We start from the raw sequence: 119,011 nt of genomic DNA on the forward strand, positions 1-119,011 counted from the left end.
TAAACATACAGCGACCACTCCACTGTGCAGTCAGATAATACTCAGTGATCAAGGGAGAGAGAAAGTGTGCTGACTCTCACCCCGTCACTTGCAGGCAGGTTGCTGCCTTAATACCGCTTGCGGCTACACCTGCAATGAGGCTGAATTATGGGAACTGAAATCGTTCATCCCACTTAGTATACCGCGCATAGGTATATGGCTGCATGGCCTTTTTTTTTCACAGAATCATACTGACATAAAGCTGTCACTATGATTCTGTAGCAATAACGTCAAGCAGAGGCACATAGCATTATAAATCATGATAATGCCACGCGCTCCTGCAAGTCCAGAGCGGAGGATCACACTCACACACGGAGCGCGATTCCCGCAATGGACCCGCTCGTGTGAAACAGCCCTTACTCTTCTCAAATTTTTACTCCCGCACAATTATTTTCTTTTTGATGGACACTACTACCTACAAGCGGTTGGTACCCAATGGGTAGTAAGTGTGCACCAAATTATGCTAATGTATTTTTAGGGTGGTGGGAGGACACTATTCACACAAGATTCTTCTGATTTTACACAGCACATACTTTTTCTGGGGCAGGTACATTGATGATTTACTGATACTCTGGGAAGGCACCACTGAAAAATGTCAACAATTTGTTCAGAGCCTTTTCCTGGACCCTGATGGCCACATCCAATCCGAGATTCACCGGAAACCTACTGCAGTGGAATAGTTATCACCTGAAACCACTCCGAAAGGGGATACCTATGGGACAGTATATTAGAGCCCGCAGGAACTGTTCAGACAATGCCAGTTTCATCAAAGAGTGTAACACCCTGTACGACCGCTTTCGAGCAAGGGGATACCCTAGAAAGGTCTTGCAACAGGCATACGCCAGGGCAAGAAATACCAACCGTACACAGTTGCTAAACACTGCAGCAGGGCTACCCAGTGCACAGGTAGTCAGATGCATTGGTACCTTTGATGCTCAAAACGATCAAGTGTTTCGGATCTTGAGGAAACATTGGCATGTCCTGTGGGCAGATAATGATCACGCAGAATCCCAGTGTTACCTACCGCCGAGGTAGTATTTTGAAGGATGCACTGGTCCATAGCTTCTATCGCCCTGAACCGCCAAAGACCACCTGGCTTACATAAAAAATAGTGGGCACTTGCCCATGTGGAGACTGTATGTTCTGTCCTCTTGTGAGAAGATGCCGAACATTTACCAACCCTGTAGACGAAAAAGAATATCATATTAGGCAATATATTAATTGCAAGACCAAGGGCATAGTTTATGCCGCCCAATGCTCATGTCCTAAGTTATATGTTGGTAAGACGTCTCAAGAGTTCAGGAGAAGAATCTGCCAACATATCAGTAGTATCAACACTAAGGCAGATAGGTCAATCTCCAGACATGTAAGGGCCTATGGAGACCACAAAGTCCTCAAATTTTGGGGCAGCTGTAAAAAACGGTTTGGGCGCTCGAAGGGGAGACCCTGACGCCACTCTGTTGAAAGAAGAGACAAGATGGATCTATCGACTTGATAGCCTCAGTCCAAAGGGGCTCAATGATGGATTTGCATTCACTGCTTTCCTGTAAAAATTAGGGAGAGGATCCCTTGTGGTAAAAAACTATGTATCTCTAGTCGTTTCCATTTTATGACCTTTTCTATTTTTTCAAGTGTCAGTTGACTCCTGTAGATATACAGAGCCAAAATTTGGAGTACCCTATTCATCTATTAGGTTTTTTGGCAAACAAGAGGTTACCTACCTTATTAATCAGTTTTTTTGTAGCAGGTAATGTACATGTTTACATATAAAAATTAAGTCACGTTCATAAATGTGACCTGTCCTGCAGTTTAGATCAACCCCCGTGGTGGAGCAAACCTGCGCCATTGCTTGATAAAGCCAGATTTGCAGCTGTCCATTGGACACAATATTACAGCAGTGAATGACATGATCGGCATGTCATGCAGCATTGTATAGATGAAATACATGCATTGGGTTTCAGGGTTTATAGCCCCCCCCCCCCCCCTCTCCTTTTTGTAGGTTTGGACACTCATATATTTGCAAATACAACACTGGTGTCATATATCAAGGTCCTTCACCCAATCTTCATCCGGTTCACACTTATTTCTATATACCTAGATACTATTACCAGCCTCACCAGTTGCAGTAAGATCCTGTAGTGCAGGGATGCTCAACTTGTGGCCCTCCAGCTGTTGCAAAACTACAACTCCCAGCATGCCTGGACAGCCTACAGCTATCAACCTACAGCAGGGCATGGTGGGAGTTGTAGTTTTACAACAGCTGGAGGGCCACAGGTTGAGCATCCCTGCTGTAGTGTAAAGATGACCCTTTTCAGAGGTGTCTGGCTCCAAGTGCTTGCGCAGCTGTTCGGAATCAAAGTCTGTGCGCGTGCGCAGTTTAATCTAATGAGCCCTCTCGCTCTAAGTCCCGGCACAGCCGCCGTGCGCGCGGCATTTTCTCCGTACAGAATCTAAGTCCGTGCGCATGCGCAGTTTGATCAAACGAGCCGCAACGCTCAAAGTGTTTGCGCAGCTACAGGAGGGGCAGAACGTCACTGATGACGCTCTAATGAAGCGACATGGGCGATGATGGCGCACTGGGGATGATGGTACAGGTAAATGGCGCTGGTAGGTGGATTGCTCTTTCTCTGGGGGTGTGGTCACGGATGCAGCCAGATGATAGGCATCCAGTCACACATTACACTGGATGCCAAGTCTGTCAATCACAACACCACCTATATTAACCTCTAATCTGATAGGGTACTCATTGCTGCCCAAATCCCCTGAAGAAGCCAGTTATCTGGGGGGCAGACTTAGCTTTTAGATCAGCGATTTACTCCTACGGTGAATTAGCTAGTAGTAGCCCGGCTGGCCTACTTACCAAAGCTAGATTAGTCTAGTAGGGAGACACGGCATCAAAACCGTGAATATTCCGCATGCTGTGTGCACCATCAAACGGATAGATAAAATCAGATAGCGTATGGTACTACCTATGCGCGGTATACTAAGTGGGATGAACGATTTCAGTTCCCATAATTCAGCCTCATTGCAGGTGTAGCCGCAAGCGGTATTAAGGCAGCAGACTGCCTGCAAGTGACGGGGTGAGAGTCAGCACACTTTCGCTCTCCCTTGATCACTGAGTATTATCTGACTGCACAGTGGAGTGGTCGCTGTATTATTAACCTTTTTCTTTCTTTTGGTTCGTTAATTAAAATTAAATAAAGGTTCAAAGCAAGTATTTTAACCCAAACAATAATCAAAGTGAAGTATTAATATTTCTACCTGGGGCAAGACAGGTTCTACGCCTTTATAGGCATCTGTAAATAAACTCTTCCTTGCCCAGTAACCGCATGTCAGCTGTCACATACTGTAGTCACAGCTCAGTCCTATTCAAGTGAATGGACCTGGACTGCAATACCAGAAACAGCCTCTATACAATGTGCGGCGCTGTGCTTGGTCAGCTGATTGGTGCTGGAGTCAGACCCCCAGTCATCAGGTACTGATGACCCATCATTATAGAACAGGAATCGGCAATCTTCAGCACTCCAGCTGGTATGAAACTACAACTCCCAGCATGCAAACACGCTCGGCTGTTCTTCTAAGCCAGAGCTCATTTACATGACCATATGTTCGCTTCGCATTTTTTGCAGATTGGATGGGACCACAAAAAATGTGCATCCGTATGTCCGTTCCATGGCCCCGCAAAAAAGATAGAATGCCCTATTCTTGTTCGTTTTGCGGACAAGGATAGGCATTGTTGCATTAAGGGTCCATTCACATTCCGTATGTGTTTTGTGGACACCGGCAATGTGCGTACCGCATTGACACATCGCCGGCACTCTCATAGAAAATGCCTTTTCTTGTCCGCAATTGCGGACAATAGGACATGTTCTATTTTTTTCCGGAGCCGTGGACCGGAAGATTGGGGGCGCGCTCTGGAAGTGCGGATGCGGAGAGCACATAGTGTGCTCTCCGCATGGATTCTGTCCCCTTAGAGAATGAATGGGGACGCACCTGTTCCGCAAATTGCGGAATGAATGCAGACCCATTATACGGACATGTGAATGGAGCCTAAATCTGCAAAAAAAAACAAAAAACTGATGCAACACGGACGTCACACCGATGTCATCCATGTTTTTGTCTGGTATCGCGTGACTATTTTATTGCTTTGTCACGTGTCACACCCAACATTAAAGGCAATGGAGTAAAAGCTGTGCGTGACTTGCAACACAAAATCATTAATATCTGGATGTTTTGTGACTATCATGTCCCAGTATGTCGCCATAGCCTAAAGCATGACAAGATTTCCTGGCCCAATGCTATCTGGCATCACTAGAAGCGATAATTACACGACTACTTCATGTATTGTAGACAGAGGCGCCTTCAGGTGACAGATGCTTAAGTTACACTGCGATATCGCGACAATATCGCCGCTCAGGTAGCAGCCTGCCCCGGAGCGTAGCGCAGTCCGCAGTGACGGGCAGCAGAGGGCGCTCTCCTGGAGGAAGAAGAAGGCGGCTGCAGGCAATGTGACCGGTCTGAGGGGAAGAGGAGGAGGTGTGGCAACCCGGAACCGGAAAGGGTGACGAGAAGGAGGGTCTGTGCGTCGCGAAAAGGGTCTGAGTAGAACGTAGGAAGGAGCCGGCACCGGCGGGGAGTTGAGGCCGCAGCGCTACATCATAACATCCGGTATTTACTCCGTCGTTCCCAGGCAGTGCGGCACGGTTCTCACTGCCGCCTGTAGGGGGCATGGTGTGTGAATGTGCCCGGGAGACCACTGTGCTATGTATGTGGTGGGCACCGTGCTGGGTCTGGTAACAATTGCAGGGCTGCTGAGGAGCAGGTGTATGGGTATTGCAGGCTGGCTGGCTGCTGTCACGTGACTACCTGGACTGCTAGTGAGCGGGCAGTGCCAGGCTGCAGTCATACGGGCGACTTAAAGGGGTTGTCCAGGATTAGAAAAACATGGCTGCTTTCTATCAAGAAGGTTGTGTGTGGTATTACAGCTCAGCTCCATTCACTTCCATGAAGCCCAGGTGCTGTACCAGACCCAGTCCATGGACCGGTGGTGCACGGTTTCCTAATCCTGGAACCCCCTTTAAGGCAATGGATGTGGTCTTGAGTTGATGACTGTGGTACAGCAGGATGCTGTGTGTTTGGACTGAGCCCTTGGATATGACGTCCACCCCTGTGCGCTTTATATATTCCTGATCAGTGCTGTAGTCCAGGGATCAGCAGCCTCCAGCTGTTCTAAAACTACAACTCCCAGAATCCTCCTTTTAACTTCCGCGAGAGTTACTAGAACAGCCAGGTCCATGTGCATGCTGGGAGTTGTAGTTTCACAACTGATCCCTGCTGTAGCCCCTGACCCAGTCCTGAGGAGTTATAGGCCGTTGTGCTGCCAGGGTCACCACACAAAGACCAAATCCGCTGCTTATTTCTGTGTCATTGTGGCGGAGCACATCATCGAATGGCGCTAAACCGCGAACAGACACCGGGCCAAAAAGTACTTGTCCTTTCTAGTATTCTCTGTTCTGAAAATACCTGATACGGAATCTCCCTTAAAGTTCCACGTGCTTTGTGTTGTGTGTGTTTTTTTTTTTTTTTTTTTTTTTTTTTTTTTTTTTTATCCTACCAATTTTCAGTCGAAGTTTGGACGTGGGTTCAACACAGAATCCGCTTTGAGTGGATGTCACGTGCTTTTTCAGTGGAGAAAAAAAAACACGCCTGCGGTTTTCACATTGAAATCAACAGGTAGTGGATTGCTTCTGTTTTCTGTGCCAAAAGGCCGAATGCACGTGGCCGACAGCGGTCCGTGGTATGCCGGGCTGGATTCCTGTTCAGAGCAGGAGCGCACGGCGTCATCGGTTGCTATAACGCCGTGTGCCTAATGCTGCACTACAGTAATGCACTCGTATAGATCATACAAGTGTATTACTGTAGTGCAGCGGCGTCATAGCAACCAATGACGCTGTGCGCTCCTTCTCTGAACAGGAATCCAGCCCGGCATACCACGGACCGCTCTCGGCCGTGTGGATTTGGCCGAATGCACGTGGAATAAACTGTGTGAGAAGACCCTAAGGCCTCATGCACACAAACATTGTTTGTTTCCGTGTCCGTTCCGTTTGTTTTTTTTTTTGTTTTTTTTTTCCAGTTAGGATGCAGACCCATTCATTTCAATGGGTCCGCAAAAAATGCGGACATCAAACCGTGTGCTGTCCGTTCCATAGCCCCGCAAAAAAAAATAGAACATGTCCTATTCTTGTCCATTTAAGGCATTGTTACAATGGATCCGCAAAAAAAAAAAAAAAAACACGGATGGCGTACGGTCGTGTGCATGTAGCCTTAGACTGCGGGCATCACAGCCTCCCAACCAAACCAGTGGGTGTCGGGTTCCGCGTGGTGAGGCATCTGCACTGACATTCTGACGTAACACGCCCTTATTTCTTGTGGTTTTTCGTTCTGGATGCCGATTCCACGTCATTGATGGACAGGTTACTTCCTTTTAAAACTTTTGGTTGGAAAGAAATAAAATAAAAATTCACATGCAGGCTCCCTATTGAAATAAGTGGGGGAAACATGCATTTTTGTGTGGAACCCATGTCAAAAAAACTAGGTGAACAAGGCCTAAGTGGTTGTGACAACAAATATGGCTGCCATGATAGCATCAAGGTGGTCCCCCTAATGTTCGGCCCGTTCATGTAATTCTTTATGATCCACATCTACAAGATGCACTAACTAGAGACTGGTATATTGGAGCCAGGGAAAAAAAAACTGAACAAGTGTAAGGGTCCAGCCACACGGTCAGGTTTCCTGATGCATATTTGGAAGCTAAGACTAGGGGTGAATTAAAAAAAACAGAAGTGGTTTGGCTTCCAAAACTGCATCAGGAAACCTGACCGTGTGGCCGTGCCCTAAGGATCTGAGGCCTTGACGAGGACCAAATTGTGATTGCTAGACGACTGACTTGGAGCATCTCAAAATTAGCAGGTCTAGTGAGGTGTTCCTGATGTGCAGTGGTTAGTAGCTACCAGAGAGGACAAGATGTGCCGTCAGGAGTGAAGGTTATCCCGTCTGGTCTGATCCTACAGAAGAGCTACTTCTTTGGAATGGTCCAATACACGAAGGCTTATCCTTGCAGCTTAGGCTACTTTCACACTTGCGGCAGAGTAATCCGGCAAGCATATGCCTGATTATTCAGAAAAATGCATTGAAATGCCAGATCCGTCTTTTTGGTGTCATCTGGCAAAACGAATCCGGCATTTATTTGTATCACCTTTTTTCCGGTCTGTGCATGCGCAGACCGGAAGGACATATCCGGCATTTAGGCAAGTGTTCCGTTTTTTTGGTCCGGAGATAAAACCGTAGCATGCTACGGTTTTATCTTTTGCCTGATCAGTCAAAAAGACTGAACTGAAGACATCCTGATGCATCCTGAACGGATTACTCTCCATTCAGAATGCATTGGGATATGCCTGATCAGTTCTTTTCTGGTATAGAGCCCCTGTGACGGAACTCTATGGCCTCTTTCACACTTGCGTTGTCCGGATCCGGCGTGTACTCCACTTGCTGGAATTACACGCCGGATCCAGAAAAACGCAAGTGAACTGAAAGCATTTGAAGACGGATCCGTCTTCAAAATGCTTTCAGTGTTACTATGGCAGCCAGGACGCTATTAAAGTCCTGGTTGCCATAGTAGGAGCGGGGGAGCGGTATACTTACAGTCCGCGCGGCTCCCGGGGCGCTCCAGAATGACGTCAGAGCGCCCCATGCGCATGGATGACGTGCCATGCGATCATGTGATCCATGCGCTTGGGGCGCCCTGACGTCACTCTGGAGCGCCCCGGGAGCCGCGCGGACGGTAAGTATACTGCTTCCCTGCTCCTGGCAGCCATGGTAACCACTCTAAAAAAAGCTAAACGTCGGATCCAGCAATGCGCCGTAACGACGTTTAGCTTAAGGCTGGATCCGGATCAATGCCTTTCAATGGGCATTAATTCCGGATCCGGCCTTGCGGCAAGTCTTCAGGATTTTTGGCCGGAGCAAAAAGCGAAGCATGCTGCGGTATTTTCTCCGGCCAAAAAACGTTCCGTAACTGAAGACATCCTGATGCATCCTGAACGGATTTCTCTCCATTCAGAATGCATTAGGATAAAACTGATAAGGATTCTTCCGGCATAGAGCCCCGACGACGGAACTCTATGCCGGAAGAAAAGAACGCAAGTGTGAAAGAGCCCTTACAGGACTTCAAGTATATGCGGATCACACCTGACACCTTCAGAGGTCTTGTGGAGTCCATACTATGAGTGGTCAGAGCTGTTTTAGGGAGACCTAGACTGATTTTAATGTTATGGCTGATTATTGTATAAAAGGAAACTATGTGGGAAATTCCCCCGTGAAAAGCAATGAGCAATTTTATTTTTTATGTCTTTTGAAACTTAAATGTCCACTGTTGTCTCCAAAGCTTGGATGATGCATGTGGCCAACCATGACTCCCCCATAAGTTTTGCACTGTTGTCTCAGCCAAGCATGTGTGATTTCAGTAAGTAGAGTAGATAAGAGGTTGCCAAACAAAACTGGCACCGCTTATCTGGTAAAATAGGTTGCCATCCACCCTGCTGGCTCTCATGCCTGTACTCCTGAATAGAAAGATTTAGATATACGGAAATGCTGAGGAGACTGACCAGCAGTGGGGGCGCGTCATTGGTGGAGCCACAAGAGATGTCATTTCCAGACATGCAAACAGTTGAAATCTGGCGTACCCCTTTATCTTTATGTACCTCACTGTACGTCAAGCCTTTCTTGTCTTTGCAGCCGGCGGCCCGAGCTCCTCCTGCAGGGAGTAAAATCCAAACCGGCACTCCCAGGTTATGTGAAAACTCAGCAAGATGCTGCTTGGCAGACTATATTCCACTGACTTACTGAACAAGACATACAGGCGGTCATGCAAAATTAGCCTTTTTTTATTTTTACATTAATGCATTTTATGCTTAATAGGCTGTTTTCACATGCGCTCTGTGAGACGTCCACATTTACCACGACTCGGCTGACCCAAACTCTCTGCCTCACAGATCACTATGATGCCTTAAGTTTGGCTGTTACAGATCATGTTTCATGGACCACACACGGCCGTGGGAAAGCAACCTAAGTGCTCATTCACACGAACGTATGCTGCCCGTTGCCATATTGCGGATCCGCAGTACACGGGCACCGTTCCGTGTGCATTCCGCATCACGGATGCGGACCCATTCACTTCAATAGGTCCGCAAATCCGGAGCTGCGGAACTGAACACGACGGAAGCACTACGGAGTGCCTCCTGGGGTTCCGTTCCGTGCCTCAGCACTGCAATAAGATAGAGCAAGTTCTATCTTTTTGCAGAACAGACGGATTGCGGACCCATTCAAGTGAATGGGTCTGCGATCCCCATGCGGCTGCTGCACGGATGGTTCCTGTGCATTGCAGACCGCAAATTGTGGTCCACAGCACGGGCTTCACACGGTCGCGTGAACAAGCCCTAAAACCCAACATAGTTGAAGGAGAATTTCAGGGAAACAGTTTTCTCATTAGGTGTGATCTCTGGGCCATCATAGCGCCGGAGCCCCAGCACACAACAGTGCGGGGCACTTGTCCTGATACAGGCATTTCTTAATTAGCTCCTGAAGATACGTGGCAACGCGTAGAGCCGATGTCATTGTTCAGGACACGGCTCTCTAGGCAGAGTGTGCATGAGCTGTGAGAGTTTACCTCTAGGTGATGCTGACTATAAGATGGTGGCAGGTTGAGAGGTTGGCCTAAACACTGACGCGTATGAGGGTATGCATGTTTCACACGGTGCATTGTATCCTGGATGAGTGATGTTCTAATCAAACCGTTCCAGACATAGCCGTGTGGTGTGTGAGTGCCGTCTAGTAAAGTAGGACGACTCCAGCAAAGTCTTTAGTGTGGAGCACTGGTTGTATCATAGACCAGTGCAGTCAGTGTGGCTGATACAATGTAGCCCCTTCAGCCTGACACCGCTGCAGTGGTCGGTAACCATCTGAGAGGTTCACCCGCGGCACACCTGTGTCTATACGTAGATTGGACCGTGTCCTGCTTGCAGTCTATTAGCAGCACCTTGCTAGCAAGCCAGGAATTCAGTCCAGACTTGTAATGTGCAGAGGGTTATTCCTCAGTCCCTTTCTGCACTCTTCGTCTGGTTGCCTGATGGTCACAGATTGTGACATATAGGTTTTTGTCCTCTTTTTAAACAGACTACAATAAAGTTTTAGTTTTTTTTCTTTTAAGGCCTCTTTCACACTTGCGTTGTCCGGATCCGGCGTGTACTCCACTTGCCGGAATTACACGCCGGATCCGGAAAAACGCAAGTGTACTGAAAGCATTTGAAGACGGATCCGTCTTCAAAATGCTTTCAGTGTTACTATGGCACCCAGGACGCTATTAAAGTCCTGGTTGCCATAGTAGTAGTGGGGAGCGGGGGAGCGGCATACTTACAGTCCGTGCGGCTCCCGGGGCGCTCCAGAATGACGTCAGAGCGCCCCATGCGCATGGATCATGTGATCCATGCGATCACGTCATCCATGCGCCTGGGGCGCCCTGACGTCACTCTGGAGCGCCCCGGGAGCCGCACGGATGGTAAGTATGCTGCTCCCCGCTCCCCACTACAGTTTACCATGGCTGCCAGGACTTTAGCGTCCCGGCAGCCATGGTAACCATTGAGAAAAAGCTAAACGTCGCATCCGGCAATGCGCCGAAACGACGTTTAGCTTAAGGCCGGATCCGGATCAATGCCTTTCAATGGGCATTCATTCCGGATCCGGCCTTGCGGCAAGTGTTCCGGATTTTTGGCCGGAGCAAAAAGCGCAGCATGCTGCGCTATTTGCTGCGGCCAAAAAACGTTCCGTTCCGGAATGGAAGACATCCTGATGCATCCTGAAGGACGGACTGTCCATTCAGAATGCATTAGGATAATCCTGATCAGTATTCTTCCGGCATAGAGCCCCGACGACGGAACTCTATGCCGGAAGACTATAACGCAGGTGTGAAAGGGCCCTAAGACGTTCATAAGGCTGTGATAATATAAGTATTCAAGAACGTTCACCAGATTATTCGAATAGTGTGAGATAGTGATCGCTGGTCAGCAGAGAGCTGTGACATCCTCCAGTCTCAGAAATGAAGGCGCTCTGGGCTCTACTGTTATGCATGCCTGACCATTTACCATTGACGTTCACTTGACACTTTTAAAGGGGTTTTGCAATCCCCACACCAAGTGTAGATATGGTCCCAAATCTGCTGAGCCTCGAGAAAGAAATCGCCTTTTTGCCACCACTTCTTTCCAGCTCAGAGGGTCTGGTTCCTGCTGCTTCTGGTCTGTGTACCAGAAGTTTGATGTCCCAACAGTCACATGCACTGCTGCAGCCATTTACTGGCCTCAGTGGTCTCGTGCTGCTGACCAGTGAATGCCTGCAGTGGTGCATTTGTTGACGGACGGAACATAAAACATTTCACTGTCGTTGCTGCAAATAGGTGCCGATGAATTGGTGAGTGCCTTTCTTTAGCCAGAACAGATTCGGAGCCATAACTAAAACTGCGGTGGGGGTCAGAATACCCCCCCCCCCTTTTCATTTAGACGTTTTGGAAACCCCTTTTAAGGTGGCCACACATTCCCAGTCACCTGTGTATATCCTGTATAATACCTCCAACCGGCGGTGGAGATATTTGGCTGGCCAGTTTCCTTGGATGATATGTTATTCTCTAAGTTTTCTAAAAGCAAGCAAAGGAAAGACCCCTCTGATCACCAGATGCATTGGCCTAGTTTACAGATGCGTGGTGGGGGGCACAGATCTGCATTCAGGGAGGGAGCACATTTCTTGCCAATCTCTGTCTGTTTTTTTAGAATTATTTGAACACAACGAAGCACAAAAATTTGATGAGGTCTTGTTGACACTTGTCGAAAAATAGTCGGATATGATTAGCGAAAGGGATCAGAGAGCCTGCGGGCCTGTCTGTCATCGCCTGGGCCATGAAGCTGCCTCTTTCCACCTCTTCAGTCGTTAATATTTCATTTCTTGTTTCTTCTGAATGTCGCGTCTTATGCTTGGATCTTCAGGCTTCTCGGTTGCTTGATGTGTATCCACATTGCTGATGGTTGTCCTCTCCCCCTTTACCAGTTCATGCATCCCTTTTTGTTTGTTTAGATGACCTAGATCTTCTCATATGGCAAAAATGTGTATATAGATTCTGGTACTGGACACATAAGGGGAAATGCAGCTTAAAAAAAGTTTCTTAAATCAAAGCCTTTGCCCCATTGAGGAAAAACAAGACGGGGTTTAGCCTCGGCTGAAATGGCAAAGTGAAGGGCCAAACCTGACCGATGTTGAAACCAACATAGATCTAGGAGGAGTTTTCTGCAGACGTTTTCCATTTGGGGAGGGTTGCATCATGTATCAATGTGTATTTCATATGAATGACTGGGAAACACTGAACACTGGCGCTGAAGAGACAGAATGCATGATCCATCATGGTGGACTGGGACAGTGAAGTTACTTCCCCATCCTCCTTCTGGAAATGCAACCATTTCAAACCTCTGAACCCTATCGTGTCCATCTGCCTCTGCCCATCCAATTTAAATTTTCAGGACATTTCCGCTATCACATGCATTAATGACCGGCACATGGAGTAGGCTGGAAAGTCTTTCCATAATGCAATTGTTGACCTGCAAGCAGTAGGCCTGGAGCAGTGCATACCTCGCCTGCTGTCTAGCATGAGGACCTGCCCTGACCTGCATTAGAAGTCACTAAGGGTCATTAGCCCCCAGGTTTAGCTGCTTGTGATTGACAGTGGTCTCCTCCTGCACTGATGGGAAGACTGAGGAGCAATGTTGGTCAGCAGCAGTATGGCGGTGGGGGAGGGAATACAAATATTTTATTTTATATATTAAACTTGGGGTACTTTTACACTAGCGTTTTTCCTTTCCGGTATTGGGTTCCATCCTAGGGGCTCAATACCAAAAAAGAACTGATCAGTTTTATCCCCATGCATTCTGAAAGGAGAGCAATCAGTTCAGGATGCATTAGGTTGTCTTCCGTTCAGTCTTTTTGACGGAGATAATGCCGCAGCATGCTACGGTTTTATCTCCGGCCAAAAAACGGAACACTTGCCTGAATGCTGGATCCAGCATTTATTTGTAAGACGGATCAGTCTTACAAATGCCATCAGTCTTACAAATGCATTTCTCTGCCGCAAGTGTGAACGTACCCTTACATTTTTGTAGGGACTTTTTTGAAAATGTTTATACAAAGTATTCATGATCTATACTATGAGAAAAGGCTCTGCATATGGCCTCGTGCACACGGCTGTGTTAGAGGCATTCCGTTATTCATTCCGTCCTAATAGAAGTCTATGGGCTGCAAAATGGATCCGTCCGGTTTCTGTTATGCAGGAGAGGACTTCAGCATAACGTAAACTGGACGGATCCGATATGCAGGCGATAAAGTTCTATTATGACGGCATGAATAACAGAATGCCTCTGAAGACAATAGAATTGCGTTGTGGTCCGTGGTAAGGGAATCCATAACGCAATTCACCTTTTACCACCAAACGAAGTGTGAACAAATTTCAAAATATGAAATTTGCAAAAAAATGTAAAATAACTCTATTCTTGCGCAACACTTTGCTACATCTTTACTTTGTCGTTCACCAGTGATATTGCTGTCCCGAGGAGAGTGTGGGGGTTTTGTTCTGGCCGTGTCTGATGTAGCAGTGGTCGGTCCTCGCTGTCGACGCGGCAGCTCTTTGATTCCTCCTGTCCTGGCTCGTTTCTGCACGCCTGGAACATTCTGCAGCACATTCCACCTGCTTTTTGCAAAGTCCGTGCCTGCAGGCAGATTCGTCTTCAGGACGCTGGGCTGGCGGGTGTTATCACATACCACGTCCTCGATTCACAGATGGGAAGGCGCAGATTAGTCCCAACTCTTACATACAGGATTGTCAGCATTGCAGATATTACAGATAACATTGAGGTGGAGGCGGACATGATCTCCTGCTTGATACCTACTGTCACTGAGAGCACTGAGCATATTGATCTGTGTGCTCTCCTGGGTTACTGATAGAAATGGAACGCCGGCATTGTCTGGCATCTTACATACAAGTGCATATCACCCTTTCCCCCCCCCCATAAAGTGCCGTATGAATGGAGGGGAAGTCAAGGGAAAACGCTCGGTAGTGAACCTGTAAAAGGGGGATGTGAGATGTCTTAAGAAATCAGATGCCAGGGCTGAAACCCCATCCTTGGGAACCCCACCGATCAGAGTCCCCTTATTGAAGGAAGCAGCAGTCACAGGACTCCGACACCTCCATCTCGTGATCTCCAGTGGTCAGACCTCCGCCATTCACAGCATAGGGGGTAGGTTCTTCTGGTGTAACCAGGACATTGAGGACTGCAGTGCTACAGGGGCAGATGTTGTGTGGTAATATCATGTATATGATTACATGTATGCCAGCGGTGTGACCCCGGGCAGTTTACACGCAGCCTTCCCCTATAGGAGCAGAGGTTAGTCTTCACCTTCTATTAGCGCTATGCACAAAAGGGATTACGTGTGGCGTGTAGAACCATCGGTCTAGGGTTGCTATACAGCTACACAGCGACTTTTGTTTGCCAAAGGGGAAAAACTTAACCCCATTGTGACCAAGTGATTTTTCAGGTGTTTTTTATTTTTATTTTATTTTATTTTTTTACTCCCAAGCTTTCCCTGAGCCATAATATTTTTCCATTGACATACTTACGAGTGCTCGGTTTTTGCAGGACAAGTTGTCGTCACCATTTTCTGTTGTGTAGGATGTAGTGGGAAGCCGGAAGAAAATCCAAATGGGCTGGAAGTTTGGGGGGGGGGTGACGACTATGCAATTTTGCCATAATTTGACGGATTTCATTTTTATGGCGTTCCCTAATGATAAAACTGACCTGTTAGCTTCTTTCCGTAAGTCAGATGTAGTTACATCTACAGAGCTTTGCAAGAGCTGATTTTTATTTTATTTTATTTTTTTCTGCGGTGCAATCTGTAGCTTTCATTGATGCCATTTTGGGGGGGGTTACTTTTTGATCACCCTTTATTCAATTTTTTGCGGGGAGGTAAAGCGACGGGGAAAAAAAAATGCCCGTTTTGATTTATTTGTAATGCCATTCACCGTTGAGAATAAATACATTTTTATTTGTACAAGCGTTTTAGGGTGCGGCCATGCCAATGATCTTAGTTTTTTTTAACTGGGAAGGGGACGGGGGTGATTCTTCATGAAAGAACAATTGTGGGACATCTTTTCTTAGAACTCTGCATTGTGCTGCTCCTCAGTTATTCCTCCTAGACAACTGTGTTACCAGGCAGAAGTTGTGCTTAAAAAGGTGGTTTGCCTTCTGGGGGGCGGTGGTGGGATGCTGGGTCTTTCTGCCAGACTTCCCCATGTGGCCGGTCCTGTGGAGCGAAGCATCCATCCCTGCCTCTGTTCTGCCTCCTTCAGGCCCCCGCCGCTGCCTCGCTCCCGTCTCCACTTGTCAACATCCTGTTTGATGTAGCTCACGTGGCCACTGTAGCCAATGGCTGGCTGCAGCAGTGATGTGTCCTGTATGTATCACTGTTGCAGGCGATCTTTGTTCCCACGTATGCCGACGTATAGTGTTTGCTATCATTCACCTCGGGCAAGGTTTGTGGCTGGCTGGGACTTGTTGTACTCCATTGTTTTTCCATGCTCTGTACATCTCATGTACGGCCATTTAGACTTGGGGAGGGTTCACATCACGTTTTATGTGATGCAACACACCACGTTCTTGTATCCCGCACAGTCCAGTAAGTTTACTCTATGGAGAACTGATGCCGCTGTAGGACATCAGTCAGAGGCATCAGTTTTTTTGTGTACATTAGGCCTCCTGCACACGACCGTTGTGTGCACCCGTGGCCGTTGTGCCGTTTTCCCGTTTTTTTTGCGGACCCATTGACTTTCAATGGGTCCGTGGAAAAATCGGAAACTGCACCGTTTGGCAGCCGCATCCGTGAGCCGTGTTTCCTGGCCGTGAAAAAAATATGACCTGTCCTATTTTTTTCACGGCCAACGGTTCACGGGCCCATTCAAGTCAATGGGTCCGTGAAAATCACGGATGCACACAAGATTGTCATCCGTGTCCGTGATCCGTGTCCGTTTTTTCCTATCATTTCAATGGCAAACTTGACTTAGATTTTTTTTTCATTTTTCATGTCCGTGGATCCTCCAAAAATCACGGAAGACCCACGGAAGAAAAAACGGGCACGGATCACGGACCTACGGACCCCGTTTTTGCGGACCGTGTAAAAAAACGTTTGTGTGCAGGAGGCCTTAAAAGGATGGAAAAAACGTGATGTGAACCCTGCCTAATACAGATTTTTTTTAAAACGTATATAGGAGGTGGAATATGTCCTGGATAGAGTAGTGTTACATTAGTATTCTTCCAGTCTTCCTGCGTGCATAAGGTAGTCGGAGGAACAGTGCGGCCATCTTGAATATTTTTTTTTTTTTCTTGAAACGGAGGGTCGCTTTAGTTTGTAACTTGCCACGTTGTATTAAAGGAAACACAACCTCTATTCCGTTATAGCAGATCATCCGTATAATATGATTTCCTAGGCCAGTGGTCGGCAACCCGCGGCTCGCGAGCCACATGCGGCTCTTTTGATCCTTAGATGCGGCTCTTTGGTTTGGGCTGGCGGGTGGGCGGCCTTTCTTGCAAAATGTCAAGCTTTCAAAAGGTCCGTCATGCGCCTCCTGCCCCGTCTGTCTGCTCCTTCCACTTTATGAATGAAGCAGGCAGGCGGGGCAGGAGGCGCATGGCGGAGGGTGAGATGTCACGCTGCGCACAGCAGCAGAAGGGCGGGCAGCGGCGGACTTTCAGCACAACACCGGCCATGTGAGGAGTGGTGAAGAGGCCGCCACTCAGGTCCAGGAGGAGCGAAATGTCCTGCAGAAGAAAGGTAGGAGCTGCCCCCGGTGTGTGCACCGGCCCCACCGCAAGTGTCCCTGCCTCCTCCCTTCCCCCCCACTAATACATTACTTTACTTACTGGAGGGCACTTATGGGGGATATCTGTGGAGGGCACTTATGGGGGATATCTGTGGAGGGCACTTATGGGGGATATCTGTGGAGGGCACTTATGGGGGATATCTGTGGAGGGCACTTATGGGGGATATCTGTGGAGGGCACTTATGGGGGATATCTGTGGAGGGCACTTATGGGGGATATCTGTGGAGGCACTTATGGGGGATATCTGTGGAGGGCACTTATGGGGGATATCTGTGGAGGGCACTTATGGGGGATATCTGTGGAGGGCACTTATGGGGGATATCTGTGGAGGGCACTTATGGGGGATATCTGTGGAGGGCACTTATGGGGGATATCTGTGGAGGGCACTTATGGGGGATATCTGTGGAGGGCACTTATGGGGGATATCTGTGGAGGGCACTTATGGGGTATATCTGTGAGGGCACTTATGGGGGATATCTGTGGAGGGCACTTATGGGGGATATCTGTGGAGGGCACTTATGGGGGATATCTGTGGAGGGCACTTATGGGGGATATCTGTGGAGGGCACTTATGGGGGATATCTGTGGAGGGCACTTATGGGGGATATCTGTGGAGGGCACTTATGGGGGATATCTGTGGAGGGCACTTATGGGGGATATCTGTGGAGGGCACTTATGGGGGATATCTGTGGAGGGCACTTATGGGGGATATCTGTGGAGGGCACTTATGGGGGATATCTGTGGAGGGCACTTATGGGGGATATCTGTGGAGGGCACTTATGGGGGATATCTGTGGAGGGCACTTATGGGGGATATCTGTGGAGGGCACTTATGGGGGGATATCTGTGGAGGGCACTTATGGGGGATATCTGTGGAGGGCACTTATGGGGGATATCTGTGGAGGGCACTTATGGGGGATATCTGTGGAGGGCACTTATGGGGGATATCTGTGGAGGGCACTTATGGGGGATATCTGTGGAGGGCACTTATGGGGGATATCTGTGGAGGGCACTTATGGGGGATATCTGTGGAGGGCACTTATGGGGGATATCTGTGGAGGGCACTTATGGGGATATCTGTGGAGGGCACTTATGGGGGATATCTGTGGAGGGCACTTATGGGGGATATCTGTGGAGGGCACTTATGGGGGATATCTGTGGGAGGGCACTTATGGGGGATATCTGTGGAGGGCACTTATGGGGGATATCTGTGGAGGGCACTTATGGGGGATATCTGTGGAGGGCACTTATGGGGGATATCTGTGGAGGGCACTTATGGGGGATATCTGTGGAGGGCACTTATGGGGGATATCTGTGGAGGGCACTTATGGGGGATATCTGTGGAGGGCACTTATGGGGATATCTGTGGAGGGCACTTATGGGGGGATATCTGTGGAGGGGCACTTATGGGGGATATCTGTGGAGGGCACTTATGGGGGATATCGGTGGAGGGCACTTATGGGGGATACTGGGGAGGGCACTTATGGGGGATATCTGTGGAGGGCACTTATGGGGGATATCTGTGGAGGGCACTTATGGGGGATATCTGTGGAGGGCACTTATGGGGGATATCTGTGGAGGGCACTTATGGGGGATATCTGTGGAGGGCACTTATGGGGGATATCTGTGGAGGGCACTTATGGGGGATATCTGTGGAGGGCACTTATGGGGGATATCTGTGGAGGGCACTTATGGGGGATATCTGTGGAGGGCACTTATGGGGGATATCTGTGGAGGGCACTTATGGGGGATATCTGTGGAGGGCACTTATGGGGGATATCTGTGGAGGGCACTTATGGGGGATATCTGTGGAGGGCACTTATGGGGGATATCTGTGGAGGGCACTTATGGGGGATATCTGTGGAGGGCACTTATGGGGGATATCTGTGGAGGGCACTTATGGGGGATATCTGTGGAGGGCACTTATGGGGGATATCTGTGGAGGGCACTTATGGGGGATATCTGTGGAGGGCACTTATGGGGGATATCTGTGGAGGGCACTTATGGGGGATATCTGTGGAGGGCACTTATGGGGGATATCTGTGGAGGGCACTTATGGGGGATATCTGTGGAGGGTCCTTATGGGGGATATCTGTGGAGCACTTATGGGGGATATCTGTGGAGGGCACTTATGGGGGATATCTGTGGAGGGCACTTATGGGGGATTATCTGTGGAGGGCACTTATGGGGGATATCTGTGGAGGGCACTTATGGGGGATATCTGTGGAGGGCACTTATGGGGGATATCTGTGGAGGGCACTTATGGGGGATATCTGTGGAGGGCACTTATGGGGGATATCTGTGGAGGGCACTTATGGGGGATATCTGTGGAGGGCACTTATGGGGGATATCTGTGGAGGGCACTTATGGGGGATATCTGTGGAGGGCACTTATGGGGGATATCTGTGGAGGGCACTTATGGGGGATATCTGTGGAGGGCACTTATGGGGGATATCTGTGGAGGGCACTTATGGGGGATATCTGTGGAGGGCACTTATGGGGGATATCTGTGGAGGGCACTTATGGGGGATATCTGTGGAGGGCACTTATGGGGGATATCTGTGGAGGGCACTTATGGGGGATATCTGTGGAGGGCACTTATGGGGGATATCTGTGGAGGGCACTTATGGGGGATATCTGTGGAGGGCACTTATGGGGGATATCTGTGGGGCTTGGAGGGCACTTATGGGGGATATCTGTGGAGGGCACTTATGGGGGATATCTGTGGAGGGCACTTATGGGGGATATCTGTGGAGGGCACTTATGGGGGATATCTGTGGAGGGCACTTATGGGGGATATCTGTGGAGGGCACTTAGGGGGATATCTGTGGAGGGCACTTATGGGGGATATCTGTGGAGGGCACTTATTGGGGGATATCTGTGGAGGGCACTTATGGGGGCTATCTGTGGAGGGCACTTATGGGGATATCTGTGGAGGGCACTTATGGGGGATATCTGTGGAGGGCACTTATGGGGGATATCTGTGGAGGGCACTTATGGGGATATCTGTGGAGGGCACTTATGGGGGCTATCTGTGGAGGGCACTTATGGGGGATATCTGTGGAGGCACTTATGGGGGATATCTGTGGAGGGCACTTATGGGGGATATCTGTGAGGGCACTTATGGGGGATATCTGTGGAGGGCACTTATGGGGGATATCTGTGGAGGGCACTTATGGGGGATATCTGTGGAGGGGCACTTATGGGGGATATCTGTGGAGGGCACTTATGGGGGATATCTGTGGAGGGCACTTATGGGGGATATCTGTGGAGGGCACTTATGGGGGATATCTGTGGAGGGCACTTATGGGGGATATCTGTGGAGGGCACTTATGGGTGATATCTGTGGAGGGCACTTATGGGGGATATCTGTGGAGGGCACTTATGGGGGATATCTGTGGAGGGCACTTATGGGGGATATCTGTGGAGGGCACTTATGGGGGATATCTGTGGAGGGCACTTATGGGGGATATCTGTGGAGGGCACTTATGGGGGATATCTGTGGAGGGCACTTATGGGGGATATCTGTGGAGGGCACTTATGGGGGATATCTGTGGAGGGCACTTATGGGGGATATCTGTGGAGGGCACTTATGGGGGATATCTGTGGAGGGCACTTATGGGGGATATCTGTGGAGGGCACTTATGGGGGATATCTGTGGAGGGCACTTATGGGGATATCTGTGGAGGGCACTTATGGGGATATCTGTGGAGGGCACTTATGGGGGATATCTGTGGAGGGCACTTATGGGGGATATCTGTGGAGGGCACTTATGGGGGATATCTGTGGAGGCACTTATGGGGGATATCTGTGGAGGGCACTTATGGGGGATATCTGTGGAGGGCACTTATGGGGGATATCTGTGGAGGGCACTTATGGGGGATATCTGTGGAGGGCACTTATGGGGGATATCTGTGGAGGGCACTTATGGGGATATCTGTGGAGGGCACTTATGGGGGATATCTGTGAGGGCACTTAGGGGGATATCTGTGGAGGGCACTTATGGGGGATATCTTGGAGGGCACTTATGGGGGATATCTGTGGAGGGCACTTATGGGGGATATCTGTGGAGGGCACTTATGGGGGATATCTGTGGAGGGCACTTATGGGGGATATCTGTGGAGGGCACTTATGGGGGATATCTGTGGAGGGCACTTATGGGGGATATCTGTGGAGGGCACTTATGGGGGATATCTGTGGAGGGCACTTATGGGGGATATCTGTGGAGGGCACTTATGGGGATATCTGTGGAGGGCACTTATGGGGGATATCTGTGGAGGGCACTTATGGGGGATATCTGTGGAGGGCACTTATGGGGATATCTGTGGAGGGCACTTATGGGAGGATATCGTGGAGGGCACTTATGGGGGATATCTGTGGAGGGCACTTATGGGGGATATCTGTGGAGGGCACTTATGGGGGATATCTGTGGAGGGCACTTATGGGGGATATCTGTGGAGGGCACTTATGGGGGATATCTGTGGAGGGCACTTATGGGGATATCTGTGGAGGGCACTTATGGGGGGATATCTGTGAGGGCACTTATGGGGGATATCTGTGGAGGGCACTTATGGGGGCTATCTGTGGAGGGCACTTATGGGGGATATCTGTGGAGGGCAACTTATGGGGGATATCTGTGGAGGGCACTTATGGGGGATATCTGTGGAGGGCACGTATGGGGGATATCTGTGGAGGGCACTTATGGGGGATATCTGTGGAGGGGCACTTATGGGGGATATCTGTGGAGGGCACTTATGGGGGATATCTGTGGAGGGCACTTATGGGGGATATCTGTGGAGGGCACTTATGGGGGATATCTGTGGAGGGCACTTATGGGGATATCTGTGGAGGGCACTTATGGGGGATATCTGTGGAGGGCACTTATGGGGGATATCTGTGGAGGGCACTTATGGTTGAATTCTGGTTGGAGGGCACTTATGGGGGATATCTGTGGAGGGCACTTATGGGGGATATCTGTGGAGGGCACTTATGGGGGATATCTGTGGAGGGCACTTATGGGGGATATCTGTGGAGGGCACGTATGGTGGGCTATCTGTGGAGGGCACTATGGGGGATATCTGTGGAGGGCACTTATGGGGGATATCTGTGAGGGCACTTATGGGGGATATCTGTGGAGGACTTATGGGGGATATCTGTGGAGGGCACTTATGGGGGATATCTGTGGAGGGCACTTATGGGGGATATCTGTGGAGGGCACTTATGGGGGATATCTGTTGGAGGGCACTTATGGGGGATATCTGTGGAGGGGCACTTATGGGGGATATCTGTGGAGGGCACTTATGGGGGATATCTGTGGAGGGGCACTTATGGGGGATATCTGTGGAGGGCACTTATGGGGGATATCTGTGGAGGGCACTTATGGGGGATATCTGTGGAGGGCACTTATGGGGGATATCTGTGGAGGGCACTTATGGGGGATATCTGTGGAGGGCACTTATGGGGGATATCTGTGGAGGGCACTTATGGGGGATATCTGTGGAGGGCACTTATGGGGTGATATCTGTGGAGGGCACTTATGGGGGATATCTGTGGAGGGCACTTATGGGGGATATCTGTGGAGGGCACTTATGGGGGATATCTGTGGAGGGCACTTATGGGGGATATCTGTGGAGGGCACTTATGGGGGATATCTGTGGAGGGCATTATGGGGATATCTGTGGAGGGCACTTATGGGGGATATCTGTGGAGGGCACTTATGGGGGATATCTGTGGAGGGCACTTATGGGGGGATATCTGTGGAGGGCACTTATGGGGGATATCTGTGGAGGGCACTTATGGGGGATATCTGTGGAGGGCACTTATGGGGGATATCTGTGGAGGGCACTTATGGGGGATATCTGTGGAGGGGCACTTATGGGGGATATCTGTGGAGGGCACTTATGGGGGATATCTGTGGAGGGCACTTATGGGGGATATCTGTGGAGGGCACTTATGGGGGATATCTGTGGAGGGCACTTATGGGGGATATCTGTGGGGGCACTTATGGGGGATATCTGTGGAGGGCACTTATGGGGGATATCTGTGGAGGGCACTTATGGGGGATATCTGTGGAGGGCACTTATGGGGGATATCTGTGGAGGGCACTTATGGGGATATCTGTGGAGGGCACTTATGGGGGATATCTGTGGAGGGCACTTATGGGGGATATCTGTGGAGGGCACTTATGGGGGATATCTGTGGAGGGTCACTTATGGGGGATATCTGTGGAGGGCACTTATGGGGGATATCTGTGGAGGGCACTTATGGGGGATATCTGTGGAGGGCACTTATGGGGGATATCTGTGGAGGGCACTTATGGGAGATCTGTGGAGGGCACTTATGGGGATATCTGTGGAGGGCACTTATGGGGGATATCTGTGGAGGGCACTTATGGGGGATATCTGTGGAGGGCACTTATGGGGGATATCTGTGGAGGGCACTTATGGGGGATATCTGTGGAGGGCACTTATGGGGGATATCTGTGGAGGGCACTTATGGGGGATATCTGTGGAGGGCACTTATGGGGGATATCTGTGGAGGGCACTTATGGGGGATATCTGTGGAGGGCACTTATGGGGGATATCTGTGGAGGGCACTTATGGGGGATATCTGTGGAGGGCACTTATGGGGGATATCTGTGGAGGGCACTTATGGGGGATATCTGTGGAGGGCACTTATGGGGGATATCTGTGGAGGGCACTTATGGGGGATATCTGTGGAGTGCACTTATGGGGGATATCTGTGGAGGGCACTTATGGGGGATATCTGTGGAGGGCACTTATGGGGGATATCTGGGGAGGGCACTTATGGGGGATATCTGTGGAGGGCACTTATGGGGGATATCTGTGGAGGGCACTTATGGGGGATAATCTGTGGAGGGCACTTATGGGGATATCTGTGGAGGGCACTTATGGGGGATATCTGTGGAGGGCACTTATGGGGGATATCTGTGGAGGGCACTATGGGGATATCTGTGGAGGGCACTTATGGGGGATATCTGTGGAGGGCACTTATGGGGGATATCTGTGGAGGGCACTTATGGGGGATATCTGTGGAGGGCACTTATGGGGGATATCTGTGGAGGGCACTTATGGGGGATATCTGTGGAGGGCACTTATGGGGGATATCTGTGGAGGGCACTTATGGGGGATATCTGTGGAGGGCACTTATGGGGGATATCTGTGGAGGGCACTTATGGGGGATATCTGTGGAGGGCACTTATGGGGATATCTGTGGAGGGCACTTATGGGGGATATCTGTGGAGGGCACTTATGGGGGATATCTGTGGAGGGCACTTATGGGGGATATCTGTGGAGGGCACTTATGGGGGATATCTGTGGAGGGCACTTATGGGGGATATCTGTGGAGGGCACTTATGGGGGATATCTGTGGAGGGCACTTATGGGGGATATCTGTGGAGGGCACTTATGGGGGATATCTGTGGAGGGCACTTATGGGGGATATCTGTGGAGGGCACTTATGGGGGATATCTGTGGAGGGCACTTATGGGGGATATCTGTGGAGGGCACTTATGGGGGATATCTGTGGAGGGCACTTATGGGGGATATCTGTGGAGGGCACTTATGGGGGATATCTGTGGAGGGCACTTATGGGGGATATCTGTGGAGGGCACTTATGGGGGATATCTGTGGAGGGCACTTATGGGGGATATCTGTGGAGGGCACTTATGGGGGATATCTGTGGAGGGCACTATGGGGATATCTGTGGAGGGCACTTATGGGGATATCTGTGGAGGGCACTTATGGGGGATATCTGTGGAGGGCACTTATGGGGGATATCTGTGGAGGGGCACTTATGGGGGATATCGTGTGGAGGGCACTTATGGGGGATATCTGTGGAGGGCACTTATGGGGGATATCTGTGGAGGGCACTTATGGGGGATATCTGTGGAGGCACTTATGGGGATATCTGTGGAGGGCACTTATGGGGGATATCTGTGGAGGGCACTTATGGGGGATATCTGTGGAGGGCACTTATGGGGGATATCTGTGGAGGGCACTTATGGGGGATATCTGTGGAGGGCACTTATGGGGGATATCTGTGGAGGGCACTTATGGGGGATATCTGTGGAGGGCACTTATGGGGGATATCTGTGGAGGGCACTTATGGGGGATATCTGTGGAGGGCACTTATGGGGGATATCTGTGGAGGGCACTTATGGGGGATATCTGTGGAGGGCACTTATGGGGGATATCTGTGGAGGGCACTTATGGGGATATCTGTGGAGGGCACTTATGGGGGATATCTGTGGAGGGCACTTTATGGGGGATATCTGTGGAGGGCACTTTATGGGGGATATCTGTGGAGGGCACTTATGGGGGATATCTGTGGAGGGCACTTATGGGGGATATCTGTGGAGGGCACTTATGGGGGATATCTGTGGAGGGCACTTATGGGGGATATCTGTGGAGGGCACTTATGGGGGATATCTGTGGAGGGCACTTATGGGGGATATCTGTGGAGGGCACTTATGGGGGATATCTGTGGAGGGCACTTATGGGGATATCTGTGGAGGGCACTTATGGGGGATATCTGTGGAGGGCACTTATGGGGGATATCTGTGGAGGGCACTTATGGGGGATATCTGTGGAGGGCACTTATGGGGGATATCTGTGGAGGGCACTTATGGGGATATCTGTGGAGGGCACTTATGGGGGATATCTGTGGAGGGCACTTATGGGGGATATCTGTGGAGGGCACTTATGGGGATATCTGTGGAGGGCACTTATGGGGGATATCTGTGGAGGGCACTTATGGGGGATATCTGTGGAGGGCACTTATGGGGATATCTGTGGAGGGCACTTATGGGGGATATCTGTGGAGGGCACTTATGGGGGATATCTGTGGAGGGCACTTATGGGGGATATCTGTGGAGGGCACTTATGGGGGATATCTGTGGAGGGCACTTATGGGGGATATCTGTGGAGGGCACTTATGGGGGATATCTGTGGAGGGCACTTATGGGGGATATCTGTGGAGGGCACTTATGGGGGATATCTGTGGAGGGCACTTATGGGGATATCTGTGGAGGGCACTTATGGGGATATCTGTGGAGGGCACTTATGGGGGATATCTGTGGAGGGCACTTATGGGGGATATCTGTGGAGGGCACTTATGGGGGATATCTGTGGAGGGCACTTATGGGGGATATCTGTGGAGGGCACTTATGGGGGATATCTGTGGAGGGCACTTATGGGGGATATCTGTGGAGGGCACTTATGGGGGATATCTGTGGAGGGCACTTATGGGGGATATCTGTGGAGGGCACTTATGGGGGATATCTGTGGAGGGCACTTATGGGGGATATCTGTGGAGGGCACTTATGGGGGATATCTGTGGAGGGCACTTATGGGGGATATCTGTGGAGGGCACTTATGGGGGATATCTGTGGAGGGCACTTATGGGGGATATCTGTGGAGGGCACTTATGGGGGATATCTGTGGAGGGCACTTATGGGGGATATCTGTGGAGGGCACTTATGGGGGATATCTGTGGAGGGCACTTATGGGGGATATCTGTGGAGGGCACTTATGGGGGATATCTGTGGAGGGCACTTATGGGGGATATCTGTGGAGGGCACTTATGGGGGATATCTGTGGAGGGCACTTATGGGGGATATCTGTGGAGGGCACTTATGGGGGATATCTGTGGAGGGCACTTATGGGGGATATCTGTGGAGGGCACTTATGGGGGATATCTGTGGAGGGCACTTATGGGGGATATCTGTGGAGGGCACTTATGGGGGATATCTGTGGAGGGCACTTATGGGGGATATCTGTGGAGGGCACTTATGGGGGATATCTGTGGAGGGCACTTATGGGGGATATCTGTGGAGGGCACTTATGGGGGATATCTGTGGAGGGCACTTATGGGGGATATCTGTGGAGGGCACTCTATGGGGGATATCTGTGGAGGGCACTTATGGGGGATATCTGTGGAGGGCACTTATGGGGGATATCTGTGGAGGGCACTTATGGGGGATATCTGTGGAGGGCACTTATGGGGGATATCTGTGGAGGGCACTTATGGGGATATCTGTGGAGGGCACTTATGGGGGATATCTGTGGAGGGGCACTTATGGGGGATATCTGTGGAGGGCACTTATGGGGGATATCTGTGGAGGGCACTTATGGGGGATATCTGTGGAGGGCACTTATGGGGGATATCTGTGGAGGGCACTTATGGGGGTATCTGTGGAGGGGCACTTATGGGGGATATCTGTGGAGGGCACTTATGGGGGATATCTGTGGAGGGCACTTATGGGGGGATATCTGTGGAGGGCACTTATGGGGGATATCTGTGGAGGGCACTTATGGGGGATATCTGTGGAGGGCACTTATGGGGGATATCTGTGGAGGGCACTTATGGGGGATATCTGTGGAGGGCACTTATGGGGATATCTGTGGAGGGCACTTATGGGGGATATCTGTGGAGGGCACTTATGGGGGATATCTGTGGAGGGCACTTATGGGGCTATCTGTGGAGGGCACTTATGGGGGCTATCTGTGGAGGGCACTTATGGGGGATATCTGTGGAGGGCACTTATGGGGGATATCTGTGGAGGGCACTTATGGGGGATATCTGTGGAGGGCACTTATGGGGGATATCTGTGGAGGGCACTTATGGGGGATATCTGTGGAGGGCACTTGATGGGCTGGGATATCTGTGGAGGGCACTTATGGGGGATATCTGTGGAGGGCACTTATGGGGGATATCTGTGGAGGGCACTTATGGGGGGATATCTGTGGAGGGCACTTATGGGGGATATCTGTGGAGGGCACTTATGGGGGCTATCTGTGGAGGGCACTTATGGGGGATATCTGTGGAGGGCACTTATGGGGGATATCTGTGGAGGGCACTTATGGGGGATATCTGTGGAGGGCACTTATGGGGGAATCTGTGGAGGGCACTTATGGGGGATATCTGTGGAGGGCACTTATGGGGGATATCTGTGGAGGGCACTTATGGGGGATATCTGTGGAGGGCACTTATGGGGGCTATCTGTGGAGGGCACTTATGGGGGAATCTGTGGAGGGCACTTATGGGGGATATCTGTGGAGGGCACTTATGGGGGATATCTGTGGAGGGCACTTATGGGGGATATCTGTGGAGGGCACTTATGGGGGATATCTGTGGAGGGCACTTATGGGGATATCTGTGGAGGGCACTATGGGGGATATCTGTGGAGGGCACTTATGGGGGATATCTGTGGAGGGCACTTATGGGGGATATCTGTGGAGGGCACTTATGGGGGATATCTGTGGAGGGCACTTATGGGGGATATCTGTGGAGGGCACTTATGGGGCTATCTGTGGCGGCACTTATGGGGGATATCTGTGGAGGGCACTTATGGGGGATATCTGTGGAGGGCACTTATGGGGGATATCTGTGGAGGGCACTTATGGGGGATATCTGTGGAGGGCACTTATGGGGGATATCTGTGGAGGGCACTTATGGGGATATCTGTGGAGGGCACTTATGGGGGATATCTGTGGAGGGCACTTATGGGGGATATCTGTGGAGGGCACTTATGGGGGATATCTGTGGAGGGCACTTATGGGGGATATCTGTGGAGGGCACTTATGGGGGATATCTGGGAGGGCACTTATGGGGGATATCTGTGGAGGGCACTTATGGGGGATATCTGTGGAGGGCACTTATGGGGGATATCTGTGGAGGGCACTTATGGGGGATATCTGTGGAGGGCACTTATGGGGGATATCTGTGGAGGGCACTTATGGGGGGATATCTGTGGAGGGCACTTATGGGGGATATCTGTGGAGGGCACTTATGGGGGATATCTGTGGAGGGCACTTATGGGGGATATCTGTGGAGGGCACTTATGGGGGATATCTGTGGAGGGCACTTATGGGGGATATCTGTGGAGGGGCACTTATGGGGGATATCTGTGGAGGGCACTTATGGGGGATATCTGTGGAGGGCATTATGGGGATATCTGTGGAGGGCACTTATGGGGGATATCTGTGGAGGGCACTTATGGGGGATATCTGTGGAGGGCACTTATGGGGGATATCTGTGGAGGGCACTTATGGGGGATATCTGTGGAGGCACTTATGGGGGATATCTGTGGAGGGCACTTATGGGGGATATCTGTGGAGGGCACTTATGGGGGATATCTGTGGAGGGCACTTATGGGGGATATCTGTGGAGGGCACTTATGGGGGATATCTGTGGAGGGCACTTATGGGGGATATCTGTGGAGGGCACTTATGGGGGATATCTGTGGAGGGCACTTATGGGGGATATCTGTGGAGGGCACTTATGGGGATATCTGTGGAGGGCACTTATGGGGGATATCTGTGGAGGGCACTTATGGGGGATATCTGTGGAGGGCACTTATGGGGGATATCTGTGGAGGGCACTTATGGGGGATATCTGTGGAGGGCACTTATGGGGGATATCTGTGGAGGGCACTTATGGGGGATATCTGTGGAGGGCACTTATGGGGGATATCTGTGGAGGGCACTTATGGGGGCTATCTGTGGAGGGCACTTATGGGGGATATCTGTGGAGGGCACTTATGGGGGATATCTGTGGAGGGCACTTATGGGGGATATCTGTGGAGGGCACTTATGGGGGATATCTGTGGAGGGCACTTATGGGGGCTATCTGTGGAGGGCACTTATGGGGGCTATCTGTGGAGGGCACTTATGGGGGCTATCTGTGGAGGGCACTTATGGGGGCTATCTGTGGAGGGCACTTATGGGGGCTATCTGTGGAGGGCACTTATGGGGGCTATGCTGTGGAGGGCCACTTATGGGGGCTATCGGTGGAGGGCACTTATGGGGGCTTATCTGTGGAGGGCACTTATGGTGGTATATCTGTGGAGGGCACTTATGGGGGCTATCTGTGGAGGCACTTATGGGCTTGTGAGGGCACTTATGGGGGCTATCTGTGGAGGGCACTTATGGGGGCTATCTGTGGAGGGCACTTATGGGGGGATATCTGTGCGTCACTTATGGGGCACTTATGGGGGGACTATCTGTGGAGGGCACTTATGGGGATATCTGTGGAGGGCACTTATGGGGATATCTGTTGGAGGGCACTTATGGGGATATCTGTGGAGGGCACTTATGGGGGATATCTGTGGAGGGCACTTATGGGGGATATCTGTGGAGGGCACTTATGGGGGATATCTGTGGAGGGCACTTATGGGGGCTATCTGTGGGAGGGCACTTATGGGGGCTATCTGTGGAGGGACTTATGGGGGCTATCTGTGGAGGGCATTATGGGGGATATCTGTGGAGGGCACTATGGGGGATATCTGTGGAGGGCACTTATGGGGGATATCTGTGGAGGGCACTTATGGGGATATCTGTGGAGGGCACTTATGGGGGATATCTGTGGAGTGGCACTTATGGGGGATATCTGTGGAGGGCACTTATGGGGGATATCTGTGGCGGGCACTTATGGGGGATATCTGTGGAGGGCACTTATGGGGGATATCTGTGGAGGGCACTTATGGGGGATATCTGTGGAGGGCACTTATGGGGGATATCTGTGGAGGGCACTTATGGGGGATATCTGTGGAGGGCACTTATGGGGGATATCTGTGGAGGGCACTTATGGGGGATATCTGTGGCGGGCACTTATGGGGGATATCTGTGGAGGGCACTTATGGGGATATCTGTGGAGGGCACTTATGGGGGGCACTTATGGGGGATATCTGTGGAGGGCACTTATGGGGTATATCTGTGGAGGGCACTTATGGGGGATATCTGTGGAGGGCACTTATGGGGGGATATCTGTGGAGGGCACTTATGGGGGATATCTGTGGAGGGCACTTATGGGGGATATCTGTGGAGGGCACTTATGGGGGATATCTGTGGAGGGCACTTATGGGGGATATCTGTGGAGGCACTTATGGGGGATATCTGTGGAGGGCACTTATGGGGGATATCTGTGGAGGGCACTTATGGGGGATATCTGTGGAGGGCACTTATGGGGGATATCTGTGGAGGGCACTTATGGGGGATATCTGTGGAGGGCACTTATGGGGGATATCTGTGGAGGGCACTTATGGGGGATATCTGTGGAGGGCACTTATGGGGGATATCTGTGGAGGGCACTTATGGGGGATATCTGTGGAGGGCACTTATGGGGATATCTGTGGAGGGCACTTATGGGGGATATCTGTGGAGGGCACTTATGGGGGATATCTGTGGAGGGCACTTATGGGGGATATCTGTGGAGGGCACTTATGGGGGATATCTGTGGAGGGCACTTATGGGGGATATCTGTGGAGGGCACTTATGGGGGATATCTGTGGAGGGCACTTATGGGGGATATCTGTGGAGGGCACTTATGGGGGATATCTGTGGAGGGCACTTATGGGGATATCTGTGGAGGGCACTTATGGGGGATATCTGTGGAGGGCACTTATGGGGGATATCTGTGGAGGGCACTTATGGGGGATATCTGTGGAGGGCACTTATGGGGGATATCTGTGGAGGGCACTTATGGGGGATATCTGTGGAGGGCACTTATGGGGGATATCTGTGGAGGGCACTTATGGGGATATCTGTGGAGGGCACTTATGGGGGATATCTGTGGAGGGCACTTATGGGGGATATCTGTGGAGGGCACTTATGGGGGATATCTGTGGAGGGCACTTATGGGGGATATCTGTGGAGGGCACTTATGGGGCTATCTGTGGAGGGCACTTATGGGGATATCTGTGGAGGGCACTTATGGGGGATATCTGTGGAGGGCACTTATGGGGGATATCTGTGGAGGGCACTTATGGGGGATATCTGTGGAGGGCACTTATGGGGGATATCTGTGGAGGGCACTTATGGGGGATATCTGTGGAGGGCACTTATGGGGGATATCTGTGGAGGGCACTTATGGGGGATATCTGTGGAGGGCACTTATGGGGGATATCTGTGGAGGGCACTTATGGGGGATATCTGTGGAGGGCACTTATGGGGGATATCTGTGGAGGGCACTTATATAGCATCTTATGCTATATATGTGTCATCCACAGATATCCCCCATAAGTGCGTCATCCACATTACATCCCCCATAAGTGCGTCATCCACATTACATCCCCCATAAGTGCGTCATCCACATTACATCCCCCATAAGTGCGTCATCCACATTACATCCCCCATAAGTGCGTCATCCACATTACATCCACATCTGCAGACAAGTTTAATAAACGTAAAAAATGATAAAGATAAAATGAAATAATAATCAAGATCCAAATAAAAGAAAGTACATATAAAAGTATGTAAAAACACACTCTGGGCTCATGCCCACGAATGTAAGGGCGCCGTGCCTGTGCTGCGGTCCGCAATGCACGGACACAGACCATGGGGCAGCTGCATGAGGATCGCGGACCCATTCACTTAAATGGGGTTCGCGATCCGCATCCGACTGCCCGCACCGCAAAAAAAGTAGCGCATGCTGAAGTGAATGGGTCCATGATGCGGGCTGCACACGGTCGTGTGCAGCCCGCATCATGGACCCATTCACTTCAATGGGTCCAGGATCCGGGATATGAGTGCTACAGTGTGCTTCCGTAGTGCTTCTGGCTGTGCCTCCGCACCGCAAAAAAGTAGTGCATGCGCTACTTTTTTGCGGGGCGTAGGCACAGCCAGAAGCACCACGGAAGCACACTGTAGCACTCATATCCCGGATCCTGGACCCATTGAAGTGAATGGGTCCTTGATGCGGGCTGCACACGGCCAGTGCCCGTGTATTGCGGACTCGCCGTATGCGGCCTGCAATATGGCAACGGCGGGCACACAGTCGTGTGCATGAGCCCTAATAGTCCTCACTGGTACTGTTGACGCAATATTTTAGGTTTTAAAAATGTGGCTCTCGAAATAAATTTCAATCGTGGTTTTGGCGATATTTGGCTCAGTTGAAAAAAAAGGTTGCCCACCACTGTCCTAGGCTATGTTCATATTTGCAACAAAGGCACCGTCAGGAGCTTCCATCTCAGATTCCATCATTTGATGGACGAAGCGGCAGCGCCATTGTTCCTGTTGAATTGGTGGGAACCACAGAGGAACCGGAGGACTCCCATTATAAGTCACTGCTTGGGATTTCCCTCTCACCAGAGCAGAGCGCTGCCAACAAAGAGCACACCCAGCCCATCTGTGTATTGTGGGCAGGAACCTGCTGATAAGACCTCTCCTGTTAGTATCACTTACATGTCGTGTTACATGCTTGTGCGTATTCAGGGAACTTGTAGAAGTAAATGATTGGCATTGTACTGCTGGCACCCTGCACACCCTTTGCATACCACATCCACCCAGTGCCTGGCACGTGTCAGCAGCAACCTTTACAACCTCTTGTAGTCATTTTCATCATCTTTTCCGATAGCTGTTTGTGTTTTAGGCCTTATTCACACGACCACGTTCAAATTTTCTGCTCGCATTCAGCGTGAGAATGTGCAATACATTTTCTTTTCTTACTCCCACACTTGAATGGCTGAGTCTGATTTGCAAAAAAAACGGACGCAAATAGAACAATCAGATCTTCGAAAGTAGTGGATCACGCTTGCTTGGGTATTTTCGGTAGTCCCATAGCAGTGAATCGACGGGACACCGCGTGTGTGTGGTCGTCTTCATTTCGGGGACCCTGTTCTGGACGCGCGGCTTTCTGACACTTGTGGCGTATCCTAGCGATAAGCCATACATGCCATGAAGGGTGCGGTGTACAGATGATGCACACTATGTGGATGCTGGCGACGTCCCAGTGGCACAATGCGCTCTCATCGCACTGTAATCTGACTACCTGGAAATAGGGCAGGGGCTGGAATTTGGGCTGTACACAATCCTAGTGTTTGTAGGAGCGTCTCACTGCCCGCAGGTCTTCATGAGGAGATGGGGAATGCTGAGACAGGCTTATCTACTGCATCTCCTCTGGCTTTCCATTACTTGATACTGCTTTATATTTAGCAGAAGCCTGGCTGCCATAGGACAACCTGAAATGTGAGACGCAGGTCCTTAACCTGTACAAACAGGAGCGCTCCGACTTCTGTGTTTCTGATATTCCATGTTCAGAGATGGCATCTCGTCTGTGCTGGGGTTTTGTCAGAGTACCGTATTTTTCGCCGTATAAGACACACCTAGGTTTTTGGGGAGGAAAATAAGAAAAAAAATATTTTTAACCAAAAGGTGTGCTGTGTGTTTGGAACTAATGGTGGTCTGTGGATGGCACTATTACTGGGGATCTGTGGATGACGGACACTGTTATGGGGGGGATCTGTGGTTGACGGACACTGTTATGGGGGGATCTGTGGATGACGGACACTGTTATGGGGGGATCTGTGGATGACGGACACTGTTATGGGGGGATCTGTGGATGACGGACACTGTTATGGGGGGATCTGTGGATGACGGACACTGTTATGGGGGGATCTGTGGATGACGGACACTGTTATGGGGGGATCTGTGGATGACTGACACTGTTATGGGGGGATCTGTGGATGACTGACACTGTTATGGGGGGATCTGTGGATGACTGACACTGTTATGGGGGGATCTGTGGATGACTGACACTGTTATGGGGGGATCTGTGGATGACTGACACTGTTATGGGGGGATCTGTGGATGACTGACACTGTTATGGGGGGATCTGTGGATGACTGACACTGTTATGGGGGGATCTGTGGATGACTGACACTGTTATGGGGGGATCTGTGGATGACTGACACTGTTATGGGGGGATCTGTGGATGACTGACACTGTTATGGGGGGATCTGTGGATGACTGACACTGTTATGGGGGGATCTGTAGCTTGCACTGTTACAGTGGGATCTGTGGCTGGCACTGTTATACATATGTCATCCACAGACCCTCCCAGCCCATAACTGTGCCATCCACAGATCCCCCGCCGCTCCAGTATACTAATATAATATGTCTTATTCAATAAATAGTTATTAAATATGCCTCTTTATTCCTAATAGTACCTTAAATCCTAAGCGCTTCAGTACAATGCCGGCAGGCCGGGCAGCCGGCGCGTCACTCACTGACGTCACTTGCCTGCGCCGCCTGCTTCATTCATAAAGTAGGCGGCGCAGGCACGTGACATCAGGGAGTTACGCTGCCGCCCGCCCGGCCTGCATACTACTGAAGCGCTTAGGATTTAAGGTACTATTAGGCATAAAGCGGCATATTTAATAACCATTAATTGAATATGACATATTATATTAGTATACCGGCGGGGCGGGGCTATAGTACAGTGACTGCACCGCCCCGCCGCTATTGCCGGCCCCAGCTCCTCCTCCCAGTCCCTCTCCGAGTCCCCGCTCGCTTTACATCGCAGCTTGCGATGTAAAACTGACAGCATTCGCCGTATAAGACGCAGGGTCATTTTCCCCCCATTTTGGGGGGAGAAAAAGTGCGTCTTATACGGCGAAAAATACGGTATGTGATTGGCATTGTCTTGAAGGCCCATTATGCATAGGACCCATGGGGACGTTTTCTCCCTGGTTTCTGGGTGCCCTGTGACCTGGGTAAATGTCGTCGACACTCAGCTGTTTCAAAGCCTAAGCGCCCATACGTGTTGCACAAATCCATAATGCATCACCCGTAGACTTTAAAGCAGGCATCCTCAAACTGTGGCCCTCCAGCTGTTGTAAAACTACAACTCCCACAATGCCCTGCTGTAGGCTGATACCTGTAGGCTGTTCGGGCATGCTGGGAGTTGTAGTTTTGCAACAGCTGGAGGGCTGCAGTTTGAGGATGCCTGCTTTAAAGCATTGTAACGTGATCCATGGCGTACTATTCTACAGAAGTCTTCTCCAAACAATAGTTTCTAAGAACATAGAATAGGTAGAGACGTGGCAGGTTTGATCCATTTCCAGCTCTCATGGCAGTTTTTTCCCTGTGCAATGGACTGGGTGAAATGTGCAGTTTTTCAGCAACGTAATGAGCATGCCTAGGATTTCTAAATTCCGCTTAAACTTACCCCTTCGATTGGCTGCACATGGAGTGCCTGTGGCCTCAGTATTGCAGACCTCTACAGTCTGTTTGGTTTGCCACCGTACAGGATCTTTTGCTTTTTTTTTTTTTTTTTAAAGATGAGGCACACGTCTCCTCACAAATTAGAGGAGTCTTAGGTCAGCGCATGCGGGAAACTAAGACCGGTGTAAATGTGCCCCAATGTGTCATCAATAAATGACCTTTAAAGGCGGTGTCTGACTTCAGCGAATGGCATTTATGATGTAGAGAAAGTTAAAGGGGTTCTCCAGGCTCTCCTATATTGAGGACACAACACAACTAATGTATTGTTCCATCACACCACCCTGTAATCCAGCAGCAGTGGTCGTGCTAGCATATTATAGGAAAAATTGGTGTCCCTCAGTCCCAACCACCAGGCCGCTTCATTTTCCTATAGTGTACAGTGTGATGGCAAAATGAATTTGCTGATGTTGGGCCACCTAATTTTTTTTTCGAATTATTGCTGATTTTATTTTTTACCTTATCTTCCCTGTCACGGTCTAGGTTTTTTTTTTCAAAAATCTTTCAGTTTTCACACTGGCCACTAAAAAATAAAAGTAAATTTACACAATGGGTGTTTTTCTGATGACCCATTCCCTTCAAGTAATGTTCCCTTAAACCGGTTTTCCCACCTTTTTAAAAATCATGTAATAAATCATAAAATGAGTGATGTTAGCCATTTGCACACGGTTATAAAACAATCCAGTAAAATGCTGCTCCACGGGTTATTCAGTGTACAACAATGTGCATGTGCACCTACTGAGCTGGGTGCTGGAGGATACACCTGCTAGGTCTCTGCACAGTCCTCGGTACACTGCAGAGCAGCTGCCAGGGGGTGTAGGAGACTGTTTCTCCCCAGAGCTCACCATTAGTAACAGTACCAACGGGGACTCTGCAAAGCAAAAAAAATGAAAGCGGTATTTTTATGACAGACCTACTGAAAGGTAGCAGCTATTAACTGTAATTCAGGAGTTTTGGTATGAAAAAGATTCAGAAACTCTTTATGGTAAACACTTTAAATGGGTTTTCGAGGTTCCTGATCTTGATGACCTATCCTCCGGATTGGTGAGGGCCTGACATCTGCACCCTCTCCGATCCGCTGTTCCCTGTGGCAATGGAGCTAGCACTAATTGATCAGGAAGCGTAGCTCTGTCCAGAGTGTAGTGGTTGCTGAGGTGCAGTAACCCAGGATGACCACTATACTTAGAGCGGAGCTGTGCTTCCTGATCCATTGGTGCTAATTCGAGTGTCGGAGACTGCAGGGGAATAGCTAGTTGGATCAGACCTGTACCGATCTGAAATTAATGACCTATCCTGAGGATACTAAATCGATATCAGGAGCTGGAACCCCCCTTTAAAATATGCCCAACTCTCCATTTTAGCAGCATTCACTTGTGGCTAATACTTTTGCTTCAAGGGCAGATCACCAGGGAAATTAATTATCGTAGTCCTGCCTAAATTACCTGGTAAAGGTATCCTCAGGACAGGTCATCAATATCAGATTGGCGGGTGTCCGACGCCTGGCGCCCCTTCCGATCAGCTGTTTTTTAAAGGGGCTGTGACGCTTGTATGAGTGCTGCGTCAGTTTATCTGCACGCTGTCTGCTCTGTGGTGGCGATGCAGTATAATGACGTCTTCCTGTACCATTCATTTTAATGGGACGAACAGCGGTAATTATACTGTGCAGCCGCTACAGAAGGAATTCAGGGAAGACGCAGCATGATTGCTGCAGCCCCCTCAAACAGCTGATCGGTGGGAGTCCTGTGCATCGGACCCCCGCCAATCTGATATCGGTGACCTGTCCTGAGGATGGGTCATTAATATCTATAGCCCTTTAAGATTTGGTGGAGATGCTGGGAGTACATTCTACAGGGTGGGCCATTTATATGGATACACCTTAATAAAATGGGAATGGTTGGTGATATTAACTTCCTGTTTGTGGCACATTAGTATATGTGAGGGGGGGAAACTTTTAAGATGGGTGGTGACCATGGCCGCAATTTTGAAGTTGGCCATTTTGAATCCAACTTTTGTTTTTTCAATAGGAAGAGGGTCATGTGACACATCAAACTTATTGGGAATTTCACAAGAAAAACAATGGTGTGCTTGGTTTTAACGTAACTTTATTCTTTCATGAGTTATTTCCAAGTTTCTGACCACTTATAAAATGTGTTCAATGTGCTGCCCATTGTGTTGGATTGTCAATGCAACCCTCTTCTCCCACTCTTCACACACTGATAGCAACACCGGATACTGGAAGCCTGTGCTAGCATTTCTCCTGCGTTGTTGCTATCAGTCTGTGAAGAGTGGGAGAAGAGGGTTGCATTGACAATCCAACACAATGGGCAGCACATTGAACACATTTCAACTTAATGTTTGTGGCACATTAGTATATCGCCAACCATTCCCATTTTATTAAGGTGTATCCATATAAATGGCCCACCCTGTATACAGGTGAAGGGGACTTAAAGGGGTTGTCAGAGTTCATAGCTGAACCCGGACGTTCCCTTATTTTCACCCAGACAGCCCCCCTGAGGCTAGCATCGGAGCATCTCGTGCTCCGATGCGCTCCCTTGCCCTGCGCTAAATCGTGCAGGGCACGGGTTTTTTTGTTTTCAATAACGCACTGCCGGGCATTTTACTGGGTAGGGCAGAGCTAAATCCCGCCCACCAGTGCCGGTGACGTCACCGGGGTTCCTGGCAGCCCCATGGAGAGCCCTGCTACGTCACCGGATCTCCCATTAATGCCTTTGCCCTGTGCAATTTAGTGCAGGGCAAAGGAGAGCATCGGAGCATGAACTGCTCCGATGCTCATGTCAGGGGGGCTGCCGGGGTGAAAATGGAGGGATGTCCGGGTTCAGCCCCTTTAAATCTTAAAAAAAAAAAAAAAAAAAAAAAAAAAAAAGTAAACCTAATCCCAAAAGAGGAAAAAGTAAAAAAAAAATGTGCACTAAAACATTTTGTAACACATCTCATGCAGGTATTGCACTAATGCACAGGAAAAACAGAAAATCTACGCCTATTGTTTGTCCTTTATAACCCATCTTATATCCAGTTTCTTCTGCTCTGTTGTCCTCGTGTCGTCAGGTCATCTCCATGGACTCCTCAGAGTTTATCATTATGATTCTGAGATCATGTGACGGTGGGTCTGTATTCTCCGGACTGCGTCTTTTCTGATGTGCTTGTAGTTGGTCATTAAGGCTGAGACCTGCTTCCTGAAGGGAGTGTGTGAGGGAGGAGGAGCCCCATCATCTGTGAGTCTAATTATGCCCGTATTTCAGGGAGCGTAAGTGGTTCTCCAATAGGAAATCCTGCTCGGAACTTCCTTTTATATACACATTCTTAGTCTGCCGAGCACGGTATCCTTTTTCCTGTTGAGCCGAGCGGACACTACATTCATTATGTTAAATGACTTCATTGGGGTACAGATGAAGAACGCAGTTTGGATGCCCACATGTGAACGTTGCCGTGGACCGGTCCATATGGCTGTCCGCTAATTATACATCTGAAACGTGGCTTAAAGAGTGATGCCTCAGGTAGGTCGCCTTTATGTGCCAATACAAGAACAAAGCAGTTGTCTGCCAGGCGAGCTTTTACAGGAATGGAGGGGTAGGTTTATGTTGGGACTTGTAGTGCATAGGCGGTCACAGGTAGGATTAATATGATGGATTTCAGTATAAAGCTGGGCAATCAAGTATATTTACAGAGACTATAAGCTCATCTCTGTGCTGTAAGGATGTATTTGGAAAAATTAAAGAGGATTTTTCAGGTCTTCTAGATGACCTATCCTCAGGATAAGTCATCAGTTTGTTATTGGTGGGGATCACACTCCCGGCACCCCCATCAATCATCTGAATGAGGACGCTGCATCGCTTATGTGCTCCTCCATATTGAGCCCAGCGCCATCCATTGGATAGTGGCTGTGCTCGCTATTCCAATCCCGGACTATTCACTCAAATGGGACGGAGCTGTTCCTAAGCCATGTGACTGATGAACGTGATGTCACTGTGCTATGAAAAGGCTGCAGCACTCACCGAAGTGCCGTGGCCTCTTCTACCAAGCGATCAGCGGCGGTGCCTGGAGTTGGACCTAGGTTTTTTTGCGATAAGAAAATTTTGATTCGGTTTCGATACCGTAAACAATACCACGCAAAAAAATACCAAAAAAAGCCGTATGCATTCCGCATTTTATGACACGTCCGGCCCATAATCGAACTGTCCTATCCTATTTTTGGGGGGAACAAGGTGATTTTAAAAATGGGGAATCGCACAGTTTATATATATATATATATATATATATATATATATATATATATATATATATATATATATATATATATATATATATATATATATATATATAATTTTTTTATTTTTTTTTCTGTTACAGTATTCATCGCATAGATTTTTTTTAAAATAGAATTTTAGTAGTTTGAACTTTTCGGATGTGGCGATATATTTATTTTATGTGTAAAATTGGGAAAAGGTCATTTTATTAGTATTTGTATGTGTTTTTAACTTTTTATTTAATAGCAATTTTTCCCCCTTAGGGGCTAGAACCTGGGTTCTTTTGATCTCTTGTCTTATTCACCCTGATAGAGCTCTATCAGGGTGAATAGGTCCTCACACTCTCCCTGCAGCCCTGTGCATAGTACACACAGCAGCAGAGATTACCATGGCAGGCAGGGCTTCAGCAGCGCCCTGGCTGCCATGGTAATCAATCGGAGCCCCAGGATTACACTGCTGGGGCTCCGATCAGAAGCTGCCACTGCTGTGCTGCCAATGGAGGGGAGGGGACCCTGTGGCCACTGCCACCAATGATTTTAATACTGGGGGGGGGGGGGGGGGGGGTTGGATTAATTGAGTGCGCCACCAATTACTCTAATACGGGGGGGGGGGGGGGGGGGTTTGAGTGCGCCACCAATGATAATTAACGTCTACTACAGATACAGGAGGCGAGTGCGATGGCAGAATCACATAGCCGAACTCTGACAGGGCGCTGCGATTTTTTTTTTTTTGGCACAGGTTAGGACCCCAAGGGGTACTCCTCTCCAGACAAACCCTTTTAATGCTCAACATTTATATCTGTATTTTAAAAAATAATTGGTTCTGATCAATGAAAATCTGTCTCTCCGGACAGACCATGGCATACACTGCCGAACTAGCCGGGAAGATGGCACCAGTCACATCTGTTTGTTTGTCTCAGATTTCGTCAATTGTAATGGTTAAATCCACGGTAGGACATATACAATTTGAATAGCCGCAGCATGTCTAGAATCGACGGATGGCTTTCTGTGGCCCTGGGTTTATTTTACAGAGGCCCCATTTTTGGAAATGACAGAAGCAATCTGACTGCTTGCAGTGCCCTGATTTCTACCAGGATTGATCAATGTGGATCACAGCACAAACAGTTTTTTATTTTTATGGGGAAAATATAATTGCATTGAGGATCCTAACTGAAAATATTGGAACATGTATTATATTGAGGGGACTGCGCACACATGTCCACATGGGATCAGGATGTGTGTGAGGACCCCATTGGGTTTACAATATGCTCCCTTTAGTGAGGTAAGTGGAGGAGGTGTCCTCTCCCCATGTGTGGCCGGTCTCGGGAGTCCCTGCGCTCTTCGGTCGGGTGCGGGACAGTTAGCGGGGAGGTGGAAGTGGTAACTTGTCGTGCTCATTGCAGGATTTCCTCAGCACATATACTGAAGCAGTTTATGGGCAGCTCTTGTTTTCCACGTGTTTATTCTTGCTCTGCAGATGTGACCTGCTTCCCAGCATGGTTCTTCTAGGAAGGATATGCACATTTCTGCTCTGGTTTGGGAGGACAACGGCCATTCATAACTTATGAAATGGTCCAACCAGAAACTGGATATACAGAATTGGTGAATTCACAAAGTTTTACTAGAGAAAAATGTCACTAGGGCTGTGCTCACCTCTGCACCAGTGGATCCACCCGGGCACTGGCTTGGTTCGTTTTTCCATCACATTATACACTGCTTGTTTCTATGGTTATGACTAGGGATGAGCGAATCGACTTTGGATGTTTCACATTATACTTCGTTTGAATACTGTACGGAGCAAGCACTCCGTACAGTATTAAAATGTATTGGCTTCTATGAGCCGAAGTTATTACTTCGCGAACCTGAGTTCGGGAAATGTTTTTTTTTTACAGTAGAAATTGATTTATGCAGTTATTATGCGAAGTCTCGCAAGATAAAAACTTCGGCTCATAGGAGCCAATACATTGATACTGTACGGAAGGCTCGTTCTGTACAGTATTCAAACAAAGTATTATGCAAATTGATTTCGGATGTTTCATCCGAAGTCAATTTGCTCAAACCTAATTATGACCACCCTGTAATCCAGCCGTGGTGGTCGTGCTTGCACAGAGTAGGAAAAAGCGCCGGTCTGTGCACACTCCATTGTCCCAGCCACCAGAAAGGCTGATGCTTTATCCTATAGTTTGCAAGCGGACCACCACTGCTGGATTACAGGGTGGTCATAACTATGGAAACGAACTGTGCCTAATATGATGGAAAGGTGAATCCAGCCAGCAAAGGAGGCAATATAGACTATCACAATCTTAGGGTCCATACACACATCAGTGTGTTTTGCGGATCCACGGATCCGCAAAACACGGACAGCGGCAATGTGCATTCCGGCACTAAGAGAATATGCCTATTCTTGTCCACTATTGCGGACAAGAATAGGACATGTTCTATTTTTTTCAGGATCGGAATTGTTGATCCGGAAGTGCGGATCCGAAATTCCGTATCGGGGCCGCACGCGGCCCTATAGAAATGTATGGGTCCGCAATTCCGTTCCGCAAAATGCGGAATGGAATTGCGGATGTGTGAATGGAGCCTTAGAAAAGCTTCAGTATCCATAGGGGATTTCTCCAAAGTCTGAGTGCAAATAGTGTCCTTTTGCCTTCATGGAGGCGGTGTGCGTCAGTGCTCTATAGGAAGGCCAGCAAGAAATAGTGACTGGGGCTCATCTGCTACCAGAAGTTGGTAATGAAAGGGTTGTTGTTACCCCTTCTCTTATGCAACTGATTGCGTGCTGGTTTCCTCTGCTCACATTCATTTCCTCAGCGGCAGGAATGCGGGTGTTGGAGGAGGAATTTACAGGTGTGTACAAGTACCGGACTTGCACTTCTGAATCGGACCGCCTGCTGATCCATACTCTAGCGCTGCCTGATTCTGCTGCAGGAGGTTTTGTTTCTGTTAAGCTTCCCTCATACATAAATTTGGTTGTGGATTTTTGGGGCTAAAAGGAAAACTGCTTTTGTTTTAATGTTACTTGCATATTATTATTTTTGCTAAGTGTTTTACCGCATGCATGGATTTTTGTGGCTTTTCTGCAAGCCATACATTTTATTTTATTTTTTTATCAGGAAAGGACGTATGTATCACTTCTAATGTCGGCTCCACTGTAGATCTTTCTAAGCCCCCCTGCACATGAACATGTGCACCCCGTTGTCGTGCACGAACACAGTCCGTGGGGCAGCCGCAGTGGATCGCGGACCCATTGACTCGAATGGGTCCACGATCCGGACATTCCGCAAAAAGATAGAACATGTTCTATCTTTTTGCGGAACGGAAGTATGGGACGAAACCCCATGGAAGCACTCCGTAGGGTTCCTTTCTGTGCTTCTGTTCTGTACCATTCCGCATCTCCGGATTTGCGTACCCAGTCAAGTGAATGGGTATTCATCCATGATGCGGAATGCCCACGGAACGGCACCTGTTCGTGTGCAGAGGGGCCTAAAGCTGGATTTAGGTCGCCTTCACCCGTGGCCAATTATGTAAAAAAAATATATAGATTTTAAATCTTTTAGGGTACATGCACACGTTCAGGATTAATGTGCGGAGAATCCGCACTGAAATCCGCAGGTGTTCGCAGGCAAATCCGTGCGGTCAATCCGCATCAATTGTTGCAGATTTTACTAAGTGAATTAAGGAAATCCGGTCAAGAAAAATAAAATAAATTGACATGCTGCGGCTTTTAAAATCCACACCACAGGTCAAAATCCGCGCGGAAAAAAAATCTGCATTGCGTGCATGAGAATTTCAGATTCTCATAGAATACAATGTACATGACCTACAGTGCGTATTTTCCGCATGCAATCCTGATCGTGTGCATTTAGCCTTACACTGGAGATTATTGGGAACAAATGTTACTACTGATGATTGCTCCATGTCAGTGGAGCTGTAACCAGCTGAGAATCTGCCAGTGTTATTGGACTATTCTGCAAAAAGTATGCGTCTCCTCTCCATAGTAAGACCATAAACGATCCCTGCATAGCTGCATACTGCGGTTTGTGTCCGGCTGATCCTCTGCTTGTCTGGTGGAATGGCCATGCTGGAGTTTTACACCAGAGGTGTGAAAGTAGCCCAAGTATGTCTTTAAAAATGTAATGCACATTGACATATATGGTTTTTAAAGTGGGGCAAAAAAACAATGAATGTCTTTGGCACCAAAAAAACACCAAAAATAAGGCAAAAACGTCATTGCCTGTGATTGATGCGATTTTAAAAAAATAAAAAACACACCATAGACCCAAAAAACACTCAAGTGAGGAATAACCCCACTACAAAAAATGTTTGCTCTGCATTCCAAAATTCTCATTGACGAGGCGTCAGCCTAAAATGCTTTTTTATGCTTTTTAATGCACAAAAATCTGCAGCACATTTCTGTCTGAACAGTAGTCTGCACTATGCAGTCATTACAGTACTGCTGATTGCTCCATGTCAGTGGAGCTGTAACCAGCCGAGGATCTGCAGTGTAAATGGACCAATAAGCAAAATGTATATGTCTTCATAGTAAGAGACCATAAACCTGCGGGCCTGCTCCCTTCTGTTCCAAGTTATTCTACATACTTTGCTGGTCTAGGGAAAAATAGATGATAGACGGAAGAGAGTATAACTGCGGGATCCGAGTAATGGCTCATTCGGACGACCGCACCGTGTTTTGGGGTCTGCAAATTGCAGATCTGCAAAACACAGATGCCACCTGTGTGCGTTCTGCAATTTGCACCCATTACAGAAATGCCTATTCTTGTCCGCAAAACGGACAAGAATAGGGCATGTTCTATCTTTTTTTGCGGTGCCACACAACAGAGCAACTGATGCGGACAGCACATGGCATCTTTTGTGGCCCCGTTGAAGTGAATGGGTCCACATCCAAGCAGCCAAAAATTGGGCTCAGATGCAGAACCAAACCACGTTCGTGTGAATGCGCCCTAAGTTTCTCTGTTCCCATGCATAGGTCTGCATGAGTGGTAGTGTTGGGTAAACTTTGAGGCTGTCCTATGTGCAGACTCCTGCTGCCGGTCTGTCAGTTCCTAGGCAGAATACAGACTTCTGCCCCATATTCTAATGACGGGTCTTTCAGGTTTAGTGTTCCCGCAGCCCTATGACCACCTCACTCCAGCCTTTGAGAATGAGGAGGACTCGGTCTGGCGGCTTTGTCTTCTCTTTATTGTAGCACATTTCTACTTCTTCTTTAGAGGTGACACACCACAGTAGGCACTGCAGATTAAAGCTTAGTGTTTCCAGTAAAATATTTACCCGGGGGGTTTTCCCTGCGTGTGTAAACTGTCACCCTGCCATTGCACTAGGTTTACCTCTGTGACGAGCACCCTGGTCAGTAAAATGATGTTCTTATTAAAGCAATGACGGCACAATGCAGGCTACACGCAGACTTGGACGGGCCCTTGACTGCTCCTGCTTCGTAAAAGGAGCTACTCCACGACGTTACTTCCTTTTTCTAGTTTGTGTAATTTATGCAATTATGTTCTATTTCTCATTAATGCGATTATCTAGTCAACCAATCACATGGCAGTTGCTTCAATGCATGTAGGGTTGTGGTCCTGGTCAAGACAATCTCCTGAACTCCAAACTGAATGTCAGAATGGGAAAGAAAGGTGGGCTACAACAGCAGAAGACCCCACCGGGTACCACTCTTCTCCACTACAAATAGGAAAAAGAGGCTACAATTTGCACAAGCTCACCAAAATTGGACTGTTGAAGACTGGAAAAATGTTGCCTGGTCTGATGAGTCTCGATTTCTGTTGAGACATTCAAATGGTAGAGTCCGAATTTGGCGTAAACAGAATGAGAACATGTATCCATCATGCCTTGTTACCACTGTGCAGGCCGGTGGTGGTGGTGTAATGGTGTGGGGGATGTTTTCTGGGCACACTTTAGGCCCCTTTGTGGCATTTAAACGATGACCAATTGGCACTAGAATTGTTTCTGACCATGTCCATCCCTTCATGACCACCATGTACCCATCCTCTGATGGCTACTTCCAGCAGGATAATGCACCATGTCACAAAGCTTGAATCATTTCAAATTGGTTTCTTGAACATGACAATGAGTTCACTGTACTAAAATGGCCCCCACAGTCACCAGATCTCAACCCAATAGAGCATCTTTGGGATGTGGTGGAACGGGAGCTTCGTGCCCTGGATGTGCATCCCTCAAATCTCCATCAACTGCAAGATGCTATCATATCAATATGGGCCAACACTTCTAAAGAATGCTATCAGCACCTTGTTGAATCAATGCCACGTAGAATTAAGGCAGTTCTGAAGGCAAAAGGGGGTCCAACACCGTATTAGTATGGTGTTCCTAATAATTCTTTAGGTGTGTGTGTGTGTGTGTGTGTGTGTGTGTGTGTATAAAAAAAATATATATATATTTAATATTATATAATTTTATTTTTTTATTGGGTTCACCCCATTATGTAAAAAAATATAAAATATTTTTCTGTAAAGCTGGACTCAGCGTCGGTGTTATATATCATGTTTTGTGCCTGCAGTACTCAGATGATTTTAATACAGTCCATACAATGAATTTAAAAGTCTTTGTTGTGGTCTTGTGCTAAAATTTAAGAAATTCAAGTTTTCCCCCACCAATCTACACTCAATACCCCATAATGAAAAAACAAAAACTGAAGTTTAGAAATGTTTGCAAATTTATTAATCAGGAAGAACAAATCTTTTGTATTGACAAGTATTCGAACCATTTTGCTGTGACACTTGAAATTTAGCTCTGGGGGCTTCTTATTTCTCTTGATCACCTTTTGAGATGGTTTTACGCCTTTTTAAATGGAGAAAATTCAGTTGATTGGACGTGATTTTGAAAGCTACTACCCTGTGTATGTGAGGTCTCACATGGTGACAGTTCATATCAGAGCAAAAAAACAGGCCATGAAGAGAAAAGAACTGCCCGTGGAGCTCAGGGACAGGGTGGTGCGGATGCAACGATTGGAGAAGGGCACATCAAAAATTTCTGTTGCACCTAAAGTTCCCAAAGCCACGTGGCCTCCATAATTCTTAAAGGGTTTGTCCAGGTTCAGGGCTGAACCCAGACATAATAAGCTCCCCTTCACTCATTTAGGCTACTTTCACACTAGCGTTCGAGCGGATCCGTTCTGAACGGATCCGCTCATATTAATGCAGACGGTGGCTCCGTTCAGAATGGATCCGTCTGCATTATAACTTAGAAAAATTTCTAAGTGTGAAAGTTGCCTGAGCGGATCCGTTCAGACTTAATGTAAGTTCATTTTTCTAAGTTATAATGCAGACGGATCCGTTCTGAACGGAGCCACCGTCTGCATTAATATGAGCGGATCCGTTCAGACTTTACATTGAAAGTCAATGGGGGACGGATCCGCTTGAAGATTGAGCCATATGGTGTCATCTTCAAGCGGATCCGTCCCCATTGACTTCCATTATAAGTCTGGACGGATCCGCTTGCCTCCGCACGGCCAGGCGGACACCCGAACGCTGCTTGCAGCGTTCAGGTGTCCGCTCACTGAGCGGAGCGGAGGCTGAGCGCTGGCAGACGGATGCATTCTCAGTGGATCCGCCTCCACTGAGAATGCATTAGGGCCAGACGGCTGCGTTCAGGGCCGCTTGTGAGCCCCTTCAAACGGAGCTCACGAGCGGACACCTGAACGCAGGTGTGAAAGTAGCCTTAGCTTGTAAGAGTGGAGCATAGGGGCATTTCTTGCTCCGATGCTCCCCCTTGTCCTGCGCTCCATAGTGCAGGACAAGGGCTATTTATTTCCTGCCGATGTGTACCCGGCTTTTTCTTAGTATGCTAGACGGAAGCTTCCTCCTAGCAGTGATCCCTGTGATGTCACCAGCACTAATGGGCGGTCTTTAGCGCTGCCCTAGCCATGTGGATGCTAGACGGAAGCTTCCTCCTAGCAGTGATCCCTGTGATGTCACCAGCTCTAATTGGCGGTCTTTAGCGCTGCACTAGCCATGTGGATGCTAGGCAGAGACTTCCACCTAGCAGTGAACCTGGTGACATCACCGGCCACATATGCCATCATGTCAGATAGATGTGGGTCCCTGTCTACAGCGTGAAGTAGAGCAGTCAGTCATGTGCGGCATGCTCTCAGTTGAAGTAAATAGGAGGGAGCCGTCTCATTCCAGTGAATGGGGATGGCGGAGTTGTAATTACACCTGCTTAAAGCTGCGATGGCGAGCAGGTAAATACAGAAGAACATAACTGCATTCTCTTCAAACGGCTGTTTTGGCAGGGGTGCAGTTGGACACCTGCTGAACTGATATTGACTTATCCTGAAAATGTCTCATCAATATAGGAAAAAACAGAGGCTTTTTTTGGTTAGCTTGCAGGGCAATGATGGCTGTAGGCTTCAGATCCATTTATTTGTTTTTTCTTTCCAGTTGTCCCAGAGATCCCCTTTTAGATGTATGACCACCCTTAGGGTACTTTCACACTTGCGGCAGTGTGATCCGGCGGGCAGTTCAGTTGTCTGAACTGCCCGCCGGATCTGCCGATTTTGATGTGACTGAAAGCATTTGTGAGACGGATGCGGATCCGTCTCTCAAATGCATTGCAAGAACGGATCTGTCTCTCCGCTTGTCATGCACAGGCCGGAAGGACTGATCCGGCATTCAGGCAAGTCTGTTGTGTTTTCTTTTTTTTTTTTTTTTTTTGCCGGAGATAAAACCGTAACATGCTGCAGTTTTATCTTTTGCCTGATCAGTCAAAACTAAACTGAAGACATTCTGATGCCCCCTGAACGGATTACTCTCCATTCAGAATGCATGGGGCTATGCCTGATCAGTTGTTTTCCGGTATAGAGCCCCTGTGACGGAACTCTATGCCGGAAAAGAAAAACGCTAGTGTGAAAGTACCCTTACTGGGATTTTGAGGGAGAACGGAATAATACTAGTATACTGGTTGTTATATATAATGTAAAAGCAGCCCAATCCCTTAGACCTTTGTAGTCTTTACTCCTGGTTTTGGCCTACAGACCAAAACACTGATGTGGGAACTGGGCCTCAAACGGCAATCAACCCAGTAATGGTGACCCAGGTCAAATGAATGAAGATTCATTTAGTTGCATCTTCTACTACTCAGCCCTTGTGTGAATATCATGTCGACTTTCATTGCTTGGTATCCTTGCAATCACAAGTGTAAAATGTTTAATATATATATTTTAATTTTTATTTCTTTCCCTCTAGGTCTCAGTCAGCTGCAGCAACCATGTCTGATAATGGAGAGCTCGAAGATAAACCTCCAGCCCCCCCAGTGAGGATGAGCAGCGCAGTCTTTAGCTCTGGGACAAAAGACCCCCTGTCCAGCAATCACAGCCTAAAGCCTCTTCCCTTAATACCCGAAGAGAGGAAATCATCCAGAAACAAAATCATATCCATCTTCTCTTACAATGAAAAAGGTGAGTGGAAATGGCCCAAGTAGTAATTTTACCTACTATTTTTAACATTTCGGGCAATTTTAATACAATTAACTGATCAGAGACGTCCCCTGTCTGATGTGACTAGCCAGAAATGTAGTATTGCATGGCAGCCGAATGGTTTTCCATGTAATACTTGTGAGAACTGCACTTACAGTGTAGATTCGGTATGAAGCATTGGCTCCTGGTTAGGGAAGGTTTTGCATGTGATCATTGTCATTTGCATGCATGGCTTGTCATTCTTTTGAATGATTCTGTTATAATTGTCCCCCCATTGTCTTATGACAGTAGGTAAGAAGAAAGAACGTCCGGAGATCTCCCCGCCTTCCGACTTTGAACACACTATACACGTGGGCTTCGATGCTGTGACCGGAGAGTTTACTGTAAGTTATACACGTGACCTCAATGTATTAGATGGTAAAGAACCAGCATTTCCTACGTACTATGCATCATTTTTACATGGGGGGAAAACTACGGCATGAAATGCTGTGCTGGTGTTTTGTCCTAAATGTATATTGTAATCAGTTAGGTGGACACCAGTCTCCTTCTGCTAATACTCCATGTCTCTGTAGAAGCATAGTCAATAGCATTGCTGAGCACTTCAAACAAGGCAAACATGTTGTAACATCTAAAATATTTAAAACTTGCTGGATTTCTCATTCTACAATAGCAAACATTAGTGCAGTCGTATTACTACTGTTGTAAAGTTGGGATACAGATGGAAACTGCGCCAAATTTATCAGGTTGGCCCATGCAGAATCAGAAATTTGGTGCAGCATGCGATACATAGATGACATTTCCATTCACTGCCTCAAGACTGACTTACTTTACACTATTATTTTGGCCAATATGAAGCATGTTTTAAAATTAAAGGAAGGTACAAAAATGTAATATAAAAAAAATTGCATGTAGTACTTTGGTGTAAATCTTTAAAGGCATATATTCAGTCCACATTATCCAGGGTGTAATTAACCTTGTGGTTTTGTGCAGGGTATGCCAGAGCAATGGGCACGGTTACTCCAGACTTCAAACATCACCAAGCTCGAGCAGAAAAAGAACCCACAGGCCGTGCTGGATGTCCTGAAATTCTATGACTCAAAGGACACCGTTAAACAGAAATACCTTAGCTTTTCAGCACCAGGTAAAAAATCTGCACAACAAATGCAAAATGTTAAAGGGGTTTTCCAGGAGTAAAATATTGATGGTCTATCCTCAGGATAGGTCATCAATATCAGACCGGTGGAGATCCAACTCCTGGTACCCCCACTGACCAGATTCAAGAGGCTGCGGCGCTCGGATCTCTTCCTAGGTCAGTGACATAATTGGTCACATGACCTAGACACCGCTTAGTCTCATTTAAGTAGATGGGTCTGGGCTGCAATACCAAGAAAAGTTGCTATACAATGAACGGCACTGTGCTTGATATGTTATGAGGATGCCGCAATCTTCAAAGAGGTCATCTGTGGCAGTACTGGGAGTCGGACTCCCAAAATCAGATATTGATGCCTGTTTACCCATTTGGCACCAAAAAGTTTGCATTTGATTTATTCCACCTTCCATATGTGACTAAACTTTACATAACAGCATTTCTTGTCTTTTGTTGTCAGATAAAGATGGACTCCCCTCGGGTGTGTCGCCTGCAGTAAGTATTAGTATGTTATGATGTAACTGAGCCCAGTTTATATATCTCAAGAAGTATAACATGAAATGGGTTTTCTGGGTTTTTAATATTAATGTCATCACTCCTGCTGATCACCTGTTTCAGAGTAGTTCTAGTGCCGTACACCAGAATTGCACAGCTCTATGCCGTAATGGAAAAAATATAAAAACACATGATTTGCCATTTTTTGGGTCACCTTGTCCCCCCCCCCCCCCCCCCAAAAAAAAAATTAAATAACAGTGATCAAAAAGTCATACGTACCCCAAAAATTGTACCAATAAAAACAAGCCCCCAAACAGCTCTGTGGAATAAAAAATGTCAGAAAATGGCAATGCAAAGAAACCTTTTTTATTTTTTTTCAAAGATTTTTATTTCTTTAAAAGTAGTTAAACAAAATACAAAGTTGGTATCGCTCTAATTGGATTGCCCAAAGAATAAGGACACGTCATTTTATTTTTTTCAATTTCACCCCACAATAATAATTTCCTCGTTCTCCAATGCAAGTCATAGTAAATTAAATGGTGGCATTAAAAAAAAAAAAACAAAAAAAAAAAACTTAGCCCACAAAAAACAAGACCTCATATGGTTATATACAATTAAAATGTTATGGCTATTGGAATGTGGCCTTGTCCTTTTAGGCTCCATTCAGACGTCCGTAACGTGTTTTGCGGATGTGCAAAACACGGACAGCGGCAATGTGCGCTCCGCATTTTGCGGACCGCACATTGCCGGCACTAATAGAATATGCCTATTCTTGTCTGCAATTGCACACAAGAATAGGACATGTTCTATTTTTTTCGGAAACGGCATTGCGGACCCGGAAGTGCGGGTTCGGAATTCTGTATCCGGGCAGCACATCGTGCTGCCCCATAGAAATGAATGGGTCAGGAATTCCGTTCCGCAAAATGCTGAGCGAAATTGTGGACGTGTGAATGGACTAAGGGGTTAAGCTTGAAAAAGTAGAGATTAAACCTATAAATTCCAAATTTTACTGAATCTTTTCCCATAAAACTATATATCAATCTGCTCTGCTCCCCCTGCTCTAGAACGTGCTGCCTGCAGATTGCACTGCATTTTGTTCTTTTTAAAAGGGTTTTCTAGTTACATGAACATCCTTTAAAATCATTGATGGAGATGGCTGTAAATTTGTAATGTATTTCTTTTACCTTTTTATCACTCCCATCTTGCGTTCTGGGCAGTGGTCACTTGACCATGTCCTTATAACTCTTTATTTCCTGTGATGTTATGTCCATGGGCGTGTCACAGCAGAGTATAAATGGAGAGGAGAGCACATACTGTGATGTGGATGGGGGAGAATCGTACATGCTGTGTATTTGTGTTCAGATAGAGGAGAGAGTAATTACACACCCTTCTGTGTCTGCCAGCACTATTTAGAAGAGATTCCTTATGGGTTGTAGAAGGAGAAAGCAATATAGACATACTGTGCTGAAACATGAGAGCTAGGGAAGTCAGCAGTGTCCTGGACACTGATCTCAAATTTAGGCCGAATGCACACGGCCGTTGTTCACGGATGTGAGCGGTCCGTGGAACTGCGGCCTGGATTCCTGCTGAGTGCAGGAGCGCACGGCGTCATTGGTTGCTATGACGCCGTGCGCTCCCTGCTGCCGCCACAGTACAGTAATACACTGGAATGATCTATACCAGTGTGCATTCGGCCTTAGCATGTATTACTGGAGAGACACATCACGTGAGAAAAGTCTAACTGCGAGCAGGTTACACACAGAATATCGGGGTCTGAACATGAATGTAGGAATAAAGAATGCAGACGGAAACTTAGTGCCATTTTTTAACACAAGGTATCTACGAACCTTGCAAAAGTATTCATCCCCTTGACTTTTTTTGTTTTGTTACATTACAGCAAGTTAAATGTTTTGTTAATCTGAATTTTATGTGATGGATCAGAACAAAATAGTCTAAATTTGTGAAGTGAAATGTGAAAAATATATAAATAAAGCTATTGTTTAGAAATAGAAAACAGAAAATTGGCATGTGCATATGTATTCACCCCCTTTGTTAAGAAGCCCATAAAAAGCTCTGGTGCATTCAATTACCTTCAGAAGTCACATAATTGGTGAAATGATGCCCACCTTTGTGCAATCTAAGTGTCACATGATCTGTCATTACATATACACACCTATTTTGAAAGGCCCAGAGGCTGCAACACCTAACAAGAGGCATCACTAACCAAACACTGCCATGAAGACCAAGGAACTCTCCAAACAAGTAAGGGACAATGTTGTTGAAAAGTATAAGTCAGGGTTAGGTTATAAAGAAATATCCAAATCTTTGATCCCCAGGAGCACCATCAAATCTATCATAACCAAGTGGAAAGAACATGGCACAACAGCAAACCTGCCAAGAGACGGCCCCCCACCAAATGTACGCTCCATAGAGCTGGTCTTTATGGCAGAGTGGCCAGAAGAAAGCCATTACTTTCAGCTAAAAACAAAAAGGCACACTGGGAGTTTGCGAAAAGGCATGTGGGAGACTCCCAAAATGTATGGAGGAAGGCTAAAATTGAACTTTTCGGCCATCTAAGAAAACGCTATGTCTGGCGCAAACCCAACACATCACATCACCCAAAGAACACCATCCCTACAGTGAGACATAGTGGTGGCAGCATCATGCTTGGGGGATGTTTTTCAGCAGCCGGGACTAAGAAACTGGTCAGAGTTCAGAGAAAGATGGATGGTGCTAAATACAGGAATATTCTTGATCAAAACCTGTCCCACTCTGTGCGTGATCTGAGGCTCGGACGGAGGTTCACCTTCCAGCCGGACAATGACCCCCAACACACTGCTAAAGCAACACTTGACTGGTTTAAGGGGAGCTCTCAATCCAATAGAAAATCTGTGGTCGGACTTAGATTGCTGTTCACAAGCGCAAACCATCCAACTTGAAGGAGCTGGAGCAGTTTTGCAAGGAGAAATGGGCACAAATCGCAGTGGTAAGATGTGGCAAACTCAGAGACTTATCCAAAGCGCCTTGGAGCTGTGATTGCCGCATTAGGTGGCTATGCAAAGTATTGACTTTAGGGGGGTGAATAGTTATGCACATTGACCTTTTCTGTTTTGTCCTATTTGTTTGCTTCACAATAAAAAATAAATCTTCAGAGTTGTGGACATGTTCTGTAAATAAAATGATGCAAATCAAACAATCCATGTTAATTCCAGGTTCTGAGGCACCAAAACACGAAAAAAGTCAAGGGGGTGAATGCTTTTGCAAAGCATTGTATGTAATTATGTAAAAATCTATTTTCTATGTCAAAGGTCTCCATAGCCTTTAGTGTATTTTCTTTTTCTTTTTTTTCTTTTAGCCAAATGCTAAAGGCTCTGCGCCAACAAGAGCAGCAACAGATGATGATGACGACGATGATCCCAATCCCCCAGTTATTGCTCCACGACCTGAACATACAAAATCGGTAGGCAGTCATATGACTAATTAGAATGTAAGCTGTTGTCTGTGGTTTAAATTGCCGTACCCCTCTCCATAATTTGAATCTCCTGTTCAAACCCTGTTGTTTTGCTGTGGCCGCTGTTTACAACCCAATCTTCAGAGCTACAGCAACAGCACTCCCCATAGTGCTGTGTGCTGCCAGCTCATCCCAAACTGTAACCGCCCACTACACCTCTTCCTTGGCAGCAAAACCTGCCCACCACACCTTCCATCCTCCATTGCTCCATGTGCCACAACTCATGTGCTGGCTGACCACCTTTCAAGTTGGTTCCCCATCCCACAGTCACATGATCTTCGCATCACGACCATTCAGCCCGGGATTGTGTCGCAGGGCATGATGGAAGGCCTGGGAATGATGTCAGCGGAAATGCAGCTTGCGAGTGAAGGAGCGATCACGTGACTAGTTCTCCGAAATCTGTAATAAGATGTTAGCAGCCCAGGTATATTAGGAAAAAATATACCAGAAGGGCATTTTATACTCTTTAAATGGTAGTGCCGTGTTAACCCTTTCAACGTCAAATGTCTAAAGCATTTTGGACATATTTATTTATTTTATGCACTTTTATAGCGCTACTATATTCGGCAGCGCTTTACAGACATTATCATCCACATGTTGCGCTATAATTGCTTGAAAGGTGAGTGTTCCACCCCCTGGACCCTCACCTGTCTCAAGCAGAGGCTTCAATTAAGAAAGCGTAGTGCCACCTCCCTCATAGGCATTGATGCAGCTGCTGCCGGGGACAAAAGCATGGTAGAATTCTGTGCAACTGATAAATACCGCAGGGTGTATGTGCCTTTTACACTGTGTACTTTAGCTGTTTGGGGAAGTGAGAAATGTATGACACTGGATGCTCCTTTTGTTTCCCTAAAGATGTACACACGATCTGTTATTGACCCAATACCTCCCCCTGCTGGAGATGCTGACAGTGCGACAAGGAATGCAGACAAGCAGAAAAAGAAGACTAAGATGAGTGACGATGAGATAATGGAGAAGCTTCGTAAGTTACTTAAGTTATTTAATGTCTGTTTTTTATTTTTGTTTTGTTTTTTTATTTCCCCCATCTCCCCAAACCTAATTTGGATAAAAAAAGATTGTGCAGTGTAAGGGAAGTTTCACATCCATCCTCTTAAATCCAATCTGAACATTGTATTTGCATTAAAAAAGTCTTATTTTTTTTCACCTGCCCCTCAAAGCTGCCCCATCCCCCATTTTTCAGTTCTTCAATCAAATCATTGGTGGCATAAACATTAGGGTCCATTCACACGTCCTCAAAATGGGTCCGCATCCGTTCTGCAATTTTGCGGAACGGGTGCGGACCCATTCATTTACAATGGGGCCGGAATAGATGCGGACAGCACACTATGTGCTGTCCGGATCCGCACTCCTGTTTCCGTAAAAAAAAAGAACATGTCCTGTTCTTGTCCGCAATAGCGGAGAAGAATAGGCATTTTCTATTATAGTGCAGGCCGGTGTCCGTGTTTTGCGGATTCGCAAAACATTTACGGACGTGTGAATGTAGCCTTAATTGCACAACAGGACTGAGTTATATATTAATTTTTTTTATATTCATGAGTTACAATATTTTTAACATCCCAGAAATTGTGTAGTGCATCCATACATCTACTGGATTGGACCAAACTGTTACTCACATTATTGCGATTGTACCTTACCTGTCTTATCCCATGTGTTATGCCACCACTCCTCTGATACCTGCCTCCTGTTCATTCCCGTGATACAGCCTGAAGCAGGTAGGAGGAAGACACGGGTCTGACAGCCGGCATATGCTCTTTGGGTTGCATAGGTGCAATGCCTCAGTCTTTGACTGCATCTATTTGAATGCTGTGAGCTGATTGTCACGCAACAATAGGGTACAAGTACACTGTGACATGTCACGGCAACATTATTTGTAATGATATTTTATGATGTCCCACTGCGACATGAGTCGCTTCATGTCATAGTGCGATACCATACACCAGGGATGCTCAACCTGCGGCCCTCCAACTGTTTCAAAACTACAACTCCCAGCATGCCCTAATAGCTGTAGACTGTCCAAGCATGCTAGGAGTTGTAGTTTTGCATCGGCTGGAGGGCTGCAGGTGGAGCATCCCTGCCATAGACTATGATTACAAAAAAAAATTTGCAAGACATTTACGACAAATGCAGTCATGAGTAATTTCTGGTAATGGGAGTGAGACAAATAGGGATTTCACATGGAAGGTATCCATATTTTATGGATCTGTGGATTGCAGACCACAATACGGACATGGTCGCGTGTATGGGGCCTTGGGCCTTTTGCACACGACCGTGGTTTGGTGCCGCATCCGAGCCGCATTTTTTGCAGCTAGAGTGAGGACCCATTCATTTCAATGGGGCCGCAAAGGATGTGGACAGCACTCTGTGTGCGGTCCGCATCAGTTGCTCCGTTCTGTGGCCCCGCTAAAATTATAGATTATGTCCTATTCTTGTCCTTTTTGCGGACAATAGGCATTTCTATAATGGGCCGTCTATTCTGTTCCGCAAATTGCGGAAGGCACACGAGCGGCATCCGTGTTTTTACGGATCCGCAATTTGCACACCGCAAAACACAGTACGTTCGTGTGGAAGAGGCCTTAGGCTTGATTGCCTACAATATTTTGTTTTTGTACGGTCTATGCCATGTAGTCTGTGATGTTGGTATATTTTTCAACATGCGTTTTTATCAATGTCTTGAGCTCTCATTTTTTCATGTATTTTTCCATGTGTCCTATCTTTGCATTAAAGTATACATGCCAAGTGTACAAAAATTATCTTGTTCTCATTTATAAGCAAACTTCAACAAGAGAACCAGAATAAAATTGAATGAATTTCTCACCACCCTTCATTTCTTTACAGGAACTATAGTGAGCATAGGCGACCCTAAGAAGAAATACACTAGATATGAAAAGATTGGTCAGGGGTGAGAATCTTCAGCTATTCCTTCCTTTTATTAAAGTTTTTTTTTTGTTTTTTTTTTTTTTTTTTTTTTTGGGTACTACTTCAGACTTGCACTGTATGGGCCACAAATCTCTGATGTCTTGGGACTCCTTTTCTCCCAGATGGGTGGGAGTCCCAGAAGTTGGGAAAGTTGGAATCCCACCTATTAGACGTTTTATGACTTATCCAGTGTATATAGGCAATAAGAGGTGGGAAAGCCTAGGCTGAAACACATGTACTGTGACTATGATATTCTCTGTGCCATAGCCAGAAATGGATCCAGCTGGAAGAAGTAGTAGCAGTCCCTCATAGTTCTCACTCCTTTTGTATCTTCTCCTGGCTTTGGCTCAAACTGCACGTTTTCATTCTGGATTTTTAAATGGTGTTACCACTGGTGTGCCTTGATGGCTTGACTATTGGATCGGCCATCAAGAACAACAGGCTTCTGGTCTCACTCTAGCTAGGAACCACAGACCATTTTGTTCATGTATTCTATATATAAATGCACCTAAAAATGTTGCCACTCCTGATATGCCTGTTTTAGGCTACTTTCACATTTGTGCTTTTCCTTTCCACTATTGATATCCGTCATCGGCTCTCAATAGCCTCGGAAAACGCTTCAGTTTTGTCCCTATTCATTGTCAATGGGGACAAAACTGATCTGAAGGGAATGGAATGCTCCAGAATGCAGAGTGCACCGTTTCATTGCATTCAAGCAGTGTTTTTGAGTGCGTCCTGGGATGCGGAACAAGACGTATCCATCATGACTCAGTGTAAGTCAATGATGACTGATCCGTTTTCTCTGACACAAAAGAAATCTGATCTGTCCCCCATTGACTTACAATGGTTTTAGAAACGGATCTGTTGTTTTAGACATAATGCAACCGGATCCATTCATAACGGATGCAGACTGTTGTATTATTATGAACAGAATTTTTTTTTGCTGATCCATGATGGATCCAGCAAAAACGCAGATGTGAAAGTAGCCTTAACTACATTTATTCCCAATGTAATAACAATTCTGGAGCATCTATTCTTATGTCTGTATGTTTTGCCGTTCCTTTTATTTTTAGGGCCTCTGGAACTGTCTTCACTGCTATTGATGTAGCCACTGGTCAAGAGGTAAGACGTAACCCTTAGCACAGAGAAATGCAGGCTTTCAGTCAGCATTATTATTCTACAGGGTTGAACTGTACTGTCCGGTTTTTAGTGTTTTTTGTTTCTCATATTTTATAGATATTAGGCGAGTTTCATATTTCCATTTTGGCTATATTGGAGTCCTCAGAGTTTGTAATGCTGTCCGTTATTTTTGATAGTATCTGACAGTGACCTCTAGCGCAGATGTGAATACATACGATTTAACCGTTTCTGATATATGATTTGTTACAGGTTGCAATTAAACAAATAAACCTCCAAAAGCAGCCCAAGAAAGAACTGATCATAAATGAAATTCTGGTGATGAAAGAGCTGAAGAACCCAAATATTGTAAACTTCCTGGACAGGTAGAATGTCTTAGTTGCTCAATGTGCATGCTACAGATTTGGGTGTAACACTAGGATGTAACACTAAAGGCAAACTACTAGTGATTAGTGGGTGTCCCCTGCCAATCGACTGTTTGAGAAGGCTCCGGCACTGCTGAGAGCGTTGTTGCTTAACAAGCACAGCGTCGTACATTGTATAGCGGTTGTGCTTGGTATCACGCTCAGCCCCATTCACTTCTATGAGGCTGAGCTGCTCTTAGGCCACGTGACACATGAACGTGTCATCACTAGCCTAGGAAAAGCCGAGAGAAGGCCGCACGCTTTCTTAAACAGCTGATCGGCAATCTGATACTGATGACCTATCCAGAGGATAGGTAATCAGTTAGGTCTTGTAAAACCCCTTTAAATGGATTGTTATTCTTGTGGGGGTCATGCATTAACATTGAATGCCATTTTTGAACACAGAAGTCATAAGCGCCATTTTGCAACAACAATTGTGACTTTTTAGCTTTTTTCCGACACCTTTTCTACTTTTCCAAAAAGCACGCTGGTTGCGAGTGGGAGGAGGTGGGACATGAGCAGCAGCTGCTCTGCTCATTTGGCAAAATATGTGGCGCACACCTCTGGTGGACATTATACCTAAAATCTAAATTTATGTTTTGGCTTATGGAGAGCATAAGATGTGACTAATTTATTAAGAGGTGTGCGCCTCTTATTATTGGTCTGAAATTCCTCCAGCATTGCTTTTACCAAGACTGACGTGTGAAACATACCACACAATACTAGTATATGTAGTGGCCATCTAAATGTAATTCCTCTGTAACGGTAATAATCATTGTGGTGCCCGACCTAAACGTAGACTTTAAGGCCTCTTTCACACGGGCATGTGCTCCCCCGTTGCCGTATTGCGGATCTGCAATACACAGGCGCCGTTCCGTCGCATTCCGCATCACAGATGCGGACCCATTCACTTCAATGGGTCCGGAGATGCGGAACGGAAGCACGGAACGGAACCCTATGGAAGCACTATGGAGTGCTTCCGTGGGGTTTCGTCCCGTACTTCAGTCCTGCAAAAAGATTTTCCGTCCTGCAAAAAGATAGAACATGTCCTATCTTTTTGCGGAATGGCCGGATCGCGGACCCATTCAAGTGAATGGGTCCGCAATCCGCTGCGGCTGCCCCACGGACTCTGATCGTGCATTGCGGCCCGCATTTTGCAGGCCACAGCACGACCACGGGCCACACACGCCCGTGTGAAAGAGGCCTTAACCTGCATGTCTCATTCACTGCTTAATTACGTGGCCCTTCCCTCTCTACCCAAAAAAACAAGTGGATGTAGTAAGGTATGGACTTGTAGGTCTTGTAGATGCATGATACTTGTGATATACAAACTTCACTCTGTACCCCATGAAATCTTGGTCTATATATCAATTCTGCTGCTGGTCTTATACAGTGTGTCTTTTGCAGCTTCCTAGTAGGAGATGAACTGTTTGTGGTGATGGAGTACCTGGCTGGTGGCTCTCTCACTGACGTCGTCACAGAAACCTGCATGGATGAAGCACAGATAGCTGCTGTATGTAGAGAGGTATGTACAGCTGTGTGGAAGACCATAATCCTAATGAGACAACCTTATGACATTTTTTTAAAACGGGTTTATTCGAGTTTCTGATATTGATGGCCTGTCCTCAGTATAAGGCCTTTTTCACTGTTTTGCGGCCCTTTTTTCACAGATCCATTGTTCCTTTTTTTTTGTTTCTGTTTCGTTTTTCCATATGGCATATACAGTCATTACATAGAAAAAATTGGGCTGGCATAAAATTTTCAATAGATGGTTCAGCCAAAACGGAACGGATATGGAAGACATACGGATGCATTTCCGTATGTGTGTGTTTGTTTTTGTTTATTTTTTATTTTTATTTTTTTGTTGTTTTGCGGACCTATTGACTTGAATGGAGCCAGGGAATGTGATTTGCGGGCAACAATAGGAAATGTTCTATCTTTAAACGGAAATACGGAAGCGGAACCATTGAAATGAATGGTTTCGTATACAGAACGCAAAAAAAGGAACGTAAACGGGGGGGGGGGGGGGAAATAAATAAAAATGTTCTTGTGCAAGAGGCCTAAGATTGGCGGTGATCCGACCCCCTTCACCTCCTGCCAATCAGCTGTTTGAAGAGACTGCGGCTCTCCAGGGAGACACGTTCATCGACAGTGTGGACTAGGCACAGTCCCTTTCATGTGAATGGGGCTGAGCTGCAATACCAAACACCGCCATTATGCATTGTACTGTGCTGTGGTTAGTAAGCTGCAAGGAGGCCACAGCGCTCACCGGAGTTGCGTGACCTTTTCAGCTGACAGGTGTCCCGTGTGTCAGACCCTCGCCAATCTCGTACTGATGACCGATCCTGAGAATAGGTCATCACTAGGGATGAGCGAATCTACTTCGGATGGAACATCCCAAGTCGATTCACATAAAACTTTGTACGGAGTATTAGAATGTATTGGCTCCGGTGAGCCAAAGTTATTACTTCGCGAAGTCTCGCAAGGCTTTCGCGTAATAACTTCATAAATTGATTTCTACTGCAAAAAAAAATCATTTCCCGAACTCTGGTTCTGTTGCAATAAACAGCCCTCTTTAAGCCACCAAGGGACTCCTACTAGCCGCATAGACTGCTTTTATGGTATGTACACTCTTGCTATAAATATGCAGATTACATAACACAGCTTTTTTAGTGATCTAGCCATGAATCTATACATAATTGCAGATAGAACTCCTGAATGAACTACCAGATAAAAAGAGAAAAGCGATACAACTAAGTTTCAGTAAGGTCAAGATTGCCTGCAATAAACGTGATGATGGGCGTGGGTGCCAGGAGTCAGACCCCCACCGATCTGATATTGATTGACCTATTCTGAGGATAAGTCATCAATATCAGAATCTCTGGTTACAGTAGCATTTTTAAGTGTTGTATTAAATGAGGTACAGCCATAAATTTTCAAAGAGATTTGAACAGGGTTATAGAACTGAACCATATGCTCACTTGCACCATACAACTACCTCGGCGCATACAGGACTTCTGTGCTCTGTAACATGGAGGTAAAAATTATATCCCACATACTAACCTAAGAATGTTTTAAAATAATCACAGATTTGGGTAATTGAGGCTGTAATTTATGACAGTAGTGCAAATTTCTGAAAATGGCCTACAGGTGGATTCACAGTGCAGGGTACGTGGGAGGTATAGTTTGTGAGAATTTCACGACTGATGCCACTGACTTGTTGGCATTGTATAGTCGTACATTAGCATATGTCACCCATTGGCTTCCATGTTGAAGGCACAGTCTTCTCACTAGATGTCTCTGTATAGAATGTAGTCGGGTACGCCATTCATTAAAGCAGAAATGGTATACCACCATGTACCTCCCTGCCAGAGCCCAAAAGGGCACTCTGCTGGCCTCTTAAATTTAGTGACAGTCTTCAGATATGGTTGACATATTCCACACAGATACGGCACACTGTGAATGTATTGGACACTATGGGGTCATTTATGAAGTTGAAATACGTCTAAATTAGGGCGTATTTCAGGTGCAGATTGCGGTGCATTAGTTGCGCCGCTGTCTGCAACCTCTCCCCGCTCACACCAGGTCTCAAAAAAGCGGGTGCGGTGGGGAAGTAGAGGCCAGCGCCTCTTCATGACTTCAGCGGAACCACCGCCAACTATAGGGGTTTATTTAGACTGGCGTCTAAAACACTAGTCTTAATATATGTGCCCCTGCATGTTTAGTAGACTAGATTTCAAAAAATCTCTTCCTGTGAAGTAGTAATTTTTTTTGTTCATAACCATGTGCTCTGATTTTAGTGTTTGCAAGCTCTGGAATTCCTGCATGCAAACCAGGTTATTCACCGAGACATCAAGAGTGATAACGTGCTTCTAGGCATGGATGGCTCTGTCAAACTAAGTGAGTGTATTCTAGATTCTCATGTACTGTCAACACTTTTGTTTTACTAATTCTTGAAAGTCAAACTGAAATGAAAGTATAAATTATATATTTTTTTTTTTTTTTTTTTTTTAAACTATTTGTGCTCATTGGAATTTTTGTTATCCAGACATTTATATATTGAGATAAAAGCATATGTAGGGGAATACGCGAACTTCAGCAGGCCGTGTATAATGTGGTGTATTTGGAGGAGGTAATACTAAATTGTGGTTGCACATCTAGCGCAGTTTAGAACGTATACCAGACCATTGTTTTTGAAAAATGTTCCACAGCTGTGGGCTGAGACCCCGGACCAGGGAGTAATCTGAAATAGAAAGGAGGAAATTCCAGCAAACAAGCCATGGATAAAATCCAATTCCTTTTATTTTTATTGATGATGTTTTCAAACTATGCCGGACTTCTCAAACGTTTTCCACTAGGGCAGGGGTACTCGGGTACTTTTTGTAAAAGTCCACATATTTAGGTCTGCCTCTGGGTGAAGGTCCGAGGCACAAACACACTTTTTAAGGAGGGACAACAGTGGTGTGTTCTGCTGTACGGCTATTTTTTTATTTTATTCTGAAAAATAGCAATACCTAGTTTAATCCAACCCAATCCCCTTAGGGCCCCAACACAATAAGAATGTACCCTTAGTGCCACTAATGATGCCCCCTTCGTGCCCCTCAGACAATATGATGCCTTTTAGTGTCCCCCACACAGTATGATGCCCCCATAGTGCCTCCTTGCAGAATTTGATGTCTGTTAGTACCTCCCTTCACAGTATGATGCCCCCTTTAGTGCCTTCTCTCACAATATGATGCCCCTTTGGTCCCTCCCCTCACAGTATGATGCTTCCTTAGTGACTCTCTTCATAATATGATGCCCCCTTAGTGCCTTATCTCTCACAATATGATCCTCCTCTGACCCCCAAAGATTGATGCCCCACATTGCCTCCACTTTATATACTCGCCTTCCCCACTATCTGTTTGCTGCTTCTTCATCAGTTATTCAGTGCCGGCAAGCGCGATGCGATATTATCATGCCTGCTGCGCTGAGCCACAGACGGCACAGTGCGGAGCAGACCTTCGCTCTGTTCTGGTTCAGTGCAGCAGGCATAAGGATATCACTTGGCGGCACTGAATCGCCGGTGGCAGGTGAACAGTGAAGCAGAGAGCCAAGGGCACAGATACAGTCCAGACTCGATCCGCCAGTTGAGTACCCTGCACTACATCACCAACTATTGGTTAGCTTACTTTGGCACATGTTCTCTCATCCTAAACCACAGCCCCTCATCAAGCTAGAAGATCAAAATAGGCGAACTGGGCACAGTGGATAATACTTTTTGCTACGTTGGCTTCTCAAATAGGTTAAAAACTGGATTCAAGTTTATGTACCAAGTATGTGGCAAATTATGGTGCATTTTAAGCGTTCACATTAAGGAATGTGCCAAGTTTTTTTATTTTCAATGAATAACAATTTACAGATAATTGGTCTCCCCAGATCTGGAAATGTAACATTTATCTGGCACAGTGAACAGTCAAAAAATGTTTAGTTTTTTAAGAATTCTGCAGCCTAGAAAAAAAATTATCTATAATAATCAAAAAAGCAAATGTACTACGAACTGTTAATAACGAAAACAGAAAGTAGTCTTGCAAAAGCGAGTAGTTTTTCAGCTCCATCAGCAGAAAAGTAAAAATGTTGTTGGTCTTGGAATACAACATCACAAATCAGATTATTTTGTTAAATGTTTTTAAGGCCAGATTCACAACACCAGTGCTTTCCCATATAGGCACAGAAAAATGTAAAAAAATAAAAATAAAAAAAAAATTCTATTGTGTATACCGCAATTGCCCATTGCATTTCTGTTACATTTTTTTTTTTTTTTTTTTTTTACATCTACATGTCATTCTGAGCATTATATGTACCACAAAATGAATGATTAGAATATGCAGCCTGTCACAAGCCCTCATGCACTTAAGTCAACTGAGAAATAAGTAAGTTACTGCTGGACTACTGCAGCGCAGCGTCCTTCTGGGAGCTTTTTTATTCCTTGGATTTTATAGACATTTTCCTTGCATTTCTAGGAAAACAAAAGTGTTATAATTGATGATTTATCCTTTTTTTATTTGGCTGCAATATTGTTAAAATGGGTGAATCCAATTGCTTATTCCCATCGCAGTCACACTTCAGTATGTATTAAAACCTAAAACCTGTTTGTTTGTTTGTTTTTTGTCTCCTATAGCTGACTTTGGTTTCTGTGCTCAGATCACCCCTGAGCAGAGCAAACGTAGCACCATGGTGGGAACACCATACTGGATGGCTCCTGAGGTGGTAACCAGAAAAGCATATGGCCCCAAAGTAGATATATGGTCGCTTGGAATAATGGCTATTGAAATGGTGGAAGGAGAACCGCCTTATCTCAATGAGAACCCCCTAAGGGTAAGTACTTTGTTGTGCACCCCAATAATGACGCAAATGGTCTACTTACATGTAGATCCAGTGGTGGTCTTTCACATGAGATTGCCGTCCTCCATCTCTCCTTTTTACAAGGATTCCTGTTTACTTGAATGGGAAGATGCAGATTGGCCACTGCTTGACATGCCCAACTTTCTGATGGTGGATTTAAGTTCCTTCCCAACAACTGACTGCTTGTTCAGTGTGGGGTGAGCACTTACATGCAGTGATCACCTCCACCGTATGGGAACGAGCAGTTGCCACTGCAATAGCTCGTCTTCACAGCTGCGTTGTTTTTGGCCAGCAGATCGTGCTGTCTAAACTGCACTGTTGAAACAGTAATTTACTTGACTTCGTGCTTTACTATTTCACCTGATGAATGACAGTTTCTGGTGATCGGCTGCAACTTTAGCCTGATGACAGATGTCTGCAAAGTGCATATTCACCACACACATTAGATCAGGCTTCCTCAAACTGCAGCCCTCCAGCTGTAAAAATACAACTCCCACAATGCCCTGCTGTAGGCTGATACCTGTAGGCTGTTCGGGCATGCTGGGAGTTGTAGTTTTGCAACAGCTGGATGGCCGCAGTTTGAGGATGCCTGCCTTCAGATCATGGTGGAGAGCCACTGTTAGCATATCACTAGGCTGTGGCGCCAACCTTTGGGGATCTTACTGTTGTGACTTTCACCAATAGCTAGAAAGAAATTGTGCTAGTAAAGGGATGGCCAGTTATTGTCCCTAGCCGACACTTGGCTGTCTAATGAAAGCCTAGCCAGCCCACAGGAGACTGGGTAAGTCACCATGGGCGGACCCCTGCTGATCAGACATTGGCATATTACTAGGGTATGCTACCAGGGAGTATCATATGGCAATAGGTAGTGCATGTTATTGATGTACTCTCCTCAGGATAGGTCATAAATATCAGATCAGCTGTTTAACCACTTCAGCCCCCCTAGCTTAAACCCCCTTAATGACCAGACCACTTTTTACAATTCTGCACTACACTACTTTCACGGTTTATTGCTCGGTCATGCAACTTACCACCCAAATGAATTTTACCTCCTTTTCTTCTCACTAATAGAGCTTTCATTTGGTGGTATTTCATTGCTGCTGACATTTTTACTTTTTTTGATATTAATAAAAAATGACCGAAATTTTTGCAAGAAATGAAATTTTTCACTTTCTGTTGTAAAATTTTTCAAATACAACTACATTTCTATATACATTTTTCTCTAAATTTATTGTTCTACATGTCTTTGATTAAAAAAAAAATGCAATAAGTGTATATTTATTGGTTTGGGTAAAAGTTATAGCGTTTACAAACTATGGTGCAAAAAAATTAATTTACGCACTTTGACTTTCTGAGCACCTGTCATGTTTCCTGAGGTTCTACAATGCCCAGACAGTAGAAACACCCCACAAATGACCCCATTTCGGAAAGTAGACACCCTAAGGTATTCGCTGATAGGCATAGTGAGTTCATGGAAGTTTTTATTTTTTGTCACAAGCTAGCGGTTTTTTTTTTCTTACAAAGTCTCATATTCCACTAACTTGTGACAAAAAATAAAATTTTACATGAACTCACCATACCCCTCACGGAATACCTTGGGATATCTTCTTTCTAAAATGGGGTCACTTGTGGGGTATTTATACTGCCCTTGCATTTTAGGGGCCCTAAAGCGTGAGAAGTAGTTTTGAATCCAAATGCGTAAAAATGCCCTGTGAAATCCTAAAAGTACTCATTGGAATTAGGGCCCCTTTGCGCACCTAGGCTGCAAAAGTGTCACACATTTGGTATCGCCGTACTCAGAAGTAGGGCAATGTGTTTTGGGGTGTATTTTTACATATACCCATACTGTGTGTGTGAGAAATATCTCTGTAAATGACAACTTTTAACTTTTTTTTTTCTTTCTCTCACCCAGCATGGTTATATGTAAAAATACACCCCAAACAACATTGCCCTACTTCTCCTGAGTACGGCGATACCACATGTGTGACACTTCTTTTTTGCAGCCTAGGTGCGCAAAGGGGCCCAAATTCCAATGAGTACCTTTTTTAGGCTACTTTCACACTTGCGCTTGATCGGATCCGTTCTGAACGGATCCGATCATATTAATGCAGACGGAGGCTCCGTTCAGTACGGATCCGTCTGCATTAATAACTTAGAAAAATTTCTAAGTGTGCAAGATGCCTGAGCGGATCCGTTCAGACTTTCAATGTAAAGTCAATGGGGGACGGATCCGCTTGAAGATTGAGCCATATGTGTCATCTTCAAGCGGATCCGTTCCCATTGACTTACATTGTAAGTCTGAACGGATCCGCTCTCCTCCGCACGGCCAGGCGGACAGCTGAACGCTGCAAGCAGCGTTCAGCTGTCCGCCTGTCCGTGCGGAGGCGAGCGGAGCGGAGGCTGAACGCCGCCAGACTGATGCAGTCTGAGCGGATCCGCTCCATTCAGACTGCATCAGGGCTGGACGGAGGCGTTCGGGTCCGCTCGTGAGCTCCTTCAAACGGAGCTCACGAACGGACCTATGAACGCTAGTGTGAAAGTAGCCTTAGGAGGGCATTTTTAGACATTTGGATCCCAGACTTCTTCTCACACTTTAGGGCCCCTAAAATGCTAGGGCAGTATAAATACCCCACATGTGACCCCATTTTGGAAAGAAGACACCCAAGGTATTCCGTGAGGGGCATGGCGAGTTCATAGAAGTGTGTTGTTGTTTTTTTTTTTGTTTTTGTTTTTGTTTTTTGGCACAAGTTAGCGGAAATAGATTTAGTCTCCCTTTCCGCTAACTTGGGACAAAAAGTTAAATCTTTCATGGACTCAATATGCCCCTCAGCGAATACCTTGGGGTGTCTTCTTTCCAAAATAGTGTTATTTGTGGGGTGTTTGTACTGCCCTGGCATTTGAGGGTCTCCGCAATCATTACATGTATGGCCAGCATTAGGAGTTTCTGCTATTCTCCTTATATTGAGCATACGGGTAATGACTTTTTTTTATTTTATTTTTTCCCCGTTCAGCCTCTGAACGGAAAAATGAACGGCACAGATTTCTTCATTCGCATCAATCAATGTGGATGAAAAAATCTCTGCCAAAAAAAAGAGGGGAAAGGTGTCTGCCAGGACATAGGACAGTGGTGGCGAACCTATGGCACGGGTGCCAGAGGTGGCACTCAGAGTCCTCTCTGTGGGCACCCGCACCCTGGAAAAAAGTCTATGGTGTACCAATATGCCTTAGGCTTTTCCTACCATTCATCAGCGCAGGGCGCACTATGAACAGCGCAGGCAGCGCACTGAATGTAGGCAGGCTATTATACTTAAATGATTACGTACATGGAAGATATACTATATTGGTTTTCAGGTTGAATTGCCGTGTTGGCACTTTGCGATAAAAAGGTGAGTATTGGGATGCAGTTTGGGCACTTGGTCTGTAAAAGGTTCGCCATCACGGACATAGGAGCTCCGCCCAACATCCAAACCCACTCGGCCCGTATGCCCTGGCAAACCCGATTTTTCTCCAATCGATGTGGATGAATAAATCATTGCCGGAATTTTATTTTTATTTTTTATATACAGAGTGTTTGCCAAAGCATATGAACACCGCCGCCTCCTCAGCTCATAAGCCTCGGCAAACGTATCTTTTACTGCAGAGGAGAAATCTCTTCTTGCAGCGCCACATACACCGACTTTTGTGTAATCTGACAGCAGCGCAATGCTTCTGTCAGAATGCACATCAGTGCTGCAGCTGGTTGATCGCTTGGTCCACCTAGAAGGTAAAAAAAAAAAGTAAAAAAAAAAAAAGCGAAGTACAGGAAGCCGCTGAGATTGATAAAAAATATCAAAACTGTTTTTTTTTTTTTTTTTTTTTTTTTTATCGCCGCAGCGCTTGTGTAGTGATTGTGCAGTGATAAAAAAAAATATATAATTTCTGTCACTGGGCGGGCGTGGGTGAACGCACGTGTGGGCGACCGATCAGGCCTGATCGGGCAAACGCTGCGTTTTGGGTGGAGGGCGAACTAAGGTGACACTAATACTATTGTAGATCTGACTGTATTGTATCTGTAAGTGATCAGAACTGATCAAAGTACCAATGCTGATTAGCGATACACGAATCAGTGACTGCGGTGCGTTGGGCTGGGCGCTAACTGAAGTTCACTACCTACCAAAGGGGCCTAAACTAACCTAAATCTAACAATCAATACTGGTGAAAAATAAAAAGTGACAGTTTACACCGATCACTTTTTTTTCCCTTTCACTAGTGATTGACAGGGGTGGTCAAGGGGTTAATTAGGGTGATGGGGGGGGGGGGTGATCTGGGGCTAAATATGTAGTGCTTGGTGTACTCACTGTGATCTGTGCTCTCTGCTGGGACCAACCGACAAAAAGGACCCAGCAGAGAGCACAGAAGCCATATAACACATTATATTTATAAATATAATGTGTTATATGGCTGGCGGTTCGTTATTTTAAAAGTTGCCAACCTGCCAGCGCTGATCATTGGCAGGCTGGTGACCAACTCCTTGTGCGCCTTTTGCCGACCTGCACTGCACATGTGCGGGCTGGATATGCGCGTCATCTTGCGTCTCGCGAGATGACGCATAGATGCGTCAAGGAGCAATAACCAGGCCGCCCGCCCGCAGGACGCATCCCTGTGTTAGGCGGCCGGGAGGCGGTTAAAGGGTTTTTTAACTGCACACTAGAGTTTGTAATGGGGTCTAGTAGTGTTGTCCCAAGGGGATGACTGAACAGTTGTAGTTACTTCACTGCTGCTACATGCTAGACTGCACATAAACAGTGATGAGGATATATATTTTATTTTTGTTTTATTTTTTTTTAATGCTTTTTTAGCTTTAAATATGGTATTGTTAAATTGTACCAATGCTTTTTAAAAAACAAACAAAAAAAAAAACTTTGTCATAGTGACATATCGAAGACTTTGATTATGGGGGGGCTCTGAGTGCTGAGACCCCAGTCGATCACAAAAACTAGGATGATGAAGCACAGAGCACTTGTCTCTCCTCTCTGCTGGAAACGGCGACGACTGGCTCATAGCCTTTCTATTGAGCCCATCTACAGCAGCAAGGCGAGACAGTGCTCTAAGTCTCAGCACTCAGACCCCCACTGATTAAAACCTTTGATATTTCACTACAGCGTATGAAAAGTGTTAAAATTACAGGTAAACGCTAAGTCTAACTCCAAATGCACAAAAAGGCTTACTGAAATTTTTGTAGAAATTCATGCCTTGAAGTTAATATATTTTTATTTGCCATTCTCCTTTTTCAGGCTTTGTATTTGATTGCTACTAATGGCACCCCCGAACTGCAGAACCCCGAAAAACTGTCTCCGATATTCCGAGATTTCCTGAATCGTTCTTTGGAGATGGATGTAGAAAAGAGAGGATCAGCAAGAGATCTCCTACAGGTTAGTAAAAGAGATGACATCAATACTATGTATAGGGTATAACAAAAACTGCTGACATTTACTGTACTGTATTCTTGGTGCAAATTTTGCCTCAAAAAAGTAAATATTAATAGTTATGTCAGCTTGAGTAGATAAATGGAACCTATTTATCTGCTTTATATTAAAGGGGTGAGTTAGGCTGGCGCTTGATATCTGGCAGGGAACAGCCTGCCGGATCTCTCTGCATTCAGTCATTGCCAGAAGATTGTCTCCGTCCTGCCCCATTAACTATAATATAACTATTTGCGGGGTGGCAGCCGGATCTCTGACAGTCCACATTATAGTTCCCTGCTGGGTGTCAGCTGTAATGTGAAACTAGCCTTAGATAAGGTGTGGATGATACTTGCCATATTAGTGCCTCCTTTTACCTCTTTCCAGTTGTTGGGATTGTTTGCTATAGGAAACGAAATTTTAACTATCCCAGTTGTCTGTTAAAGGGATTGTCCAGAATTAGAAAGACACAGCTGCTATTGTCCATAAGCAGCCCCACATCTGTCCAGTGTGTGTCCTGGATTGCAGCTCATTTATTTCAAAAGGAGGCATAAATATACAGTACTGTAGTAACTAAGGCGTGAAAAATAATGAAAAAAATAAAATTATCAAATGCATTAATTCTTTTGTTTTACTTATACTTAGTTTTTTTAAATTCTTTTTACAGCATCCATTCTTGAAACTTGCAAAACCACTGTCCAGCCTCACTCCCCTAATCCTGGCTGCAAAAGAAGCTATGAAAGGCAACCGTTAACATCCAACCAAGACCTTCCTCCAGTATGCCCTTTGCCTTGTTAACCCTCCTAGTCTTTTATAAGTGCCACTCCTGCTCCGCTCATCGCCAGCTGAAACGACTATCCACAGCCAGAGAAGGCACAGACCAGAGATTCACGTTTTCTCCTTGTCCTGGCAGTGAAAGTACTGAGAGGACGTGGCACCCCCATGCTGTGCATCTTTCTTCCTGAAGAAGGATAAAACTGTTAGTGGCCTTTTCAAATCCCCATCTTTTTGGGATTTCGACTGCATTAATGGGAATAATTTTATACGTCTGCGCCCTCTGAAGATGCCGCCTGCTCTTGTTTTCTGGCCTTTTCTTGATACTTGAATAACTCTCATGCCAGTGCCAGAGCTTTTCTCTCTTGCTGGCTTCTTTATATTCCAGTCGCTCACCCTGTGCCTGCCTTCACCACAGTCTTGTGCTTCGGGGGCAGTGTGTGTGCCTATGTTGCTTCTATACAGGGGGCTACCTCTGTCACCAGTCAATTGATGCTCCCTGTTCAGGTTTCTAATAGGCAAGGCATATTCTTGGTGGGGAGGTTCATTGAAAACGTCTTAACTAGTTTTTCTAGAATTGTTAGTTCTGCAATAGGGAAAGGGCTGAGGAAGTGAGGACTGTCCTTGCCTGTGCCATGCTATTTCGAGAGAATTCTTCTACAACAATGGCCTTTTTTTTCTTTCTAATTAATATGGACACTTCTATGTAATCTCAAAAGTGCTCTTAAAATTACACCCAAGGAGAAATTCTTCGGATATTTGATAACTTTCTTAACCTCCTTCTGACACCTCGTAATGTCGCATTAAGGGAAGTTGTGCCAAAGTTACAACCATTTTCTATGCAGGATATTTTGTGTATACATTTTTTTATTTTTTGGGTTATGTCAAAAATACTGTAAGAGATGACAAAATTAAGTGCCTGAGTATTTTCTTCTGTTGAGCTGCAGAATCTCCAGGGCATCGTAAAGAACTTTCTGGAACTACAGCCCGCCACTTAAAGTTGATTCCCCCCCCCCACTTCCCTCTAGTGTTTTCTAATTTAGCCCCTGATTTCTCTGTCTCCAGTCATCTGTGGTTGAGGTGGAGCATGTGCCAGAAGTCTAAAATCTTCAAAGAAATTGCATCTATCATATAGTCCTGTTTTTGTTTAGAAGGTTGCACACGTCCGAAACCTGTTTGTGATCCACTGGACTAAAGGGAATTCTTGTATCATGCTATATGGCAGCATTATTTGTTATTCGTGTTCCATGCAGGAAGCTGAACCTGGGTCTTGGACATTTCACTGAAGTATAGCTGACCCTGCCAACATGAAGTGTCCTCTAATGAAAAAGCAGTAACATTGGAATAACGTGCCTTTACGTTGGCAAGCAGCCTAGTAATCGAACCTCTGAGTTTCCACTCCTTGTGGTGGTTCTGTGCCCTCTAAACATATTTACTGCTGGTATTTCGTTATTCCACATCAGTTTTGTAGATCTTGTGAAGCTGCTGTGAAGGGATTTATCTGTTCTTCTAACTGCAAAGATTTCTGTCACCGTCGTGTTAGTTTGCACTGTCAAAGCCAATACTTAGTAGGTGCTACTGTCCACAAACATTCTGCAACATCCCAAAAAAAAACTTTCCTTAAGACGTGGAAGCCAGTGTGGTATTGGAATTTATCTGTACGCGGGGGCAGTAAGGTTGTTAATTGGTCTATGGTTTTATTGAAGCCGGTATGAAATCCAGAGAGAAGCGTGCTTTCAGGTTGGTAGATGGCCATGCCAATGGTGCAAGTGTTCAGTTTTTTAGCTTGATCATATTCCTGGGTTTGTGTTGGTCAGATGTTGCTTCAAGACTGGCAGTAGCATTCAGCGAACCCTAGTGTTTGTAATTGGCACATATCTAACATACTGTAGTAAGACATATAAAACCATAGTGCAGACAAGACTGTGGACCATGGGCATCAGAAATATGCAGTGCGTTTGTGTCGAGAAGGTGTTTTAGATGTAGCTCTGTTCTTGCTTATGGTTCTCACATTTATCATCATTGGTCGGTTATTACCGTAAGTCTTGACATTTCCCCGTAGAAATTATACATGGCTGAACTGTAGATCGAAACGTGCTCATTCTCTGAAGGGCTCTGTACTTGGAGCAGTTTGTTGATACTCTTAATTACCCGAGTTGGTATTTATGTGGCACCGGCCAAGAGTCCGTGATTACGGCTTAGTATAAAAGTTGCCACATCTGACGAATCATACTGTATCAGAGTTGTGTGAAGATGGCTGTAATAGTTGAACCTTAAATAATGCTTGGAAATGCGTGTACATAGCTAGGATCTAGAGGTTGAATAAGTGAATGTTGTGTCCCTTGTGAGTTTTTGTCGGCGATTGCATTAACAAAAACATAGGGCATTTCTCATGATTTAAATTTTTTTTTTCTGCATTGACAATACCTTGGTCCCTTATTAACATTTTTGCCTTGAAGGGAGATCTCATTTTCACAATATACACAGGGTTTTTAAAAGAAGGTGTTTCATAAAGCATTAGAATATTTGTCTTAGAAGACACGAATGCAGAAAGCCGATGGTCTTCAGGAACCAGCATCTCTGACTGCAAACATACAAGGCACTCTTGCTACTTCTCCTTAACCAAGGAGATTTCTGAAGGTCACTTGGCATTAGGAATGTCTCCTTGGTCACAAGGTTGAAGTTGTTTGAATACTCATCGTGGAACTCCTCAAATGTCTTATGCATGGAAGAGCGTGATCTCCATCCAAACAGAATCCACGATGCTTGTGTCTGTGTACTCCTAGGTTTCCTCTCCTCCCTGTAGCTTTTGCATGCAGATGTTACATATTTTTGTGGTTCCATTCTCAGCAGTTCCTCCTTTTCCTGTCTTGTTTAATTTATCCCTTCTTTTTATTTAATTAATTTTTACGGCAATAACTACTGAATCATTTTGTGTGCGTCAACTTTGCTTGGAATAAACATTTTTGTTTTATTTTAAAAGTATTGGTCTGGCTATTGCTATTACTAGATGAAAATGTAGAGAGTGTGTGTGTAAATTGTCTACTCACCATGCTTCTATGGATCTTCTATGTTATAAGGCTTCCTTAACAAAGTTATATTGTGCATTTTTAAACAGAAATCTATGTACCCCACTCTGTCACTTCCCTTGTAGGAGCCACAAGTCAATGAATGTCTATAGCTAGTGATGAGCGAACTTCTGTTTTAAGTTCGGCATCTAAAGTTCGGCTTCCGGTTAGCGGAGAATCCCTATATGGATCCGTATATGGATTCCGACTTCCGTTGTGGTCCGTGGTAGCGGAATCAATAATCGGCCATTATTGATTCCGCTACCACGGACCACAACGGAAGTCGGAATCCATATCCGGATCCATATCGGGATTCTCCGCTAACCGGAAGCCGAACTTTAGACGCCGAACTTAAAACAGAAGTTCGCTCATCACTATCTATAGCATCAAAGCAACTAAAGGCCACGCCAGAGCATGCAGCAATTTGAAAAAAATTTAATGGACACCAAAAACGAAACGCAAGTGAAGGGGGGAAAAAATGTATACAATTCTAGAGAAGCTCCCCCAGCAAACTACTGGAGCCCAGCCTATCAGTTACCAGCTGACCAAAATAGAAAATAAATCCATAATAAATTAGGCTGGCTCACAGTATATTTGCATACACAAAATTTAATACCCCAATAAATATATTAATAATTTTAAAAATATAAAAATCTGTTAGTACATGATTTTATTCCATATTAGCATATACATGTATAGATAAATATAATGCGGCGCTCACGCATGTATCTATAAAACTGGAATACTCCAATATATGTGACCTCTTTGCTTTCAGATATTATTGCTTTTCCCATATGCAGAGTGTTTCAGCAAATATGTTGAGCTGATACTATAACAATCGTGTAACTTATGTGTTATGTCGCCGGAACTGCCTGCCGGATCCGGTAAAACGTATGCCAACTGATGGCATTTGTAAGACCGATCAGTCTTAAAAATGCCTGATCAGTCAGAAAAATGCATTGAAATGCTGTATCTGTCTTTCCGGTGTCATCCGGAAAAACTGATTCGGCATTTTATTTATTTTCGCCTTTTTTTTCGGTCTGCACATGCGCAGACCGGAAGGACGGATCCAGGATTCCGGCATTTAGAATGCTGGATCCGGCACTAATACATTCCTATGGGAAAAAAACCGCCGGATCCAGCATTCAGGCAAGTGTTCAGTTTTTTTGGGCCGGAGATAAAACCACAGCATGCTACGGTTTTATCTTTTGCTTGATCAGTCAAAAAGACTGAACTGAAGACATCCTGATGCATCCTAAAGGGAATGCTCTCTATTCAGAATGCATGGCGATAAAACGGATCAGTTCTTTTCCGGTATTGAGCCCTAAGGACTGAGCTTGGTGCCGGAAAAGAAAAACGTAAGTGTGAAAGTACCCTAAGAAGTCCAACCCAAAGACCTAACCAACAGGTATTCATCCAAATGCTCTGTACTGTAAGTACCAATAAGGATCAAAATGAAAGGGTAGAGAGATACAGAAGATGGGCTGAAAATACCTGATATCCAAATCCCCCAGGATTATTGAGCATGAGCAACATGTATGGTCGACTTGATGGCAGTGCTGCAGTATTTCGGGCTGGCAATTAAAGGAACTGTATGAAATCTGACTATGGTTTAATAAGCTTTGGCACAATGCACACTTAACCATTGTAGTGCTGATAATCCTGCACATTGGAAGCTTTTGAGTGTCTTCTGTTATGGAACTAGGAGAATAGATCCCGCTGGGAAACTTTAGGGGGGCTGCTTGAGCCCACCTCCCGGCAGCCAGCCAGGTAAGCAATGATCTGGCACTCTCCTACTGGGGCACATAGAGTAGGAGGACAGAACATGGCAGCTGGTCCTGGCCACTACAGAGTGGCAGTTTTTGAGGACTTGAGTGATGCGCTGTGACATTTGGATCTGTTGGGGTTGTATAATGTGCTGCAATATGATACTGTTGTCCCGGTCTACTTATGTTGGTCCCACCTTCTGTCAATTTAGACCAGACTACCAAATGCTTCCACTTGAATTTTTTTATTTTTTCCAGGGCCACTAAGTTCCCAGTCTGCCACTAGATGCACTCCTAAATTTTGGGAAAAAACCAAACAAAAACAAACTTGTAATAATGCTTTGTGATTTAAAATTAGTCTGGAACATTGACTTACAGCATAGCTGCCTTACATCTGGTGGCATTAGAGGCAGAGCTGGTTAAGACCTCATTTGCATCTCTTTTTTTTTTTCCCCCCAGAATTCCAGAGGAGAATGTATGGCCTATAAGTCTCTTCATGCCAACTAAGGCGCTCTCTCCCAAGGGGAGAGAGGATTTGGGGAGTACTGACTTAGGACGCTCACCCAGTTAAGCCTGTACTCTCTGCTCTGCACTGAGGGGTAATCGCCCCGAAACAGCAGTCGGCAGATGAGGTGCTGGCTTATTTAATATCTGAGTCATGTCTCTGCCTATTTAACCTGTTAGGGACATATGACGGTGCCTGCTGAAATCAATCATGTGTGACAATGCCCAGGTCCTGTGACCCGTGTCTGCAATCCGCTGGTCAATTCAAGTCTCTGATAACCCAGAAAGAACAGTGATCGGTGGTGTGATAATACACACCAATCACCGTCCAGCAATCCTGAGAGGTGGAGGTCACGCCACCTCTCAGAATCGCATCTGATTGGCTGGCAGGGAGGCTGGGCGGGCGGAGTGGCAAATTTGAATTGCCGAAGCTCCTCTCCCTGCTCATAACGGTCCGTGGAGCGGGAAAGAGCGGAGCTCTGGCTGTGCTGCCCAGAAAAAGTGAGTCTTTTGAGGTTTTTTTTGCGCCATCAGGCACTGTAGTCTGTAGGGATAGGTAATTTCGGCAGGGATAGATGGGGAGAATATTTTTTTTTATTTTTTTTCTAAAGCACTTTTAGCACCTTGATCGGGTGTCTGGGGTCCACAGCATTTAGCTGTGTGACCCTAGACCCCCCCTCCCCCAGGGGTGCTGCAGCTTGCCCACCCCATACACACTTTTTTGGGGGGAGAGGCCGGCACTCTTTGCGTCCGGCTACTGTTAGCGCATCACCCACCCCACAGAGCATTTGTAACTTTTTTTTGTTTTTTTTTGTTTACACTTCTAAAAATAAATACAATTTTTATTTTCTTTCTTTTTAGCTGTAGGGCAAAGTTCGCAAACACCTGTGCCTCACACACACGCGCACGCACACACACTGAATAAAGATTTACACGCACGCATACACACAAACGCTCTCTGAATAAAGATTTACATGCACGCATACACACAAACGCTCTCTGAATAAAGATTTACATGCACGCATACACACAAACGCTCTCTGAATAAAGATTTACATGCACGCATACACACTCCCCTATGGCCCGCCGGATGTTCTTGGCTGAGGAGGCAATACTTTCCTGTTGTCATCTGCGTCCTCCTTATCTAGCAATGATGCTGAGCCCCCAAGGTGGATCAAGGGGACCGCCATGCCAGGGACCCTGTGGCCCATGCTAGTACGAGCAGTTCTGGGGCTTGTACTAGTTTTTCGGGCCACCAGATCAGTCCACCTGAGCCCCCTGCCGGTGAGCTTGTCTGGTGTACCCCAGAGGATTTTGAGCCCGTGATTCCTGATTTTGTTGGCCAACCAGCAATCCAGATTTCCACAGTGGGCTTCACCGAATATGACTATTTTAGTCTTTTATTCAGTGACCACTTTGTAAATCTGATAGTGGAGCGAATGAACCTGTACGCCCACCAGTTCGTTGCTCAACACCCGGGCTCCCTTTTGGCTAGGGCTCGCGGCTGGACGCCGGTCAGTGCAGCCGAGATGAGGATGTTTTGGGGCCTCGTGCTGCATATTGGCGTAGTAAAAAAACTAGTGTCGAGCAGTACTGGAGGTGGGGATGTCCTCTACCACTCCACTCTACAGTATGGCCATGACACGTACCCGGTTTGAGGCCATCCGGAAATGCCTGCATTATGCAGATAATGCAGCATGTCCCCCTCGGGGTGATCCTGCCTATGACCGCCTGTACAAAATCAGGCCGGTCATCGATCACTTTGAGGCCTATGTACCTGGAAGGGAGGTCACGGTTGATGAGTCTCTCATTGCTTTCAAGGGGAGACTCATTTTCCGCCATTATGTTCTCTCTAAGTGGGCGAGGTATGGCGTGAAGATGTACAAACTTTGTGAGTATCTCAGGGTACACTTGCAAGTTTCGTGTACAAGGGGCAAGATTCCTGTATTCAACCCTCAGAATGTCCCCCCACTCTGGGTGTTAGCGGGAAACTTGTGTGGGACCTTATGCACCCACTGCTAGATAAGGGTTACCACCTGTACGTGGATAACTTTTGTACTAGTATCTCCTTGTTTCAGTCCCTTGCTGCCAGATCCATGTCCGCTTGTGGGACAGTGTGGAAAAATCTGCGCGGCCTCCCTACCCCCTCCAGGTACCTGTCCCCAGGGGTGAGACCCATGCTCTTACCAGTGGAAACCTGCTGCTGGTCAGATTAGAAGGACAAGAGGGATGTCCTTGTACTGTCCACAATTCACAGTAACTGCATCACCCCTGTCCCTGTGCGAGGTACCGTGGCAACAGTCCTCAAGCCCAATTGTATCATCTACTACAATCGGTATATAGGAGTTGATCTCTGATCAAGTCCTCAAGCCATATAACGCCATGCACAAAACTCGGGCATGGTACAAAAAAGTTGCGGTCTACTTGGTGCAGGTTGTGTTGTTCAACTCTTTTGTACTGTCCCAGAGTGGTGGCAACGCAGGGAACTTCCTTCAGTTCTATGAGGCAGTCCTCAAGGCCTTGATCTTTTCTGACCGGGAAAGAGCAGGTGGGAGTACCTCGGGAACTGGAGGTGCCTGGATTGTCCCTGGCCAACATTTTCCAGGTGTGGTCCCCCATACGGGAAAGAAGGGACGGACCCTAAAATGGTGCAGAGTGTGTCACAGGAGGGGGGATACGAAAGGACACCACCACTCAGTGTAATATGTGCCCTGATCATCCTGAAGCAACCAATAATGCAGAGGCCCGGGAGTACCACACTTCCATGGAGTACTACATTTATAATCCCATTACCCAATTTAGCCACCGACTATCGAAGAAAAACTATGGTTCTCAGACTTGAGACACAAAAAAATTATATAAACAATTTCCAAAAATTATATTTTGTAAAACTAAAATAAATTAAAAAAGTAGACATATCGGGTATCGCCGCATCCGTAGGAATCTCCTCTATAAAAATACCCCATGACCTAACCCCCCAGATTAACACTGTAAAAAAAAAAAGTGCAAAAGTATTTTTGTCACCTTACATAACAAAAATTGGAATAGCAAGCGATCAAAAAGTCATATAGCCCCCAAAATAGTGCCAATAAAACCATCCCCTCATCCCGGAAAAAATAAGCCCCTACCTAAGATAATCGGTTAAAAACTTTAAAAAAAAACTGACTCAGACTATGGAGATACTAAAATGTTTTTTTTTTTTCTAAAATGATAATATAGGGTAAAAAAGTAGACATATTGGTTATCTCTGCGTCCGTAAGAATCTCCTCTATAAAAATACCCCATGACCGAACCCCCCAGATTAACACGGTCCCCCAATTTTTTTTTAAACTGTGCCAAAACAGCTAATTTTGGCACATTTTCCATTTTTTCCAGTAGCAAAGCAAGGGTTAACAGCCAAACAAAACTTAATATTTATTACCCTGATTGTGCAGGTTACAGAAACGCCCCATATGTGGTCATAAACTGCTGTATGACCAAACGGCAGGGCGCAGAAGGAAAGGAACGCCGTATGGTTTCTGAAAGGCAGATTTTGATTACTTTTTTTTTTACACCATGTCCCGTTTGAAGAACCCCCTGATGCACCCCTAGAGTAGAAACTCCATAAAAGTAACCCCATCTAAGAAACTACACCCCTCAAGGTATACAAAACTGATTGTATAAACTTTATTAACCCTTTAGGTGTTCCTCAACAGTTTATGGCAAATGGAGATGAAGTTTCAGAATTTCTATTTTGGGTAATCTTTCCTCACAAAAATGTAATATAGAGCAACTAAAAATCATATGTTCCCTTAAAATAGTCCTAACAAAACCCCCACCTTATCCCGTAGTTTCCAAAATGGGGTCACTTTTAGGGAGTTTCTACTGTAGGGGTGCATCAGGGGTTTAGTTTGGCTGGTAACCCCTTGCTTTGTTAGTGGAGAAATTGATTAAAATCGAAATTCTGAAATTTCATCTTCATTTGCCAATACCTTTTGTGGAGCACCTAAAGGGTTAATGATGTTTGTAAAATCCGTTTTGAATACCTTGAGGGGTGTAGTTTCTAGAATGGGGTCATTTTTAGGTGGTTTATATTATGGAAGCCTCACAAAGTGACTTCAGACCTGAAGGAATTCAATGTATGGCTTGGTGAATGGTGTCTGAACCAAGGGTTTGGCTTTGTGTCTCATGTTGGCTCTCGGAATGGAAAAGAACTGTACAAGAAAGATGGTTTGCATCTTTCTCTCAAGGGAATGAATCTCCTCCGTGAACAATTCAAAGTATTTGCTAAGGGGCATTTAAACTAGGAAAGGGGGGCAAAAGGGTGATAATCCAGCAGTCCGACTGCCCCCTGAACAATGCCAGTAGCACACAGGTTAAGAAATGACAAGCTCAGTCTTGTCTACAAATGCTCGCAGTTTAGGGAATAAGATCAATGAACTTGAGTCTATAATGGCATCTGAGAATATAGATTTATTGGCTGTTACTGAGCCATGGTTCAATGGGAGTAATGACTAGGATATAACAATACCAGGTTCTCTCTATATAGGAAAGACAAAGAAGGCAAGAAAGGGGGAGAGGTGGCCCTGTATGTGAAAGATAGCATAAAATCTAATTTAATACAAGTTAGCAAGACCAATTTTGAGTCAGTTTGGGTTACCTTGCAGCTTGATAATCATAAGGTAACTCGTGTACGTGTGATATATAGACCACCTAGCCAAGTCAAATAATTAGATCTACTAGTTGAGTAAATAGCTAAAATGACATTGAAAGGAGAAGTTATCATTATGGGAGACTTTAATATTCCTGATGTAAACTGGAAAACCAAAATAGCTAGTTCTGCCAGGAGTACAGATATTCTAAATTCCCTACTGGGATTATCTCTACAGCAAGTAGTGGAGGAGCCAACCCGGAAGGAGGCCATTTTAGATTTAGTATTCACAAATGGGAATTTGGTATCTGATATTACTGTAGGGGAAAGCTTGGGATCTAGTGATTACCAGTCAGTGTGGTTTACTATAAGTACAGTGACTGAGTCGCACTACACAAAAACAAAAGTTTTAGATTTGAGAAAAACTGACATCTAAAATTAGATTAGTGGTATACGAGTCCCTATCAGTTTGGAACATTTTAATGGAGTCCAAGAGAAATGGGACTACTTAAAAGTGGCACTATTTAAGGCAGATAATTGCATTAGGCTTGTTAGTAAAAGCAAAAAAAGGAAGAGACAACTGTGGTACTAAACAGAAGTGGCCAAAATCATTCAAAACAAAGAGATAGCATTTAGTAATTATAAAAATAAATAAAAAACGAGGATGATGGGCAAATTTTATAAGATTGGGCAGAGAGAGGCCAAATAAGTTATAAGAGCTTCTAAAGCACAGGTAGAAGAGAAATTTAGCTCAGTCAGTGAAAAAAGGCGATAAGACATTCTTCAGATACATAAATGAAAAAAGGAAACTAAAACAAGGAATTAACAAATTTAAAAACAAAAGGAAGGTATATGGAAGAAGATAAAGAACTAGCTGACTGCCTCAATGAATACTTCTGTTCAGTTTTTACAAAGGAAAATAAATGAAAAGGACCTGAGTCAGGAAGACTAATTAATCTTGTGATGCATGTGTCTTTACAGAGGAAGAGGTTCTAAGTCAGCTGTCTAAAATTAATACAAATAAGTCACAGGGGCCTGATGGGATATTCCCAAAGCTATTAAAAGAGCTTAGCGGTGAACTAACAAAACCATTAACAGATTTATTTAACCAATCACTGGTAACAGGAGTTGTCCCAGAAAATTGGAAATTAGCAAATGTGCCCATTCGCAAGAAAGGTAGTAGGGAGGTGTGATGGACTGAACCGGCACTGGGGCTGCTGGAGAAGCCTGAGGGCCAGCCTCCTTCCTACGGACTATGGACCCAGAATTATGGAGACCCCCTCAGACCTTTTGAGGTTACAAGAAACTATGAACCCGGACTTATGTGTGCACTTTATATGCCACATATTTCCTATTGCTCATTAAAGGTGCATGGTGTGGATTCGGCAACACAAAAAGGGTTAACTCTGCACTGAGACTCCCACTGATTGTGTTAGTGATGGGATTAAGATAGCTATAAGAGCAGCCGACTCCTAGATGTGTAGATCACCCTATGATACACTCAGGAGATAATCCCATCATGTGTCTCCTGGCCCCCTATTTATTCATTACGCAGGGGGTGAAGATGTCTGTTTGCATGTTGTTCATTGTTGATTGCGTCAAAGACAATGCCATTGTGTTTGTTGAATAGGGGTAGTTTTTGTGTTTAAACTGTAAAGCTGTAAAGCATGGATGTCAAACTCATGGCCCTCCAGATGTTGCAAAACTACAACTTCCATCATTCCCTGATAGCTGTAGTATGCCCAGGCATGATGGGAGTTGTAGTTTTGCAACAGCTGGAGGGCCACGAGTTTGACATCCCTGCTGTAAAGGATTGGCTGCTATGTAATGTCCTCAGTTCCCAACCAGGTCACATGGGGTGGTACCCTTGTTGGAAAATGTGTATATAAGTCAATGCTAGTGTGCTCAATAAAGAGTTCCTGATTTACATTCAACATAGAGCCTCGTCTCATGGGTGTGGGGATTGCTATACGTGTATACTCTCCTGGCTATAACTCCTAGCTCTTGTAAGAGCTTTTCCTGTCCCTTGTTCCTGTGGTGGTTACGGTGTACAGCGGAGTGCTTGGAGTCCTCTGGAAGCACTAGGAGTATCCATCAATGGAGGTACGCAGTCGGGGTGCCAGGAGATCCGTTACAGGAGGAATCGGGCAACTATAGGCCAGTAAGCCTGACATCAATAGTGGGGAAATGAATGGAAACCATACTTAAGTGTATTGTGGAACATCTAAAATCCCATGGATTGAAATATAAAAAACTGCATGGGTTTACTTCAGGGAGATCATGTCAAACTAATCTTATTGATTTTTGGGATTGGGTGACTAAAATAATAGATGGTGGAGGTGCAGTAGCCATCGCTTATCTAGACTTTAAGGCTTTTGATACTGTCCCACATAGAAGGCTTATCAATAAATTGCAGTCTGTGTGCGTGGACTCCCATATTGTTGACTGGATTAGGCAGTGTCTGAGGGACAGGCAACAGAGGGTTGTAGTCAGTGGAGTATCTCAGGGATCTGTTCTGGGACCCATATTGTTTAATATCTTTATCAGCGAAATTGCAGAAGGCCTCGATGGTAAGGTGTGTCTTTTTGCTGATGACACAAAGATTTGTAACAGGGTTGATGTTCCTGGAGTATATTACAATAGACCCACGGTCAGCCAGGAACCCATAGCATCACATGTCATAAGGATACTGTGAGTTTGTGTCAGAGGAGCAGTGCTCGGTATAGGAAATGCAGCCATCACAGGGAGCAAGTTTCTTGGACTGCATGTGCTTCTTGTAAAATTAGCCTCAAGATAATAATAAGACAAGAGCATAAGTTGTAAGAACAATCTATGGGAGCTATTAAAATTCAACAGCAATTCCTCAACGTTGTATGCAGACATGATTCTGTAGACTAGACATCTGTGGTATATTGTGTCCCCTACCATCAGGGGTGGACTGGCCATATACCCTATAGAAAGTTTCCCAGGGGCCCCCAAACCCTCCTCACAGGTGCTGGCCAGGTACATAACAATCTGATGCTAGGAACATCAAGTACTTAATGGGGTTATCTGAGTTATGGAAAAAAAAACTTAAACTCATCAGGACTTACATATGCATTAGTTAAGCTTGATTTCTTAAGAAAGAAACCCATATTTACACCTTTTCATGGTTCTGTTATTGCCGTGTTTACATGCTGAAGTACAAAGCTGAGGGGGCGTGTAACAACAAAGCCTGAGCTCTGCCTCATGAATATTTGTGGGCGTGAACAATCTGACCTTCCCCCTCACCCTGCTCTGCACATCCTAACTTTTCATAAACCAGTCACATGATCATCTCCTAGCTCACACAGATAGATCATCCTGTCACATTGCAGAAACACAGGCTCTATGTATCTAAGCTCTATGGCAGCTCTGTGTATCTAAGCTTTACAGCAGCTCTATGTATCTAAGCTCTATGGCAGCTCTGTGTATCTAAGCTCTATGGCAGCTCTGTTTATCTAAGCTCTATAGCAGCTCTGTGTATCTAAACTCTATGGCAGCTCTGTGTATCTAATATAGCTTAGATACATAAAAGGTGTCATATGACACACGTATCTATCTAAGCTATATTACAGCCTTATCTATGTTGACTATACACCATGTAGTCACTGTCTCCCCTCCCCCTCATACACAATGCAGTGTCCCCCACCCCATACACACAATGCAGTGTCCCCTCCCCCCCATACACGCAATGCAGTGTCCCCCTCCCCCCCATACACACAATGCAGTGTCCCCCTCCCCCACCCCATACACAATGCAGTGTCCCCCACCCTATACACACAATGCAGTGTCCCCCACCCTATACACACAATGCAGTGTCCCCCTCCCCCCATACACAATGCAGTGTCCCCCACCCCATACACACAATGCAGTGTCCCCTCCACCCCATACACACAATGCAGTGTCCCCTCCCCCCCCATACACGCAATGCAGTGTCTCCCTCCCCCATACACACAATGCGGTGTCTCCCACCCCATACACACAATGCAGTGTCCCTCCCCCCATACACACAATGCAGTGTCCCCTCCCCCATACACACAATTCAGTGTCCCCCTTCCCCACCCCATACACACAATTCAGTGTCCCCCTCCCCCACCCCATACACACAATGCAGTGTCCCCCTCCCCAACCCCATACACACAATGCAGTGTCCCCCTCGCCCACCCCATACACACAATGCAGTGTCCCACTCCCCCACCCCATACACACAATGCAGTGTCCCCCACCTTCCTCTTCCTGGGAAACCTAAGAGCCCAGGCAGAAGCACATGTCTTTACTCTCCAGTGTAAACTGCAGGGAGGGCGGGTCTTTCATCTGATTGGCTGTCCTGACTTGCCTTCTCTTTTGTGTATGGTAAGGACAGCCCTGCTGCGCTATTGTTATGCTAATGAGATACAGGCAACATCCAGATACAGGGAGAGGGGGGCGGGCACCAAAGGCTCTGACGTCTCGTTTACAGAGCTGGGCCACTCCCTCAAGCAGGGAGAAGCTTGTAAATGAGACGTCAGTGCCAGAGAAGGGTTGATGACGTCGGGGGTCACATGACCCAAATCAGCAGTGTGGAAATAGCGCAAAATCAATAAAGTGAGTACGTTAGAAATGTATCTTTAATGATGTATAAAGCAGCCCTAACACCTATTTTTAAGTCGGATAACCCCTTTAAGCACCTGGCCAGCAGCCGCAGGTGTCCTCTTGAATTCAACGGTATTAGGGCTCATGCACACGTGCCCATGCTTTGGACCGCAAATAACTTGATTGGGTCCGCGATCAGCAAGATACCTGCTGCACCGCAAAAAAATTGAACATGTTCTATTTTTTGTGTTGCGGAGGCACGGACCAAGATCCCACAGAAGCGCTACATAGGGTTTCCAATCCAGCCTACTCTGTATCCTTCGGATTGCGGACCCATTCAAGTCAATCGGTCCACATGCGTGATACAGAGTGCGCGTGGCCGATGCCCGTATATTGCGTACCTGCTGTTTGCGGTCTGCATTACGGGCACCACAGCCATACAGCCGTGTGCATGAGCCCTTATTGTCCTGAGAATGCTGATACAGTGGTATTAGGTTATGCTGGGTTGGTATTTTGTGCTGCACTACAGTATTGCTTACCCCGCCTACTGCTGTTGTCCAGTCTTCTGTCAATTTAGACGTGCCTACAACTTGGTCACTTTTAGAAACCAAATACCCCCTGCCTACCACATACTGCAATAACAGAGATTAAAAGGGTCCTCAGGTACTTTTACATCGATGGCTTGTCCTTAGAATAGGCCATCGCTATCAGATCTACAGAGTCCGATTCTGGGCACCCTCGCATATCGGTTGTTTTTAGGAGCTCTGGCACCAGAATTACCCAACTCCATCCACTGTGTGGCAGATCGAGCGGGTTACTGCAGTGTAGTCCTGGGACTTGTTTCCAGCACTCACACTCTTACAAAACAGCTGATAGGTGGGGTTGTCAAGAGATGGACTCTGCAGATATACTGTAGTCCTGGGTCATCAGTGCTTCATCTCTGGAGAACCTACTTATGGGTGGTGTCGCACACGGCTTTTTGTAGCAGATTTTGATGCAGTTTTTTTTTAGTGAAGCCAGAAGTGGATTTAGCAGGAAGGAGAAGGAGAAGAAGTCATTCTTTTTATATTTCTCATTCCCTTCCAACCCAGTTCTGACGTTTGCTGGAAAAAAATAACAAAAAAAACTGCATCATAAATTGACACAAAAAGCTGTGTATGAAGCTGTGTATGACACCACCCACAAGTTAGTCTCAGGGTATTTGGCACATAAACTACAATTTCTCGTACTTTTTTCCATTGGGGGACACAGACCATGGGTATAGCTTAGAGGTATTAGTAGGAGGGACACTATGCACACATAAAAGAGAGCTCCTCCTCCTCGGGCTATACCCCCCCCCGACTCCACCAAGAGAAACTCAGTCTTTGCTTAGTGTCTGGTGAAGGAGGATGACACTCCTTTTTGACTACTCCTTTTTGTTATTTTCTTCTAGATGGGGACGCAGGTCGGCATGGCGCCTTCCTGGCCCCCCATGGAGTGCCCACTGCCGTCTTTTGGACGCTGCCTCCATTACCCCCCAAGAAGACAAGTGGATCCGGGCTCGACCTGTTAGCTCCAGCATCCCACCAGCCCCCGGGTCACCTGCTGCTGCCCTCCATCCAGAGTACTGATGCAGAGTTCGGCCCCGGGGGCCGTTTTTACCTATAGCAGGCAGTGGAGCGTGCGCTTTTTTTCGCGCCTCTATGACGTGTCCTTGGGGCGGAGCCTAGCGCCTCCTGATGGCAGTTTCCTCTCTTCTGGACCGGGGTGTTATTACCCCAGTTCACCCAGGGGAACAGGGCACAGGTTTCTATTCAAACCTGTTTGTGGTCCCAAAGAAGGAAGGGTCGGTGCGTCCGATCCTGGACCTAAAACTGCTCAACAAGTTTTTGTGGGTGTGGAGGTTTCGAATGCAATCCCTCCGCTCCGTTATTGTTTCTCTTCCAGGGGAGTCCCTCGCGTCCGTGAACATCCAGGACGCCTATCTGCATGTCCCGATCGCAGAATCTCACCAACGATTCCTGCGCTTCACCATAGGTGGTCGACACTATCAGTTTGTCGCCCTTCCGTTCGGGTTAGTGACCGCCCCTCAGGTCTTTACCAAGATCCTGGCACCACTCATGGTGCTTCTTCGTACCAGGGGAATTCCTTTGCTGCCCTATCTGGACGATATCCTGATAAAGGCCGCCTCTCTTCTGCAGGCCGAGGACAGCGTCCGGATCACTGTTCAGACTCTGGAACAGTTCGGCTGGCTGATAAATTTCCCAAAGTCCTCTCTCCTTCCATCCCAGAAGCTCTCCTTCCTGGGGATGATTTTGGACACCTCGTCCGCAAGAGCATTCCTGACAGTCTCCAAGACCTCCCAGATCCAGGGGGCAGTGTTGCATCTGCTGCACTCCCCGTGCCTCTCCATACGGGAGTGCATGCGGGTCCTGGGTCTTATGGTAGCCTGTTCCATGTGCCCAGTTTCACACTCGTTTGTTGCAACAGGAGATCCTTTCCCTCTGGGACAAAACCTCTCGGGGTCTGGACGATCGCATCCGCTTGTCTCAGCGGGTTCGGGCAGCTCTCCATTGGTGGCTGTCCCCAATGAACCTGAGGTCAGGAAGATCCTTCCTCCTGTTCTCCTGGACGATCGTCACCACCGATGCCAGTCTCCTGGGTTGGGGCGGCGTTCTCCAGTCTCGCACGGTTCAGGGGGTTTGGTTGGCGGCGGAATCTCGCCTTCCGATCAACATTCTGGAGCTGAGGGCGATTTTCCACTCCCTCTCCCATTGGACTCCTCTCCTTGCAGGCCTCCCGATGAGGATTCAATCGGACAATGCCACGGCTGTGGTCTACATCAACCATCAGGGAGGATCCGCAGCCGGATGGTGATGCTGGAGGTGACGAGAATTCTGACGTGGGCGGAGTCGCACGTTCCGGTGTTGTCAGCAGTTTACATTCCGGGAGTGGACAACTGGACAGCAGACTTTCTGCAAGCCGCAACAAGGTGGATCCAGGCGAGTAGTCTCTGAATCCAGATGTATTCGAAGAAATCTGCCACAGATCGGGGATGTCTGGATGTGGACTTGATGGCGTCCAGGCTCAACAACAAGCTCCCGGTGTTCCTGGCTCGCGCCCGGGATCCGAAGGCGTATGGGGTGGACAGGACTTCAGCCTCCTCTATGTCTTCCCTCCGCTTCCTCTACTACCGAAGGTTCTACGCAAGATCGAGGCGGAAGGCGTTCTCATCGCCCCAGAGTGGCCTCGCGTGGCTCGGATGCTGGCGGACGCCCCATGGCCTCTTCCCGACAGGATCTACTGTCTCAGGGCCCGCTCTTCCACCGGAATTTACGGTCTCTTCGTTTAACGGCATGGCTGTTGAAACCGCCATCCTGAAGAAGAGGGGGTTCTCGGATTCAGTGATTAGAACCATGATCAGTGTGAGGAAGCCGGCTTCCTCCCGGATTTACTATCGTACCTGGAAGGCCTTCCTGACTTTTTGTGAGAACTCAGGGTTCCCTCCCCTTCGTTTTTCCATCCCGATGGTGCTGTCGTTTCTTCAGTCCGGGCTTGAGATGGGACTGTCGTTGAGTTCCCTGGAAGGTCAGGTTTCGGCGCTGGCCATCTTTTTTCAGAAGTCCCTTGCTCTTTTGGGTCCTGTGAAGACTTTTCTTCAGGGGGTGGCACATTTGGTTCCCCCGTATGTTCCCCCTTTGCCTCCTTGGGATCTCAATTTGGTCCTGCGCGATCTGCAGTCGGAGAGCCTCTGAGAGAGGTCTCCCTGACTTGTCTCACCTGGAAAGTGGTCTTCCTTGTGGCCATAACTTCCATCAGACGGGTGTCGGAGCTGGCCGCTCTTTCCTGTCAGGAGCCTTTTCTGGTTTTTCACCAGGATAAGGTTGTGCTCCGTCCGGTTCCCTCCTTTTTGCCCAAGGTGGTCTCTCCCTTCCACCTTAACGAGGATCTTGTCCTGCCCTCCTTTTGCCCTTCTCCGGTAAACCCCAAGGAACGCGCTCTACATTCCCTGGATGTCATACGGGCTCTGAAGGTATATCTCACGGCTACCGCTTCCGTCCACCATTCAGATTCCCTCTTTGTAATTCCCGAGGGACCTTGTAAGGGTATGGCGGCCTCCAAGGTCACTGTGGTGCGATGGATCCGCTCGGCTATTTCCACGGCTTATCGCGCTCGTGGTAGGGTTCCCCTGGCTCTGATTACCGCTCACTCCACTAGGGCAGTGGGGGCTTCCTGGGCAAGGCGCAATCGGGCCTCTGCATCTCGGCTGTGTAAGGCGGCCACCTGGTCGTCCTTACATACCTTTACGAAGTTTTATCAGTTGCATTCACTGGCTTCGGCTGATGCTGTCTTTGGCCGCAGGGTTTTGCAGGCTGTGGTTCCTGTTTGACCGTTGGACGTTCCTCCTGGCAGTGCTGACATTTTTTCCCACCCCATGGACTGCTTTAGGATATCCCATGGTCTGTGTCCCCCAATGGAAAAAAGTATGAGAAAAGGAGATTTTTTGTGAAACTCACCTGTAAAATCTTTTTCTAGACTTTTCCATTGGGGGGACACAGCTCCCACCCATTCTGCCTGTTGCAGGAGGGATTTTCAGTTCAGTTTCTGTTTGTGGTTGGACCTCATGGGCTTTGGTCTGATGGCTTCCATTACTTTTTCTTGTCTCCTTCTCCTACTGCTTTTGCAATGCCCGAGTTTCTCCTGGTGGAGTCGGGGGGTATAGCCCGAGGAGAAGGAGCTCTTTTGTATTTGCATAGTGTCCCTCCTACTAATACCTCTAAGCTATACCCATGGTCTGTGTCCCCCAATGGAAAAGTAGAGAAAAAGATTTTACAGGTGAGTTTCACAAAAAATCTCCTTATTTCCTATTGAGTTTTAGTATACATCTCTATTGTAATAACGTGTCGCACTTACTTCACCGGGGAGGAGGGCATAGGATAAAGCTCAAGACACCTATACCTTCACCTCCCCCGCTGAGATCGCATTGCAAGATGTTAAAGTGGTTTCCTGGTCCCCAATATTGGAGTTTATGTGGCGCCCCCTGGGTATTATCAGGAACCCTAAAATACTCTGCCATCCAACGAATTTTCATTAATTTATACATCAGTCCACAAGAGGGTACTTACTTCTCTTTTTTTGGTTTGGGGAGCTGCCTAATATTCCCATAATATCTTCACATCTCTGTTTCTTCTTTTCAAGAACTTTCATTCTCCAACACCATTTTTGTGGTTATCCCTTGGCACTTCATTTTCCAATCTCCCTCTACCTTTCCCTAAATACCTGTGCAGTTTACGCCTTTTTTTTCTTCACATTGTATTTCCCAGAGAGCCACTTCCAGAAGGTGGCACTAGCGAGACTGGTCTCTTTCCCTGGGAGATACATCTTTGCATTTTTTTGAGAGGGGCACTGGATTTTTCTTAAATGCGATTCTTAACTTTTTCTAAGCCAGAAGTGCATCCAACAGGATGGAGAAACAGAAGTCCTTCCTTTATATTTGTCCTTCCTTTTCGATTAACTTTCTGAAAAACTGCCACAAAAACAGAAGCTTTTTTCCAAAAATATCACGGGTGGGGGGGGGGAATGTTTGCTAAACTTGTACGCCAAGTTTTTGTGCAACTTTTTTTGGTTTTACACTGCTTTCACCACTTTCTAAAGGAGTGGTTGGGCCTCAGTGAAGCACAGCCTCCACATTTACTATGATTTATGCAAGGCAACTGTCATAAATTATAACAGAAATCTATGCCAGCTCCTAGATGGCATAAGTTTGTTTCTGCTGCACATACATCACAGATGCAAAATTTATTTTGGCTTGCGCTTAATAAATTGGTGTCATCTTATACCAGTGGGGATTTTACACATATAGATGATCGGTCAGATCATCAGTGACGATGAGGGCTACATTTACATGCAGCAATCCCCTCCGCTCTATATCGGGGACAAGCATTTGATATAGTGATCCCCATAGAGAATCATTATTCCTGCATAGCAGAGCGTTGTTTTGACAGTACACAGGAAAGATGACTTTTCATGCCGACAGAATGACACGATCACCCGGTCCGTATAAAAAGACTACAAGAATGACACGTGAAACTACCCTGATTGCGAAAAATAGGCACAGCTTGATGCAATGGGGCAGATTCACTACTCCTGTCTAATAGACTGTGTAAACTTGGACTAGACAGTCTAAAGAAGCGCCAGGTATCTCACAGTGGCACATGCTGGAGAATACATTTTGCAAATCTTTAGACACACTTGTCTAAATGTCCGGGACCAATTATCAGGGATGAGCATTTGTATAAACGCTCTTTCCCGATAATCTGCCTGTGTGAAAGGCGATGATGCTCTTCTGCCGGTATGGAAAGTCATTGCTTCTGTGCAACAGCATGTTCTTTCGAAACATCGATCTGCTGCACAGGAATGAAGGCACGCTCTCTTTTTCGAGCGCATGAAGCCAGAATTCTGGCCCATATGCCTTACTTAATCTTCCCCATGTGATCAATTAATGCCTAAACTAAGTTTCATTAACTTAATAGAATTGTTCGCGAATACACCTTAGGGTACTTCCACACTAGCGTTTTTCATTTCCGGCATAGAGTTCCGTCACAGGGGCTCAATACCGGAAAAGAACTGATCAGGCATATCCCCATGCATTCTGAATGGAGAGCATTCCGTTTAGGATGCATCAGGATGTCTTCAGTTCAGTAGTTTTGACTGTTCAGGCAAAAGATAAAACCGCAGCATGCTACGGTTTTATCTCCGGCGAAAAAAAACTGAAGACTTGCCTGGATTTCCCCATAGGAATGTATTAGTGCCGGATCTGGCATTCAAAATACCGGAATGCCGGGTCCGTCCGGTCTGCGCATGCGCAGACCGGTAAAAATGTGAAAAAAATACAAGACTGATCCATCTGTCCGCATGACAAGCGGAGAGACTGATCCGTCCTTGCAATGCATTTGTGAGACTGATCCGCATCCAGATCCATCTCACAAATGCTTTCAGTCACATCAAAATCGGCGGATCCGGCAGGCAGTTCTGACGACGGAACTGCCCGCCGGATCACACTGCCGCAAGTGTGAAAGTAGCCTAAATCACCATTTCCCGGCAGCAGATCGTACTGTCTAAACAGCGCTCTACTGCCCACAAACAAAAATTCTGTATGGGAACGAGCAATGGCAGTAGTGATCACTCTGACCCATACTGTGGAGGTTATCGCTGGATGTAAATGCAACTTTTGCCTCCACTGACGAGCAAGCGATTGTCAGAAAGGAACGCTTCCTTCCCAACAATCTCTTGCTTCATTTAGGCTTATTTCACACCAGTGTTTTAGTTTTCCGGTATTGAGATCCGTTGTAGGGGCTCACTACTGGAAAAAAAAACGCTTCCGTTTTGTCCCCATTCATTGTCAATGGGGACAAAACTGAACTGAACAGAACGGAATGCTCCAAAATGTGTTCCGTTTAGCTGCGTTCCCAGACCGGAGAGCAAACTGCAGCATGCTGTAGTTTGCTTTCCGTCCTGGAATGCGGAGCAAGACTGATCCGGGACGAACCCCAATGCAAGTCAACGGGGACGGATCCATTTTCTCTGCCACAATAGAAAACGGATCAGTCCCCCATTGACTTTCAGTGGAGTTCATAATGGATCTGTCTTGGCAATGTTAAAGATAATACATCGGGATCCAGTAAAAACACTAGTGTGAAAGTAGCCTTAGACATGCTGCTCATTTTTAGCTGGACGTGCATCAATGGTAATGGTCACATTTTAATTACTGTTGTTTTTCAGAAACTATAGAACTTTGTCAGCACTGTCTATTAGTAACGATCCAGAGATGAGCCTGACAACCAATGTGGCTTTACTTCCTGTTGTCACTTTGGCAAAAAATGGTCACCCCTGCTGTATAGAATAATGTCTTTATTTCTGAAAGTAAAACTTCCTTATGGTCCTGCCGTTTATTTCTGGTAACATGGCAGACACCATTATAGTTCCTACAGTGTCAATGAACAGAAAAACGGCAATACCAGCACAGACGTGAACCATGCATCACTTCTGACAATTTTAGCTTTTTTGTGTAAGTACAAAAACTTACAGTTTGTGAACATATTGACCCCTTTTCAGGGCCTTATAGCTAAGAGAATAGTAGATAACTGTAATGCTGTTTTTACTTAGGTTAGAACGCTGTATGATGTGGTGTGTCGCACACCTGCCCTGGTTCCCACATGCATCCTTGACATAGCTGGTAGCAGATTGGGCCACGTTTACCAGCACTCAAAGACTTGTATAAGTGCAGAACTACTTCTTCCTAAGTTTCCTTTTTCACCGTCATCCCTTCCTACCACCATGGCTGGACTGAACTTGCTTGTAGGCTTCTTTGTTTCAGTCATTGCCTTGTCTCAACTGATTCGTTGGATAAGTAAGAAACTGCTGCCGGCCAGGATTTACCGAAGCACTGTCAGCGAGTTTGCCAGTTCTCTGCAGCTATGTGCCTGCTACATGGAAATCCGCATGCTGGGGGAGATTGGCATGTGGGGTGGAGGATATGGTCCAGATGTGGTGTCTACTCTTCTCTTTGTGCTGTTTTTAGCTCATGGATTCACTTTTGATGGAGCATCTGCCAACTCTTCAGTGTCTCTTCAAGAGTTCTTGCTGAAGGATAGCCCATTAGTAGACACAATAATTAAGTTAGCGGCTCAACTTGGGGGCATGGAAGCTGCCAGGTTCTTGACCATACAGTACTGGAGACTGGAGCTGACAGAATTCCACACGATCCAAATGATGATGTTGGATGATTGTAGTTCTTCCTTACAAACCACCGTGGCTCAGGGAATTTTCATTGAAGCATTGAGCGCCCTCTGCTATCATATAGTGTTGCTTCACTTCAAAAACAGAAGATTGATCTACAGGGTTCCTATAGTTGCCCTGACAGTCACTTTACTGGCATATGCAGGTTAGTCATGCAAATGTTAACCATGAAAAATTGTAACCAGTAGAGTCCATAACTTTTAAACTAATTGCTTCCAAAGCACTAAAAAGTCCTCCCCAAATAAGAGAAAATGAAGATTTACAGAGAGTGTCATCAGAGGATTACCTATTGTCTAAATCATGATTTAATGTAAAAAAAATTGTATCTATATGTTTTATCTATATTTGGTGCTTATTTTGTAATTTTCCATGTCACTATCTATATTTAACAAAATGTATATAATTCTGCAATTTTCAGTGTCCGCTAAGCTTATGAATATATTTCTATTAATGATTTCCTGCTCTGTGATATCAAAAGCTTATCTACTCCCTTATGACCTTTTGCACAGGTCTCAGAGCTGCCTAGAAAACCTCCCCATAGAGGTCAATGGGATTCTCTCCTGTCCATTGTGTCTATGGCCCAAGTAGCTGCTGTCAAGACAGGAAGTGTTAACGTATTTTAGGCCTAGTGGGCAGTGTAAAAACGGAAGAATTTGAGTATTTTTTTATTTTTTTTTACTATGAATAGTGACAAGAATTGTCAAAAATTCTTAACAAAATATGTTAAACAGAAAAACATGAGTTAATATGTAATTTTCTGACGACACATTCCCTTTAAGGCCTCGTTCACACTTCAGTGTTTAGTCAGTGATTTCCATCAGTGATTTGTGAGCCAAGACCAGGTGCAACTCTAAACACAGAACAGGAGCAGATCTTTCCCGTCTACCTTATGTCTGTGGAGGCTCCACTTCTGGTTTTGGCTCACAAATTACTGATGGAAATCACTGACCAAACACTGAAGTGTGAATTAGGCCTTAAAGGTAACGTTGAGCTGCAGGCAGTGTGTTATAGAGCAGGAGGAGCTGAGCAGATTGATATGTAGTTTTATGGAAAAAGATTCGGCAAAACTTGTATTTTATACATTTAAATTTCTGCTCATTCCGACCTTTGAAGTCAAGGAGAAACTGTATATCCGTCTGCTCAGCTCCTCCTGCTCTATAACGTGCTGCCTGTAGCTGACTGGTTCCCTTTAAGTAAAATAAGCAAATACTTAGGATAGATAAAGCAAGTCCTTACATTTGAATAGCTGATAGAATCTGTGAATCACTTTCTATGAGGAGGACATCCATGGAGCAACTCATCCTGGCGCAGACAGAGGGCAGTACAGGACATGTAATACTGCAGAGGACATCCAATACTGGTATTTTACCATAGAAATAGCCATTGAGAGGCTGGTTGGATCTGAGTCTAAGGTATTGTATGTTGAGTGTAGTTTCAAGTTACAATTGCATTGTATCTTGAGGGACCACTTGTATGTGTGTGTGTGTGTGTGTGTATATGTGTATATATATATATATATATTGTATTATAGATAACGTAAAAAAAAAAAACACCTTTAGTGTCAACTGAAACCAGTACAAAACCAGCTGAGACTATAAACAATTTATATCAATATAAAAAGGGAAGCTTTCTGTTATTGTTAATTTGCAAGTATAAAAAATGAAAGAAAAAAAAAGCTATAAATATCACTTATGATCATTATGGTTAAAACATAAGTTGCTTAGAAAAAAATAATTCAGGTTACAAACCCTGCTGGTCATTTAGGAACAAAACACTTATTATGGGTTAATGTTTGTTAATAGGTTAATTCTAGACTTTCTTAGGGTGCTGGTCAACATCATGGTTGTGCTGCATTTTTGGTGTAGCACTAAGCTGCACCAAAAAACTGCAAGTGGTTTTTGCAACAGCATGCTTGAGTTTTCTTACAGCAAAGGGAAAATAAACCACAAAACTGGATTACATCACTTACAAAATAGAGTAAGGTTAATGTCATTTATGTCTGATGTGCGTTTCCTGGAAGACAAAGCACCATAAATGTATGTTGTTGCAAAAACAGTATGCGTTTTTTTTGGGGCAGCTTAATGTCACACCCAAAACGCAGTACGACCACGGCCATTTTTTGCATGTTCATCCAGAAGAACATTTGTGAGGTAAGACACTGATGTTAGATGAGAGGGCCTGGCTTGCAATCTTTGCTCTAGTTTATCCCAAAGGTATTTGATGGGGTTGAGGTCAGGGCTGTGTGCGGCCAGTCAAGTTCTTCTACATCAAATTCACCCAACCATGCCTATGGACCTTGCTTTATAGACTGGGGCACAGTCATGCTGGAACAGAAAAGAGCCTTTCCCAAACTTCTCCTATAAAGTTGGAAGTATGCAAAATTGTCCAAAATGTCTTGGTATGCTGGAACTAAGGTGCTTAGGCCAACATCTGAAAAAAAAAAAAAAAAAACACATTGCATTATTCTTCCTCCACCAAACTTTACTATTGGCACAATGCAGCCAGGCAGGTAACGTTCTCCTGGCATTCACCAAACCCAGACTTGACAACCTGTCGCCATGAATGCTGTGTATCTGCAGGTGGCAGGCATAGAGCAGATTGATATATAGTCAACAAGGCAAAATCTTTTGACAGGTAGGAAATGACTGCTCTGCCAATAGCTGGTTGCGATGGGTCTTTACTGGGGCCAGTGTTTGGCTCTGCACTCCTTTAATACATGTTAAAAGGGGCTAGGAAGCAGAGACTGATGGGGCCCGGGGACAGCATTGGAACAAAAGCGGCAGAGGATCGTAAGTTGAGTTGATCGCTTATTTGTTTAATTTTAAACTGATTTTAAAAAATAATAAAATAATATATAATAATAAAAATAAAAAAATAAAATAATAAATAAAAATTATATATATATATATATATATATATTTTTTTTTTTTATCAGACCTCCCCTTTTGATTTTTATTATAAGAAGTGATTGGGGTTTTCCCAGGCAGAGCATAGTGGGCCTAAAGGGAATCTGTCATCAGGACTATTATCTGGAGTAATACGTGAGTGGTACTGCAGATAAGAAGTCCAGATCGCTATTTTTTTTAAAAAAATTTCTACTGTACCCTGTTCACCCATTCTCACGTGTCCAGAAATACATAGTTGTGACTGTTGTGCATGCACACAGGAGTCCAGACTGTGTATTTCAACACAGCATTGAGCATAGTGTGGGAATGGGTGGCAGTGGTAAAATATCAAATGTCGATCAGGGCATCTTATGTGTAGTGTGATTCATGTATTACAGCAGATAATAGTCCAGGATCATGGTGACAGATTCCTTTTTAATAAATGCTGATAGTGACTACAACTTTATTTATTTTCCATTTATTTATAAATATTTATTTTATTTTTTATTTTTATTTTTATTTTTCATTTGTTTTATTTTTATTTATTTTTTATTTATATTCATTATTTACTTCTCATTTTGTCTCCTTTGTTAGATGGTCCGTATACTACAGGTTACTTCAACCCTGTCCTGGCTTATTCCTTGACATTTTCCTGCCCTGGAAAGACATTGTGGGAATACTCAATTGTTTATTTTGCCGGTTCTTTAATTGGTAAGTAGAGAATTGGAGAAACATTTGCAAAACACAGGATATATGGTGCCTGAAAACACTCAGTCGGTAAAAGAGAGTATTGTATTTTAATAGTTGTACAATGTTATTTCCAGAACATGATTATAGGGCGGCCATATTGCCTGAGATGTTTAAGTTAGCAGCATTTACATTTTTTGGGGTACTACTATCTCTCCTTGGGGAGAGCACCTTAGTCGGTGTGAGGAGACTTATAGGCCCTACATGCTCCTCTAGAATTCTGGGAAGAAAGGGATGCAAATGAGGTCTTATTAAGCTCTGCCTCCGATGCCACCAGATGTAAGGCAGCTATCCTATAAGTCAATGTTCAACCCTTTAAATAGGCCTGATGTACACATAATCATTGAAATGAATGGGGCAGGATTCAGTGCGGGTGCTATGCGTTCACGTCATCCATTGCACCTGCATAGAAAACTCGCTTGTGTGAAAGGGGCCTAAGAATGTTTTCACACAGGTTTTTAGTGCCAATTTTTGCACCTGCATTTTTGTGCTAAAAACACCAGCTCCAGATGTTAGCTGAAGGTCTATGTGAAATATGAAACGCAGGACACAAAAGCTCTTTTTGGCACTAGCGTGTGTCTTTATTAGGTGGCATTTTATGTCCTTCTGGCTTCTCTCTAGCTGTTGGCACCAATTGTATAGGAAAAAAACGTCATGAAGAAAATGCTAGTGTTAAGACACGCTAGAACAGATTTACTATTGAAAATGTGCCCATTTTTTTGCCGCAATTTCTGCCGTATATAGTCTTTGCACTCATTTATCAAGTGTTTTAGCCACTTTTCTAACCTTTCTACTAGGGATCATCGAATCGACTTCGGATGAAACTTCCGAAGTCGATTTGCATAAAACTTTGTTTCAATACTGTACGGAGCAAGTGCTCCGTACAGTATTAGAATGTATTGGCTCTGATGAGCTGAAGTTATTACTTGATTTAAACTGTAAAAAAACACCTGGAACCGAACCAGAGTACGGGAAATGGCTTTTGACAGTCTAATCAATTTCTGAAGTTATTATGCGAAGTCTCGTGAGACTTCGCAAAGTAATAACTTCGGCTCATCGGACCCAATGCATTCTAATACTGTATGGAGCGCTTGCTCCGTACAGTATTGAAACAAAGTTTTATGCGAATCGACTTTGGATGTTTCATCCGAAGTCGATTCGCTCATCCCTACTTTCTACTCCTCGTCTAACGAGGGGGGTATAGCTTTGCAAAAAGGGAGAGTGGCTTCATGTAAAAGGGGGCACTGCTTAATTGCATCTCCGTGAGCAAAAAATTTAGTGCATTTTTGGAGTAAAACTAACTTAAAGGGAGTCTGTCACCACATTTCAGCATATTAGACCGATCAAATAGGGTTATATGATCCACCCAGAAAACGGTACCTTTGTTGTAGAAAACTGACTTTTCTTTTTGCCGAAAATGAACTTATAAGATTATGTTCTGAGCCCTCTCAAGTGCCCAGGGCGGTCTCTCAATCCTCGGAGCCCCAGGCAGCACCTCCTAAATGGCTCATAACCCCGCCCTCCGTGCGCCTCTGCCCGCCCGTTTACTCCCCTCCCCTGTCCTTTTCCACTGTGGCTGTGCGGTCCAAATCGTAGCGGGCGCATGCGCAGTAGGTATTGCAATGCCCTGCCAGGAGCGGGCATCGCATTGCGCATGCGCCCGCTACGATTTGGACCGCACAGTCACAGTGGAAAAAAACTAGGGGAGGGGAGTAAACGGACAGGCAGAGGCGCACGGAAGGCGGGGTTATGAGCCGTTGAGGAGGTGCTGCCTGGGGCTCCGAGGATTGAGAGACCGCCCTGGGCACTTGAGAGGGCTCAGAACATAATCTTATAAGTTCATTTTCGGCAAAAAGAAAAGTCAGTTTTCTACAACAAAGGTACCATTTTTAAGTTCTGGGTGGATCATATAACCCTATTTGATCGGTCTAATATGCTGAAATGTGGTGACAGACTCCCTTTAACCACTTCAGCCCCGCTAGCTGAAACCCCCTTCATGACCAGAGCACTTTTTACACTTCGGCACTACACTCCTTTCACCGTTTATCGCTCGGTCATGCAACTTACCACCCAAATGAATTTTACCTCCTTTTCTTCTCACTAATGGAGCTTTCATTTGATGGTATTTTATTGCTGCTGACATTTTTACTTTTTTTGTTATTAATCGAAACGATTATTTTGCAAAAAAATGACATTTTTCACTTTCAGCTGTAAAATTTTGCAAAAAAAACGACATCCATATATAAATTTTTCGCTAAATTTATAGTTCTACATGTCTTTGATAAAAAAAATGTTTGGGCAAAAAAAAAAAAAATGGTTTGGGTAAAAGTTATAGCGTTTACAAACTATGGTACAAAAATGTGAATTTCCGCTTTTTGAAGCAGCTCTGACTTTCTGAGCACCTGTCATGTTTCCTGAGGTTCTACAATGCCCAAACAGTAGAAAACCCCCACAAATGACCCCATTTCGGAAAGTAGACACCCTAAGGTATTCGCTGATGGGCATAGTGAGTTCATAGAACTTTTTATTTTTTGTCACAAGTTAGCGGAAAATGATGATGATTTTTTATTTTTATTTTTTTCTTACAAAGTCTCATATTCCACTAACTTGCGACAAAAAATAAAAAATTCTAGGAACTCGCCATTCCCCTCACGGAATACCTTGGGGTGTCTTCTTTCCAAAATGGGGTCACTTGTGGGGTAGTTATACTGCCCTGGCAATTTAGGGGCCCAAATGTGTGAGAAGAACTTTGCAATCGAAATGTGTAAAAAATGACCGGTGAAATCCGAAAGGTGCACTTTGGAATATGTGCCCCTTTGCCCACCTTGGCTGCAAAAAAGTGTCACACATGTGGTATCGCCGTACTCAGGAGAAGTTGGGCAATGTGTTTTGGGGTGTCATTTTACATATACCCATGCTGGGTGAGAGAAATATCTTGGCAAAAGATAACTTTTCCCATTTTTTTATACAAAGTTGGCATTTGACCAAGATATTTTTCTCACCCAGCATGGGTATATGTAAAATGACACCCCAAAACACATTCCCCAACTTCTCCTGAGTATGGCGATACCAGATGTGTCACACTTTTTTGCAGCCTAGATGCGCAAAGGGGCCCAAATTCCTTTTAGGAGGGCATTTTTAGACATTTGGATCCCAGACTTCTTCTCACACTTTCGGGCCCCTAAAAAGCCAGGGCAGTATAAATACCCCACATGTGACGCCACTTTGGAAAGAAGACACCCCAAGGTATTCAATAAGGGGCATGGCGAGTTCCTAGAATTTTTTTTTTATTTTGCATAAGTTAGCGGATATTGATTTTTTTTTGTTTTTTTCTCACAAAGTCTCACTTTCCGCTAACTTAGGACAAAAATTTCAATCTTTCATGGACTCAATATGCCCCTCACGGAATACCTTGGGGTGTCTTCTTTCTGAAATGGGGTCACATGTGGGGTATTTATACTGCCCTGGCTTTTTAGGGGCCCTAAAGCGTGAGAAGAAGTCTGGAATATAAATGTCTAAAAATGTTTACGCATTTGGATTCCGTGAGGGGTATGGTGAGATCATGTGAGATTTTATTTTTTGACACAAGTTAGTAGAATATGAGCCTTAGTAAGAAAAAACAAAAACAAACAAAAAATTTCCGCTAACTTGTACCAAAAAAAAGTCTGACTGGAGCCTTACAGGGGGGTGATCAATGACAGGGGGGTGATCACCCATATAGACTCCCTGATCACCCCCCTGTCATTGATCACCCCCCCTGGTAAGGCTCCATTCAGACGTCCGTATAATTTTTACGGATCCATGGATCGGATCCGCAAAACACATGCGGACGTCTGAATGGAGCCTTACAGGGGGGTTATCAATGACAGGGGGTGATCAGGGTGATCACCCCCTGTCACTGATCACCCCCCCCCCCCTGTAAGGCTCCATTCAGACGTCCGCATGATTTTTACGGGTCCATGGATACATGGATCGGATCCACAAAACACATGCGGACGTCTGAATGGAGCCTTACAGGGGGTGATCAATGACAGGGGGGTGATCAGGGAGTGTATATGGGTGATCACCCGCCTGTCATTGATCACCCCCTGTAAGGCTCCATTCAGACGTCCGCATGTGTTTTGCGGATCCGATCCATGTATCCATGGATCCGTAAAAATCATGCGGACGTCTGAATGGAGCCTTACAGGGGGGTGATCAATGACAGGGGGGTGATCAATGACAGGGGGTGATCAGGGAGTGTATATGGGTGATCACCCGCCTGTCATTGATCACCCCCCTGTAAGGCTCCATTCAGACGTCCGTATGCGTTTTGCGGATCCGATCCATGTATCCGTGGATCCGTAAAAATCATACGGACGTCTGAACGGAGCCTGACAGGGGGGTGATCAATGACAGGGCGGTGATCAATGACAGGGGGGTGATCAGGGAGTTTATATGGGGTGATCATGGGTGATCAGGGGTTTATAAGGGGTTAATAAGTGACGGGGGGGGGGGGGTGTAGTGTAGTGTGGTGTTTGGTGCGACTGTACTGACCTACCTGAGTCCTCTGGTGGTCGATCCTAACAAAAGGGACCACCAGAGGACCAGGTAGGAGGTATATTAGACGCTGTTATGAAAACAGCGTCTAATATACCTGTTAGGGGTTAAAAAATTCGGATCTCCGATCGCCGCTGGCAGGCTGGAGATCCACTCGCTTACCTTCCGTTCCTGTGAGCGCGCGTTCACAGGAAATCCCGGCCCTCGCGAGATGACGCGTATATGCGTCGTCGTGCGCAGGGCTGCCGCCTCCGGACCGCACATCTGCGTTAGGCGGTCCGGAGGCGGTTAAAGGTGGCATAAATTTTGACAAGACAGTCCAAACATATGCAAGATATATCAGCCAGCATCAGTCACTGTGATAAATCTGGCGCAGTCTTAACTTTAGACAGTGTTATTAATTGTTATACAGACTTCCACAATTAGTGGATATCATTTTGTCACACAGAATTCTGTAGTAAATCTGGCAAAGGATTTACAGTATGGTAAATTTATAAAGGTCTACACACCTAAATCATACATTTTTCTAATATTAAGATTTTCAGACAGTGCAAAGTTTGCCAGTATTAGTGCATTTGTACATGTGGCAAATGTACTTTTTGCGAATAAAAAAAAATGGCAGATCCAAATTAGTGTGTGTATGGACCCTAAGACTATTTTTACAAAATACTTTTATGATTCTTTCCTAGGAATGGTTTTGGCCCTCTTCCTGTATAAGGGACACATCCCTCGTCTCTTCCAAAAGAACCTACTCTACAACCAGAAGAGCAAATTTAGAGCCCCAAAGACAAAAAGTGCTCAGTCTACAGTTTCAAAGAATGCCCCATCTTCACCAAAAGAGTCTGAGAAGAAAGCTGGAGGAAAAGGGAAGAAAGCTACAAAAGAAAAATCTAATCCTACCAAAATATGAAAACCCGTTACTGAATGCACCACATTTTACATATAGAGACAAAAGAACAGATCAAATCTTATTTAGCTACTTATAATGCAGTTCTGTATAGGCAGAGAATCACTAGAATATGTCATGCAGCATGAATGATATACTCCAAAGGATTTAGAGCAGCAACTTACAAAGAAAGAGGATGGTTGCAGAGGTAAAGCTGAACCTCTACAGCATGAATACAATTATTATTATTTTTTTTACCTTTTATATGCAATGACCACACAGTGTATGGCTTTCTAGCATCATAGCATGTGAAGTTATGAAATGCCTTAATTTCATCTTTCACTGCACTACATAGCACCGCGCTGTCCCTTTATAGGATGGAGAACGCCCCCCCTCCCCACCCCCCAAACCTCTGCAGTTTAAACTTACAGTTTAAAGGCTATGGACACCTGTAGGGCAGTTTATTTATTTTTATTTTTTTCATCTTATTCGATGGGCCTTTTTTCAAAAATCTCTGCCATTTTTGTGATACAGGGTTAAAAAAAATCTGAGAACTGTCAGGTGACGCCTCATGTGAAGCTTTATCTCTGGACCAATTAAACACCTATTTTAACTAAACTCTTACCAAACCGATGAGAATATGGCCTAAATGAGTGTTTATGAGGTCAGTAGATCAGAGAGAAGGCTTTAGATGAGCTTTCAGCTGAAGGTTCTCAGACTTAACAGACTGCAAAAGACCCCTGTATCACAAAAACGGCAAAAAATATTTATTAAAGACCAATTAAAAAATATTTTTATACCAAAATGAGTAAAATACAGTGATAGAAAATTGCCCCTAAGGTGTCCTAAGCCTTTAATGCCTAGGCTCCATGATACCTTTTCAAGACCGGAGAGTTGTCATATAATTGTTTCCACAGCCTCATTGGTGAAAATGTAATTGCTGGAAATCTTGCAGACTGTAAAAGTTACCTGTAACTTATTTCCCTAATTGAGGTTACATTATTTCGATTTTAACTACTCTTTGGTGACCAAAAGTTGTCATGGAACCTAATTCAGCAGAGCTGCTCAGACCTGCAGAGACATTAACACCTTATTAAGTTGTCTTATATTTCATGCCTGAATCAGTGTGTAGCTTTTACAATGTGTTAAGAACATTAAACACAATGACATACTCTACGGTTTGTGCGTCATCTCTTAAAGGAGCAAGGATTTTATTATCCAAGTCGCCCTTCTAGTAAGATTGCCAGTTTTTACATTTCGTACTTAAATGTGGACGAGGACCAAATATTTGTGCCAAGCCGCCAGTTATTTTGTCCCTTTCGTGTTGTTATATGCTTTAGAAAAATGGAGGCTTTAATCTGGATACCATGAGCAAACACTTATTCCTAAGCACCATTTTTATATATATTTTCTCTGTGTATTTAGTCATTTTATACAATGACTGGGAGTTAATGGGATACTTCCAGCAGAAAGGTGTACAGTATCTCACAAAAGTAAGTGCACCCATCACATTTTTGTAAATATTTTATTGTATCTTTTCATGGGACAAGACTGAAGATCTGACACTTTGATACAATATAAAGTAGTCAGTGTACAGCTTGTATAACAGTGTACATTTGGTGTGCCCTCAAAATAACTCCACACACAGCCATTAATGTCTAAACCACTGGCAACAAAAGTTATTACACCCCTGTGAAAATGGACAAATTGTGCCTAAAGTGTCAATATTTTGTGTGGCCACAATTATTTTCCAGCATTTAACTCTCTTGGGCATGGAGTTCAGTAGAGCTTCACAGGTTTCCACTGGAATCCTCTTCCACTCCTCCATGATAACCTCACGGAGCTGGTGGATGTTATAGACCTTGCGCTTCTCCACTTTTTTGTTTGAGGATGCCCATGGATGCTCAATAGGGTTTAGGTCTGGAAACATGCTTGGCCAGTCCAGCACCCTTATGCTGTATTCACACGTCCGCAATGTGTTTTGCGGATACACGGAGACACGGATCCGCAAAACACGGAAAGCGGCAATGTGCTTTCCGCATTTTGCGGACCACACATTGCCGACATAATAGAATATGCCTGTTCTTGTCCGCAATTGCGGACAAGAATAGGACATGTTCTATTTTTTTGCGGAAACGGAAGCACGGATGCGGAAGTGCGGATCCGCAAATGTGGATGCGGACAGCACATTCCGTCCCCATAGAGAATGAATGGGTCCGCACCCTTTCCGCAAAATTGCGGAAAGGATGCGGACCCATTTTGCGGACGTGTGAATGGAGCCTTACCCTCAGTTTCTTTAGCAAGGGAAGTGGTCATCATGGAGGTGTGTTTGGGGTCGTTACCATGTTGAAATACTGCCCTGCGGCCCAGTTTCCGTAAGGAGAAGTTCATGCTCTGCTTCAGTATGTCACAGTACATGTTGGCATTCATGGTTCCCTCAATGAACTGTAGCTCCGCACAGCCAGCAGCACTCATGCAGCCCCAACCGTGGTACTCCTACCACCATGCTTGACTGTAGGCAAGACACACTTGTCTTTGTACTCCTCACCTAGTTGCCACAGCACACACGCTTGACACCATCTGAACCAAATAAGTTCATCTTGGTCTCATCAGACCACAGGACATGGTTCCAGTAATCCATGTCCTTAGTCTACTTGTCTTCAGCAAACTGTTTGCGGGTAGAGTTGAGCGAACACCTGGATGTTCGGGTTCGAGAAGTTCGGCCGAACATCCCGGAAATGTTCGGGTTCGGGATCCGAACCCGATCCGAACTTCGTCCCGAACCCGAACCCCATTGAAGTCAATGGGGACCCGAACTTTTCGGCACTAAAAAGGCTGTAAAACAGCCCAGGAAAGAGCTAGAGGGCTGCAAAAGGCAGCAACATGTAGGTAAATCCCCTGCAAACAAATGTGGATAGGGAAATGAATTAAAATAAAAATTAAATAAATAAAAATTAACCAAAATCAATTGGAGAGAGGTTCCATAGCAGAGAATCTGGCTTCCCGTCACCCACCACTGGAACAGTCCATTCTCAGATATTTAGGCCCCGGCACCCAGGCAGAGGAGAGAGGTCCCGTAACAGAGAATCTGTCTTCATGTCAGCAGAGAATTAGTCTGCATGTCATAGCAGAGAATGAGGCTTCACGTCAGCCACCACTGCAACAGTCCATTGGCATATATTTAGGCCCAGCACACACACAGGCAGAGGAGAGAGGTCCCGTAACAGAGAATCTGGCTTCATGTCAGCAGAGAATCAGTCTGCATGTCATAGCAGAGAATCAGGCTTCACGTCAGCCACCACTGCAACAGTCCATTGTCATAAATTTAGGCCCAGCACCCAGGCAGAGGAGAGAGGTCCCGTAACAGAGAATCTGGCTTCATGTCAGCAGAGAATCAGTCTTCATATCATAGCAGAGAATCAGGCTTCACGTCACCCACCACTGTAAGAGTCAATTTTCATAAATTTAGGCCCAGAACCCAGGCAGAGGAGAAAGGTCCCGTAACAGACAATCTGGCTTCATGTCAGCAGAGAATCAGTCTTCATATCATAGCAGAGAATCAGGCTTCACGTCACCCACCACTGTAAGAGTCAATTTTCATAAATTTAGGCCCAGAACCCAGGCAGAGGAGAAAGGTCCCGTAACAGACAATCTGGCTTCATGTCAGCAGAGAATCAGTCTTCATATCATAGCAGAGAATCAGGCTTCACGTCACCCACCACTGTAAGAGTCAATTTTCATAAATTTAGGCCCAGAACCCAGGCAGAGGAGAAAGGTCCCGTAACAGACAATCTGGCTTCATGTCAGCAGAGAATCAGTCTTCATATCATAGCAGAGAATCAGGCTTCACGTCACCCACCACTGTAAGAGTCAATTTTCATAAATTTAGGCCCAGAACCCAGGCAGAGGAGAAAGGTCCCGTAACAGACAATCTGGCTTCATGTCAGCAGAGAATCAGTCTTCATATCATAGCAGAGAATCAGGCTTCACGTCACCCACCACTGTAAGAGTCAATTTTCATAAATTTAGGCCCAGAACCCAGGCAGAGGAGAAAGGTCCCGTAACAGACAATCTGGCTTCATGTCAGCAGAGAATCAGTCTTCATATCATAGCAGAGAATCAGGCTTCACGTCACCCACCACTGTAAGAGTCAATTTTCATAAATTTAGGCCCAGAACCCAGGTAGAGGAGAAAGGTCCCGTAACAGACAATCTGGCTTCATGACAGCAGAGAATCAGTCTGCATGTCATAGCAGAGAATCAGGCTTCACGTCAGCCACCACTGCAACAGTCCATTGTCATAAATTTAGGCCCAGCACCCAGGCAGAGGAGAGAGGTCCCGTAAAAGAGGATCTGGCTTCATGTCAGCAGAGAATCAGTCTGCATGTCATAGCAGAGAATCAGGCTTCACGTCAGCCACCACTGCAACAGTCCATTGTCATAAATTTAGGCCCAGCACCCAGGCAGAGGAGAGAGGTCCCGTAACAGAGGATCTGGCTTCATGTCAGCAGAGAATCAGTCTGCATGTCATAGCAGAGAATCAGGCTTCACGTCAGCCACCACTGCAACAGTCCATTGTCATAAATTTAGGCCCAGCACCCAGGCAGAGGAGAGAGGTCCCGTAACAGACAATCTGGCTTCATGTCAGCAGAGAATTAGTCTGCATGTCATAGCAGAGAATCAGGCTTCATGTCAGCCACCACTGCAACAGTCCATTGGCATATATTTAGGCCTAGCACACAGGCAGAGGAGAGGTTCATTCAACTTTGGGTAGCATCGCAATATAATGGTAAAATGAAAATAAAAATAGGATTGAATGAGGAAGTGCCCTGGAGTCCAATAATATATGGTTATGGGGAGGTAGTTAATGTCTAATCTGGACAAGGGACGGACAGGTCCTGTGGGATCCATGCCTGGTTCATTTTTATGAACGTCAGCTTGTCCACATTGGCTGTAGACAGGCGGCTGCGTTTGTCTGTAATGACGCCCCCTGCCGTGCTGAATACACGTTCAGACAAAACGCTGGCTGCCGGGCAGGCCAGCACCTCCAAGGCATAAAAGGCTAGCTCTGGCCACGTGGACAATTTAGAGACCCAGAAGTTGAATGGGGCCGAACCATCAGTCAGTACGTGGAGGGGTGTGCACACGTACTGTTCCACCATGTTAGTGAAATGTTGCCTCCTGCTAACACGTTGCGTATCAGGTGGTGGTGCAGTTAGCTGTGGCGTGTTGACAAAAGTTTTCCACATCTCTGCCATGCTAACCCTGCCCTCAGAGGAGCTGGCCGTGACACAGCTGCCTTGGCGACCTCTTGCTCCTCCTCTGCCTTGGCCTTGGGCTTCCACTTGTTCCCCTGTGACATTTGGGAATGCTCTCAGTAGCGCGTCTACCAACGTGCGCTTGTACTCGCGCATCTTCCTATCACGCTCCAGTGCAGGAAGTAAGGTGGGCACATTGTCTTTGTAGCGTGGATCCAGCAGGGTGGCAACCCAGTAGTCCGCACAGGTTAAAATGTGGGCAACTCTGCTGTCGTTGCACAGGCACTGCAGCATGTAGTCGCTCATGTGTGCCAGGCTGCCCAGGGGTAAGGACAAGCTGTCCTCTGTGGGAGGCGTATCGTCATCGTCCTGCCTTTCCCCCCAGCCACGCACCAGTGATGGACCCGAGCTGCGTTGGGTGCCACCCCGCTGTGACCATGCTTCATCCTCATCCTCCTCCACCTCCTCCTCATCCTCGTCCTCCTCGTCCTCCAGTAGTGGGCCCTGGCTGGCCACATTTGTACCTGGCCTCTGCTGTTGCAAAAAACCTCCCTCTGAGTCACTTCGAAGAGACTGGCCTGAAAGTGCTAAAAATGACCCCTCTTCCTCATCCTCCTCCTCCTCCTCCTGGGCCACCTCCTGTTCCATCATCGCCCTAAGTGTTTTCTCAAGGAGACATAGAAGTGGTATTGTAACGCTGATAACGGTGTCATCGCCACTGGCCATGTTGGTGGAGTACTCGAAACAGCGCAACAGGGCACACAGGTCTCGCATGGAGGCCCAGTCATTGGTGGTGAAGTGGTGCTGTTCTGTAGTGCGACTGACCCGTGCGTGCTGCAGCTGAAACTCCACTATGGCCTGCTGCTGCTCGCACAGTCTGTCCAGCATGTGCAAGGTGGAGTTCCACCTGGTGGGCACGTCGCATATGAGGCGGTGAGCGGGAAGGCCGAAGTTACGCTGTAGCGCAGACAGGCGAGCAGCGGCAGGATGTGAACGCCGGAAGCGCGAACAGACGGCCCGCACTTTATGCAGCAGCTCTGACATGTCGGGGTAGTTGTGAATGAACTTCTGCACCACCAAATTCAGCACATGCGCCAAGCAAGGGATGTGCGTCAAATTGGCTAGTCCCAGAGCTGCAACGAGATTTCGCCCATTATCACACACCACCAGGCCGGGCTTGAGGCTCACCGGCAGCAACCACTCGTCGGTCTGTTGTTCAATACCCCGCCACAACTCCTGTGCGGTGTGGGGCCTGTCCCCCAAACATATGAGTTTCAGAATGGCCTGCTGACGTTTACCCCGGGCTGTGCTGAAGTTGGTGGTGAAGGTGTGTGGCTGACTGGATGAGCAGGTGGAAGAAGAGGAGGAGGAAGCCGAGAAGGAGGAGGTGGCAACAGGAGGCAAAGAATGTTGCCCTGCGATCCTTGGCGGCGGCAGGACGTGCGCCAAACAGCTCTCCGCCTGGGGCCCAGCTGCCACTACATTTACCCAGTGTGCAGTTAGGGAGATATAGCGTCCCTGGCCGTGCTTACTGGTCCACGTATCTGTGGTTAGGTGGACCTTGCTACAGATGGCGTTGCGCAGTGCACACTTGATTTTATCGGATACTTGGTTGTGCAGGGAAGGCACGGCTCTCTTGGAGAAGTAGTGCCGGCTGGGAACAACATACTGTGGGACAGCAAGCGACATGAGCTGTTTGAAGCTGTCTGTGTCCACCAGCCTAAATGACAGCATTTCATAGGCCAGTAGTTTAGAAATGCTGGCATTCAGGGCCAGGGATCGAGGGTGGCTAGGTGGGAATTTACGCTTTCTATCAAATGTTTGTGAGATGGAGAGCTGAACGCTGGCGTGTGACATGGTTGAGACGCTTGGTGACGGAGGTGGTGGTGGTGGTGTTGGTGGTACATCCCCTGTTTGCTGGGCGGCAGGTGCCAACGTTCCTCCAGAGGCGGAGGAAGAGGCCGAGGCGGCAGCAGCAGAATAGGCCGAGGCGGCAGCAGCAGAAGAGGTAGCAGGGGGAGCCTGAGTGACTTCCTTGGTTTTAAGGTGTTTACTCCACTGCAGTTCATGCTTTGCATGCAGGTGCCTGGTCATGCAGGTTGTGCTCAGGTTCAGAACGTTAATGCCTCGCTTCAGGCTCTGATGGCACAGCGTGCAAACCACTCGGGTCTTGTCGTCAGCACATTGTTTGAAGAAGTGCCATGCCAGGGAACTCCTTGAAGCTGCCTTTGGGGTGCTCGGTCCCAGATGGCGGCGGTCAGTAGCAGGCGGAGTCTCTTGGCGGCGGGTGTTCTGCTTTTGCCCACTGCTCCCTCTTTTGCTACGCTGTTGGCTCGGTCTCACCACTGCCTCTTCCTCCGAACTGTGAAAGTCAGTGGCACGACCTTCATTCCATGTGGGGTCTAGGACCTCATCGTCCCCTGCATCGTCTTCCACCCAGTCTTGATCCCTGACCTCCTGTTCAGTCTGCACACTGCAGAAAGACGCAGCAGTTGGCACCTGTGTTTCGTCATCATCAGAGACATGCTGAGGTGGTATTCCCATGTCCTCATCATCAGGAAACATAAGTGGTTGTGCGTCAGTGCATTCTATGTCTTTCACCGCTGGGGAAGGGCTAGGTGGATGCCCTTGGGAAACCCTGCCAGCGGAGTCTTCAAACAGCATAAGAGACTGCTGCATAACTTGAGGCTGAGACAGTTTCCCTGGTATGCATGGGGGTGATGTGACAGACTGATGGGGTTGGTTTTCAGGCGCCATCTGTGCGCTTTCTGCAGAAGACTGGGTGGGAGATAATGTGAACGTGCTGGATCCACTGTCGGCCACCCAATTGACTAATGCCTGTACCTGCTCAGGCCTTACCATCCTTAGAACGGCATTGGGCCCCACCATATATCGCTGTAAATTCTGGCGGCTACTGGGACCTGAGGTAGTTGGTACACTAGGACGTGTGGATGTGGCAGAACGGCCACGTCCTCTCCCAGCACCAGAGGGTCCACTAACACCACCACGACCATGTCCACGTCCGCGTCCCTTACTAGATGTTTTTCTCATTGTTATGGTTCACCACAACAACAAATATATTATTTGGCCCAATGTATTGTATTCAAATTCAGCGGGATATAAATTTGAGGCCTAGTATTTAGGCGCTGGGTGACCGGTATGGATTTAGTGACAGAATTAGACTTGGAAATGCACAGAAGCGTGTGTGTGAAGTTATTCTGAATGACCCAATGTGCACCTTGAATATTATATACCCTTTTTGGGATAGATTTCAAATAGCTCTGATATAGCAGGAACCACTAAATTATGAAATTGCTAAATTGGGAATTGTACTTCAACCCAGAACAAAAAATGTGCTTTGACGGGCACTAAATAACTTTCCCAGCTACAACAGGACAGCGGTAACGAGAGATTTAGAGGGATTTAAATTTGAGGCCTAGTATTTAGGCGCTGGGTGACAGGTATGGGTTTAGTGACAGAATTAGACTTGGAAATACACAGTAGCGGGTGTGTGTGAAGTTATTCTGAATGACCCAATGTGCACCTTCAATATTATATACCCTTTTTGGGATAGATTTCAAATAGCTCTGATATAGCAGGAACCACTAAATTATGAAATTGCTAAATTGGGAATTGTACTTCAACCCAGAACAAAAAATGTGCTTTGACGGACACTAAATATCTTGCCCAGCAACAACAGTACAGCGGTAACGAGAGATTTAGCGGGATATAAATTTGAGGCCTAGTATTTAGGCGCTGGGTCACCGGTATGGATTTAGTGACAGAATTAGACTTGGAAATGCACAGAAGCGTGTGTGTGAAGTTATTCTGAATGACCCTATGTGCACCTTCAATATTATATACCCTTTTAGGGATAGATTTCAAATAGCTCTGATATAGCAGAAACCACTAAATTATGAAATTGCTAAATTGGGAATTGTACTTCAACCCAGAACAAAAAATGTGCTTTGACGGACACTAAATATCTTGCCCAGCAACAACAGTACAGCGGTGGGTAACGAGAGATTTAGAGGGATTTAAATTTGAGGCCTAGTATTTAGGCGCTGGGTCACCGGTATGGATTTAGTGACAGAATTAGACTTGGAAATGCACAGAAGCGTGTGTGTGAAGTTATTCTGAATGACCCTATGTGCACCTTCAATATTATATACCCTTTTAGGGATAGATTTCAAATAGCTCTGATATAGCAGAAACCACTAAATTATGAAATTGCTAAATTGGGAATTGTACTTCAACCCAGAACAAAAAATGTGCTTTGACGGACACTAAATATCTTGCCCAGCAACAACAGTACAGCGGTGGGTAACGAGAGATTTAGAGGGATTTAAATTTGAGGCCTAGTATTTAGGCGCTGGGTCACCGGTATGGATTTAGTGACAGAATTAGACTTGGAAATGCACAGAAGCGTGTGTGTGAAGTTATTCTGAATGACCCTATGTGCACCTTCAATATTATATACCCTTTTAGGGATAGATTTCAAATAGCTCTGATATAGCAGAAACCACTAAATTATGAAATTGCTAAATTGGGAATTGTACTTCAACCCAGAACAAAAAATGTGCTTTGACGGACACTAAATATCTTGCCCAGCAACAACAGTACAGCGGTGGGTAACGAGAGATTTAGAGGGATTTAAATTTGAGGCCTAGTATTTAGGCGCTGGGTCACCGGTATGGATTTAGTGACAGAATTAGACTTGGAAATGCACAGAAGCGTGTGTGTGAAGTTATTCTGAATGACCCTATGTGCACCTTCAATATTATATACCCTTTTAGGGATAGATTTCAAATAGCTCTGATATAGCAGAAACCACTAAATTATGAAATTGCTAAATTGGGAATTGTACTTCAACCCAGAACAAAAAATGTGCTTTGACGGACACTAAATATCTTGCCCAGCAACAACAGTACAGCGGTGGGTAACGAGAGATTTAGAGGGATTTAAATTTGAGGCCTAGTATTTAGGCGCTGGGTCACCGGTATGGATTTAGTGACAGAATTAGACTTGGAAATGCACAGAAGCGTGTGTGTGAAGTTATTCTGAATGACCCAATGTGCACCTTCAATATTATATACCCTTTTAGGGATAGATTTCAAATAGCTCTGATATAGCAGAAACCACTAAATTATGAAATTGCTAAATTGGGAATTGTACTTCAACCCAGAACAAAAAATGTGCTTTGACGGACACTAAATATCTTGCCCAGCAACAACAGTACAGCGGTAACGAGAGATTTAGAGGGATTTAAATTTGAGGCCTAGTATTTAGGCGCTGGGTGACAGGTATGGGTTTAGTGACAGAATTAGACTTGGAAATACACAGTAGCGGGTGTGTGTGAAGTTATTCTGAATGACCCTATGTGCACCTTCAATATTATATACCCTTTTAGGGATAGATTTCAAATAGCTCTGATATAGCAGAAACCACTAAATTATGAAATTGCTAAATTGGGAATTGTACTTCAACCCAGAACAAAAAATGTGCTTTGACGGACACTAAATATCTTGCCCAGCAACAACAGTACAGCGGTGGGTAACGAGAGATTTAGAGGGATTTAAATTTGAGGCCTAGTATTTAGGCGCTGGGTCACCGGTATGGATTTAGTGACAGAATTAGACTTGGAAATGCACAGAAGCGTGTGTGTGAAGTTATTCTGAATGACCCAATGTGCACCTTCAATATTATATACCCTTTTAGGGATAGATTTCAAATAGCTCTGATATAGCAGAAACCACTAAATTATGAAATTGCTAAATTGGGAATTGTACTTCAACCCAGAACAAAAAATGTGCTTTGACGGACACTAAATATCTTGCCCAGCAACAACAGTACAGCGGTAACGAGAGATTTAGAGGGATTTAAATTTGAGGCCTAGTATTTAGGCGCTGGGTGACAGGTATGGGTTTAGTGACAGAATTAGACTTGGAAATACACAGTAGCGGGTGTGTGTGAAGTTATTCTGAATGACCCTATGTGCACCTTCAATATTATATACCCTTTTAGGGATAGATTTCAAATAGCTCTGATATAGCAGAAACCACTAAATTATGAAATTGCTAAATTGGGAATTGTACTTCAACCCAGAACAAAAAATGTGCTTTGACGGACACTAAATATCTTGCCCAGCAACAACAGTACAGCGGTGGGTAACGAGAGATTTAGAGGGATTTAAATTTGAGGCCTAGTATTTAGGCGCTGGGTCACCGGTATGGATTTAGTGACAGAATTAGACTTGGAAATGCACAGAAGCGTGTGTGTGAAGTTATTCTGAATGACCCAATGTGCACCTTCAATATTATATACCCTTTTAGGGATAGATTTCAAATAGCTCTGATATAGCAGAAACCACTAAATTATGAAATTGCTAAATTGGGAATTGTACTTCAACCCAGAACAAAAAATGTGCTTTGACGGACACTAAATATCTTGCCCAGCAACAACAGTACAGCGGTAACGAGAGATTTAGAGGGATTTAAATTTGAGGCCTAGTATTTAGGCGCTGGGTGACAGGTATGGGTTTAGTGACAGAATTAGACTTGGAAATACACAGTAGCGGGTGTGTGTGAAGTTATTCTGAATGACCCAATGTGCACCTTCAATATTATATACCCTTTTTGGGATAGATTTCAAATAGCTCTGATATAGCAGGAACCACTAAATTATGAAATTGCTAAATTGGGAATTGTACTTCAACCCAGAACAAAAAATGTGCTTTGACGGACACTAAATATCTTGCCCAGCAACAACAGTACAGCGGTAACGAGAGATTTAGCGGGATATAAATTTGAGGCCTAGTATTTAGGCGCTGGGTCACCGGTATGGATTTAGTGACAGAATTAGACTTGGAAATGCACAGAAGCGTGTGTGTGAAGTTATTCTGAATGACCCTATGTGCACCTTCAATATTATATACCCTTTTAGGGATAGATTTCAAATAGCTCTGATATAGCAGAAACCACTAAATTATGAAATTGCTAAATTGGGAATTGTACTTCAACCCAGAACAAAAAATGTGCTTTGACGGACACTAAATATCTTGCCCAGCAACAACAGTACAGCGGTAACGAGAGATTTAGAGGGATTTAAATTTGAGGCCTAGTATTTAGGCGCTGGGTGACAGGTATGGGTTTAGTGACAGAATTAGACTTGGAAATACACAGTAGCGGGTGTGTGTGAAGTTATTCTGAATGACCCAATGTGCACCTTCAATATTATATACCCTTTTTATGATAGATTTCAAATAGCTCTGATATAGCAGGAACCACTAAATTATGAAATTGCTAAATTGGGAATTGTATTTCAACCCAGAACAAGAAATGTGCTTGAACGGACACTAAATAACTCGCCCAGCTACAGCACTAGGGACAGATTTAGCTGGATATAAATTTGAGGCCTAGTATTTAGGCGCTGGGTGACCGGTATGGATTTAGTGACAGAATTAGACTGGGATATGGCCAAAAAATAAACAGACTATTGCTGGTTAAATGCACTTGGTGTGACAGCTTCACCCTGATGTAGGCTTTAGCCAAAAAACAACCACACCATTGAGGGTTAAATGCACTTGGTGACAGGCGCAGCTTGCCCCTGATTTTGTATATGGCCAAAAAATGAACAGACTATTGCTGGTTAAATGCACTTGGTGTGACAGCTTCACCCTGATGTAGGCTTTAGCCAAAAAACAACCACACCATTGAGGGTTAAATGCACTTGGTGACAGGCGCAGCTTGCCCCTGATTTTGTATATGGCCAAAAAATGAACAGACTATTGCTGGTTAAATGCACTTGGTGTCACAGCTTCACCCTGATGTAGGCTTTAGCCAAAAAACAACCACACCATTGAGGGTTAAATGCACTTGGTGACAGGCGCAGCTTGCCCCTGATTTTGTATATGGCCAAAAAATGAACAGACTATTGCTGGTTAAATGCACTTGGTGTGACAGCTTCACCCTGATGTAGGCTTTAGCCAAAAAACAACCACACCATTGAGGGTTAAATGCACTTGGTCGCAGCTTGTGCTGGCGCACCACAAGACACAAAATGGCCGCCGATCACCCCAGAAAAATGAGACTGACAAACGGTCTGTGCAGCCTAAAAACAGTGAGCAATTGAGGATCAGCAGCTCAATGATCCACAGCTGCAGATCGATCAGTTAATCAAGTCCTTTGGAGGAGTTAATCTGCCTAATCTCGCCCTACTGTCGCAGCCGCAACCTCTCCCTACGCTAATCAGAGCAGAGTGACGGGCGGCGCTATGTGACTCCAGCTTAAATAGAGGCTGGGTCACATGGTGCTCTGGCCAATCACAGCCATGCCAATAGTAGGCATGGCTGTGATGGCCTCTTGGGGCAAGTAGTATGACGCTTGTTGATTGGCTGCTTTGCAGCCTTTCAAAAAGCGCCAAGAAAGCGTCACAAAAGCGCCAAGAAAGCGACGAACACCGAACCCGAACCCGGACTTTTACGAAAATGTCCGGGTTCGGGTCCGTGTCACGGACACCCCAAAATTCGGTACGAACCCGAACTATACAGTTCGAGTTCGCTCATCCCTATTTGCGGGCTTTCTTGTGCATCATCTTTAGAAGAGACTTCCTCCTGAGACGACAGCCATGCAGACCAATTTGATGCAGTACCAACAGGCTGACCCCCCACACCTTTGACCTGTGCAGCAATGCTGGCAGCAGTCATACGTCTATTTTGAAAAGACTACCTCTGGATATGACGCTGAGCACATTGCACTCAACTTCTTTGGTTGACCATGGCGAGTTCTGTTCTGAGTGGAATCTGTCTTGTTAAACTGCTGTATGGTCTTGGCCGCCATGCTGCAGCTCAGTTTCAAGGTGTTGGCAATCTTCTTAGTCTACGCCAGTGATGGCTAACCTCCGGCACTCCGGCTGTGGTGAAACTATGATACCCAGCGTGTTCCATTCACTTCTATGGAGTTCTGACAACAGCTAAGCAAGTGTGCATCTTGGGAGTTGTAGTTTTACCACAGCTGGAGTGCCAGAGGTTAGCCATCACAGGTCTGGGCCATCTTTATGTAGAGCAACAATTCTTTTTTTTTTTTTTTTTTTTTTTTTTATAGGTCCTCAGAGTTCTTTGCCATGAAGTGCCATGTTGAACTTCCAGTGACCAGTATGAGGGAATGTGAGAGCGATAACACCAAATCTAAAACACCTGCTCCCCATTAACGCACGAGACCTTGTAACACTAACAAGTAACATGACACCGGGAAGGGAAAATGGCTAATTGAGCACAATTTGGCCGTTTTCACTTAGGGGTGTACTCACTTTTGTTGCCAGTGGGTTAGAC

At 46.0% G+C, this 119,011-nt stretch overlaps 2 protein-coding genes across 4 annotated transcripts; both read left to right on the forward strand.

Annotated features, from left to right (window-relative positions):
* The first annotated feature begins 4,585 nt into the window (after positions 1–4,585).
* PAK2 (p21 (RAC1) activated kinase 2) lies at positions 4,586–75,012 on the forward strand. Of its 3 annotated transcripts, none has more exons than XM_044289099.1 (15): positions 4,586–4,707; positions 49,571–49,782; positions 50,089–50,183; positions 50,791–50,941; positions 51,408–51,442; positions 54,798–54,902; positions 55,809–55,935; positions 57,810–57,873; positions 58,964–59,012; positions 59,280–59,392; positions 60,839–60,956; positions 63,232–63,331; positions 65,592–65,788; positions 71,089–71,226; positions 71,924–75,012. In XM_044289099.1, exons 2-15 carry the CDS (start codon positions 49,593–49,595, stop codon positions 72,008–72,010), a joined length of 1,569 nt encoding a protein of 522 aa, XP_044145034.1. In that variant the 5' UTR covers positions 4,586–4,707; positions 49,571–49,592; the 3' UTR covers positions 72,011–75,012. The 3 variants fall into 3 exon arrangements, with proteins under 3 accessions (XP_044145034.1, XP_044145036.1, XP_044145035.1); XM_044289101.1 differs by having other exon boundaries at positions 50,092–50,183; XM_044289100.1 differs by lacking the exon at positions 4,586–4,707 and adding an exon at positions 39,459–39,588.
* Positions 75,013–94,907: 19,895 nt separating this feature from the next.
* LOC122935244 (aquaporin-12-like) lies at positions 94,908–104,450 on the forward strand. The gene is made up of 3 exons (XM_044291006.1): positions 94,908–95,514; positions 98,849–98,965; positions 104,230–104,450. The coding sequence occupies exons 1-3, from the start codon at positions 94,908–94,910 to the stop codon at positions 104,448–104,450; spliced, it is 945 nt and encodes a 314-aa protein (XP_044146941.1).
* Positions 104,451–119,011: the final 14,561 nt, after the last annotated feature.

This window comes from Bufo gargarizans, chromosome 4 (assembly GCF_014858855.1).
Source record: "Bufo gargarizans isolate SCDJY-AF-19 chromosome 4, ASM1485885v1, whole genome shotgun sequence".
Taxonomy (NCBI): domain Eukaryota; kingdom Metazoa; phylum Chordata; class Amphibia; order Anura; family Bufonidae; genus Bufo; species Bufo gargarizans.

Excerpts from the sequence above, each read along its gene's own strand:
- PAK2 (XM_044289099.1), top strand. The coding sequence starts at position 49,593 with ATGTCTGATAATGGAGAGCTCGAAGATAAACCTCCAGCCCCCCCAGTG. Across the intron at positions 50,942-51,407 it reads CCTTAGCTTTTCAGCACCAG|ATAAAGATGGACTCCCCTCG; the intron begins GTAAAAAATCTG and ends TTTTGTTGTCAG. Across the intron at positions 59,393-60,838 it reads ATTGTAAACTTCCTGGACAG|CTTCCTAGTAGGAGATGAAC; the intron begins GTAGAATGTCTT and ends TGTCTTTTGCAG.
- LOC122935244 (XM_044291006.1), top strand. The coding sequence starts at position 94,908 with ATGGCTGGACTGAACTTGCTTGTAGGCTTCTTTGTTTCAGTCATTGCC. Across the intron at positions 95,515-98,848 it reads CACTTTACTGGCATATGCAG|ATGGTCCGTATACTACAGGT; the intron begins GTTAGTCATGCA and ends CTCCTTTGTTAG. Across the intron at positions 98,966-104,229 it reads TTTTGCCGGTTCTTTAATTG|GAATGGTTTTGGCCCTCTTC; the intron begins GTAAGTAGAGAA and ends ATTCTTTCCTAG.